The sequence below is a fragment of the Liolophura sinensis genome, chromosome 7 (genome assembly GCF_032854445.1).
Source record: "Liolophura sinensis isolate JHLJ2023 chromosome 7, CUHK_Ljap_v2, whole genome shotgun sequence".
In the NCBI taxonomy this organism is placed as follows: domain Eukaryota; kingdom Metazoa; phylum Mollusca; class Polyplacophora; order Chitonida; family Chitonidae; genus Liolophura; species Liolophura sinensis.
In genome coordinates this window covers 9492509-9603515 of record NC_088301.1, presented here as the reverse complement: position 1 = coordinate 9603515, position 111007 = coordinate 9492509, and the positions used below count along the sequence as shown (strand labels likewise).

Genomic DNA, 111007 nt, shown 5'->3' with positions numbered 1-111007 from the left:
ACGAAGAGCAAATACGATATGTCAGGTAAGGATTCAATATTCACCAAGTCCGTGCAGTCTATTAAGTTTGAGCAAACACCCAGTTGGAAATGAGACGTCTTTCCTAAATCTAACCTAAAAGACAACACTTCATCAAATGTACCCGAACACTGTTGTGACTGAACGGTTAGCCATATGAGCGTGGTATGCGAATGACGCGGAATCGAGTTTCCGATTTCTCTAACATTGTACCTCCCATGACCTTGTAAGATTTTCAAATTAAACGATGATTTATCGAATTATGAGGCACGTCAGAGCCAACATGGCCTAGGTCGTGTAGGTCTGTTTACATCCAATTTCTAAACTAAATAAGTGAAAATCATCAGTTGTCCCATCTTTTAAGTGAGACGGTCCTACTGATATATCGTTTGTAGGTACGACGTGCTTCCTTGTTAAGCAGTCCCATCCATGTTAGAATTGGTATCGGTTTTGAGAGTAATGTTTTAAAAAGTGAAAATATCAAGGAATAGTTAAATCTATAATGAACTTTTAGAACGTAAATGTTGGAATTCACTTTAAAGTTTAAGCGATCAAACATGCATTGAAACTGTAAGTGTCGCATCTTAAATGTTACACAGCGTAATGATTGTTCCAAATTTTATGTAATGTTGTAAACATAATATCACATTACAACACTTTTAATGCGGAACACAACACCTGAAAGTGTTAGTAGTTTGACACAAGTCAGTGTTAAAATGCAACATTCGGGAATCATTATGTAACGTGTTTAATTATGAATGCTTTCCCTCCACCACCAATCCCAAAATGTTGAATTTAACATTGTTACATTTACAACTTTTTAGATTTGAAAGAGTGTTTGTATTTTAAATGTAATACACCATACCGCGATATTGAACATTATTGCACTTTTATTACAGTTTGAAGACGATATTCTGCCCACATAATTTGGGCCTTTTATGAAGTGTTGAAGTTTGTAAAAATCATCAGTTGATGTATTTACTGAATATGTTCCCAATGCAGTACTGGAATTTTTTTTACGATTGCGCTTAGTTTTATGGGTGGAGAAAATCGGAGTTCCTTTGCCACTTAATCTCCTGTGACCTACATACAGCTATGTATACACATACATACATGCCTATTCGTAGAAGACAACTGACCTTCAACAAATGTCAAATTTTACCAAGCAAACCACACGATTTTCTTTACTGCTTGTTGCCTCTTAGTCCCTATAAACAATGAGTTGCCTGTCTTGTATTGTCAATCCTATTTCTTTTCCCTGTCGTTGAAAAGTTACTTTGTTCTTTTCAGATGTTGAGTCCCAGGTATACCACGGCATAGAGACAGCTGAGCATCCTGATGGCAAATGTCTGGCCTTGTTCCGTAACATAATAGATCTTAAGAACCACACCGATGATGAAGGAAGTGAGAAATTCACCGAGCTGACATACAACGAGAGGCAAGAACATCTAGAGATTGATCCTGTCGTCGAAAAGAAACTAACCGCGCTAAAATCAAGACTTGAAGACCTCCTACCAGATGCCAACCGAGCCACGTTTGAAGTTTTGTGGAGATACGATGACGTCATCGACCCAAAACTTCATAAAAAATATCTGGATAGCTTGTGCGACGCTGTGCTCAACAAATTAATTACCTTGGTGGATAACGTCTCCAAAGAAAGGAATGCGCAAACCGGAAGTGAGTTGTATCAGGAGGTTTACCAACACTGGTTGCGGTGTAAAGACTTAGCTGAGAGTTATCGAGGAAGGGAAGACATACTGACGAAGATAAACCGCTACTTACTGGGTTCCTCACCCAAGCCCCTTGTTCTTCATGGAGTGTCTGGATCTGGGAAAACGTTCCTCATGTCCAAATGTTCCCTGGAGGTGAGCGCAAAATTTAACTAGCCATTAAACTGATCTCAACATGGACTCTATGGCAGAGCTATATCACCACTGTGGTTTCCTTAACGCATTAACGTGATAGTCGTCTTGTAAATAATATCTTATTAGGTATAACCTAACAACAAAAAAAGTATCCCTTCCAGGGGTAGTGTCCAAGCATGTAAGATTTCCACTTACAGGTACAAAGTCATTTTTCCCTGACGTGGACATTTAACACCATAGGCAGTTTCAGCTTTTGCTTAACTGTATAATACAACTTTCAATAATTACATCATCACATAGATGTTCCTAAAACAATGGCTGGCCGTTAACTTGGTATTCCCACTGCGGATAATCCCCTCTCAAGAAATGCAAGATTAAGAATAGTGATCTGTGCTCAAATGGTTTCCTTCTCTTTGGCAGTTGGGTACCATCGTCTTAAATCCTTTGTGTTCTATTTTCAGGCGCAGAATGTGTTCACGTGCCCTGTGATTACAATAACTCGATATGTGGGGTACACACCGCATAGTTCTAGCCTTCGTCCGTTACTGGTTAGTCTCTGCTCGCAGCTTAAGGTTGTTCTAGATGATGACCCGAATGTGATTCCAACAGATTGTGCTGAATTGGTCAAGTTGTTTCACAAACTTTTGCACCGTGTTCCCAAAGACTACCGATTGTTGATGTTTCTCGATGATATTAGCCTCATAAGACCAGATTCAAGTGCTACAGACTTAACATGGCTGCCCTCCGAGCTAAGTAAAAATGTACGGTTGGTCGTTTCGACGAAGCCAGGAAATTCGCTGGCAAGGCTACGAGATAATGTTGTCCAAGAGCAGGAGAATTTCCTGGAAATAGGAGCTCTCAGTACTGCTGAGGCATATAACTTACTGCTTCATCTCACTGCCCAAGATAATAGGGTAGTCACGGAAAATCAAAGAGACACGTTACGACAAGCGTTTCAGACTTGCAGCTTGCCATTGTATGTGAAAATTATGACTGATTTTGTTTGCAAAGAATGGGTGTCGTCTATGCTAGTGTCCACACAAATGTTACCGATGGCACTCGCTGACAGTGTGAGCTATATGTTTAGTCACTTGGAGAAAACATATGGTCCAGTGACAGTGACAAGGTCAATGGGTTATCTCTGCGCTTCCAAAACTGGACTTAGTGACTGTGAAATGCATGACATCTTATCGCTGGATGACGCCGTGCTGGGAGAAGTCTTTGCCAATCGACATCCTCTACTCCACAGAGTTCCCTGTTCAAAATGGATACAGATAAAAGACACAGTTTCGCCATTTCTGGCATCCAAAAAACAAGACGGAGTTACAGTGAATTTTCTTTGTCATGAGATTTTTGATGAGTTCGTTAAAGAAAGATATTTGTGCGATGAGAACACTGTGAAAGAAATACACTCTTTACTGGCGGACTATTTTCTGGGAAGCTGGGCAAACCAACGCAAACCCTTCAGCACTAAATATACGTGCACTAGAGGAGCATGGTCACCGTCTATAGAAACTGACAGATTAGTGCCAGCTCAACCTCATACATTCACAAGCCGAAGTGGCGTCACCAGGTACAATCGGCGAAAATTTGACCAAGTAGCACGCCATTTGTACTGCTCTGGTCGCCTGGAAGAATTGAATCGTCTGGTGCTTTTTAACTACGATTGGATATACAATAAAACGAAGGCTTTGTCACTGGAACAAATCATAACAGACCTCGATCTCCATCCGAGCAAAGAGACGACATTGGTCAGTGAATGTCTGAGGGTCTCACTAAGTGTTATAGAGAAGGACATTAACAATTTGGCTGCGGAGCTCAGCGGGCACCTCCTACCCCACTATCGGTCCTATCCCAACATTCGCCAGCTAATCAACACGTGCGACAGGAAAGGGCTCAAACACAACGCCCTCATTCCCATTTTTCCGTATCACAAAGTCACAGGAAGCTCCTTGAAATACGTCCTTGAAGCCCACACCCAAATCGATCAGTGCTTCCTGTCGCATGATGGCGCCACTTTGTTTACTAAAGGGAGAGAATCCCCTGAGGTGTTTTCGTGTGCATCTGACTCGGGTGGGGGAAGAACCGTGTTACTGACGTCCTCCGGCTACCTGCACATCACACCTAACGGCAAATACATGGTGGTAATTGACCACGTCACGGAGAAGACGGCTAAGATTCATAGTGGTGACGACGGCCGTTTCATCGGTCAGCTCGTGGTCATGAACCACATCGATGTGAAGCCGCGAGAGAAGTACCACATGGGTCCCGTTTGTGTTTCCAACCAGAGAATCTGTATCGTTGTTTCCGCCGATAAGAGTTACCTCTGTATAGCCGAGTTGCCCGGATGCACATTCCTTCAAATCGTTGAGTTAGACAATCGTGCTACTGTGTGTGAGATAACCTCAGATTCGAACTTTGTATTCTGCAACTCGGGTCGCCATATGCTGACTTACAATCTCTATACTCTGGAACACACTTCCACGGCTGCACTCTCTTACGCACCAAATTCTATGGCTCTCACCCACGATGGACGGCGTTGCTACGTATCCAGTGAAATGGAGAACAAGCTTACAACGATGCATGTCATACGTGGAAGTGTTGATGTGGTCTACAAGGCTGTATTGGAGGACTGGATGGAGGGAGACAAGATATATGAACTAAAGGTATCGCCAGACGATACGATGGTTGTTCTAAGGGGCTCTCACAATTTGGTAGTTCACAGCCGACAAGATGAGCAGGTGACAGCTCATTTTCACCGGCCCAGCGAGTCTCTGGATGAATTCCGATTGCCCATGTCCTCCTATGAACGACTGGTCTTCACCCAAACAGCTTTTTCTGGTGATAGTCGATATTTGTTCGGGACTCTGTTCAGGAATATCTACATGTGGGAAATCTCGTCCGGTAATCTAATCACTGCAGTGCAAACTCCACCGGGGGTGGTCAGCGTTCTTCTGGCCTCACCAAATTATGGCCTCTTGTACACGCTGTTGCACGGACACAGTTCCGTCCAGTGCTGGGACGTCCAGGAAGTCACAAACAAGGTGGATCCCGTCGATCAACTGTGTGATCGTGTGACAGATATTCGCGTCACATCAGACCAGTCACGTGCATTCGCCACATGCAGCACTGGCGAGGAAATCGCGGTAGTTGAGATGGCCACTGGGACAATTCTCGATTTGTTGACGCACGATAGCAAAGTTGAGGACTTTGCCATATCTCCTGATGGTAACCATGTTCTCGTTTCCACCAAACCTAAATGGAGCAACTGTGCCGTGAAGGTGTGGAACGTTCGAAACAGACAGATAATCGCTGAATTTGGCAACACGTCTGGGTATTGTGTCTCATATCACAAAGAAAATGCTCTCTTGCTCCTATATCAGCAAGAGAACACATTCAAAGCGCCTTTTCATATCACCAGATTTACCTTTTATGACGAGAACTTCCTGTCAGGGGTATTTGATTTCCAAGTGCCATTTCTTCTCTCGAAACCGTTCGTCACCGCAAACGATCGCCATTTAGTTATGTTTACAGCACGTGATTACATAGGTAGTAAAGGGATGTACGACACGCCGGAGGTAACCGTAGTGGATCTGGAGACAGAGAAAGTCATCAATATCTTCACACCCGAGAATTTTTATGACGTCACTAGCATGGTAGCCATATTAGACGTTAGAGGTTCCCCACGCTACCCGACAATGCTGGCCGTTATATATCTGTCCGAAGGCCTCAAAGATACGCCTGAAAATGGACAGTTATTCTGTCCACAATATGGCCTGCTCATCCTGGACGTAATTCAGGGAAGTATCAAAGCTATGTGCGAACCTTTCATATCAGCCGCACTGCCCATCAACAACGACTTACTACTGGCAAACGACTTCTCCTTCGCAATCGATGGATCGTCTAATATCTTCGACTGTGTATCCATGTCATACAGTGGGAGTATGCCCTTCAAGTTAAGAAGTCCGCGGTCGCTGGCGCTGAACGGAAAAGTCGTGGTTTTCGCTGATGGCTCTATCCTTCGTGTTTTCCGATTGGAAAACATGGAGGCACTGGTTACATGTGAGACGCACGCTGAGATAACCACCCTCAAAATATGTGATGACGATAGGACGCTAGTCTTGGGGTGTAACGATGGAACGCTTCTGTCGTACATTCTCCTGTACCCAGACACAGACGATTGCGAGGATATCCTATCTGCGCTGCCGAGCCGACAGGAGGACTCGGTGCCAGATAGAGAGGTTCCCAGCAGACGCTCTCCACGGGCCTGGGACAAAGTCAGCAGGGAGGACAACATCCCAGGATATTCCAGACCGCCTTCTGCCAAAAGCACCGGGCCCAGCGAGAAGGAGCTGCTGGAGAAGGTGAAACCGGTGAAAAGGATCAGACCCAACTCGGACACCTACCTCTATATGAACGACAAATCGGTGACGTGTGCAGTTATGTAAACTGACGTCATCCTTTTTTGTTCATTCTGTCAAGTGCTACGCTTTTTAGGATTCTAAGTTACCGGCGAATTAGAAGTTGGGAAGATTATATTCCACAGGTAGTTGTATTTGTATAAATTGGTTATTTTAAAAGGAAGAACAACTGTGTACACACTGGCACGTAATGTCGGAATATCATTTTAGGTGAGATTAAATACAAAACACAGAATTCCGCTGAGTTTAATGACCTTGAAATTGATTCTCTGGATTGTCGCATACGAGACATTTACAATACCATGCCTTGTTTATTGGAAATATAATTTATATCTAAATTCTAGAGGAATTAAAACGTATTGTAATCCATCAATAATCAATCCCACAAATACAGAATAATGTACACTTTTTAAGATTCTTCATCAGTAATAGACGATGCTATGTTTTTATTTGAATATACATGTTTACAATATTCCTTTATAATTTATTGCGTAACTGCTGTAAAATTTGTTATCAAATTAGTATATGATAATAAAATGTATCATTGATCATCTACATGTATACATGAATCTTTCAATTCAGTTATGAGCAGAGTAACATAGTAAGAGAGACATCAGGACGATGATTGAGGTCACTGTAGTTGGAAAGCAACCAGGGGAGCTTATTGCTAAACGCCAAACAAGGAAATACCAAAAATTTACAATTTTGAAGTCATAGGTTTGATCTGAATCTGGATTCTTCGGAGCGGTAAAAGAGACATGGCGGTTTTCTTTTTTTTTATCTCTTCGTTTTATGTTTTCCCACTTTTTGCGGTCGGAGTTTATGCACCCCCCCCCCCCCCAATCCCAACAATGAAGAAAAACTCGAAGGAAAAGACATCGGGTGGGAGTTTTTTTTTTTCAGCAGACGAAAACAAGGAAAAAAACCCAGAAAAAGATTTCGGGCCCCGAGTTAATCAGCCAGTTGGATTACACCTTAATTTGTGGTTTCGTCTAAATCCCAATACCTGTTGCCAAATGACTGGCTGGTAATCATCAAGTCATAATGTCATATACATGACTGTTTCAACAAAAGCGCGAGGCAAAACGTAATCCGATTGATGTATTATCTCGGACTCTTTTTCTAGGAGTTTTTCTTTTTTTCTGATGGGGGGGGGGGGCTGCAAAAGTGGAAAAATAAAAAACGCACACTTAAAAAAAGAAAGCGGCATGTCCCTTTAACGGCTTGGTAGGATTCTTGCCCACGAGACAGGCCTTTCAATAACTCTCTCCGCACAGTTATTATTGCTCTGAGCACAAGACGCAGTACCCAGTATATTAAATACATCGAGTAAATCATGTTGTTCAGATTTTTCATATAAGCGATAAAGGTCAGTTTTAAAGGTACAGAAAACCGGAGTGCCAGGGTTAGATTACGGACTGCTAACAATTAACCTATTAACGAACTTTCCCATGTGTGACACACAATTATGTACGCCATATTTGTGAAAGACAAGTGGTCTTAGACGAACGTTATACATTGGAAATGGCTATTTGAGCGTCGTCGACCAATGATTGTCACGAAGGCCCGATGTAGCACAGTGACGCCTGGGGAATATACACCCACTGCGTGTGTGGTCTTAATTGGTGTCAATAAGCGGTCAACGGCATCCCTGTCACCGTTTGTGCAGGACATTTTCCTCCAATGTGGTGTTCACGGAAAAGTTCGTTAGTAACTTACCAAAGGTTGGTGGTTTACACCGGGCAATCAAGATTTCTCCACTCATAAAAATGACCTCTATCGCTCAATGTGGCCACAATCAAGTAAATAAATAAACATTTCTCATCTCATCTCTCATCTTCCGCATCTCAATATGTAGTAACCTGTCTTGAGACTGTCATTGTTCCCCTTTGTCGGCCCCCTTGTCCCACAGTTTACTTGGAACAGTTTTGTGCAGCAGTGTAACGTGCTCGATTTGTTTACTAGCACACTATCAAAACTACCTGCTATTTTCGATTCACAGGCTGTAAGTCTAAGCTACAGAAAAACGGTGAAATTCTGAGAACGATGAAAAACACTACTTTGTAAACTTTTATAAACCTGACACAAGTCAACCAAGTGAAGACATACAGAGTACTGAACTGACAAACTTAAAAGCAGTGTGGAGGGTGGTGAAAGGGAATAAAGAGGATTCATGTCCAAAAGGCGAACATTTGCCAACCCTTTACCGATCAGGTTATTTTAGAGGCGTCTGCTCAGCTTGGAGAAGCCAGCTACATGTCCTAAACTGCAATAATCTATGTATCGAAACAGACATTCATATGCAAGCCGTCAACCAAGGTTTACATTCCAGGCCAAGTAAACGCATGGTAAATTCACAATACGACGTTTAACACAAACTACCGAAAAACTAAGAAATTACATAAAGTACACAAATAGGACGGAATGATGCAAAGAGAAGCAGTCAGCAGTTTTCAATCATGTTGGAAATACTCTAGGTGACTGAGTGAAATCTGTATTCAAATCATAAAATGTTACAATATAAGTTGTCGATAATTAAATATGTATCTCCGGTTGCGCTTTGATGACAACTGCCCATGTATACAAAGTGGCTATCTAATACAACACGATGAATATACAAACTCTAGACCCCGCTTAAGCGGATTTAGACGCAATCATGAAGCATAGTGCCACAGATTCAGCAGCTCAATCAGTATTTACTTACAGAAGAATTATACTCCTTGTAAAACGAAAGAAACCAAGAGTGAAGACGTTTGATAGAATAACCCTGACAAACAAGTTTTTGCAGTAATAATTGTGACGATGATTGAAATCGGCACATAACACGCATCATCCAGCTAGTGCTACAAAGTGCTAAATATGTACACGCCATACGCAGGACTCTTTGGTATATTTCTGTCCAAGTAAGGATTATTTAAACTGTCAAAACTGGAACTATCCTTCTTGTCCTAAAGTCTGCGATAGAAGACGCTGTTTTGGTCTTTGTACAAATGTAGGTCCAGATAAGATGTACGATCTGGAGACAGTGGTTTTCTTTAAATACAGCTAAGATGTATGCATATCGTTCGCATCCTTTGGTATAAATGGATTGTTTAAAGCTAGCAAATCACCAATATATATACCGTTTAGTGAATCAGAAAGATTGAGAACCACACTGTATATAGGGCCTACAGGCATGTAGGTATACTATAATATATATTAGACCTATTCAAGCGGTTTATCGAGAAGTGGAATCACGTTTAAAAGAAAAGAAACAGATAATATAACCAGAGAAATTCAGCAAAAAGAGGTGGAAACCGAAATCGCCAAAACGTGCATGGTAACTCAATAAATGAACTTTTCATCAGAATTTCTTACAAGGATTTGGGTTGCACCATGTTCGAGCAATCGGAAACACAATGTCGCCTCACTCGTACCCACAGTACATATGGTTAAAAGGCAAAAACAGGGCTCGGGTGATGTACCTGCTCCTCATGATACAGAAATGCCTCCATCCTGATTGATAAAAACTGATAACATGGATGCGCTGTCGATTATCTGAGGGTGCGCGATTCTGATTTCTTCTTTGAACTGCGATATCTCTGTTGTTCATCATCACAGAAAAAGAAGTTATGCTTTTTAACCTGTGGGAAAATTTATCGATGCATAACTACATCTTTTGTGCATGTCTTTTCTTTTAAAACTGGTCTTGTCTTGTCTTTTCTTTTAAAACAGTTTCTTTGAACTGCGATAACTCGGTTGTGCGATATCTCAGTTGTGCGATATCTCAGTTGTGCATCAGCACAAAAAAGAAGTTATGCTTTTTAACCTGTGGGAAACTTTATCGATGCATAACTACATCTTTTGTGCATGTCTTTTCTTTTAAATCTGATCTTGTCTTGTCTTTTCTTTTAAAACAGTTTCTTTGAACTGCGATAACTCGGTTGTGCGATATCTCAGTTGTGCGATATCTCGGTTGTGCATCATCACAAAAAAAAAGTTATGCTTTTTAACCTGTGGGAAACTTTATCGATGCATAACTACATCTTCTGTGCATGTCTTTTCTTTTAAAACTGGCTCACTGCTATTGTCGGGTCCCTAATCATGCAATCAAGTCGGATGTTCGAATCTGACTTTCGCTTTCGGTGATTTTTGCTTAAAGTCAGGAGTGTGATGATTTACTCTGAGCACTTCGTTTTCCTCCATCCATAAGACTTATCGACGTCATATATATACAGGCCCCTGAGAGAAAACTCTGTGGCGGTTTAACGGAGTGTGGGGCGTTAAACACTTATTAATTAAATATATATTACTAAAATATATACATTACTGTCCTGTGCGGAAATGTTTCGGTGATCCGGTGAAAGATTTGATGTGTACGGTGTATAGACGTTACCGGGCATAGAGTTTCCAAAAAGACAAAAATTATTATTTCTTAATCTAACAGATTAAGTGCATACAAGATTGATTCTTATTTATAACTGGCTATAAACTTTCATGGCTACTATGCAATTTAGAGCTAGATTCTCTTTGGTTTCACAAATAACGTGAAGTAAGAAAATATTAAAAATATAAGATATATCAAGAGTTTTGAAATTCTTTATTTTCTGTCTATGAAATAAGGCTCTTTTACGAGGCCTTTAAACAGTTAAAAAAAAAAACCAAGAGGCTCATTTGTGGGTGTCTATTAAAAGTCGTGGCCCTAGTGTTACACTTGGAACTCGGCGCACTGACTTCTAATCTTTTAAATTTTTATAAATTATAGGCTCCGCACTCTTTAAGACACTGTATGTACATCTCGGGGCACCAGTTAACTTTGAATGACTGAAAGCTCTTCTCTACGACAATCTAGCTTCCGGGGCCTAGGCTGTCCCTGGTCTCTCGCCTAATGCATGTGCTCGGATAGACTCTTGAACTGCCATTAGTTCCCCGCTCTCGTTGTTTTTAAGTGAAAAATTCTTGAGTTGGCATTATAAACCACAAGTAAATAAGTAAACACATATTTACCTTTAATAAGTACACTGTATAGGCCTGTGTATATTTCTATGCGTGCACACTGACATGCATGTAAATGCAAGCGCGTCGGAAGGACTTTTTTAATTTTTTTTTTATGCAAAGAAGTACGACCATGGCCATGCCGGTCGTACTGACTCCGACGCAAATGAAATGCAGGTCTGCGGGTGGAGAATATGCAATCAAACCAAATATATACAGGTGCAATTAACAACAGGCCAAAAATGCGGGTGTGCTGGTTCTAACTAAACTAGGTTCTGGTGATTAATCTCCACTGAACAATGACTGTGTTTAGGCCACAACAGCCATAAACAATACAGGAGTTTTGCAATAGGCCTACCGCTAGGCCTAGTGCGACAAGTTAAAGAAATCCACTACAATGGATGTAAAAGTTAAATATATAAGCTAGAAAGGGACGATCTCCATCGCTGTAGATGATTACATGTAGCTACAGGGATTTGACCAATGAAGTAGTGCATTCTAACCAGCTTTCGTCGATCAGATCGTCAATAGCCTAACGTTAGGTGTAAGACTATGATACATGAAACGCTATTTATGATTTTATCATTTTACATTATATGATATGTGTATTTAAAAAGTACAAAGAAGCTTCTTAGCTTTAAACTACAAGAATTCTTAATACCCCAGCAGTCAATCCGGAAATTAGGCCTAAATAGCCTGCAGTGGTGACGTCTATGGTGATAGCTGTCAAAACAACATTATTTGGGTCCCGGTTAGTATATCCATCGATGACATCATCTCCAAATATTTCCGACTATTCAAGGAAAACATGCCTATTCCAGGGAAACTATATACAGGGGTTATGCCAATTAAGAAATATAAAATATGCATGCGTCATTTTTTTTTTTTTTTGTCTAGGTTGTATAGGTCTATCTGTCTTCATTTTCCTTAAAACCACAGTAGCATATGTACGGATAGGCCAGTATAATCAGAATGTGGATAATTATTACCAGATACAACTGTGATTCGTCAGTGCATGTAAGCGCAACATAGCGTGACACACACATAACACATGTTCGCGGCCAAACATGTGGCGTGGTCCGTACAGCAGTGACAGCGGGTCTTGTAACCCAGTTTTCTATTGGCCAAAGTCTGAAAGGCAGTTCAAGTTAATCCAGTCAGAAGTAGGATAGCAGAGGCGGGTTACAAGATGGCGGTCTTCTACTACTTGTCGCCTGGAGTTCTCCGTGGATTTGGTCGTTATAAGGTAATCGTGTGGAGAAAACGGCAGTTTTTAACTTTTCAGCTTTAGCACTACTCTCCGTTTTGCTATTTTAACTATAGATTAATACGCACACACAGATATTATGGTTTGTTTTCATTCCAAAGTGTGACAGTTATGTTTCACTACAACAACAACGTACAGGCTAATCCATAGCAACTTCGGTTTATAGATGCAGACTTGTTTACGAGTGTGCTAGACAACCTTTGGGGTTCGAAGAATAAAAATTAACAGAATACAATTTCCATATTGGTGGCGTTTTGCTTTGTGTTGGCTTAATCCGAATTTTCTGACTCGTAGCTGATATTGTAGTAAGCCTGACGGCTTGCTACAGATTAGCCCCGAAAGACTCCAACTCCCTTCATGTACTGGCCTAGTGTCGTTGGAATCTTGACGCTAACAATATTAATTTCGTACTCTACGAAGGTCCAGGCCGATTCTCTTGTCGAACAAGTTTTGTGCAAATGAAAGACGCCAACCTAAAGACCTGCTTTCTGCACCCACTGCACCCCCACCTTATGCCCTTATTCGCTTTAGAATAGATTTGTAGTGGCCATGAAGGCTTCCATGCCACACCCCTCAACCATGGATGCCACCTTCCTACTGCTTCACTGTAAAACAGGACATGCTTAGGCCTACAATTAGTTGCTCAACATGGCAGCCACGGCCGAGGAGCATGTGCCATAGAAGCCTTCATGGCTATAATAAATTTATTATAGAGCAAGTATGGACATATGGTGGCGATGTGGTGGGTGCAGAAAGCATGTCTTTAGGTTTGTGTCTTTTATTGCTTGAGACTTGTTTGATAACAAAGAGAATTGGCCTGGACCTTTGTTGAGTATGAAATTAATACTGTTAACATCAAGACTCCAATGACATTAGACCAATATAAAAAGGAGTTGGAATCTTTCGGGGCTAACTACAGTTTTAGCCAGGAGTCATTCCATTAAAAATCATTAAGAGTTTCCAAGCAACAATGCTAATGCAAAATTACCTGCCTTATCTCCTTGTTTCACCTACATCCAAGCACTTGCAGTCATTCAGTGCTCTACCACAGTTGTTTGCCTGATAAGTTCATTTTAAACATTGTTTTGACAAACGCAATCTTCAACACCTCTTCTCCATTCACACTTGACTTGTATGTTTCATTGTGTGTCCAAACACAGTGAAACTCTTATTTCAGATGTCACAATATCTGCTGCAAGTTCTAGTTAGAAAATTTGGACTAAGCCAACACAAAGCAATAGGCCACCAATATGGAAACTTCAGATTATGTTTGGCTCAGCCTAAATGTCGGCCTGAGTGGTAGTTTTGAGTTGATACTCATTGTCATTTTGCTGGAATACCCAGACCGGGTATTTTAGACCAGTAGACCATCGCTCAGACTGGCTTTTAGACCAACCCTTGTGCTGAGTGCAAACTGATAACAGTGTGCAGCTACTTTCTTACAATAACATTTTTACATTGCTCAGGTCCATGAATGTAAAATATTTTGCTTGTCACACACCTTCACCTGTTTGCTATGGGTCTAAGCAGGTTCCTTGTACATGGGATTTCTGAGTGTACATGATAAACCCACTAATGCACAGACATTTGGGGCAACAACATAGCAGTTCACAACCTAGGCGTTTATGGGAGTTGGTGAATCCAACATGTTTTCAATCAGCATTGAAGCAAAGATAGAGATCTGTATGTACATGTGTGTGATTCATGTATAGGCAGTAGAAGCCCATTTTCAAAATTTTCCAGAACAAAATTTGATGGGTAGTTTACCCTAATTCTTCTAATTTTTGTCACAGATATTGATAGTGTTGAAAGTATGATACTACATTTTCCAGCCTTTTGAAAAAGTAAAGATATAAATATGTTGTTCATTAGATTGTCTAACCATATGAGAAAAAAGATACTCAATGTTCTACCTACAATTACATTATTATTGTCTAAAACGAGCAGACGGAGTATCCCAAATCTTAGAAGAAATGGGGTATTTAGCTTTGTGATAAAGCTTTGGTTCTCAAAGGTTTTACTATAGGTGTGTATTTTGTTTTCCAGTATAGTGCCATAGACACCAGTCCTGTGAGCAACTACATTACCCATCCCTTCTGGAATTGGGTGGTTGAGGTAAGTATCTTGTCTCCTGGGTCAGCTCGGTCCTTGGTTGGTGATTGTCACAAGTGGTCAAGCTTAGGGATCAGTTCCACAAAGCCAGTGTTGACTTTATTCAGAATTTAAAGCTTAATAGATCTGAAAAGTTATTGGACCCTTGGTATTAAGGTTAGGAGCATTACGGCACGGTAGGATGATTCTGTCAGTTGTAACATGGGATGGTGTTAATTATACAGAATTAGGTTCATTTTTTGAATTTTGTTCTTAGGTTCTGCATATTGGAACCCCTGGGCCCTTAAACTATGGTGCAAGATAATGAAGTTTTAATTTTTCCTTTAGGCAAAACTGGCTTTGTGCCCCCCAAATTACACTTGTACCGACATGTATCGTACAGCTCGGGCTAAAAGTCAAAACCAGGCAGCAGAGTAGCGCAATCCTAGAGGTGTTGTGGAGAGTTTGTAGAGTGCCTGGAGAGAGCTCCGGGACAGAGAGTCACTTGCATAGTCAGTGATCCGTCCACTATGACTGATCACACACATGTGGCTGAGCACTGTGGAAAATTGACGACGGAAAATTTAGTTTTTCGTTAGGATGATTTAAAAAAAAATTTGAAAGCCTAACACCATTCATGACACTGAAGTAAAATATCTGATGTGTGTCTTTTTGATTGCAACCTGGCAGTTTTCATTTAAAGTAGTGATTTACGAGTGAATCCAAGAGAGATTCGCAATGGATCATCACGACTGTTACAGCTAGCTCAATCTTCATCTCCCTTATCTTTTGTTTCTTCCGTAGAAGGTTTTCTTTGTTGTGAGAGTCATTTGCCCGTGAAAAATTATATGCCACCCAGCAATTTAGCAGACAAAATTGAAACTTTGATGCTGACATGCCATGAACCAACATCAACATCAACAACAACAACAATGCGGTATTTCAATACGGATGTCATGTACAAACATGAAAAAATGAAAAACATTCTGTATAATATAACTTTGTGGAGAATTTGTACTTTGTACCAAACCATGTTGGAAAAACACCCACAGAGCAAATGCATGAAGGGAAAGTTTTTCTCACAAAAAAGAAAGGATTTTCCATTTGCAATAATACACTTTATTTGAATTTTTGGCTAACCGAGCACAATTTAGCCTACCTTAAATATTTTCTTTACTGACTGTCTTTTACTACAAAATGCCTTCATGGAAATAATTCCACTTAATTTATGCTTTACGATACATTATTTGGACCAACACGCAAATGAAATCTTGTATCAAATTTTACTTGTAAACTTGAATAAAAGTTGAAGCAAATTGTCTGGGACTATCTTATATGCATATCAATAACATATGTTTCCAAGTTGTTGTTTTTTTCGGTTTGGACAGTAATGTTTTGATATATGCTATATTTATGTAAAAAATATCATTGGTGTTAGCAGCACCAACGCAGAGGGTTACTGTCCGCTTAATTAAAATACTTTCACACAGAGACTTGAGAGAAGAACTCATGCAGTCCTAGTGTCCAGCCGTGACACTTTGCCAAAGATTGAAGAACAATAGGCATGTTGTGTTGGAGTAAGTAAATAATACTCACAAGTGTCAAACTTTATGGACTGACGCACACTGTATGGTTTTGAAAATCTTGAACAGTAGAAATGAATTAATCTCTCAAAACTGCTGGGGCTGGATTCCCTGTTTTTGAGTAAATCCCTCTTCTGCGTGACTTCCAAAGTGGCATTTTGGTCAGCAATTAAGCCTGTAGACAATTGATAATGTAGGCTAATCTTAAAAACTTAGTTAACAAACCAGTCAAATGAAAAAAAAATACACCAGCCATTTCGAATTACTGGTTAATTAAATTAATTGAATCGCTTAATCTAGTTGATGGACTGATTTTGTTTTGCTGAGGTAGATTACATATTGCAAGATAAACTCTCTGCTTTTCACAGCTATTATATGTACACATAGCTGAATACACATGGACTACACCTTCACTTGCAAGTTAGCTAGGATTAGTCAGTAGACGGAACTATATTCACACCTTCGATGATAATCCTGTGCACCTCAGCATGTCTCCAACACAGCTCAGTAAAGGGTTTGTCACGTGCCAGTGGAGCGTTATTTAGTGTTTAGGAGCAGGATACCAGTGGTAAATGATTGATTTTTAGCCTGAGCTCTACTGTACTGTAATGATTTACTGTTTAATATGAAGTCATGAAAATTAGGAACTGAAGGAACATTGGTCATCTGTTTTTAATTGCATGTAATATTACTTTCCTAAATTTAAAAGCAAAAGTAAATGGAATAATAAATAAAGCAAATCATTATTCATTTGATCCTGTGACTCATAGAATATGTTTTAAAAATACCACTGGGACTGAGGGGGCTAGCATACTTCCCGGTCGCAAATGGGAAGCATTGGCAGCAAGCTGCAGATGGTCGTGGGTTTCCCTCGGGTGCTGCCTGGTTTCCTCTCACCATGATGCTGACTGCCGTTGTAGGAGTGAAAACTTCTTGAGTACGGCAAAAACACCAATCAAATAAATAAATAGCAAAACACTAAAGTGTTTAATGCCATAATATTAAATTACTTTGGCAGCTTACAGTTGAAACCGAACTGGTGCCGATAGCTCAGTTGATAGAACGTCTGCTTCAAGAGCAGTAGATCCACGGCCAGTCGCTTGGCGTTCAGCATTAAAGGGATAGTGCAATAACTGGTTGACCCATATCAGTATAATGACTTGGGTGGGGTGACTTACTTGTCTTTGGTAAGCAGCACTAGATGAAAGAGTGGTGGAAATCGTTCCTGCTACAAGGAGCCACATTACATGCACTCTGAGGACTCCTTCGTCCTCATTTGACTGAAAACTTGTTAAGTATGACATTAAACCCCAAGCACTCACTCACATACAATAAAAATGGGGCCTCCGTGGCTGCGCGGGCTAGCACATCAGCACAGCACGGTGACTCAGAAGCCTCTCAGCAATGCAATCACTGTGAGTTCAAGTCCAGCTCTGCTGGCCACCTTTTAGACCGTACATGGTAAGGTCTGTTAACGACGTACTGATATTTGTGGGCTTCCCCCAGGCTCTCTCCGGTTTCCTCCGACTGTGTAAAACACCAATCATAAATGAAATGCAATAAAAAAAAACAACAAATCTTGTGTCTGTAGATTATATGATTGTTTTTTTTTTTTTTTTGTCTAGTTTGTTCCAAGATGGATTGCTCCAAATGTGCTCACATTAATGGGCTTCCTGCTTCTGTTGGTCAACTTCTCCCTCACCACCTACTATGACCCTCATTTCTATGCTGCCAGCAGAGATCACCTGGAGAGCCCCCCGATCCCTAACTGGGTGTGGCTTCTCTGTGCCATCAACAACTTCCTGTCTCATACTCTGGGTAAGTGAATATGTGTAGGCAGTTATGTGTACATGTAGACTTGATTGCCTCGGTTGTTTGCTTCTGTTGGTGACGCGTGTGTATCCCTTCACACAGTCTTAGGCCTAGCTCCCACAGATAACATTTTTTGTCGAAAACAGGATTTGGTGATCCAGAAGACGAAAAAATCCTCGATATTCACTAGTATGGGGCTAACCAGAACAAGAATTTCTGTGTTTGGAGTACTTGACTTAAAGATTCAGCTTATCCAATGTACATGTACATGTAAGTCTTGTTGCAGATAGTATAGGTGGAGCAGACCTACATGTACGTGTATGTCGTCTTGTTGCAGATGGTATAGGTGGTGAGCAGGCCTACATGTAGGTGAATGTTGTCTTGTTGCAGATGGTATAGGTGGTGAGCAGGCCTACATGTAGGTGTATGTTGTCTTGTTGCAGATGGTATAGGTGGTGAGCAGGCCTATATCTACGTGTATGTCGTCTTGTTGTAGATGGTATAGGTGGTGAGCAGGCCCACATGTACGTGTATTTTGTCATGTTGTAGGTGATATGGATGGTGAGCAGGCCTACATGTACGTGTATGTCATGTTGCAGATGGTATAGATGGTGAGCAGACCTACATGTACATGTATGTCATGTTGCAGTTGGTATAGATGGTGAGCAGGCCTACATGTACATGTATGTCATGTTGCAGTTGGTATAGATGGCGAGCAGGCCTGCATGTACATGTATGTCGTCATGTTGCAGATGGTATAGGTGGTGAGCAGGCCTGCATGTATGTATATGGCATCTTGTTGCAGATGGTATAGATGGTAAACCTATATATGTGTGTGTATATCATCTTGTTGCAGATGGTATAGATGGCAAGCAGGCCCGCAGAACAAAATCCAGTAGTCCTTTAGGGGAGCTCTTTGACCACGGCCTTGACAGCTGGGCCACACTCTTCTTCCCCGTGGGCATGTACTCTGTGTTTGGCCGGGCAGAGGGAGGAGTCGGTGTGTTCAGAGTGTACTCCATCTTATTAGGGGTCATGCTTTGTTTCTCCCTCTCTCACTGGGAGAAGTACAACACAGGGGTCCTCTACCTCCCTTGGGGCTATGACATTAGTCAAATTGTAAGTACATGTATACCTTAAGATTATCACTTTTGTCTTTTTGTATTTTGTTCTCTTCTGCTAAAGTACCATAATTTTTAAGAGAGTGATTTTAGTTTACTTGATTGTTGGTCTTGAGTGCATATTTGCTGGTGTTTTACTCTTTTACTTCAATTTTGGTGTGACAAACTACCTTTTGTCTTCTAATTTTAAGGACAGATATAAGTAGTACAGAAAGAATGAAGAATTACATCTCTCTCTCAGTTTTTGGGGGAAAGTAAAGATATGAAGATATTGGTCATTAGAAGTGCTAACCATGTGAGCAAAGAAACAAAAACTTCCAGCTACAATTATTTGTAAATTGGTTAAAAAGAGCAGATGAGGTGTGCCAATAATTAGAAGAATTAGGTGTTTTGTGTGTGTTTAAAAGTGCGAACAAATATGATAATAAATGAAATATACCCTCATTACATCTCATTATTACCACACGTGATTCAGTATAAAGTTGTTACTAGCATTTGTATATTTTTTGTACATGTCTCAGTAAAGAATATCTTCATATTTGGGGCCCTGCTTGCACTCAGATGCTTGATTAAGAGACTCATGGTGTAACTCTGATTTGGTTAAACTTAACATCCAGCAGGCACTGTTGATATTCCTTATTGTCATGGCTGTCAGCATCTAAATGACCGCTATACAACATGCTTCAGGGGATCTCCGTGACTGAGTGGTTAGCGTGTTAGCACAGCGCAGTAACCCAAGAGCCTCTCACCAATGTGGTTGTTGTGAGTTCAAGTCCAGCTCACAAGGGCTTCATCTCTGGTTGTATGTGAGAAGGTCTGCCAGAAACCTGCAGATGGTTGAAGGTTTCCCCCAGAATCTGCAAGGTTTCTTCCAACAATAATGCTGCCTGCCGATGTATAAGCGAAATATTATGTAGTGTGGTGTAAAACAACAATCAAATAAAATAAATCTACATGCACCAATTCAAGGATGGACAAATGGTCTTCTAAAAAATCAAATGGGAAAAAATCAAATGATTTTAAGGACTACAAAATGACGAAATAAGGACAACAAAAAATCAAATGATTTTATTCCAAGTTAATGTTCACATTATAATTTATTAAATTTGTACTTTACCATACCTGTGAGTAATCTCCAAAAGACGGCCAGCAATAATAGTCATGAATTACAGATTTTTGGACTGACCCGGGAGTGAGTAGGGGGCATCAGTTGCAAATTGAATATCATTCAGTATGCACAGAAATAGATGGCTATGAATGGATATCCAAATAAGCACAAAATCTGTGGCCTCCAGATCCCCAGCTATTTTGGTCCATTTTATACCTCACAGCTCACTGGGCTGGACGAAAAATTTCTCCAAAAAATTCAAATAAGTAATCACAGAAAAATCAAGAAAAATCCTGGATCCAAGACTTCATTTATAATAGCATATGTAGATTTGCCCCCCAATATGTGATTATGATGGAGAGGAGTATATGTAGTGTTAACTTCAGTTCTGTTTTAACTGGACTCACAATTTTGCGAATTAGTCGTGCTGTTAATAATATTTGTCTAGATTTGTTACGCTGTGGTTTTGTAACATGATTTGGCAGAGTGGTGAACTATGTGCTGATATTTTCCTGATTTATGTCGACAGGGTATGACCATTGTGTACCTCATCACATATTTAGGCACATATAAAATATGGAAGTTTGCTCTACCAATCATCAACCTGCAGTCTGCAGAAGCGTTTGAAATATTGTGTTACGGTGAGTCTAGTAAAACATTAACTGTGGAATGCATGTGTAATGCATTGTACTGTCAGAGTTGTTTAGAATCGTAAAAAAGAATTGTGCTGTAGTGTAAATCATCTTGTATTTCATATGTACATTGTAGTGTTACATGTAGTTACCATTTAAAGAAGAGAAAACAAAAATTAAGTGTAATTAGTAATTGATAAAAATATTGTTTTCACCAAGAAAAGTGCAGTTAAATGATCAGATTGAAAGGAGAGGTTTATTTGCGGGTTGTATTTTGGTATAATTTTTTGAGTGTATCATGATTTTTTTCTCTCAGTGTAATCCTTATAATATAAGTTTAGCTGTTTTGTCACTGAAGTTACAGTTAGACACTTGAGACAGATTTTTTTTAAAAAGCACAGTTTTGGGTGATAAGAATCTGGTCCATAAATTCCACTACAGAATAGGAAATTTTAACTGCAATTTTCTCAGTAAAATAAAATATTTTAAAACTTAGTAGACAGGTATTTACAATCAATCTAATGACCCTGACTTTTTTTTTTCTTTTTTTTTTCCCTTTCCTCTTTTAAATTTATATACTGTAATTCTTCAACCTTTTAATAGGTTTACAAGGTGTTTGTAGAAGCATATTCTGAGGGCATTTTATTTTGTGTAGACTCTTAAAATTATACTTTTTGTAAAGCCCAGAAATAGGTAAATCCAACCAGTGTGATTTTGTTTTTAAAATCAAAGGAAAAGGGTGCATAAATGGCACTTAAAGTTTCTCGTTCATATGCAAAAAGGTTGGTTGAAATTAGGGTAGTACCATTAGATTCTGTAGAGCTTTGCTTGTTTTTCCTTTGGCACTGTTGGTGTTTTGGCTGGTTTGGCCCAGATTGTCATCAGTAACAAAAATGTTTCATACTTTTTCAGTGGGCTTCCTTGGCTTAACAATTCCCCCAACATTTTGGAATATATATGTGTGAGTATGAAATCTTGTTATTGGCTGTTGTTTTTTTATAAAATTTTCAAGTAATGGGAAAAAGAGTTGTTTTGTTTTGTTTTCGAGTGCTTTTTCAGGTAATGCTTTTGTTTTGGACATATCAAATGTGCATCTGTTCTATTCACAGAAACAGTTAAACCATGTGGTAAGCCAAGATAAGTTTTCGGCAAAGTAACAAGTTAATGATACCATATCCAAATTTTTGTACATGTGCACGTGTTGATGTTCAAGGATTTTGCGTAGAGAGGGAGCTAAGCAATATACTTCAGAAAGAAATTCTGAGAAGTCAGTTTTTCTTAGCATTTACTTAAAATTAGAATGACCAGTGTAGTTGTAACAGTGTTCCATAATTGTCGTGTTGGAAAAGTTGTGAAAATCTACCTAACAGGAATAGTACCGTGAAAGTCGTGAACAGTGTCAACTCATGTATGCCTTCACAGGTCATATCGAAACAGACAAGGTATTTGGTTTCTCGGAGACCACTTCTATGTCGACTTGCATATGACTTTACCGGTCAATGTCAAGACAAGTAGTGTGGTTTCAAAGAGGTCACTTCATTAATTATGTCTACTTGCACATGTGTTTACAGGTCCTATCGAGACAAAACAGGCAAGATGCGTAGTTTCTACGAGGCCATGCGTCCTCTGTTCTCCGTCATACTGTTATTCACCTTGATGATAGTCTGGGCTTTCTTTTCCAAAGCTGACATCTTAGAAAATCAACCTAGATTATTTTATTGGGTCACAGGAACAGTGTTTTCAAATATAACGGTGAGTGGACAGTTTTAAGTAGTATGTACCGTCAGGTTACTAAAGAAGCTACAGGTACGATAGCATACCTAAAACTATCATGGCTTTTTTTAATATCTAGGGTGCTCAGACCCCGTTTTCAGTCTGTTATATACAGGTGGTCTTCCCCACTGAAAATTTACAGGAGGTCACTTACCTTCCATCCATATAGCCCACATACATGATCACTGTGTTATGTTGAGAAGTTAGTCTTATTTGCCAAAGATTGGTGGGTTTCACGCTTCATTCACTATGCCTTTCACAACCCTTAAAACTGGTATTAGTTAAATATTCTAGAGTATGGTATTAAACACCAGTGAAATAAAAAAAAAAATAGTTACATGTTCAAGCAGTTTTTGAAACTTTAGTGCTTTAGTGGGCCGTCTCCCACTACCCTGTCTCACCTGCTGGTTGGGACAGTTGCGGGTTGGCAGCAGTCATGTTTGTCCTTTGTAGAGCCATGGAACTGTTTCTTTTGTACTGTTTTGAAGGCCCTAGGGAAGAAAAGCTATTTACAAATTGACTAAGTTACTTCCAATAAATAAAGATTATAATAATAATTGTTATTATTATTATAATACTGAGGTAATGAACTGTTTTCTGTTCCCACCTCCACAGTGTCACCTGATAGTGGCTCAGATGAGTGACACTCGTTGTGAGCTGTTAAATGTGCTGCTGGTGCCCTTGCTGATTATAGTCCTCGCTGTCATCGTACTGCCTCTCCAGGCCCTGGAGTTACAGCTGCTCTGGGCATACGCTGTTCTTACGACGACTCTTCATGTACATTATGGTGTGAATGTGGTGAGTATGGGACTTCGCAATGAGATGTCACCTCCACATTCCCTATGCATCTCTTGATCTCTCAGAGTAAGGAGGTACAGGTTCAATTCCAAGTCAAGTCAAAGTTTGATCTTTATAAAATGGCAATCTTAGTACTCCAATATTTAATAGTGCTGGGCACAGTAGAAGAGGCCATGTACTGGAATTCAGTTAGCATACTTTTAGGCATTTTGTTTAGCATGTCAGAGAACATTCACATCATTTTGTCTTCTTACAAGTACCTTTTATCTCCAAACCTTACATGTACCATTTATCTCCAAACTGTACATGTACCATTTATCTCCAAAACACATACTATCCAAAAAAAGAAACGTATAGGTGTTTTGTTTTATTTTAAAATGAAATAAATACATTTTGTCTTCATTTCATGAGCAAAATGTGTTTTAATATTGTTAATAGTCACAGTTAGCACACATTTTATTCCTCAAAACATTTCTTGGTTGAAAATGTTGAGTTTGGAGGCCGTTTTTGGAAGAAGTAAAAAATACAGCACCACACTGCATCACGTGCAGTCTTACACGCCGAACTTACGCATGGAAAGCATGCAGTGTGTGACTATAAAACCGCAACTTCGGGCCGGAAATCGGCGTCTTTCAAGTGGTGTTTTCAAGCTGATTCAACATGCCACGTCTTGACGCTGTCACAAGAAATATTGCCATTGGAAGACGTCAAGCTGGAGAGTCCCAATCGTCCATTTCTAGGCATCTACACGTCAGCCAGAGCACGATTTCATGGCTTGCTGCCCGCTACAACAATACTGGGACAACAAATGACCGTCGGCGTTCAGGTCGACCACGTGTCACTACAGCAGCCCAAGATCGCTACATAAGGGTCCTCCATTTGCGTGACCGTTGTGCTACAGCTGAAAGCACAGCAGCCAGCATACCGGGACTGAGGAGGATATCAGGTCAGACAGTGCGGAACAATGACTGAGAGCCAGGAGGCCCTATGTTGGGATCGTGCTGCATCCTCACCATCGCGCCAATCGCCTCCGATGGTGTAACAACGTGACTGCATGAAATCTACGCAACTGGCGACGCATTTGGTTCAGTGATGAGTCCAGATTCCTATTGCAGAGACGTGATGGTTGAAACCGGGTTTACAGACGTGCTCATGAACGTTATGCCCCTAACTGCGTACGCCAAGTGGACAGATTTGGTGGAGGGAGTGTGATGATGTGGGCAGCAATATCGTATACTGGTCGTACAAATCTTGTCCACGTTCAGGGAAATCTTACGGCCGTACGCTATTGAGACACCATCCTGCAGCCACACCTCTTACCTGTCATTGACGTTCAGCGGGAGTTGTTCCAGCAGGACAACGCCAGACCGCCACGGCACGTGTCACAAGGGACTTCCTCGCCGAAAACAAGGTAAATGTGCTACCCTAGCCATCCCGTTCCCCGGATCTTAACCCAATTGAGCATCTGTGGGATGAACTTGATCAACGTCTACGCCAACGTCAACCTCAACCTCAAACGCTTCAAGAGCAAGTTGCATGTTTGCAGGAGGAGTGGCAGAACATTCCCCAGGCCTCTATCCAGCGTCTCATCCAGTCCATGACAAGGCGTGTCAGAACTGTTATTCGTGCCCGTGGTGGTCACAACAGATACTGACATTCCACTCAAGTGGGAGACTCATTGTGAGTGTCTTACCTCAAGTTGATGGCCTTGTTGTCTAGATATGGACCCTTCCTTAATCTGTGTAAAAAAATATTTGCAGAATAGCAATTCTTATTTAGTTATGCATAATTGAAAAGACTGCATCATCTCCGCAAAAAAACGGGTTATGCGTTTCTTTTTTTGGATAGTATATTTACATGTACCATTTGTCTCCAAAACATATTTACATGTACCATTTAACTCCAAACCTTACATGTACCATTTGTCGCCAAACCATACATGTACCTTTTATCTCCAAAACTTATTTACATGTACCATTTATCTCCAAACCTTACATGTACCATTTATCTCCAAACCTTACATGTACCAGTTATCTCCAAACCTTACATGTACCATATATCTCCAAAACTTGCGTGCACCATTTATCTCCAAAACTTACATGTACCCTTTATCTCCAAACCTTACATGTAACATTTATCTCCAAAACTTGCATGCACCATTTATCTCCAAAACTTAGATGTACCATTTATCTCCAAAACTTTTATGTACCTTTTATCTCCAAACCTTACATGTACCATTTATCTCCAAGACTTACATGTACCTTTTATCTCCAAGACTTGCATGTACCATTTATCTCCAAACTTTACATGTACCATTTATCACCAAAACTTACATGTACCATTTATCTCCAAAACTTATTTATGTGTACCATTTATCTCCAAATCTTACATGTACATGTACCATTTATCTCCAAAACTTACATGAAACATTTATGACCAAACCTTACATATACCATATATCTCTCTAAAACTTGCATGCACCATTTATCTCCAAAACTTACATGTACCTTTTACCTCCAAACCTTACATGTACCATTTATCTCCAAGACTTACATGTACCTTTTATCTCCAAACCTTACAAGTACTATTTATCTCCAAGACTTACATGTACCATTTATCTCCAAACCTTACATGTACCATTTATCGCCAAACCATGCATGTACCATTTATCTCCAAAACTTATTTACATGTACCATTTATCTCCAAACCTTAAATGTACCATATATCTCCAAAACTTGCATGCGCCATTTATCTCCAAAACTTACATGTACCATTTATCTCCAAAACTTACATGTACCATTTATCTTCAAACTGTATATGTACCATTTATCTCCAAAACTTATTTACATGTACCCTTTATCGCCAAACCATGCATGTACCATTTATCTCCAAAACTTATTTACATGTACCATTTATCTCCAAACCTTACGTGTACCATTTATCTCCAAATTTTACATGTACCATATACCCCCGAAACTTACATGTACCCTTTATCTCCAAAACTTACATGTACCATTTATCTTCAAAACTTACATGCATCATTTTTCTCCTGGTGCAATAAAACTTCATATAAATGGATTCACTGGTAAGTCCTCAATACATGTACCTGATTACATGTAGGTCAGTGCATTTCACACTTGTCCTGCTCCCTTTGAATAATAGGTTATAAATATGTTGTTTCTTATTTGGCTCTTCAGCTTTGATTGATTTATTTATTTATTTATTTATTTGATTGGTGTTTTACACAGTACTCAAGAATATTTCACTTACATGACGATGGCCAGCATTGGGAGGAAACCGGGCACAGCCCAGGGGAAACCCACGACCATCTGCAGGTTGCTGGCAGACCTTCCCACATACAGCCGGAGGGGAAGCCAGCATTAGCTGAACTTGAACCCACAGCGACAGTATTGGTGAGAGGCTTCTGGGTCATTACGCTGCGCTAGCTTTGATTGTCCCCTAAAACTACATGCTGGGCAGTAGTGTATCCAATGTTTGTAATGTCATCAGGAAACATGATATAAACATCTTTTGTCTGTCTTGCATCCTATTTTCTCCTTTCTTTTCAGGTAAAGGAGATGTGCAGTCACTTCAGTATAAATGCTTTCACACTAAAAAAGGCTGAGTAGAATGTTTTGCAATATCTAAAAGGACAGCATTTTCTCATGACCAGACCATACTGGTCCTTGTTTTATGTGGTAATTTATTGATCTGTCCTTTAGCACTGTGTTATGTATTTTAATGACAGGATCATGTTTGCACGTGTACAGGCAAATTCAAGTCCGGTCCCATGTGATGATTTGTTTTATATGTTACTGCCAGTGTAAATGCAGACTTGAAAAGTCTGTGGAAGTGAAATAAATGAACCTGTCACAAACAGTGTTAAGAGTACTATCGGACAAGCAGGTGGTGATAGTGTTCCGTTGTACATTTTTAATTGAAATATTAATGCCACCTTGTTGTAAGAAAGAAAAATAAGCGACACGCTGTTTGCTTAGTCCTAATTTTTACCTCCGAAGCTTCACTTGTTGATCACTGAAACCTTCACAGTGAAATAGTCTGCAAAACTCAAAAGTCTCAAAAGTCAGTCTGAAGCCTATTGTCACTGTTGTTCACATGTGCATGTCTTCTTTAAGTGGTATTTTAAAAGTTCACTTTACATTTCCTTCTCAAGTTGCCTGTTTTCTTCAGGAGTTGAAAATTGAAATGTAAATTATTACTAGTCCGGTGAAACATTTGAAATTCTGCGTCAGTATTTGTCATGTAAAATGTTATACATTTATCCACCTATGTTGTTTTGACTCATTTATTCCGATATAAATTCATGGAGCATACCTGTAACGGTAAGCAGTTAAAAACCGTCTTGTAAGGCAAGGAAATATGATATTCTTCTTCGCAATCCTTGTTTGTTTGGTACAAAAACTTACCTGTACAATAGAACTAACTACCTACAATAGTGTACATATAAAATAAACATATAAGTAATCATATTCTATAAAGGTATTTGAACTTGATGTGTCTTACGGCCCATTTAACTTACATTTATTTAGAATACATGTAGGTTCCATATTTCTTTATTATTTCCTACCATTACCAGTGAAAATAGAATGTTTTTGGAGGCTTATTATTGGTCAAACAATGCAAAGATGAAGGCATATATGTAAGAGTGACCTCATGTGGCTGTAATTGTCACTGTACATCCATCCTACATGTGACAGAAAGTTCTGCTACATATGTGTAGCACAATGCAGGTATATGTAGCATGCATTGCGTGAAAAATCATAAAAGTTAATGTCATACCTGTGTGGGTGTTCTGGATTGTTCGGAGGAATCCGTTATCGGTATGTACATGTGTTACGAATGTTGACTTTCAATGTATGATTGGAAACTTCAAGTGTCTTTTGACAGTCAATCCCTTTATGACAGATGTATATATTTTTATGGCACCTAAAGGACAACAGAATGTGCATGTAGTTAATGACTCCCTGCATGTAGGCTGTCTTGTCAGGAGTGAGTTATTTGAATAAACTACAAGTATATGTCTTATTGTACAAAGGGAGGCCACTCCAAAACATTTTCCTGTTGGTGCAGACCTCCTTTTAGGACATGTACTTGTATGGATGTTTCTGACACTGGTTTGGTGTCTGTGGCATAATGCTTCATTAAGGTAGCAATATACATGTGATGGCATTTGAGTTTTGTGTCTTAAAGGCACAGTGCAGCACATATCTGCAGTATTAGACTTGAGTACAGTTTTTAGAAACGATGTCTCTACACACAAACACACACACACACACACGCACACAAACAACCACACACCCCCACCCACCCACCCACCGTATGATCAGAGGTTCGGCCACATATGTAGTTCTGACCAAGATGGTGAATTGTTGTGCTGTCCAGTTGTTCAAGATGATCCTCATAAGCTATAAACAATATCGTTTTCACACCATGTGACCGTTAAAGGCCTATACTTGGTCCTTTCAATGTAGATTACATTCTTTGGTAAATACAGATTTAACTTTAAACTGATCAGGAATTTAGTAACATAGGTCAAATATATAACTGTTTTTTGACTGGTCATGTGTATTATATTACAATAGCATTTTCAGTGTTTAAAATATTCAATTATTGTGAGATTTATATATTGTTTAAAAGTGTTAACTTATTGTCTTATTATCTGAAAGGTCCAACTGCTGACTGTTGTAGTCTCTTGATGAACTCATGTATAGTTTGAGCACTTTTTTGTATATGATATGTACTGGTGGATAATCAACTGATGTTTGGAGCAGGTCATGTTATACCATGTCCCATTGATCTCTTTGTAAGATATTGGTTATTGCCCTTATGAGTTTCAAATCTTGGCCAGCATGTTGTGAATTCTATGTACTATAGTTCTTCAACCTTTTCATGTTTGCAAGCTGTTTATTCAAGGATATTCTGAAGGCGTTATTTTGTGTTGACTGAGAAAGTTATACTTTTTGTGAAGCCCTGGAATTGACAAATCCAACCAGTGTAGTTTTGTCTCAGCAACAATGATATAGTAATAAGCAATAACGATGCAGTATGATAGGATATGATCAGTTAAATAAAGTGAGACAAAAAGTTGTCAGACGAAACAGAGAAAATGATTTTTCTCCCTGTTAGGCCTAGCTTGTTTAAACCATTGATATTAATTCTCCAGGATGGACAAAACGTAGAATCAAATAAATAAACACTGATCAGATAAAAAAATAAAACATCCAACAGGTTCCAAATGATTGGCCTGATGACAATGTGTGTCTGATTTGATAGAGGGGAGGTGGCTAAGACTATGACTTCACTTTGGCCTACATGAGTATTTCACAAAAAAATCCAGGGTTAATATGATGATAGTATTTTATTTTTCTTTTGTGTGTGGGGATGTGTGTGTCTTGTCAAAGACATCAAAGAAAGTTTGTGGTTTTGATGAATGCACATGGCAAGATGTGTGGTTTTAGAAAAGTCCGAAAGTAAAAGTTCGTGAATGGTACCACAATGGACAATCATTGGAGTGAAGTATCTTCCATGCTGAAGTGGCAAGATGTAACAGGGAGATAACTGAAAGATTTTACATGATAAAATAACGGGGGGGGGGGGGGAGTAGCCTCCCCTTTAGTAACGTAGCGGGAAAGGCCTCCTGTTCCTGTTTTACACGACTATGATTTCAAATAATTTTACATGTATAGTTATCTGCTTTGTGACAGTCATCAAATAGCTTAGCTATATTTTAATGCTATTGAATGTTTGAAGATGCATACAGATGTTATGTACCCTGATTTTTGATATTAATAGGAGCTTATTCAGCATGAATGCAAAGTTTCAATGTACCACATGTATGATTTGCCCAAATTCGCACGACATTTGCAGAACTAATTTTATATCTTGCCTGTTCTTTATATAGAAGAAGAAATGTTTCGTCTTGCCACAAATTTAGAATGGAGGCAACCTGTAAAAAAATACTGTACATGCATGTATAGATAAGAGACGGCATGGACTTGCCCTGCCACATAGAGACACACTATATATAGATACCGACACCATTGGCATTTTGAGCATATTATAGACTATTGAGATTTGTGCAAATTTTTTCTGGTCAAACATATTTAAGCTACACTTTTATTAATGTATGCAAAAATACATGTAACACACTCATCACAATTGTAATAACTTAGAGTTACAGATCCAAAATTTTGCAGTTCATCTTTAGGGTCAGATGTAATTGGTATTGGAATTGGCTTTTGGTCAAGTGTTGTACAGTGCAGTACTTTATTTCAAATGTACCGCATGCTACATTACCGAAAAAGAAAGTAAATACTAATAAGTTGACTACTTCACTAAGTCATTTACTGTTACTTGGAATGTTTTCCACAGCAGACAGGTGGCGTCAGCACTTTAGCAGGATGGACTCACCCTGCAACAAGAAAACACATGATATTTACACACGTCATGACTCCTTGCCTTCTTCATATGACTGAAAAATTGTTAAGCGCATTAAGTCCCAAGCATACATACAGTCACATGAATCTAAACAGTCTGCGGATGGTTATGTGTTTCCTCCGGGCTCTGCCCAGTTTCCTCCCACCATAATGCTGGCCACCGTGGTATAAGTGAAATATTCTTGAGTAAGGCATAAACACCAATCAAATAAATAAATATGAATGCACACTTGTGTGAAGGTTACACACATGTAGGTATGCTAATTCCATACCGTATGTTATATGGTAGATGCTTGTTAAGTTATATTTAGCCTTATAAACCTCAGCAAGGTTTATGAATTTTAAACATGCATGTATTTTTTCTTTTTTGAGTTATGAAAAAATAGTCAGTGTATTCCTTCGATATAATATAATGTATATGGAGGTGTGTTGACTGCTCTGTTTATTATAGTACAATTTACCTGTGTCATTAGTAGAACTTGTATTGACTAAACTTGTACTAAATAGTTAAAGTGACTTGTTTTGGATGTTGACAAACCACAGTGTTGTATATGTGGATTACCAACTACGCCATGCGTGGGAACAGTCCAGCCTGAACATTATGATCAGTGGCCATTAATCGTTACCTGCCAAGGTCAGGCCAAATTCTATCACCAACAGTAAATGACCTAAAATTTCTGTTACAATTTGGATTTTCCAGAGGCTAAGTAAATGTCTTTAAGCATTACTTTTGTTGGTGAAAATTTTTTCCAGTAAGATATCTTACCAATTTCCAAACAAACTTCAAAACTCCTTTCTAAGACCAAGGGAACAGTCATGAATGTGCAACTGTCACAGATGAAATTATGGGTCATTTGCCATATTAATTAGGGTTGTCTGTTCAGGTCCCACAATATTGGTTAAAAACCCAGAAAGGGCATGTTAAAAGTATATAATAATAAGAGGATAAATATGAAACTTTGTGTTAATACTAACAAGGAATTAATAAATATAATTAAGTAACACATTTTCAGCATCAAATTAATAAAATTAAATACCTATTAAAATAACCTATTGTTTTGCTAATGATTCACTGGGATAAACTGTAACATTTTCAAGCATTTAATCCAAAAACTGATCGTCATGGAATATAGCAAATACCACAGAATTTTGAGGTTTACTTTTACAATTGGTAATGTTCTGGCATCGCTATAATCATCAGAACCAGGGTCTTCATAGGGGTTTTGCTACGTGTTCATCTTAGTTAACCCTTTGGAAAATAAATGAATTCTGCTGGGTGCGTACCCAGTATAACTAGGTAGTGTAGATACTTGTTAACTTTGATTTTGAATTTTTTAGTCAGAAGCCTTATCATAAGCAGGAAAATCCAATTTGAAATTTGTTTGTTGAAAAAACTAAAAGAAATAACCAAGATTGCTGTGATGCATATGAAGGTGAAAATTTGTTTTCATGCCATTTCATGTGTAACCAGGGTTTATTGTGTAGTTGTATAGATTTTACTGTGAAAACTACAGTAAACCGCCTTAATTCTATGGACTTTTTCACCAACTAATCGCCCCTCACAAATCCTAGTACAGAAGATGAAAAGTACATGGTGAAAAATCATATGATTTACTGTATTTCATCACAAATTACCTGTATTTGACATGACCTTTACATCTGCTTATTACAGCAATTGCTTGGTGACAAAGTCCAGGTCATCCTAGGTGATTTATGGTACATATTGTGTATCACTTACTGTGATGTAGTAACTAGAACAAGTTGGCAGATGTAGACGGTATCTTGGTAGGTAATAGTGGATTAAACAGGCATGGGAAGTGATGGCCAGAAGGAAGTTTGAAAAGACCTCACCCTACCTCCAAATTATGTTAGCAATCACCTATTCTGGCAAAATCAGCTGCTTTTGTCATTATTTTTTTTTTTCTTAATTGAAAACTGAAAAGTCTGAAGCCAGTCAATTGGAGGAAAATTCCCATGCCTGCTTTAAGATTAAATTCAGTTTGGATATTACCTTCGTCTGTGTGAATACGTTTTTATGAACAATTGGAGTGCACTGCCTTGAGTTTAGTGAGTTGAACTAATTGTGTATGGGGAAAAAAATTGATGTGTCTTTTAACAGTGATGTGTAAATTTTCTGTGAACGTGGTTTGATTGTCCTCGACTGCCTGTAGACTTCTGCCAAATCGAGTCAGATGTCGAATGATGTGAGTTTGTACAACTAATCTTTGTGATGTGTTTCATCTCTAAGAACGTGCCAGTCGGTTTAACCTTCAAAATTTTTGAGTTTGTTTGCTCAACACGACGTGCATGTTCTTAATACATACATAGGTACTCCTTTGGAATGAATATTTGGATTGATGAGTTTCTATATATTTCTGATTGAAAATAAAACATTCCTTACATTTTATCTGGTAATCTTTTTTTCATGTCATTTACACTATTCCATTTTTAAGAAAATTTTCTAGTTTTAATTTCTCTGCCTGGTTTCATCGATCCCACCATAATGCTGGTCACCGTCGTATATGTGAAATATTCTTGAGTACGGTGTAAAACACAAATCTAATAAAGAAATAAATTCTACTATAATTAGCCTTCACTATATGGCTGAAACACTGCTAGTGTGGTGTTACAATTATAAACTTGAGTCAAGTCACACCTAAGACTTTAAAAGACGAAGTTGTAGGTTCCTCGCTTGACATTCAGCATTAAGGGGATAGAGCAGAGAGACTGGTTGACCCGTATCAGTAAAATGGCCCAGGCGGGGTGGCTTACTTGCCGTCGGCAAGTCGTCTCCGTGAAGCAGCACTAGATAAAAGGGCAGTGGAGATCCGTCCTGCAACAAGGAGGCACATCACACGTACATGCACCCCCATTAAAGGACTTCTTCGTCATCATATGATTGAAAAATTAAGTACGACGTTAAACCACAAGGACTCGCTCGCTCCCTCACAATTATAAACCTTAATCATTCATTTACAGGCTTGATGTAAGGAATCATGAATAGTAATATTTTTCCGCATCTGAAAGAGCAACTTTCAGTGCGTTTTAAGCATATTTTCCATTTGACTTTGGATTTAATAAACAATAAATAATGAATACATGTACTATAGTATTTATATGATCGGTAAATAACTGGATTTAACCAGATTAAAAAAACACAAGAAAGCCAACATTGAAGGATTCACACTCATTCTGTATTCCAGTTCTGATACATGTGAAATGGTAACCATAGTAACAGGAGAATACACTGTTTCAGCATGCAGGGTGACAGGGATCCTTCAGTATTACAATACTGTTTTGTACAAATACTACAATTGCCTCTAGGGTATTCATTAAAGCACCAGCATTTCAGTCGTATATAAAACTTCCCGCAGGTTACCTTCAGATTTTCACCTGAATAATGCTGTTGATGTGTGTGACATTAATTGTGGGAATTAAGCCACAGTCTCTTTAATAACTGTCATGTAAGGCCACATAAATGGTGCTAAGATCTCTGCTGATGGCTTATTGTCACTATAAGGCCAAGACAAATGAAGCCAGGGATGTATCACTGGGTCATCTTAACACAATTGTGATGTGTTCTCATAATTCATCTTACATGTACAAACTCACAAACATTTACATGTACAGACAACATGGTATATTTCCTTCGCCAACTCTCTGTTTACTAGTAGTGCACATGTACCACTGCTGAGGGGTGAGTAAATATAGTTTGAACTTCATATAAAACTACATGAATTTCAGGCATGGTAGAACATGGTCTAACTAAATTTGGGTTCCCATATAAACAGCTGACTACAGTATATAATTACTTGTACTTCAATTTATTTATTTATTTATTTGATTGGTGTTTTACACCGTACTCAAGAATATTTCACTTATACCATGACGGCCGGCATTATGGTGGGAGGAAACCGGGCAGAACCCTGGGGAAACCCGCCACCATCCACAGGTTGCTTCTGGCCTTCCCACTCACTGCCTGAGAGGAAGCCAGCAATGAACAGCAACCACACTGGTACTTCAAGCATACAGAAACAAATGTATACCTGCCACATGGTTCAAAACATTTAAATTCCATGAATATATACCTTACACACAGAATTTCAAACGAAAATGTAGAAATTAAAAGTATTGCAAATTAAACTCACCATCATTGGTGCAAACCTAGATATTAGTACTTTAACATACAGCAAACAAGCTGTGTGCGTTTTGTTTTTTTGTTCTTTTTTTTAAAACACACATTATTTCTACAAGCAGCCGCTCAGTCGACGAGCTTAATACAAAGCTGTATTCTTCAGAACTTAAATATAATGGTTAACATTAATTTATTTTTTTATTTGATTGGTGTTTTACGCCATACTCAAGAATATTTCACTTATACGACGGCGGCCAGCATTATGGTGAGCGGAAGCCGGGCACAGCCCGGGGGAAACCCATGACCATCCGCAGGTTGCTGAGACACCTTTCCACATACGGCCGGAGAGGAAGCCAGCATGAGCTGGACATGAACTCACAGCGACCGCATTGGTAAGAGACTCCTGGGTAATTACGCTGTGCTAGCGCACTAACCAACTGAGCCACAGAGGCCCCTATAATGGTTAACAACTGGTATACATCTACTGTAAGTTACAGGGACAGGAATTTCCCCTGTTGCACAGAAACGTAATAAATAACAAGTGCAAATTAAGTATGAAAAACATCATTGCCAAAGAGAAAAAGACCTCAATATTAAATAAAAAATATACAACCTTAAAAACATTAAAGTCTGAAAGCGCTTATGATAACTGCATTATGAATAGTTAGTGATAATTATTTCATCATTTTTGTGGATTGTTAAAATACAGAGCAACGATATTTGCCAATTCAGCATTAAAACCTGCATAAAACTGGTGACAAGTGCAGATCCACTTTACTTACATAGTCACGGGTTTGCATCAATAGCAATGAGATGCATTAGTTAAAAAAAAAAAAGAAAACACCAAGAACATGCATAACTTTGTGAATACTAAAACAGTTTGAAAAAGTACTCACATGCATTGAATTAAATATTGCCAAAATACATGACTTAAGTACTGAAGCGATTTGAAAGAGTATGTAAATCAGGTGCACCAAAAATATCAGTAGAACTACCAACACTGAGAAGAATAGCACAAAGTCTGGGACCACCAATGATACTGAGTTGCATTCAAAAATGTACTTGTGTTAAAATTTGTGTACTTCCGACTCGTAATGTTCGAAGTTCACGTCAAATAAATATCAACCCCAACAGTTCACAATTGAATCTTTAATAATTTATCACAGAATTGAATTTATACTGAAATGGTACACTTTGGATTGACTGACTGATTCGTGTTTTTAAGTCTGTGCTCCAAACTTTTTAACTTAAAGGAGAAGAAAACATGTATATGATGCCAAAATCTGACAAAAGAGCGTGAAATCTCATTTGCAAATATGGTCTTCAACATTTTTTTTTTTCAAGGGAACAGGGTATTTGAAAATATTTTTGTATGGTAGGTATTTGGGACCACAATTTGGTACATATTGTCTGTGCACACTAATGTTCTAAATAAAAATGTGATGTATTTCTAATAAATTCATTTGAATGTAAATTTCTTGTTTACATCCAAACGCTTCATGGGTTTCATCTGAATTATAATAATATTTATGAATACATTAAAAATATAAATATAATCAAAATCCAGGTTGAACACATTTGTTACCTGAAAAGACCAAATTGTAGAGCAAATATATTTATTAAACATGTATTACATCCTCACTTACAACAATATTGCTCATAGACAATATATACCATTAAGTGGTCCCAAGTACCCACCATACAAAAAAATATTTTCAAGTGTCTTTTTCTCTTTAAAGAAAAATCGAAAAAATATTGAAGACCACCTTTAAGACTAATTTTTCGCACTCTTTCATCTGAAGTTCATGTAATTTTCCACCTTTAATTGATTGTGGTCGTGTTTTTGTGTGGGGGGACAAGCAGAATATCTGAAGTAAACCTCAGACTTTGTCTAGGCACCTGACAAATCTCTTGAATTAAACCTGGCACACATTGGATATGATGATAAATACAGCAATTCATCTGATAAAAAAAATATGGTAAATTTTGCACAACATTATCAAGCTTTGTTCTGTAACTTGCCTCTCATTGGATGACGATAATTAAATTGCTGCTATTAATTAATTATGCGTGAATGCCTTGCCGTCATTTTTTGTTTTGCAGCATCACAATGAGGCATCTCGGACATGTGACATGACTACCAAGTCAACACAGCTACTGTTACTTCGGATCGCCTTAGCAACATATTTGTGATTTTTGTCCAGTACTTTTTCCCCATTCACAGAGTAAATGTACTGTCGGACCTGAAAAATGAAAAACATGTCACCATTTACATTTTCCATGATTGACGGAATTTTGTTAACTTTCATTAAACTTCATCAGCATGCAAAAATGGATACGTGTACTATATTTCAAATAAATATTAAAAAACAATAGCCTTCGAAACTAAGCAAAATGATGTTTCGTTTCTTAATTTTTTCCTCACCCATACAAACTTAACTACAAACTAAAATGAGGCTTAATCTGAAATTAAAGCCTTTTCAAATTTCGGTGGGAGAAAAACAAATTTTAAACAATCATTTAAGTTTAGGAAATCTTTGTGAAACTTGTCCGGTAACTAGAGTGTCAGGTGGTAGGCTCACTGCCTGTTTCAGTCGACAAACCCACCCTCCCTTCCTCACATCGTGTCTCAGTCTGGTGACAAAAGGTTATCTGGGGTTCAACAGCGTTCGGATCGCCTTTTTCCTCAACACATCCTCAAAATACAGAAAACGGTCTAGCATATTAGAGACAGTTACGCTCAGCTCACCTTGATACCTGCTGCAGCAGCAGGTCCACTTGGATCAACCGTCTGTACATATGTGGGGCTATCTCCCCTTATCACACATCCATACCCCACTGAATCACTGAATACCTGGAAACAGACATAAATGTACATGCCATGGTGAGTCCTTAATACCTGCAAATAAATTCTTGTCCTCAATGAATTTTTTAAAAATTTAATCCAAATTTTTTGTTTTTATTTTTTTAAAAGAAATATCTCAATGCAGGTAAATGGTGATATTTACAAGATGTAGGCCGAATAACCACAGTGGGGCCATGGAGATAGAACAGGCCTCCATGCTGGGACTGATAATAAGAACCAATACTAGGCCTGAATAATGCCTGACCCAAAATTGTGACCTAAAACTACGTCAAACAAGTGACACATATCAGCTCTAGTTTTATCGAAAATTTCCATACAACATGAAACAAATACACACAAAATAGTAATATAGCATAAAATGATACATTTAGGTACCATTCTGTTTAAGGAGAGCAGAAATATATCCCGTTAAGTGCATGCTGATTCGATATCTTTCATTCCACACTCAAAACATTTCTATTTTGTGTCCACTATTTATTCAGTGTTCATTTCTGCGTAACATTCATGACACCTTTTTTGTCTGAATGTTATAAAAAGGTGTGAATGAAAGCCCAATCTACCTGTATCTGGGTGTTTAATGTTTCAAGCATAAAATAACAAAATGTGATATTACAGGTAATACTCCCAATGTGTGAAATGTTGCTTTTGTCCTCATCATATCACATGTATATATCCTGATATTTCTGTCATATTCCTGATATTTAGACTACTAATCCTGATATTTAACCTGTATAAATCCTGATATTTCACCTGTATAAATCCTGATATTTCACCTGTACAAATCCAGATATTTCACCTGTATAAATCCTGATATTTCACCTGTATAAATCCTGATATTTCACCTGTACAAATCCAGATATTTCATCTGTGTAAATCCTGATATTTCAACTGTATAAATTGAGATATTTTACCTGTATAAATCCTGATATTTCACCTGTATAAATCCTGATATTTCAACTGTATAAATCGAGATATTTCACTTGTATAAATCCTGATATTTCACCTGTATAAATTCAGACATTTCATCTGTATAAATCCTGATATGTCACATGTATTAATCTCCACATTTCACCTATATTATTTATGATATTTCAACTGTATTAATCCTGATATTTCACATATATTAACCCTGATATTTAGACTATCAAAATTTTAACCTCTGTAAATCCTGATATTTCACTTCTATCAAGCCCGATATCTCACCTGTATTCATTCTGATATTTCATCTGTTTTAATTCTGATATTTAACTTGTATTAATTTTGATATTTCACTGGCATGCATTAGTCCTTATTTCACTTCCATTACCCTTGACACTTTACCAATATTAATCAAGATATTTTATCTGTGTTAATCATGATTTTTCACTTGTAGGCCTATTTATCCTGTTATTTTACTTGTATTAATCCTGATATTTTACCTGTGTTAATCCTGATGTTTCACTTGTGTTAATCCCGATATTTCAATTGTATTAAGCCTGATGTTTCACCTGCATTAATTCTGATATTTCACCGGTATTAATCCTGATATTTCACCTGTATTAATCCTGATATTTCACTTGTATTAATCTTAATATTTCACTTGAATTAAGCCTGATATTTCACCTGTGTTAATCTAATATTTCACCTCTGTTAATTCTGATATTTCATTTGAATTAATCGTGATATTTCACTGTATACAGATGAAATCAACTATGAATCTTATATGACCCCTCCTCCACCCCACCACCCCCAAACCCAACTCTTAAGTCTCCTCAACCTATTAAAAACAGATAAATAAAATATTTACATCTAGCTCAAAGTACATACAAGTAAATTTTATTTCATCCCTATAACGTGCACTGAAATACATGATTGACAAATCAAACTTTTCCCATTACAACTACTGTTGTTTGTAGATACGTGATACAGGAACCTACTGGAGTGTAAAGCCTACGTGATGACCTTACCCAGACATGTACCCTGTGAGCTGGAGGTCAGATTTCCTTGACCCCTCGATATCTGACCAAAAGTCCTCCAATTTATGTATAATCTTACAAGCTAATCTTTTCTCAAAAGCGTCCTCACATACCTGTCTCTATCTGAATATTTGACACACTTAATAAGCACTTAAGTCCAAGGCGATTTTGAAAACAGAGTAAACAAACACAAGTCACCACACATGTAGACATTCCTATGTTAGCTGTGTCATATGGAAAATAATTTGTGTTTATATCTATGGCTGTGTATTAAAACAAAGCTGATTTTTTTTTTCAAAATGTGACTAAATTTGAAGCACATTACATTAGCCTTACAATTTCTCAGTCAATATATTTTCCAGCTCGAAAGATGTTTAATGTGTTTGTGTCATCGTATGAATTATTAACTTCATGTTTATTTGTATGTCATTTTTTTTACTTAATTTTCCCAGATAAATAAAAGTCGTTAACAAAGACAAAATTTACAAACACAAACAGATTTATACCTATATAAAATCTAACAGACCTAGACACATTATCATGTATAAAATCTAATAGAATAGCTTCTGCCTTGAAAGGCTAAAGGCCACAGTCCATCTGCAGGTCATGTTTCTAAAATCAAAATGTTGTGAAATCACCAAATGCACTCCATCACCATTTCTACACCCACGCTTGTACAGGTAAACTGATTTATGCCATTGGTGTATTACTCCGTACTCTATTTAGAATATTTTACTTAGAGTGTGGCGGCCAGCACGATGAAAACAGGTATAGCCTGGGGGAAACCCAAGACCATCTGTAGGTTGCTGGCAGATCTTCCCACGTACTTACAACTTGTCTCCTAATTCCATACAAAACATCTAATTAGCTTTCTTCAAAATGCATATATATACAGATGATACATGCAGAACAATACAAATGCAGTACAGGTAATGTATTGTTTTTTTCGCTTTAATTTTTCTGTCCAATTACAAGTGCAGCAAATAACAGAAGATAACTTAAAGGGCTTTAATCTTTTCTCCAGACTCCAGAGAGAAAGACACACATGGGCCTACATAAATATCTATAAACATAAAAATTACACACTTTGAAGGTACAATTATAAGTACAAACATTTAGTTCTATCCTTGCAAATTGAGACGTACAAACTGACAGATGAATTTATTGTAAAGTATTGTCTTGGAAATGTTGGAAATTCAAAGCCCACAGTTCACCTGCATGCAGGCCTAATGATCGTTTCTAAAAACATTGCAAAAGCCATTCCACCCACGCATCACATACGCATCTCTATTTCTGATTCCATATCATGCATATCACAAGCCCTGATACAGCACGAGGACCTCCATGTTGACCCTAAACTATCTATGGCAAAGTTAATCAGGGCACTCCTGCAGTGAACAGGAAGGGACATGTATACCTCCTTGTGTTACCACATGCACAATCTCCATTACTATAAACACATGGCAAGAGATATACTACAGATATATTTGGGAATATTTGTATGGCGTTGTGCAATGTTACACGTATAAACAGTATGGCTACATTACAAGTGCACTATTTCACAATTAATATTTTACACCTGTACATTGTATATATGTATAATATGCAAAAATATGTAAAATATGGAAAGTGACAAAGATAAATAAATTCACTAAAGACTTGTAAGACTGACTGTCTTCAAAAGCTGTCCTTACTATAAAGTTAATAAATTATTTAGTCTAGCTTTTCTTGCACCTGCTAAACTGTTAATTGTAAGTTAATTCTGCTTTACAAAAGAATATGATTTCGCGGTTAATGCTTTAGGTTTTACACTGGAATTTAAGCTAAGCTTTCTTCACAAGGCTTAATCACCTTTTACATGCAATGCTGCACTGTAAAACAAAGGCCTATAAATGTGAGCTTTCATAAACTTGGTATATACTCTATGCATTTATTACCCTAAAGGCTTTAAGCTTTAAAACTTTCCTCCATAACTTCAAACTCTAAAAGTATACCAACTTTGACAACAATTTTTTTTTATGAGCCGACACTAAAAAAGAAATTCCAAAACAGAATAAAACTAAAACTTAAAAACTCCTTTTTAATGTTGTCTGATCATGACATTTTTATGATTTTCCTACTGTTCAAAACCTTCCATTCATGCACGTACATTTGAATAGCTAGTCCAAAATTTTCCACAAATTAGTCAGTTTTAATTTTATTTCCATATGCCCCTCTAACATAGGAAAAGGATTTACTCTGCTCATACAATAAAAATTTAAATTTGTAAGGCTTAAAATGGAGAAAAAATTAAATTTGTGTGGCCTAAAGTGGAAAAAACAATTTAAATATGTGTGGCATAAGGTGGAAAAAAATATTTTAAATTTATGTAGCCTAAGGTCAAAAAAAAAAGAAACCGTTGTTAATTTTATAACGTATAGTGTATTAATTTGATTTCTACATGCACAATTCATTCAGTCCACAAATTAAGACTTTAGACTTTACTGTCACGAGTATTCCCTGCACAGCCATCTTCGGAATATAAACAAACAAATACTCGGTCATCTTAGATTTCGCTTGATCATGATTCTGCTGATTCATGATATAAAAATAACTATCTTAAACAGATAAACAGTTTTAAGACTTTGGCAACATACGTGTACTACTGACTTAATTTGTATCAGATATCAATTTGAAGATAGTGAAATATCATAGTGCAGAAGAAATAAATATCTGAACCTGAACAAAATATTACCTGAGATAAAATTAACATATCTTTCTCACAATTAATGTCACAAAGAACACCTTGATGTGCAGGCTATATAAGTACCTAATGAAAAATGATCAGTGTTAGATTAATTACACGCGCATGAGGACTAAGTACAGAAGGGAACAAAGAGATGGCGTGAAGTTTATCTGGTCCCAGGAACAGAACATGAAATTTATTATTTCGTCCTCGATTAAACTGGACAATCTTTGTTTAAACATTCCAACAAAAAATCCTTAAATTATTATTTAGACTGTAACCCAATAAACTGTCCAGAAAAGCGCCACATTCTTAAGTTTATATTTTCTTGTTTATGATCAGGTTATGCCAAAATAAAGAACTTTCCTGGACGGCCGCAGCAATGAAGGAAACCACAATGAGAACAGCACATGTCACAACCAAAACAACAGGATTGAAGCCCCATTGTGACCTCATGTGTGTCACTAGTCAGGGATCAATCAGCTGGGGCGTATAATGGCTACCTGTAAAGGAGCCAGAGAGAATAACCCTCTTAATACATGAGTTCGGAGCAATCTAGCCTGTTTTTTTTGTGTGTTATTCTATCCTGAAATTTGTCTTATGCACACCATAACACTTCGCCAGGAATCTATGCATCTACTTGATAAACTGCCTGACTGTGAAATCCCAGGTAACAAGCAATAGCTGGATCTGATCTTATGACCACATTGTCAAAAAAGGTTAAATATATATTATTTCATTTTTAGACCAAATTTTAAATTCTGACACAATACAAACTATTAAAATAATTGCACACATTTTAATACTTATACATAAATACCATAAAATTATACCCATTAACACTCACTTTCTTTGATATACTTTACACTCACTAACAGTTACTTAAACCCTTAACAAATCTTTAAGCATGCGATAAAACTCTAGATCTATGACACTTGCCACAGATTGCCATAGCCTGATCGGAGTCATGGACAATGACAGTAAACCTGCATACAGCACCAGATGTACATGTACACAGTAAAATGATACATAAAAGTAATGTCCATAAATTATAATCAATGAGTCTTAAAAAGCATGAGTTTTTTAACTGTTCATTAATTAATATTTCTACGACCTATTTTGTGGAAAACTGGTAGCCATTAATTGTTAATGAAGAAAGTTCAAAGTAGGCAAGACCCACCTAAATCTACTGAGTGCTGGAATAGCTCTTGAGTAAAAGAATACTGAAATAATTTTCCTAAAAATTCCTTCCTCCCATAAAAAAAAATGATTGGACGTCAATGTTCCTAACCAATATCATTAAGGTACATCAAGTCCACCATAGAATTCAACTGTTTGAATGCATTTAACACTCTCTAAACAATCTAAACAGATAAATGACAGTATTTTATACTACTCAAATGTTTCTGAGATGAACCTTGACACATACATGTATTTTAGCTTTCTTATATTTTAAGAGTTCTGAAAGTGTATGTATTTGCTCTAAAATTACTTCACAAATAGATCAAATGCTTTGGAGGATTCTCCATGGCCTAGTGGTTAAGGTACCAGTGATGCCCAATAACCTGGGACCCTCTCACCTATCATGCCAATGTAATCACTGGGATGTCAAGTTCAGCTCATGCTTGTTGCCACTTTTAAAATATAACATTTCTCTTTGACCGTGCGTGGGGAGGCCTGTCAGTAGCCTGCGGATGGTCATGGGTTTCCCCCGGGCTCTGTCCAGTCTCCTCCGTGCATAATGCTGGTCACCATTGTATAAGTGAAACATTATTGAGTACAGCTTAAAACACCAATCAAATAAATAAATAAATCAAATGCTTTGGATATACGTGTTTTATAAAGAGAAGATGTAAAGGAGGTTCATATGTGAAGTGACAGAACTAAAATATGAATAATTACTGCCTAAATCATAAATCAAATAAATAATTTGTAGTCAATTGTACATTATATTACCATTTCTATAGCCTGAGTACATACATACACTCACCCTGATAAGTTTTCTGATATATGGCGTGTCCGGATCTTCTAGTTCCTGTACACTGGCATGACGAATTAAAACTGTCAACAAAAAGATAAAAGTTATGTCTTTTTTTGTTAAGAAGACTAACAAGTGTAAAAGTATTAGACTCTTTGACTGGAATTGCAAAATAAGGGAGAAGGAAACCAAACTTGTCCCATCTTTGGTTTGATCATAAGCAAAATTTAATGTACATCTGTTTGCACAAGACTATAACAAAACACATAATATTGTCTGGAATTTTCATCTCTAATACATGGCTAAAACATGTATTTGGTGTCATGACTGATTGAAGGTGGCTTGTATGGCTGACTGATGGGGACTAGTAAGACTGACTGATGGTGGCTAGTAAGGCTGACTGATGGTGGCTAGTATGGCTGACTGATGGTGGCTAGTAAGGCTGACTGATGGTGGCTAGTAAGGCTGACTTATGGTGGCTAGTAAGGCTGACTGATGGTGGCTGGTAAGGCTGACTGATGGTGGCTAATATGACTTACTGATGGTGGCTAATATGACTTACTGAATGTGGCCAATATGGCAGACTGATGGTGGCTAGTACAGCTGACTGATGGTAACTGGTAAGGCTGACTGATGGTGGCTAGTATGGCTGACTGATGGTGGCTAGTACAGTTGACTGGTGGTGGCTAGTATGGCTGACTGATGGTGGCTAGTACAGTTGACTGATGGTGGCTAGTACAGTTGACTGATGGTGGCTAGCATGGCTGACTGGTGGTGGCTGGTAAGGCTGACTGATGGTGGCTAGTATGGTTGACTGATGGTGGCTAGTATCGCTGACTGATGGTGGCTAGTATGGCTGACTGATGGTGGCTAGTATGGCTGACTGATGGTGGCTAGAATGGCTAACTGATGGTGGCTGGTAAGGCTGACTGATGGTGGCTAGTACAGTTGACTGATGGTAACTGGTAAGGCTGACTGATGATGGCTAGCATGACTGACTGATGGTAACTGGTAATGCTGACTGATGGTGGCTAGCATGGCTGACTGTTGGTGGCTAGTATGGCTGTTATGGCTGACTGAGTGTGGTTGTTATGGCTGACTGATGGTGGCTGGTAAGGCTGACTGGTGGTGTTTAATATGACTGTTATGGCTGAATGATGGTGGCTGTTATGGCTGACTGAGTGTGGCTGTTATGACTGACTGATGGTGACTAGTATGGCTGACTAATGGTGGCCTGTTATGGCTGTGGCTGTAAACTGTTGCCATAGACAGAGGTTTGAACTAGTCATTCCGATGGTGAGTCTAACTCACTGCTGCCATATACTCTGGTTTTAAACTGTTGCCATGGAGTGTATCTATGAACTCACTGCTGCCATATACGGTGGTAATAAACTGTTGCCATGGAGTTTATCTATGAACTCACTGCTGCCATATACTGTGGTTTTAAACTGTTGCCATGGAGTGTATCTATGAACTCACTGTGGCCATATACTGTGGTTTTAAACTGTTGCCATGGAGTGTATCTATGAACTCATTGTGGCCATATACTGTGGTTTTAAACTGTTGCCATGGAGTGTATCTGTGAACTCACTGTGGCCATATACTGTGGTTTTAAACTGTTGCCATGGAGTGTATCTATGAACTCACCGCTGCCATATACGGTGGTAATAAACTGTTGCCATGGGGTTTATCTATGAACTCACTGCTGCCATATACTGTGGTTTTAAACTGTTGCCATGGAGTGTATCTATGAACTCACTGTGGCCATATACTGTGGTTTTAAACTGTTGCCATGGAGTGTATCTATGAACTCATTGTGGCCATATACTCTGGTTTTAAACTGTTGCCATGGAGTGTATCTGTGAACTCACTGTGGCCATATACTGTGGTTTTAAACTGTTGTCATGGAGTGTATCTATGAACTCACTGCTGCCATATACGGTGGTAATAAACTGTTGCCATGGAGTGTATCTATGAACTCACTGTGGCCATATATTGTTGCCACAGTCTGTAGACTGACCTGATTTTGGTGATGAGGGTGACATATCCTCTGGGCTTGACAGGTCAAGGTCAGGCTCATTACAACTTGACCGGTTCGACATGCAGCCCTCAGTCTGCCCATCGCTGCTCTCCCCTCTGGACTCCTTGGACTCCATGCTAAGCGATCGACTGAGTCTTCCAGGTTGCCACCCAACATTTTCTGTTTCACTTTCTGTTAGCATGCATAAGTTCTTGTTTATTATGTTCTTCTGAGAACGAAAGCTATTCAGCTGTAGAGAATATATACATGAAACTTCCTGGAACCCCATATGTTCATTGCACCTCATTCTAGATAATCTCCTGACCCAGCCAGTCAGTTGTTTACAGTACCATAAAAAAATCTTCTAGCTAACCTTTCACAAGAACATTTAACAATGCGTTGTATACATTTCAGCTACACTCAGTTTAGCCTCGCTGTTGTAGTGACTGTCATGACTACCTGCTCATGTATAGTATACATTTAAAACTACTGGTACACATCTACACATATAACACAGCTCATGCTGGCTTCCTCTTGGGCCAGCCATCAGCAACCTGCAGATGGTCGTGGGTTTGCCCCGGGCTCTGCCCGTTTTCCTCCCACCATAATGCTGGCTGCGATTGTATACGTGAAAGATTCTTGAGTATTCTAAACACTTTTAGTACACCCAAATTTACATAACAGAAAATATGTCCCGTTTTACTGTGAATTAACTCCTGGCATCCTAGCACCTTTGTACATTTTTACATTTACTTACATGTTTTAAGCATACTGTATTTGGTAGGTATTTCTCTGCCTAGACTGAAAATTCTCTGAATTTCTGATGTATACAGACAAAACAATAACGGCAAATATAAATTAATGTCATAATCTAACAGATTAAGCTGGATAAACTAAATTTAATGTACCCCTAAACATATGGACAGATTGGAGCATTTCATAGGTCTTTATTTTCATCCTGGTTTCCACCCACCATAATGTTGGCCGCAGTCGTATAAGTGAAATATTCTTGAGTACGGCGTAAAACACCAATCACATAAATAAATAAATAAATTTATTTTCATGCATGTAATATGATCACAACAGTATTCCATGAGTGAATCGATTTGCATCAAAACAGAATACAGAAAGCACAGCCGTTTTATATTTTGTCACTCGATCAACAAATCTGGATGAAGAGTTTCTTCCATCTGAATCCAGCACCATCATAAACTGCTGCCTGTTACTTATGACCCACCTGAAGATTGCTTTCTCCTTCGTGTGGCTCTGAGTTGAGAAAAGTGTGACTGCGATATATGGATGATTTTGGAGTTGCCAACACCGCTGGCCTTGACTGCAGCCTTCAAAATACTGGACAGGGAGATCTGCTGACGGTAATTAAGCTGGAAGGTGTACGGTACCCAGTCATCACGGAAGTGATATTCATCATAAACTGAAAGTGAAAGCCAATCTGTGTAGAATAGTTCATCTATCATGTCTAATATAAGTGAGTTGGTGAACATATATTTGAGATTTCAGCCCATTTGGGGTATAACCTTTTTTCTGCAGAAATATTTATTTACTCATTTGATTGGTATTTTACACCGTACTCAAGAATATCTGTAGATATATATATACATATAATACTGATAAAAACATGCACATGTATAGACTATTAACTAATTCCACATATGCATGGGTCTTAATTTCATTAACTGAAAAACTGATATTATCACGAAGATAGACACTGTATGCAAGCCATAGAATGACAAACATTTACACTAAATTTCAATATAAATAAATTATTAAATTATTAAAATAAAGAATGATAAAAATCTGACTTACTGTGTTGAATGATTCCAAAGTTAACTAGATCTTTGCCAATTCGGACAGCGTCTTGTGTTGATGTTGCCTCTCCTGTTTTGATCAGCCAATCAACTAGCTGCTTTCCATAGAAATTCAAAGTGTGTCCACATAAGTTATTGATTAGGTCATCGCGAAAGCTTCGAAGTCGTTTTGAAATCAACCTACAAGAGTAACGTAAATGAACATGTAGCTATAATTAGTGCATGTGATGCAGATATCAATTCCCATTATTAATTCTCCAAACATTTTAGCACAACTATTCAATATTCATTTATGTATGGATGAATAATTATGGATTTGTGTCAAATCAGCAATTATTGAATCCATATTAGGCAAATGAAACATTTGTGAAATTCTGTACCTGCTAGATCCTGGCCTTATTTATTACAAATTATTGATGCGAATAAATTTAAAGTTCAAATAAAACCTTATTGTTTCATGTAGGTATAAAACAATTATGAAACACAAAGAAAATATCGACTGAATATTTCACCTAAAGATACCCAATAAAGTGTTGCGATCACTTTAAGATTTCCATGTGCTTCTTTTACATACATGTACTGGCAAAAACATAGTTATAACTCAAACCTGCACATGTAATTAACTTAGCAATCACTCTGCACAGGTAAGAGGTCAGATAAATTGTTAATGGAATATGAGTAACTGTCGATGTAATCAACACATACCAGTTGAATATTTTCTCTCCCCTATGGAAAACTTGTGACTCCTTCCCATGTTTCCAGGTTCTGTCATCTTTGCGGAATCGGTAAAATAACATCTCGTCCTTGAAGTTGTGATCATCACAAACTACAAATGAAGTTGGAAAATGTGAAAAAAAAAAAAAAATATAGATGCTTTAGTCAGCCAAAATTTTCTATTATATTACATATTACAATGTTTATATTATTATTGTTTATATAAACAAATGGGATTACAGATTACGTGTGCAATATCCTGTTGCAAATAAACATGCAAGGTTTGGCTTTGATTTCAGGAATAATTAACCACGTGATAAACAACACATTTACACTGTGCAATGCTGGTAGGCCTATTTATATTACACTGTAAGCCTACATATACTCACCATGATGAAGAACTCCATACTGATGTAATATATTCAAAACAAACACAGCGGCCTCCCTGGTTGGACACTGCTGAGTTTCCAACAACCAATCAATGGTCTCTGTGGCCTTGAAGCAGTTTTGATAGGTGCGGAATCTGTACCGTCTATCTTTAATCAGGTTGAGGTTCTCTGTGTGCATGCGAATCCTTTAAATAAACCAATTCATCATGAATCCATCAATAAAGCTGCATAATAATTATCTATTTATTTATTTATTTATTTGATTGGTGTTTAACGCCGTACTCAAGATATTTCACTTATACGACGGCGGCCAGCATTATGGTGGGCGGAAACTGGGCAGAGCCCGGAGGAAACCCATGACCATCCGCAGATTGCTGGCAGACCATCCTAAGTACAGCTGGATAGCTGTGTAATAAAATTTATTTAGTCTAAAGATTTCCTTAAAAACTGTTATCAGAGACATCTACGAGAACAGTTATTTTGTCCACGTTAAGTTGAGCTTACAGTAAATGTAGGTATGAGTATGCATGAAGGTTAAAATGGCCAAAACCCTGTCATGGCTTAATTATAGGTGAAAATAAAAAATGTGTTTCCTGCCCCATTCTACACTACCCCAGCCTGACCACACTCCACGCTACCCCAGCCTGACCACACTCCACGCCACACTCCACACTACCCCAGCCTGACCGCACTCCACGCTACCCCAGCCTGACCACACTCCACTCTACCCCAGCCTGACCACACTCCATGCTACCCCAGCCTGACCACACTCCATGCTACCCCAGCCTGACCACACTCCTCGCCACACTACCCCACCCTGACCACACTCCACGCTACCCCAGCCTGACCACACTCCACGCCACACTCCACGCTACCCCAGCCTGACCGCACTCCACGCTACCCAAGCCTGACCACTCTCCACGCTACCCAAGCCTGACCACACTCCTCGCTACCCCAGCCTGACCACACCCCATGCTACCCCAGCCTGACCACACCCCATGCTACCCCAGCCTGACCACACTCCACGCTACCCCAGCCTGACCACACTCCACTCTACCCCAGCCTGACCACACTCCACGCCACACTCCACACTACCCCAGGCTGACCACACTCCACGCTACCCCAGGCTGACCACACAATATGAACAAATCTGTATAATTTACTGGGCATGTTTAAAGACAACATACAACAGCTTGCCTTGAAAACCCACAGTTAGAAACACATATGCACACGTGCATGTATGCTGTTTGCCTTCAACAAGCTAAAGTACATATTGGCCACTGGATGTTATGTCATCACATGTGTATGTGCCTGCTTTGTTTTTTGTTTTGTTTTTTCATTGTTGTTTTTTTATTTTTTTAAGTAATTGTTTTCATGCCTACACACAGTTAAATGTAGATTGAAAACAAATCCATGTAAGTGACATCTGCCCGGGTAATAGGATAAACCCCACAGTAAGTATAGGATAAGCCCCACAGTAAGTATGCATGTTATTGTATACACACAGTTCAGTTTCGTCAGTGACATGACAAATGACGTCAATCCAGCGATCAAGGGGTATGCAGGCATTTTGATAAAGCCTTCTCTTCCTGTATTTTGCCGACAACAACAATTTAACAGGTTTCCGTTTCCTATCTCTCTCTGTGCTTTTTTTTTTAACAGCAATGAGTTTATACACACCACGAATATGTAGAATCACTGTGTCATACTGATAAAAGGATTTCATGCCTTTACAGATGCCACAAATGTCCCAACTGGGAACTGATTTTACACTATATTTACATTCTCCAGATATGCACACCTCTCTTTTCACGGGAACTGGGAATAATTTAATGTATGCTATAAAAAGTAAAGGTTTGTGTGTATGACTTTGGTAACTTAACTATGTATTTTTTTTTAAATATCTGTTTTTATTTATTTAAATGAGTGGTGTTTTATTCCACACTCAAAAATTATCACAAGCTTTACTGAAGGTATGTAACCCTATAAACACAAGTAAAAATCATAGGTCCCTGGTACAGTTTGTTTCCCAAAATGTACAGTTTTGCTTTAAAATTTTCCCAACTGTGAGCCCATTAGCGTGGGCCTTTCCCTAAATCTGTGATGCCTTGCATCAATAAAATAAAATGAATTTTAAATTTCAGCATTATGGTACTGGCTATAAGCCTGACATGCTTTGTCACGTTTCCGAAGTTGGTTGGGTTGCTAAGGTTCCTGAGATCTCCCTGTCCCCTGCAGTAATTACTAACTTTTCTTCTCTTCTTAATTTAGACATGTATGGTATTTTAATTGGCTACATTAATATTCCAGCCATAATGGCTACTATTTCAAAACACAGGCAATGTTAATATTCAGTAGAACTCACAGAAATATATTTAAACAATAAAAAGTACCCATTAATAATCACAAGCAGTTCCACTTCTTTGTAACCAGAGATTAATTAATTGTGATAAAATATAAAACATTTTAGCTGCTATGTTGATATTAGTTTCAATATGTAATGTTAACAAGTTGCTATGTAGGTTTGAAACATCTGCACTGTATATACACAGGCTTTTGGAAACAAATTTATAGTAATTGCAAAATTTTATACTTTCGGAATGAATTCTGATACTTTAATCACACTTTTTAACAAATTTTGCTTTGAAAGATATTTGATTTATTTATTTTATTTATAGAACAGGGGCCAGCCGGAGGAAACCCACAACCATCCGCAGGTTGCTGAGAGACCTTCCCACTTACAGAAAGTCATTTGAGCAAAGCTGCTTACACATTATTTCTTCTGCAAATTTCCTGTGACAACTTTGCTTCAATAACGAACTGTGGAGAAAGACAACCCAAAATAAAAACAAATGTTGAATAAAACTGTTAAATGTTTGCACATGTTTGTACCTACACATTTATATTATGTAGACATGTTCACACTGCACAAACTGAATAAATTATGAGGTATATAGTTTCCAGGCCCATTGACTCTTGATCAGTCGTGGGCTGTGATAGTCCATAACATCCCATTCATGCCTTAAATTCATGATTTATATCTAATTCCTCAACCTTTTCCCATATAAAAGAGCAACTTTCAGGGTAATTTATGCACATTTTTAATTTGATTTTGGAAACAAAACTACATTGGTTTGACTGTCCAGTTCCAGGGCTTCACAAAAAGTATAATTATATCAGTCAATACAGAATAACGCCTTCAGAATATGCTTGAATAGACATCTTGCAAACGTGTGAAAAGGTTGAAGAATTACAGCACTCCAATTTGCAGACTTTCCACTAGGTCTGTGGCATTAAAACTGACTACATATACAGTGTATAAACAAGTATGCAAGTCTTTAATACATTGACCTATGATGAAAGTACTTCTGACATCCCACATGGAAATCACACTGACCTTACATAAAACAAAATATCAGTTTTTCATGATGAACAAAAATATTTCAATTTGCTTCTTTTTCATACTTGTAAAAATGTATGTAGGGCCTAGTACAAAATGGTTGAACACAAAGCTACACATTTTGGAACTCACGTTGAAAAAATCTGACATACACACCAGTTAAATCAAAACAATCTTTATCCTGTACTTAAAGAACGCAAAACATGATAAAAGCTTTTCGCTGCATCAGAAAAATTACGATCACACATATCAATATGTTGGCTATGTATGTGTTTGTAAACCATGGCCTGTATACTCGTAGACAGTATAAATTAAGACATATATTTATAATGAGAGTTATATACTCTTGCTTTACGTTCAAGAGCTTAGCAGATTTTCACAATACAACCCTGAGCTCAGCAGGTCTGCTTGTATTAAGTTTGAGGTTACTGCTATATTAAAAAAATATTTAAAAATAACAGCGTCAGTCTCCACATGGATTTATTCTGAGCCATGCTGACACGTTTGTATCTTTCCATAAAAAGATCCCACCGAAGCCTTAAAATCATGTCGCTCTCAGGATTACCATATGAGTATACAATATACATGTAGGTATTTTAATGATTCATGAAAAGTAACTCTGAAACATAGATTATGTTGGTTATCTGGTTGTTTGGGAATATATACTGTAAATCTTCAACCTATTCGACCTCCAAAGGATTTTTTTCTGTGGAATTTATCCATACAATTATTGTGAACACGATGCTACAATGACTTGATTGTGTCCAGTAAAGACTCAAGCTTCATAAAACTCAGCAAATTATTTCTTAACACCTCATTGTTCAGTCAGAATGTTTCAAAATATTTGTTGCAGATACAAATGACAAGGTTGAGGAATTATGGAGAAATGCCCATTTTTTTTTTTAATTTTAGTAACTTTGAGGCATACTTTATATCTCAAAATTACAACAAAAAACATACATCTGTGTCCCTTAACCTTCAGATAATCACGATTTTAAGAGATGTTAAGTACATTGTTACATCAGATTATGTCATTGTTTAGTAATAATAATGAGTCCATTGCTTAAAGGGATACAGAATCATTTCTGATTGGCTGTTGTGAGAGATACAGACAAGTCCAGGCTATGTCCAGCCTAAGCTGAATTTTAGGTACAGATGGCAGATTTATTCAAGCGTGACAGAATCTTAAGGGTTTAACCCAGGAAATCCTATCTCCACTGTCAGCCAATCAGCGTCAGTTCTGTATCCCTTTTACATGTATCTCCAACAGTAGCCAATCAGCGAGATCAGAATTCTGTATCCAATTAGCAATGGTTAAAATGATGAAATAATTAGCTAAATGAGTATCTGAGAGAGTTGACCCTAAATTCATTCTGATGAACTAATATACTAGTATAACAATAACTGATAACTGGATGTTTTTCAATATTAATATAAAAAAATACAAACACATGTATTCATCTGTTTATTAATTTGATTGGTGTAACGCCATACTCAAGAATATTTCACTTAAATGACGTAAGTTAGCATTACAGTGGGAGGAAAGTACATATACCAAATCATGCGTATCAATTAAGGGTTTGCATAATTTGATAACCATATAACCATATACATTAAGGCTAAAAATCATCCAGTTCCATGCATACATGGAAGTTAATTACCAACTTGAAGTTGATCAGCTAAAGAGCATCTTGAAAATAAATTATACCGGTACGGGTCATATGATACATCTATTTTTTTGTGGTTAACACACCCCTCCACAACTGCACACAGTAACTAATACAGGTAGAGATCAACATATCCGACAACCTACATATACAGGCAATAAATGGCTGATGGTTTGAGAGATTACAAATTAACCTACATTTATACTCTAGTGCATTAGGAGCAAAACATCAACAGTTTACATTTTATATCAGGGCCAGTTGAGGCTAAATATTTACAACTGATCAGTTGTACTTTTTTTTTTATCTGCGTAAAACATGATTCAAAAAAAATCAGCCCAGTCATCTGATTGGTGGAAACATGCAGCCTCAGGGAATGATGGGACACCAGATACACCTAGCTAAAAGATGCATCTAGAACATATGTTTGTTTGCTTACTGAGGATTGAGGGCTTACAATTAAGGCTGGTACAAGTAAACGACCTAAAATTTTGGCCCACTAAGTGCATTTTTACAGCCAAATAAATGTTACAAAATATCACTTTTTGATATTTCCGGTATGATATCCTCCTACTGTACAAACAAACCAGAAAGTGGAACTCAAAAGATCCGAAGAACTCTGAGAATCGATTAAAATGTGGAACTTACTGAGTTAGTAATGGCTGGGATGGCTTTTATGTCATCCCATGTCCTTGTACAATCTCATAATACTAGATTATCAATACCTTTTGGGGATTACAAAAAAAAAAATAATAATAAAATAAACAGAATTGATTGATTTGATCTGATTGGTGTTTTACGCTGTACTCAAGAATATTTCACTTATACGACGGCAGTCATTATTATGGTGGGAGGAAACTGGGCAGAGCCCGGTGGAAACCCACAACCATCCGCAGGTTGCTGATGTGAAATTGATGTGAAATTAATGCGAAAGTGCGAAACAATGAAAGGACACAGTAAAAGCGCAAGGCACAACTACAAAACGATGAAACAAAAGAACACAAGTGCAAAGCTAAACAACAAGGTTTTGCCACCTCGCACTTTCGCCTCACTTTTTCGTGCTTTTTTTCAGAGCATTTTTGTTCGTTCATATGAAACATATGAAAGAGGGAAACAACAAAACAAAGAAAGGACGAGGTTCACCTAAACCTTCCACTTTCATACTTTTGCCTTCCAGTTTGTCATGCACAAAGCCATTTAAAAGTGGAAGGCCAAAGGTCAAGTGCGAGGCTGGTGAAACCTTGTCATTTTGTGTTTTATATGTTATATATGAATAAAAACTCAAAAGAATAAAAAGACAAAAGAAAAGCATGAAAGGGAGAGGTGAAACAACAAAAGTGCGAGGTGGCAAAACTTTCGTCCTTTTGTTTCATCTTGTCATAGTTTCATCTTACACTTTTGCCTCATCCTCTAGTTGTTTCATCCTTTTGCATTTGTTTTTTCTGAACTAAATAATCGGTAGAAAGGACGAAAGCAATGAATGTCTCAATACTTTAACACAATGACGGTAGCCACAGATGACTTGACAGAGCCCAACCAAAACCACAGCCCCTTTACCAGCTACATGACAAATTTCCTGGCTTAAAGCCATGACCAAAACAGCGAGGGAGCTTTCCAGCAACCTGCTGATCGTTATGGGTTTCCCCCAGTTCTGCCCGGATACGTCCCACAATAATACTGGCCACGTTGTATAAGTGAAATATTCTTGAGCGTGGCGTTAAACACCAATCAAATAAATAAATAGCCAGGTAGCTGAATTTCTGCGTGAAATAATTTCTGCTCAGAGAATCCCCATTTCCGACAAATTAGATGATTTGCCAGTTCAACAATTTAATTTCATTTGGTGTGACCCTTAAAAACCAATAAAGGTTCTCTACTTTAAAAAATGACAAACCAGGGTCCAGTTTTACAAAGATGTTGTACATGTATGACAATCACACATATAGGACAATGGCATGGTAATAGCAATGTACAAAATGTTGTACGACAAATGTAACACTGGGCCCTGTATCCTATCTCATGTAAATGCAACTCCAAGCAACACCATACAATTTTAGCCACTCTATGCTTGGACCCTGAAGATATGATTTAATGAAATCGACAATATAAACTCTACACCTGTTATGATTACTCTTAACATAAGCTTGTTACATTCACAACATTTTCTTCATTGATGTAATGCTACAAATTTCTAGTTTAAGTACAAAAAAATATCAATATGGTTACCTATACCTATGGTAAACTATCTGAAAAAAGTATCAATCCGTAAAAAAAATTTCCAGCAAATATTTTCATTAAAGTAAAACATAAATTCAATGATAGAGGAAAGAAAAAAAAGTTTCATCTGATACGAACTGAAACTTGATCAGTCTTTTCTTTCTTCCCTCTTCCTGTTGATTTTAAGGATAAAAATGAGGATATCACACCTGGTACTTCCCCATAGAATGTGTATTTGCCTGACGATGGATATTCCCATCTACTCTATAACAATACTAATGCCATAAGCCACTAAAACATCAAGCTAACACTCTTAAGCTTGGAGTAAGTTATAATAATCATAGAGTTGTTCTATAATTATGTGGTAGTCAAGTATGTACAATATACTGTGGCTTTATCCTAACTGTAGTCTACAAAGAACAAAGTCCAGGACTTTTAAGTAAATTAACTTACAAGTGATTTTTGGGAATATACAGTAGCATATTTACCAAATGCACAAACCCAGGAATGTTTCACTTGTAATTAATTATTTATTTGATTTTTGTAATTTATTTGTAATTTTGTACTTCACCAATTTTACTCTAATACGATGGCAAATTAATAAATTACGAAATACATTCACAAGATAATAAAGACAAGTAACGTCTAATTGAAAATGAGGTAGTTAGAATGTACACGGTTATTTATCAATTTTGTCAGGAAAGAAAAAAACATATTCACGTTTACACTACATTTACACCACATAAGCAGCAAACTGACACATAATGCAGTACCTCACCTCAACTGCTCGCCCGCAATCCATGCGTAAAACTTGGAGCACATTTTCCCATGCGTCGTCTACCTCCTATGCAAAACTCTGGGTAGCTAATTCTTGGTTAGCACGTGTTATAACACTTGTAAATATACATATATATATATACCTACATGTCCCAGTGTACCTGTCAATCCTCAGGTGACCTTTGACTTTGGTTTGGACTTTGCCGCGTGTTTCTTCCTCGTCATTTGACGCCATGTATTCGCCACGCCTACTTATTCCAAACTCCTCACAGTGGCATTAGTAATATGATGGGAATAAACCCGAGTCGCTTCGTCGTATAAGTAAGAGTTGCCAAATTTGCTACAGTCGTCTTGTCTTAGAATTCATATGCTTAGTATTCATCCTAAATATAACTAAACAAACACAGAAATTCAGTTAGTAAGGACATGAGTTAACTACAGGCATGAAAATATTGACGAAACCGTGGCTGTGCCAACATGAAGACATTTCGCGGGAAAATGGAAGGACGGTAGGTTTGTTTTGCTTTGCCAACCATCGTTGTGACTGTCGTATATCTTGTAAATTTGGGAGCCGTGTCTTTGGAATTAAAGGGCTTTTATCCGTATCATATTTTATCTGTAAATACACACCATAATTAAGTAGTATGGTCATCTCGCCGATCTAAGAGTGAGACAAGAATCGAAAGGCTGAGTACAACTGCTTGCACCAATATGTAAATCAAAAAAAAAAAAAAAGAAAAGAAAAAAAACGCAACTTTTGGTCTTCACTTTTCACAAGGGAAGGCTGATGTTTCTGACGTTTGTCAAGGTTTGTTAGAATTGACATCATAGTACCACATGAGGCAGTGCAAAATTAAGGGGAGGTGAAAGGTTGACTCTGCCTGTTACATGTTTGAGAGTCACCTCCTATTAACGTTATAATTTATTTATTTTTATGGGTCTGTGGGTGAGATTCGCCAGAGGCCCAGTATAGAGGCATGAAAAGTTGTGAAGACAGTGCCGAAAGTAGTTTCACCCAAGTACAGCTTGTCAGTGTGGTTAGCGAAGTAGACCGTGTGTTATGGTCAAATATTAGTTTCCATTCGTGATGTTTTCTTCATTGTTTTGTTGGGATTAATGTGTTATGATTATGGATTGAATAAAAATTTTAATTATGTTTTGAGTCATACTTTCATGTATTATTGGTTATTGTTACAGATATGGGACGTACAGGCGTAAATGTGTTTAGAAAATAGAAGATATGTTTCTAAAATTAAATCAGAGCGTATTGTATATGCATGACGATTTGTATGCCAAAATTCCAGGTAGCTATATCTTTCATGGGAGATTTAAAGCAAACAGTCCTGTCAATATTAAAAGTAGATCTCCAAAGTAGTTTATGTGCCCGACACTCTCAAGGACGTGTTAGTTTTCCGAAACTGAAGGTTACATCAAAGTCTCATATACCATTACCTGCAGCCATGGAGAATGACTACTGTGATATATAATGTGTATCTGTGACTTTCTATAGCATGTCTAATGTTTGCCATGAAGATGTAACAAGGGCTGAAAAAATGGTTATTTGGCTATAGTTATTTACTATACAGGAGGTTCTGCTACTGTATTGCATTAAATCTTCATTTTTCTTTGTTCCCAGTCTACGGTTTTAATTATACGCCGATCGTCAGTTATTTGTGCTAAATTAAAGAGTCATCGAGGGTCCAGTTGCCAACGTGTACACATGTATCAGCGATTTCTGAAGAGAGAAGCTAATTGCAACGAAATACAACGATCATGAGAACAGCTAGTGTTCAGAAACACTCAAGATTTATACTATATACTGCCAGGAAATAATGCACAAATAATAAAGTTTTGTCTTCTCATGTAGGCCTGCATTTGGATTTAGCATAACAAGTGTATCATGTTTTGATCCCAAAACAGCAGTTGTTTATGCATGCAGAAATGTTTCGACAGGTAAAAAAAAAAAATTACCTGTTGCATTAGGCAGGTTACCATAGAATGAAATAAAACTGCACTTTCTGATATCAAAACAAAATGAAAAGGTAAAGTTGTCAGTGAGTGAGTTATTGGAATAAACCCAGTAGACCTACAGGTTGAGGTGTAATAAATAAGTGTAGGCCTATGAGCGGAATTCAGATTCATTCCTCGTGGAAGAGCTGAAATTATTAATTCTAGAATGTTATGGCAAGTCGTAATTCTGGGCAGTCAACGTGTACATGCATATACTTGTAGTCCTATATGTAACTACAAGAATCTGTACCAGTGGGTGTATGTAGGCCTATACATCTACCGTATACACATGTATATATCGTTTGCTATATGTGATGAACATTTGGATATAATCTTGAAAAAATTTAACAAAAAAAAAAAAAAGGTTGACAGATTGTACATGTATTTTATGTGTCCTTGCCGTATTTGTACTGTTGAGATACAACTGTACAATGTAAGAATCAAAACGTATTATATTACGATATGTTGCCGTGATAAGTTGCCAAATAGGACAGTTGCATTCTTTTTAAAGTCACGTCCTAATGAGGTGGGGTGGGGTCCTCCATTACGGACAGAATAACTGATAGGCCTTTATGGGTGGAGAAGACCAATGAATTGTACTAGAAGACAATTTGTCATTTGTCATTGTCATTACATGAAAAAATAAAAATAGAATAAAGGCAACAGACCCATTTCACAGCCCTTGGGTTCTAGTTTTATTTATTTATATATTTATTTGATTGCGGTTTTATGTTTACTTAAGAGTATTGCTAGTATAATGATGGGAGGAAACCCGATGAGAGCCCTAGGAAAAACCCATGATCATCTGCAGGTTGCTGGGAGACCTTCCAACATACGGCCAAAAAGGAAGCCAGCATGAGCTAAACTTGAACTTACAAATACACATATGAACCAGTCGTGTCAACAGCCTGCTATATCACACGGGTAAAACATTAATGACACACAAAATATCAGAGGCAAAAGTTTAATTAGTATTTATTTGACTTAAAGTATTTTGGGGATGGCATAAAAGTATTATTTCCTGGGGTGAGGGATGATGGAGGTGTAGTTTAGGGAGTTTTACCCTCGTTTGGACACGTAACCACAAGGCTATGATTGTAGACACTGTTCACCAAGTACATTTTGATTGGAGATTTGTAGAAAGGCAATGAGTTCATTTATGAAGCAGAGCATTTTTTTTTTAATTTAAATATTAAGATTATATTTTAAATAAATGGAATGTATTAAAGGTTTTTTATCATTCTTTTGTTGTGTATTGCCTTCTCTTTTGTCTGTTTTATTTATTTATTTATTGAATTATTTTTATTTTCTGATATTTCGTTTTTTTTTTTTGTCAGGACAACTGAAGATGTGGAGGCATTGTTGGAGTTTGCTAAGCTGGAGAAGTCTGAGCTTAAGGGTCACGTCCAGACACTGAGCTTTTCTCAGCAGTTGGACAATGAGAGCTTAGTTCTTATGGAGATGGATGCCACTGTACTAAGTTCTCTGTCACAGGGAGATGAGTAAGTCATATTCACCTGTCAGTGATCAGGGAGGCCTTCATAATAACTCTTCTCCACCATCTTATAACACAAATCTCACTGAAGTCAGATCTAGTACCCAACAGCTCCCTATACATTTATTGCCCCCAGACTACTGTATTCACAGTAAAATTCACTTGAAAATTGCATTTGTACAGATAGACAAAGGTCAGTGGAGGTTTAATATTGACCTTGGACAGGGAATTTGTTGATTCTGCTGCTGTAACAATAAACAACATTTGTGTGTTTTTTGTACCCAGTATTAACCACTTGTCTGCGCCTTCCAATACCTAGAGCACATCTGTATTTGGGAAAAGGTTGTGAGTTAGGTGCCAAAGGTTGATGGTTTACTCTGGGCACTTAAACAATAAATGTAAGGCTATCGTTATAGGTTGATGTGAAAGTGAATGTTTCAGGGTGGTGATTAGAGGGGGAGAGGAGGATTATGCTGTGTTGTGTACAGCCAACAGGACCTATGACATCAAGGAAGCCGACATCTCTAACTCTCTGCTACTGGTGCCGGGATGTGTAACGGGGAAAGACCTGGCAGGGGCGTGTGACACAGCTGATATCAGGCCCTTACAGGTAAAGAACTATTGTAAAAACTAAGGGTTCATTATAATCATACTAGGGGCTCATTTTAACAGGACTGACCAGATCCTGGCTGTTCATTTTAATACAACTATGCAGAGCTTGTAGGTGTCCTTATCACAGAACTAAAGTTTCTTTATAGCAGAAATAGGGGGTTCTGTATAACAGAGCTAGGGCCACATTGTTACAGCACTAGAAATACATTGTTACCGAAATATGGATTTGTTCTTACAGAAATAGCGGTTCATTGTTACAGAAGTGTGGATTCATTATAAAAGAATTAAGGGTTAATTGTAACTGAACAGGGTTCATTCTAACAGAATTGTGAGTTCATTATAGCATAACTGGAAGTGCATTGTAAAAGAACCAAGGAATAAGTGAATTATTGTGGTTAAATAAGACATTGGCAATGTTTCAGTCATATCATGCTAAGCACATGTTCAAAACAGGAGACCATGAATGACTTTCAATGTGAGAGTGAGAATAGTTAAAATGAACAAGAGAACTAGAGGTTCATTCTGATAGACCTGGGAGGTTATTATAACAGAACTAGGGGTCATTGTTGAAAACAGGAGACAGTGAATGGCTTTCAATGTGACAACAGTGAAAATAGACGGAGCATTACAGGTTCATTCTAACAAACCAGGGGGCTTACTATAACAGAAGTTGAGGTTCATTGTTAAAACATGCTCAAAACAGGAGACAGCGAATGGCTTTCGGTGTGACAATGAGAACATTCAGAATAGACAAACAGAACTAGAGGTTCATTCTAATAGACCTGGGAGGTTATTATAACAGAACTAGGGGTTCATTGTTGAAAACAGGAGACTGAACGGCTTTCAATGTGACAACAGTGAAAATAGACGGAGCATTACAGGTTCATTCTAACAAACCTTGGGGCTTACTATAACAGAAGTTGAGGTTCATTGTTAAAACATGCTCAAAACAGGAGACAGCGAATGGCTTTCGGTGTGACAATGAGAACATTCAGAATAGACAAACAGAACTAGAGGTTCATTCTAATAGACCTGGGGGCTTATTATAACAGAGCTAGGGGTTCATTGTTGAAAACATGCTCAAAACAGGAGACAATGAATGGCTTTCAAAATGACAGTGAGAACATTCAGAATGGACAAACAACTAGGGGCTCATTGTGATATACCTGGGGATTCATTATGTCAGAACTAGGGGTTCATTATAAGAGATTTGGGTGTTCGTTGTTACAGAAGCAGGAGTTCATTATCACAGAAATCCTGGCTCGTTGTAACATATTTAGCGGTTCATCATAAAAAAGAGTGACTGAAATCTTGAACATCAGCGAAAATAAAGCAAACCTGAGTTAAAATTGTAATGATATGATGCCACCTGCTGTAACCTTTTACTAACAGTGGGCTAACCACATGTAATAAATGGACCCATCCTCATACCTAAGATCGCCAATTGTAAATATATGAAAATATTGTTTTCTTCTAATTAACTTTCTAGAGCGAAAGATATATGTTGTTTGTTTTGTTTTTTCAGGTGTGTTCAATGTTACACAGTTATTATGAGCTTCGGCGGTGTAAGCCACGACTTAAAAAGCTGAAAGAATTGTTGGAGGAAAATTATTACAGCGGCAAAGAGTGTGAGGAAGACGAGGATCACCATGGTAACAAGGTAACCAATCACTAACTTTCTGTTAAACCGAATGGCCTGTAGTAAGACACTGTATGTGATTGGTTGGTTGATTTTACAAAATAAACATTCATGATTACCTAGTGACACATTTTAAGTTCTGTAATTTTAGCAAACATTAATTTAGTTATAATTTTATTTGATTTATGTGTCTGCATTAGAGCTATTGAGGTCATTTTCAAATGTCCAGGTATATGAAATCTGATGTGGTTCTCGGGACCTTGGCAGTAAAAAGTAGTTGTTCATATTTTCTGGTGAAGTCAGCCATGCTGTTTGCTAGAGGTCATATCTTGCCTTCTGTTACCACAGTATGACAGACCACACCTTCTCAATAATTTCAGAGGCATGTTTAGAATATGTGTACCATGATGCCTTGTAGGGGCAGTGTCGTCTTGCGTCGTACATTCTGTGTGGGGAGTAGGGGATTACCGGTAGTCGATCAGTGACAGTAGTTCACATCTCTGTCACACCTCAGTGAGCCTCATCAGCTTGGCAAGACAGGGAGAGACATTCTGCCGGGATTTGAGAAGATTTAACTTGTGTGATTGGACGTCTGTTTTTCAATCATGCCAGTGCCGTTTAAAATTCCACACACATTGGTAGACCTGTATTAACTGCAAAATTACAAATTTGGAAAAACAGACATTTCCGGAATTTTAGCTAGTAACACGTGGGTACATCGCGTTTGTTACATATGTATTGAGTAGCTGTGTTCAACTGAATATTAGCCAATAGAATCTCTCGTTGGATATACATGACATTGTCAAAACATGTGGTTCTCGAAATTTGAAAGCTAATTAAGTCATTCATAACAACTAGTGGTATTTACAATTTACACAAAGACTATCTGAAAAAGAAAGTTTATTTTAGACATCGTAGGGTAAACCGGTGGGCAGTAGAAAACTAAACGAGCGCACGCTAGAAACAATTCTGCAGAAACGACAACAACGACACGACTTGATACAAACCTTTCTGAAAGAAAATTAAAGTTTGGCACAGTTTAACAATATACACAGCTGCTTACTTATTTCACAGTATTCCCGAGCCCATCATATCAGCCATTATATGTGGTGTGGCATACTTTATGTATGTAGGCTTGGACAGTTGTGGAGGTTTTGTAACCTACTGGCCGATGTCAAATTCCACTCATTGCTGAATTCTGTCTTGTATAATGCATGTTTGTTCAAATACGAGGAAATCTTGGCTTGGAATCTATTTAAGAATACCAGTGTTAATAGTTTGTGTCCATTCTTGGGACTCTTGATGTGGCCAGAAGCATCTGGTGATGACTCCTGCTGATCAAGCCCTGTTTAAAAGCTGTTGTTGCCAAATTAAAAATAAAACCTGGTTCAAAAGTTTTTTCGCAGGAGGTTATCGTTCATTCATTAGCTATTTTATGTATCTGTAAGCCTGCGGATGATTTGGGAAAGCTCCTTAAAAACATATTATCAGTGGGATACATACAAGCTGTGAATTTCCATAATATTTAAGTCATGCGTTTTTTTCTGAGTTTGTTATCTGGTAGTAATTTCTAAAACCAGTACCTATAGCTGGTGTTATGCTTGAGGTCTTGATTTTTGTAATCCACTTACACATTGCCTGTTTTGTCTCACTAACAGTTAACTGAGGACTTTATCAAGATACTTTAATTTTAAGTTTAATTGAAGTCCGAATGTGAGGTTTCTGAGGGATGGGTGTTGAGGTACCATGAAACCATGTCATACTGTGCATCATTTGGAGGCATTTGAATGCTAAAGTTTAAATCCCGGTTTAGCTAATTTAGTGACATATACACATGAATCTACGTGTAGTACTGACGTTTTCTTGAAATGCCCGTGGTAATATGTTGCAAACTACGTTTATAAAATTAATCTAAACAAAGTGTAGCCCAAATCCCCCCACTCCCACACCTCGCCCTCCTCAATGGGACTCAGCTGTCAGATTTATGTTATGTTCCCGCCAAAGTAGACACGGCGTGTGTAATAAATGGAAAGTCTGCCTTCAAATCGACACGCGCGTTATCGTCATGGGTGTTTTATCTACATATCCAAGGCAGCATTATTATTTCAGTGATCATCCGTGTTCCATTCTTATATTACACGAGTGGGGAGGAAGACAAGTGATCGGTAGATTCAAGACAATCCTGCGATTATGAGGCATAAATAATGTCATACAACCATGGACTTTAAATATTGGAAAGCATAGTTTGTAGAACACAGCCTGGAAAACGGCATGGTAAGTGTAGTGGGAAGAGAAATTGCAAAGATATATTTTCACCAGATTGATATTCCGGTATCAATATTTTTATCTTTTTCTTTTTTCAATCAAGTGCGAATGCTGAAAAGTGACATTGTGAGTTGCTTTGTATTAGCTGTCAGGAAGGGCTGGCTTTATAAGCCAGGTTAGGCCTATATACCAGCTGAACCCACTGGCATGGTGATGTCACCCATGGTGAGCACTTTGCTGGAGACTTGTCCGATCTACTGGCTTACTGTCAGTGTGTCTTAATTAGCGAGGGTCGGTAATTACTGAGAAGGTACGGTATGTCACATGTGAGATAGTTGGCCGGTAACTGGCCAGTCATTGGTTTACTCCAGGCCCCAGGATCACGAAGCAATCTTACACTAAAGTCAACATTTCAGTCATTAAATTTAGTATCTTCCTGTCCGTTATTTTGGTTGAAATTTATTGTAAAGTAAATATGATGTCGGTGAGTAAAAAAGTCCTTGAGTGTGACGATAGACTACAATTCACAAGAGGAAAAAATCAAATCATGCAAATGATATGGAAATGAATTTTCTTTTATTCTTCTTTACAGTACACATTTTCAGATCTGCTTAACTCAGTACAAGCCAGCCAGTCAGAGATATTAGAGGCTTTGAGAAAACTGCATGCCTGTGAAATAGAAGGTAATAGAAGCCTATCCTCTTCCTGTGTGCAGCCATTGCAGAGTTCCCGTAGGTCCTTCAAATCCATGAAAGTACTTGAATTTTGTTCAAAGGTTTTCAAGACCTTGAAAGTCCTGGGAAAATAGTTCATTTTTTAATTATTCCTTGAGAGTACTTGTATGTGCTTTTGGAGTGTTAAATATCATTTTGCATTACTTTCAGATTGGACCATTAAGTAAGCTTACAAAATATTATGTATTAAGGAAGTGTGTTTTTGAAACAGTTGGTCCTTGAAAGTGCTGAAAAACATAGGATGTTGGTTCTGTAGTAAAGTCCTTGATAAATCCTATCTGTTCATACTGAATCATTTGAACAAAGGTTTTGGGGAATGTTTCAGGTCATTGGAGGTTGCTGGAGTTTGACTTTCTCACCAAAGTACTGGGCCACATCATCAGTTTATCTGAGGAAAATGATTGGCTATCAGAGGGGGCACCTGCTGAGGATTACTGTGGTGAACTTGAGCCCCTTTTCCCGAGGTATAAATAAGCCTTCTTTGATACAGACATTCATGTACATGTATTCTTACACAGCTTTAGTGACTTATTTAATTGGTGTTTTACGCTATATTCAGATATTTCACTTGTACAACAATGGCCAGCATGATGGTGAAAGCACTCTAGTCAGAAACCCAGACCGTACCCAGGTTGCAGGCAGACCTTCCCATATAGGGACCGGCCCGGATAGCACAGTTGGTAGAGCGTCCGCTTCGGGACCGGTAGATCCAGGATCAACCCTTGATCGAGTCACACCTAAGACTTTAAAAGAGGAAGTTGTAACTTCCTCGCTTGGCGTTCAGCATGAAGGGGATAGTGCAACGACTGGTTGACCCGTATCAGTATAATGGCTCGGGCGGGGCGGCTTACTTGCCTTCGGTAAGTCGTCTCAGTGAAGCAGCACTAAATAAAAGAGCGATGGAAATCCGTCCTGCAACAAGGAGGCACATTACACGTACATGCACCCTAATGATTCCTTCGTCGTCATATGACTGAAAAATTGTTGAGTATGACGTTAAACCCCAAGCACTCCCTCACTCCCATATAGGGCTGCAGAGGAAGCCAGCATAAGCTGGACCTAAAGTCAGATAATGATAGCATTGGATCAGTTGTTCTGTGCAAGCACGCTTACCACCAGGCACCATAGGCCCACAACAGCATCGGTGAAAGGTTCCTATATTGTTGTGCTGCACTAACATGCTAACCACTGCAGAAATTTTGAGATATTTTGGAAATTCGGGCTTTATTGGCCATAGTGATGATGTTTTGGAACTGTTGATGTCACATCACCTTTGTTTCCTTATGTTCACTAGTGGTAAGACATTTTTGAGAACATTATTCCAGTCATCTTTTACTCATGGGTAAGAAAGAGCTATTCAATGTGGTGTTCAGGGTTGGAAAAACTTCCTGTGGTGTCAGAGATCATAAACACTGGTAGTCCATAAAGGCCATTTTCGAATTTAAATGGTTGAATGCCTTTAACTCTCATCAAAAAAAAAAACAATTTAAGAAAATAAAGCTTTTATTCGACAGCGTTGCCAGTGTCCACGCAACTTGTCTTTAGCCACTTCTGGTAGCTTGTTGTCTATAAAAATCATGATAATGGGAAAACAAAAAAAGTTCGGGAGGTATTATCTGGATTTGAACCACAAGCAGTTGGATACAATGTCCATTGGGGCATGTGTGAAAACTAGTGAAAAGAAAATAAACATTGCTCTCAGATAGCAGTGCTGGGCTACATGTATAGCTGTCGTGGACAGCATTTTTTGGGGATGGGCTCTGTATGCTCAGCATAAATTATAAAGATAAAAACAGAAAAAACGAAAAAAACATGCAAAAGATGGAAAGGAATGTTTTTGGTTTGAATCCTAGATTGCAGTCTAGTACAGTACAAGGACTGAAGAGTAGCACAGAGATCAGGTGGCTTTGATCTTCTACTAATACCAGAAGAAAAAAAGGGAACAGAAATAATGCATTGTTGCAAAGTTGGTGCTGGATAACAAAAGACAGAAAGAATACATTGTTGCAAAGTTGATGCCTGTTCCCATGGTAAACTGCAGTGACAAGTTTCATACAGTCTTCCACAAAGCTTTTGTAGGGCAATCCACCTAGAAACTGTAAATGAAGTTTAATCTCCCCAGGGTTAGCTGTTTTGGTGAAGATTTTTTAAGCTCATCGATAAAATGCAAAATGACTGGCCAAACAGCACAAAACGTCAAAAGCTACTTCGCAGGTTCATTATTAAAACTCCAAAGTTTGTTTTTTCTACCGTTACCAGTTCTGGAGAATAATAGTAATAATCCGAGCGATTTCAAGAAGTGTCCTGCTAGGATGCCGTGGACCCCTAATAAATGAAAGTATTTTTATGCATAGTTTTAAGTGGTCTATCCAGGGATACCTACTTTATTTTTGAGTTGTCTTTTCCTTTAAGCCCTAATTCTAACTTGTGTTGTAATATTATAAATAGTTCCCAAATTTTCTGTAAGTGTCATTTCTTTGGATTAAGATTAAGAACTATAGTTAATGTTTTCGTAAAATGTAGCATAGAAGAGAAATTGAAAGAAATTGAGAGCTGAGGACATTCGTGGAATGTTTGAAGCAGCTTCTTGATCATCTGGTATGTGCGAGGGACTTGATTATTTTGAGGAAACAAGCTGCAAGTAAAAACTTTATACAGAAGTTTCCTTAGATTGTTTTTCATTAATGTGGTTTGTTTTTAATTCTGGAATTCTAGGTCTGTCTTACTGCATGTTTTGGACTGTTACGGTAATAAAGAGGACAAAGGAGGTAAGTACATAAGTACATATATAACTAAACTAGACAGTGTATGTATAAGAGAGTTACAATTCACAGCTCACATTTTGGCACAAACTTCTCAAAGGGTGGTGGTTTCACACAAATTTCCTCATCTTATGGGCAGCTCTTGGATGCGTGAGATGGCAACATAAGGCTGGCTGTCGTCGTATAAGTGAAACATTCTTGAGTCCTGCCATAAAAAACACGAATAAAATAACCCTAATAAATACAAGTGTAATATTGTTTATTATAAACTAAAGGAGGTTTTTCAGGTACCTGGCCTAATGCAGGCACAACAGTTTTCTCCACCACATAAGCCTGACCGTCATTTTGTCAGGGACACATTCTTGAGCACAGTGTTAATCACTAATCAGTCATGAAGAGCATTTAATCATTTACAGGTATCAGGGAGGTAAAATGCTATCAAATAATTGCTTAAAATATTACGTGTGAAAATGTGGGCGAAAATCAAAAATACATGTATGAAATGTTAATTTGCCTGATATCTTTATAATAATAAAGACGAATTTAAGGTATCACCGTGTAAATGCAGAAGGTTTCACCTTCTTCTGACTGTGTTACTGGAATCTTTGTCGAAAGAGTTGAAAACTTGTGAAGCGTTTTATTTTTACAGGTATGTTCATGATGCGTCTAACTCTTCTGTATTATCTCTGAACCCACATACGAGCATGGGTCTAAAGCTGGATGTGATGTTCTGATCTTGTTTACAGGAAAGACTGTGTATGTGCTTAATGAGGACAAGGTCTGCAGGTTTTTTGCAGAGTTATCTTTACGACATGCAGAAAAAGTAAGACAATCTGAATGAAAAAGTGTCATTTGAAATTTTTTTCAAAAATTTTGGGAAAACATGCTTCTCAAGATTCACTCCCTTTCAGCTTGCTTCGCCTAGCCATTCACATTCTGGTAGAGCATTGCTCTCACCTCAGCTTAACAACACTTAATGAGGGAGGCCACAAGCTCAAATCTAGCTATTGCTAATCAGGCTGTGACTTTGTCAGAAAGTTTGTGAGTTGCCTGATGAAAGGCTTGCTTGGTTTCACCCACCCATGAAACCCAATGCCAAAATACATAAAAGATTGTAAATAATGGTTGCCATGGCAACGGTTGAATACCCTGCAGATGATCGTTGATACATATAGATTCACATTTTTTTTTGGAATTCTCTAATAAATCAATCTTAATATTTATAAAGTCTGCTGTAGCAAATAAATAATGCAACTATCGATTTATTGACCTCTGTTTAGGTAGACATTTCCATGTGTTTTTGTTCCAGTTCAATTTTAAAGAATTCCTGGAAGTATGGAAGCAGAGTGTACCACAGGGGATGAAGACCAGTCTCTACCAGCTAGAGGTACATTGTGTAGTAATCTCTACATATTAAACACCACCATTTTGTCTTAAGAAATATAAGGTAAAGGCAAAACTGAAGTATGCATCAAAAAAAAAAAAGAGAGAGAGAATTAAAAACTGTCCAAGACAATAGTTTATGGTATATATTTTTGGTCAGTTTTTTTGCACTGAGTACTAGTATTCAGAATGTTGGATTCTGCAGTGGTCTGTCTATCCATAATAAGCACCTGGAACATCATGGGACGTTTTTGTTTTAAATAGTGTGCAACATGAGCCATCAGTGTTCTGAGCCCATTGTACTACATGCACAAAGCAAATCCCAGGTTCCTTGTTGGTCCACTTTGAGGAAGTTACCACATTCATCGAACAGGCCAGGAATATAGCCTCAACATTGGATATTCTTTCTGTATACCTACGGAGTCAGGGAAGCATGTGCTGGCCTGTAGCAAAAGAAGGTCAACATTCTTCAGGCCATCTACTTTTGCCTTCATTTCAAAGAGTTCTAATGATTCGGTAGCTAATAACTACATGTGAAAAAACTTCTTGTAATATTATTTTGGGACAACGCAAGAGTTGAGGACGAGCTACACCTATGGTCCAAATGACAGCAGAACATATTGTTTTCTTCTGTGAAGTCGCAGTGTGTGTGTGTACCTCGTGTTATAAGCACACATACACTGATAATTGTGACATAATAAAGGAAAGAACAAATGGTTTTACAGCTTTGGACCTTCCTGATACAGGCAAGAAGGAGTTCGACGAGTTCCCCATTAAGGTTCTCACATTTGTAAATTGAACCGAAAATGACCATTTAGCAGTTCACGTAAGACAATAAGTTTTGCTCAGCTCAAGTAATGTCCTGAGCCATACCCTCTGGACCTGTTCTCATGTGAGTTGTGACATAGGTTTCAGCCATGCAGTGGTAAAGCATGCGTTGGCTGAAGTGCTGGCATTACTACTATCGTAACACAGGCAGAGCTTAGTATTCAGGTATGCAGTAACGTATAATTACATACAAATTAATTCCTATTGTCTTCAATCATTGACTTTTATTTCCTGAACTATTTATTTTACACGAATTGCCGCATAATTAGGTGTCTACCCGTGTTAAAATGTGCTTATTAGTGTCACCGTGTTGTAAAGAGAATAACGACGCAACACAAAAGTATGTCACCATGATTTTGTTACGTCATCTGGAATCACCTGTATTACGAGATATTCTATTATTCTCTGCTCATATTCTGTCCATTTCAAACTTACGCTGCACAAGATAATGTTCATGTACGAATGAAACGTAATGTAAGCAAAATAGGGTGCATTGAAAAATTTAAAACGCCAGGTTATCAATTTTAACCTGGGATTAAGAGATGTCTGTCTTAATAGATAGACCAATTTTAGCTAAAAAGGTAGAGTTATTTCTGTTGCCTGAGAATGAACAAAATGCAACATCATATTTTTGGTTTCTCAGAAGAAAATTGTTTTGGCCATTTAGGCCTGTTTTCATATCTTAAAAAATTTAACAAAGGTTAAATTAATTCGTGTTCTTTTTAGTAAAACTGATAAAACTTTTTTGGTTGCCAGGGACTTGCCCTGATTGACAGATGTAGCCGACCTGAAGTGATCTGGTTTTTCCCAGCGGACAATCTACCAGAGGATATTGGCGAGAGGTAAAAGATGAACCATGATTTGTTATTTGTTAAATTTTCTCTGTCAGTTTCATTTGATAGGTAGTTGAATTCGTAGTCAAGAATATACTATATTTTACTATAATATAGGCAACAGCAGGTAGGTTCATTTGTGGAGTAAGCTGTGCAGAGACCATTGAATACTGTCTGGTTTTGGTAAGTATTGAATACCTAACAAACATCCTGATCTCAAGCCTCAGCCAGACAAGTGAGAGTTGCATTGGAACCCCAACCCTGAGGACCGAGGCAATCTTAATTTAATTTTAATATTATAATTCTTTATGTACAGAGGAAAGAAAAGCAAAGATAATGTGTTACAGGAGACTTTTGCGAAGCAGGTGTAACTTGCACTGGCTGTGAAGTGTATGGCTGCACACAGTGGAGACATACATTGCCTCAGTAAATGTGCTTGTGAAAACCTTTGAAAAAGGATGGAAATTTGAAATATTTAAGGTGCTCAAAGCTTAATTTTCAAATTTGGCGCACACATACTGATTAAATTTTGAACAGGGAAGTATTAGATTTCTGAATTTTAGCGATTTTTACCTCTACAAAGTACAGGCATAGCCCACGGTTTTTGTTATTCCCCGAGCATGGGCGTCAGTGTCCAATAACAGGGTAAGCAACGCAAAACGAAATGTTAGGGGTGGTATTTTAAAACGTAGTGCATGTTCTGAGCTCATATTTCGCACACATGAGGGGGATGTTCCATGGTTGATTCTCTGTGTGTGTATTAATTACAGTGAATTACTGAATTTATGACTTCAGTACTTGAACTGAAATTTTGTATTCATGTGTTTCCCACAGGCAAGCTTTTGGTAGCCTAGCTACCAAATCCATGTTAATTTCAGAAAGTTGACACACTGTGATTCTGCATATTTTTAGGGCAGGTATTAGTAGAGGTGAAAGCTAAAAATACTTCTCTCTTGCAGGTCTTTTTTTTTTTTTTTCTTTTGGACAAAGATATGTAAACCCTAATTCCTTTTCGCATATGAAAAAGCAGCCTTCAGTGCAATTTATACACATTTGTAATTTGATTTTAGAGACAAAACTCCATTGATTGGATCAGCCAATTTCTGGACTTCACAAAAAGTATAATTTTATCAATCTACATAGCATAATGCCTTTAGAATATTCTTTACTACACACCTTGCAAGCATGCGAAAAGGTTGATAAACACGGTGTGTTGTTCATTGGGTGGAATAACCCTGAGAGAAAAGAGAGACTGTCTTTGTATTGCTATTACAATTACAAAAAAGCCAAAAAAGAGCAGACCAGGTGTGTCAGTAATTAGAGTATTAATGATTAGATAGTTTTCCTTTCAAGACATGAGGTGGCCAAGGGGGTTAGCATGCCAATATGCAGTTACTGTGAGTTCAAGTCCAGCCATTGCTGGCTTCCTCTCCAGGTAAATGTGGGAAGGTCTGCCAGCAACCTGAGGATGGTCATGGGTTTCTCTTAGGTTCTACCCTGTTTCCTACCTTAATGTTGGCCGCTGTCATATAAATGGAATATTCTTGAGCATGACATAAAACACAATTCAAACAAATAAATAACAATTTTCAAGAAATGTTTGACCGTGTGGACACGAATTCTCAATTCAGTGTAGAGCTTCCAAATTTGTTTGATGAAATATCCTATAAACTGGTTATGTGTAAAGCCTGTACTGATTTAAAACTACTTCTTAAGAGACTGCTTTGATCTTTGTTTCAGGTTAAATTTCCTGTTCAAGACAAGGGAGAAGTGGACACTGGATGAGATTACCCCATATATCAGGTCAGCTCTGCTGTCTATAAATCTTGTGACAGCTGTGATTCAGTCAGTTGGACACTTCGGGTTTTATGCAATCGAGGATTTAATTATGTCTGGTAGTATGTTCTCACATCTAACTTCTTCCATAAGCTGGCATGCATATGATGGGCGAGAGGCTATGTAAGGGGCTTGTCTGTGAATCAATACACGGCACAAGATGTGAGCTCTAGATCATTATTGGACAGGAAATTTTCCAAGACTTTTCTGCTGTCGTTGTTCTCGGGAACTTCCACAAACGATCTTCAGTGCTTTCACACAGTCTTACATGCAGTTTGCTCTGCACACTTACATGCATGTGAGAAGTGTACATCAGTAATGGAAAGGTTTGCCAAAATATCTTGCCAAAGATCAATGATTTGATCGTCACTCCCTGGTTTCCTACACCAATAATATACTGACTGCCATTGTATTAGGGAGTATGGTCTTCTAGCAACATGCGGATGGCTCGGCCCGGTTTCCTCCCACCATTATGCGGGGAGCGGTCATAGAAGGGAAAAATTCTTTAGTAATTCGTGAAACACCCACCAAAGAAATAAGTCAATAATTTTTTAGTATGGCACTAAACAATATCCCCCCTCCCCCCCCCCCCCACCCCCACAAAAATACATTACTCATAAGTTATTCCCCTTGCTTCTTTGCAGAGACTTGGCCACAGAGAAGGTCGGAGTGGGTGCCTTGTTGATGAAGTACTGCAGAGCCTCTATGCAGAATGGAATCAAAGTTTACAACTCCAAGAAGCCAGTGACATGACAAAAAACACTAGATGACTTATAAACAGGGAACATTTACAAGGATATCGTTTGCCTGGTTGACCGATCAGTGAACAAGGACCTGAAATGGCGTTTGCGTGGCGTCCTGGTCCCTTGTGTCGAGAATTTACAAAGGTTGTGGCATAAGTTTAGGTGATTTCACATTAAAGCTGGCTAGTGTCGCAACACTTTTATTACATCTTGGGCATCGCTTTGCACACGTCACTTCTGACACAGTGCTGGCTCCAGTTAGTGACGTTGCTGTACAAGCTATAAGTGAATAAAAATGTAGTATATTTATGTAATTGATACGCGTTAAGATGCCAGCTTTTTAAGATTATGTCAATGAACTGAAAAAACAAGGCATTTGAGAATGGGATTACAGTTCAAATTCCTCTGGGCATACTAAACAGATGGATCATGTAGCGTGTGGGATATGAAGGTAATTTTCAAGGAGCAGTAGGTATATTTTACATCCGACTTATCCAGTTATTCTGATTGCTGAAAAGCATAACCCTGTTCTTTTCTTCACTACAGCTGGACTTTTTGAAAAGACAGCTTGAAATTAATGGTGTCGTTACTTGTACAAGTCACAGAGTGTGTAAGCAACGAGACCTGACAGTCCTGTTATTTGTGGCATGTAGCGTGCCTCTGTGGCTGAGGGGGTTAGCGTGCCAGCGCGGCGCATTGACCTAGGAGCCTCTGACGAGTGGGTCGCTGTGAGGTCACGTCCAGCTCATGTTGGCTTCCGCTCCGGATGTACATTGGAAGATCTTGCAGCAACCTGCGGATGGTCGTGGGTTTTGTCCGGCTTCCTTCCATCATAATGCTGGCCGCCGTCGTATAAGTGAATTATTTTTGGTTATAACGCGAAACACCTAGCAAATTAATGAATGTGGCGTATTAGTGGGCTGGAATTACAATGATTTTGTTTCCTTGGTTATATGCAAATGTGTTCATTAAACCAGACCTTTCTTATCGATAAACATTTATGTGCAGGGAACGGAAAAAAAAAATGAAAGACCGTCAGATTTTAGTCACGTGATATTTGTCTATATTTGGAATCCGGCACAAGGAAGCTGAAACCGATTCAATGAAAGTTTAAGAGACATGTTAGCATATGTGGATTAGATAATACAGAAAAAGCAATCGGTACTCTAAGTCTGCATGACCTCATAGATCCATCTATAAAGTACAGACCAAGCAGAAGCAGTTGCATGAGGGTGTATACATCAACTCAAATCATCTCAAATTTCTCTTAAATTATTCCTAAATTAACTAAAGTTCGTAAATGGCATCATTTTGAGTTAAAACGTCTCAAGACGCCGTGAGTCACGATAAGCCTTACGAAAGGGTGATAATTTTGTGAAAATGGGTCCTTGGGGTCTGATACAATAGGTGGGCGGTTTTCTGATGTTAACTCTTCAATCGCTAGGATCGCCACGATATGGCTGAAATATTGCCGATGTGGCGTTAAGCCATAATCATTCATTCATTCAATCGCTAGGTGGCAGTGACCAGTCATGACCGTAGTCAAACGGTTAAGGTACACCGGCCTCATGAGGTGGGGATTCAAACCTGGCCTTTGCAGATTCCCATCTCTTGCTGTATGTGGTGCCTGGGTGACATTGAAAAGGATTTGCATATCCGTGCGAAACTTCTGGGAAAATCGGTCTGTAGCTTGCCAAAGGTCGATGATTTACGCCGAGCACTAACTAAATCCGTTAGTTACTTTCCACGGGTCGGCAATTTATTCGAGGCACTGTAGTTTCATCCATGCATTACACTTGCCACTCTCATCTCAGTAAATTATATTTGAGTATGGCGTTAAACAACAATCATTAATTTTTTTAGTCCTCACAAAAGAATAACGTTTGAAGTTATTCCAGACATGATGTCATGGATAGTCGCATGTTCAGAACTCTAAAACACCTCTCGCCGAACATTTTATAAAAAAAAAAAAAAAAAAAAAATTCTTAAAAAGAACACTGCCCAAACTTAGGTAATTCCATTTCTTTATCATAGCGATCCTATAGTAAAATCTCGTGGAACAAGGCTTGGCTATGCATACACTAAGACATTAGCCTATATAACAAAGATAATATCGGTATTAGAATTAGTATGGTGTATTGTATTGTGTCTTAAATACCGGCGTATGGTCAAGGTCGTTTGTAAGCTTAAAGCATCCTCTAAAAACACAAAAAGGGGTGTTTTGGCTGATCTCAATTCACTGTATGCATCTCAACCCAGATTCGGCCAGCCGAAAAAGAACGTTTAATCCGCATAATCCTCGGATTAACGACCTGGAAGCAGATATGTGCATGTCGTTGTTGTTGCTTTTGTGGAATTATGTTATTCGTGCAGCCTTCGTGGGCATAAATCCGATAATTCCTGTGTAGGTAAAGCGGATTAGGTAAATCCTGGACAAGCCTGGCCATGCACATCACCAAGTCCTACACTGAACCTGGCAAAACGTGTGTTGTCAAAGTTTGCCACGTCTGTTCGGAGACCATTATCCAGGGCTAGTTATGCACGCCACAGAACCATGTAATTAATTGTTGCAGTAATTAACCGATGTTTGTGAAGTAATTTTCTTGCAAATCAAAATGGGAAATGGTGCGTCGTCGTCGCAGATTGATCAAGCAGACGGCAGCTTGAAAGAAAGAAATAATTGCATAAAAGTGAAAACCGTAGCCGTTGGAAATTTCGGAAAACATTCTGCAAATCACGAAATACATAAGTATAGCCGTCAAGAATTAATAGACTTTCTGTGTGAACAAAGAAAAGAGAGAAATGAACTGGACAGTGCTTTGGACATGGAAGAAACTTCGGTGGATAGGTTCCGGATACGACCGAAAACTGCCGGAGTTCGGCGATCTACTACTGAGTCCAGAGAAGCTGACTGGAGAAAGGTTTGAAATATGCATGGAACCTAAGCTGTGTGCTTGGAGAGCTTTATGTTCTTCATGTGATGATGAAGTTCATATTAGATGTGTTTTTAATTATGCTCTTTTTTTTATTGACAAATGTCTATCCTATCCAAGTGTATAGGATTATTTTCACCCACACATGAATAAATTTCAACCGGAACCCAAATGTAGGTCTACGAATATGAATAAAAACTTTTATTTGCACATTGAAACTACTTTCGTTTGCTAAAAATATTTCGTGAAAACAAATCCGGAATGTATTGCTTTCAGTGTTGGGTGAGATGTCTTTCCAGGTGGATAGAAGTTCGACAACAGCTGCGGGAACATACGCTTGTTTTATATAGTTATTTATTGATTGATTTCTTTATTTGTTTGGTGTTTTACGTCGCACTCAATAATATTTCACTTATACGACGGCGGTTAGCGTTGTAGTGGCAGAAATCCGGACAGAGCCGTGTGGAAACATGATTGATTGATATTCATATTGAATATCATTACAATGTGCCTGTGATGTAAAGCCTTGGCCATTCAGTCATGTCCAATACACAGTTAGTACCTGTCTGAGACTCTGCGTTACTTGTTAGTGTCAATAGGTACATGTAAAGGTGAAGTCTGATGCAACGTGTTACTTGTTAATGTTGATAGGTGAAAGTAAAGATGAAATCTGAGTCTGCTTGTTAATGATGCAGTGTTACTTGTTAATGTTTGTAGATGCGGGTAAAGGTGGAGTCTTGTTAATATTGATAGGTGCAAGTAAAGGTGTTGTTTGACATATCATGTTGCTTATAAATATAACTGCAGGTAAAGGTGGAGTCAGGTGCAACGTGTTGTTTGTTAATGTTGATAGGTGCAAGGAAAGGAGGTGTCTGTCTGACACTACACTTTACTTGTTAATGTTTATAGGTGCAGGTAAAGTTGGAGTCTGATGCAACGTGTTACTTGTTAATGTTGATAGAAGTATAATGGAATATATTGGTGGAATATGACGCTGCGTGTTGTTAATGTTGATTAGCAAAGGTGAAGTCTGACGCAGCGTATTACTTCTTAATGTTGATAGGTGCAAGTAAAGGTGAAACCTGACGCACATTGTTGCTTATAAATGTTGACAGGTGTATGTAAAGGGGGAATGTAATGCAGAGTGTTACTTGTTAATGTTGATAGGTGCAGGTAAACATGGAGCCTAATATAGAGTGTTACTTGTTAATGTTGATAGGTGCATATAAACATGGAGTCTAATACAGAGTCTTATTTGTTAATGTTGTTAGGTGCAGATAAACGTGGCGTCTACACGGCGTGTTACCTTTTAGTGTTGATAGAAGTACACGTAAGTGTAATGGTGGAATATAACGCTGTGTGTTGTTATTGTTGGCAGGTGCATGTAAAGGCGTAGTCTGACGCAGCGTGTTACTTGTTAATTTTGATGTGTGCAAATAAAGGTGCAGCCTGACGCAGATTGTTACTTGTAAATATTGATAGGTGCAGGCAAAGGTGGAGTCTGATGCAGCGTGCTACTGTTTCTTGCTGAAGTTGACAGCTGCAAGCCAAGGTGGATTCTAACGTTGTGTGTTACGTGTTAATGTTGATAGGTGCAAATAAAGGTGGAGTCTGACGCTGCGTGTTATTTGTGCGATGAGACCATCCCGTTCCTGATCAGTGGATACCCTTGCCGGGTGTGTACCCGCATCTTCCACAAGGATTGTCTGGAGCAGTACGATGGCTGTAGAGCCGGTGACCTGGACATGATGGAGAGAGCCCATTGTATCACAGGCTGGAGCTGCTACAGATGTGTGAGTATCAAAGTTTGGACAACGTCCAATCCCAATGGCCTTTTCCACGTCCCGTCTTCGAGACCTATTCCATGAAGCTATTTCTTACTGACATGCTACCCAAGGAAATTAGTTACCCCCACACGTATATGTATACATCCAGTCAGCTTATCGGCGTGCTTATAGAAGTTGTATGACTTCATAACTGGACCGCTTAGGTGGCCTAATATTTGAGTGTCTGCCTCGAAGTTGAGACACCCGGGATCAAACCAAGGATATACCAAAGGCTTCAAAAATGGTACTTACTGCCTCGCTTGTCGCTCAGCACGGAGAGGTTAGAGCAAGGAAACGGGACTGACTGGCTCGGTGGCAGTATAATGTGACTGGGTTGGGTGTGATGACTGGTGTCTTCAGCATGATACTTCAGTGGCGGCAGAACTTCGGCGGCATGGACTCGCTCTGCCGCAAGGGGACACAGTATACATACACACACCTAATGATACCCAGTCGTCATATGGCTGAAATAAATTGCTAAGCACGACGTTACACCCCAAACATTCATTCATTCATTCTTTGTAACCGGTCGAGGGAGAAATCACAACGTTCTTTGTAATACTACCCGAGTACAAGATTAGCAAAAGAAAAAAAAAAGCAGCTCCTTATATTTGACTGATGCCCAGCAATCCTCGGCCGATTTTATTAACAGTACCACTGGGTGTGGTCGGTAGTTTGATCGTGAACAGTGAATACGTTAGCGGTTTACTGACGATTAAAAATTGTTTTCCGGGAATCTGAAGGTTTTCCGGCTCACTTTGTTCTGCCTACTTAAAGCCCGGTCTAATATTACTCTTTTATTGTGGTTGTTGTCAGGGTGATCTGACGACACTTCTCACAAATGAAGAAACAAGAATTATGATTGAAGAGTTTGATAAGCGAGACATCAACGGAGGTAAGCTGTTCTTTGATATACTGTGTTATTTTATATGATATTCTCAATCAAAAATAAAAAAACAAGGAAGCATTTTGTTGCCTTTCACTTTTAGGTCTGTATATTAGTGCAAACAGTAAAAATCTTAGAAATTCTGGAAAAGGAATAAAATGCAATCATTGTGGTCGTTAAAAGGTACGTTGAGAATGACGTCCCGTAGACATTTGATCAAATAACAGATGATATGCGCACTGTAGAATGTGCATATGTGAATACTTGTAAATTGTAGCCGTACAGGCCTAAACGGTATCTATTACCTGACGTAAGTCATACATGTTTGTTGGGCACTGGGACAAATTTGCTGAAGTAGTTTACAACTAGTGTGTGTATCCTTGCTATACGATGGACAGCTACGCTGGAGTAGATTAGAAGTTATATGTGTAAAGTAGAGTGCAAGTAATATATTTGGCTTTGTTAGACGTCGAGGCAACTACACGCTGAGGCAAATGTGCTGAAATAGTGTACGAGTAGTGTGTGTATCGTTATTATAGACGACGAGGCAACTGTGCTGAAACAGTGTACGAGAAGTGTGTGTATCTTTGTTAGACGTGAAGGCAACTTTGCTGAAATAGTGTATAGGTCTAGTCTTACACAATATGAGTCTGTGTTCAATAGTTCTCACTAAGTCGTGTCTCCGGGTGTTTGATTCATATGCAAAAACTACCTACCTCTCAATAACGACGGCATGCACCCAGATGTGTCGTCCAGACCATTATAAATTTGTTACTTGGGGTCCAGAGCCAAGGCATCGATTCCAGTCAGCCTTTTCTTCTCTCATGGCGAAGCGCGGCTGTTTCAGGCCGATGTTTTGAAACAGCCAAGTCTGGGACTTTACGATGTGTGTGTCTCTTGTAGATGCTGTCATCAGTAAGGAGGAGTACCTGAAGTACAAGTCACGTGTGTACGAGGAAGAGGAACAGGAGCCCATACCTGAGCATGAGCTGAGGCGTCATCGGCTGATGTACCAACTGATGGACGCTGATAGGAACGGCGCGATCGACTGGTGGGAGTTCGTCAATCAGGAATGTACACGTGTGCTGGCAAAACGGAAAAAGGTATTACCGGGGATATGCCATTAAGTGTAAAATACTACCGCACAGAGAGTAAAACCAGAGTAATAATTGGTGTGATAATTGGCGAATAAGTAAACGTATCAGGGGTGAAATCCCATCTGTTGTCAATTTACCACTGTCAGGATTTCATTCGGACTGTTCATGTACATGTTTAAACAGTAGCAACACACACTCCTCCAGACATCATACCTTAGCCAGTAGCAACACACACGCCCTCAGACATCATAACTTAGACAGTAGCAACACACACGCCCTCAGACATCATAGCTTAGACAGTAGCAACACACACGCCCTCAGACATCATAGCTTAAACAGTAGCAGCACACACGCCCCCAGACATCATAGCTTAGACAGTAGCAACACACACGCCCCCAGACATCATAGCTTAGACAGTAGCAACACACACGCCCTCAGACATCATAGCTTAGACAGTAGCAACACATACGCCCTCAGACATCATAGCTTACACAGTAGCAACACACACGCCCTCAGACATCATAGCTTAGACAGTAGCAACACACACGCCCTCAGACATAATAGCTTAAACAGTAGCAACGCACACGCCCCCAGACATCATAGCTTAGACAGTAGCAACACACACGCCCCCAGACATCATAGCTTAAACAGTAGCAACACCCCCCCCCCCCCCCCAGGCATCATAGCTTAAACAGTAGCAACACACACGCCCCCAGACATCATAGCTTAAACAGTAGCAACACACACGCCCCCAGACATCATAGTTTAAACAGTAGCAAGATACACGCCATCAGACATCATACCTTAAACAGTAGCAACATACACGCCATCAGACATCATAGCTCAAACAGAATTGAGTGATAAACTGCAGTCTTGTTAGAAGCAATGTATTACACGTCACTGGTCTAGAATTATTCTTAATATACTCTCTTTGATCTTTGATGGTTTATGTTAAACGTTGTTCTAATCACGAGATTCATTTGTTTCGACGCCTGGATTCTCTCTAAATTTCTTCTCAAATATTTCCATCGATTTCTTTTACCCTAATTTTCTTTAATTGGGAGTAAATGCGAATGTGTGTCCCGAGACCTATGTTCATTCAACGTTTATTAAATTTTATATTGAGTATAATTTTGTCAAAATAAGGGTAAATGTGGTTGGAGTGCCTGGAATATCTAATTAGTCTGCTTCGTAATTGTTTTAAATTCCGCTGAAACTGGAGCTACAGTCTGACGATAATGTTAAAAATGTTAAAAAAATATTAAAGTCGCCGCTTTGGATGTCTGAGCATTTCGATCACAGGGCAACTAAGAGACATATTTGTGATTAACAACGTCTTACAAACCGGCAAGGAACACGATTTGACGATAAAGTTCACGCGCCAATAAATTTACGCGCCTAGAACATTCTCTATGTCTTTAGGCAAGTTTGAATGATACTGATTAGTACTCTTTTGCATGACTATTTCTTATTTTATATGCTTCTGAAGTTCTCTGCTGGTTGAACATTGTCCCTCAACATTGTCCCAGTTAGGATTTTATAACACTCTTTATAAAGTTGAGTTCTTCAAGCATCTTTAGAACCTCGCCTGCCTTGTGTTACCTGGTGTCTGGTGGTTAAAAGCTTTCCAATACACCAATGCAATCCATTTAGCTGTTCAAAACGATGTTGTAAGAGGCAATCTGTTTGTATTATTGGTTTTCAATAATATATTTATATTAAGTTCAGGAAAACGTTTGAGCACATTATACAAGCCATGCTGTGTGGGGTGAGCCGATGGGATTTCCCCATAGCCTCCTGTGCATGTTGTTTTTATCCTGATCTTGTAAAATGTTCAGTTACACGACTATCCTCTTTAGGATATCCTCAAGGAAGGCGAGACGTTGTTAATCATACATACACTATCGTATTTCCGATCCAGGTCCAAGCTATAAAGAGTCCGCGCATCTACAAAAGATGCCTGGAATACGCAGAATCGCAAAAAAGCATAAATGTGTCGCGACGCGTAAGTTGTGTAATGGTGATGATGGTTTCTTGTCATCTTTCCAAGATGGTGACCTAGTGTTTGAATAAATGTGGTTGAAATTGCAGCCTTCCGATGTGACTGAAATAATAGTGTGTTCTTCTAACAAGGCCAGCAAGGACCAGGTGTAATCCTATTGGTCATGGTAGGCAGAATACCTTACAAGTTTCTATCTTGATACTTATTTGCATGTCGTTCAGCCCATTGCCAGTTTTTGTGCACACAAACCAGTATACAATCTTCCGTGCCAAACAAGCTATATTTATGCATTATTCAGTGTAATTATACATCAGCAGTGAATCGTTCTTTTGACAGGAAGACCTAGCACAGCTACTAACAGATAAGGAAACGTTGCGTTTGAAAGAGCAGTTTGAAGCCATGGACGACAATGAAGATGGAGTAATCGAGTTCGAGGCCAGAAAGACGTATAGGGGGTGGCTCACATCGTTTGGAGGGGATGTCAGAAGGTCTCTGTACATGTGTCTGTACTTCCTAGACAACTTCAGATACTTTTATTCACACTTTTCATCGAGTTTGTTTCACGACTTTGATGGGGCTTATTGGCGGCAGAAGCCCGGCCGGTACTCCTCCCTTCGGCATGTTTTGCAGAGAAAAAATCTTATATGCATAACAGTAGCAGTAATAGCCAGAACAGCAGTTCGTAGTTTCAATGTAATTTTTAATGTGGAGTTTTTAACGACCTGAAAGTTTTGATGCATTTTGAAACAGAGTAACGCGACAAACTACACATTTAACGCTCGCGTTCTTCTGCATGATACCCTTTTTTATTAACGAGCTCTCCCTCCGGCGGTACGTGCGAAGGTCTGCCAGAATCCTGCGGATGGTCGTGGGTTTCCGTCGGGTTCTGCCCGGTTTTGTCCGATTATGGTGGCCGTCGTCATATATGTGAAAAATTCTTGAAAAATAAATAAATAAATAAAAAAATAAATAAATAAAATGATTTACGACAATTGAGGGATTAAGTTTACTCGGTCTGAACTTGCGTCTTTTCGCATCACTGACAAGTGTTAAGTGCTTCTTTTCACGTGAATGCTTCCTAATTTTTACATGGCGCTTTCTTAGTTCTTAATGGGTAGTTTGCATTTGTGTTTGTGAACGACCACTGTTCAGGAAATTGGTCTTGAAATTGTTTAACCTCTGTGGAGTGCCTATTATGGTTGACGATGGGTATTCGGATGTCTGTTATGACGGCTGTATTGATCACACGAGGAGAGTTTCGAGTTCGAACTTTTTTGTAGTTGAAGGCAAAAACAGTTCTCTTGGATCATGTGACTTGTAAAGAATGTTAGACAAACTTTGTAGACATCAAATTACCGATCACTTGTCTCACCGTGTTCCAGAGACACAAAAAGCAGCTCTTTCCTTTAGAAACTTCCCAAGTTCATAAACGTTCAGCTCCTATTTTCTCCATATTTTGTCTACTCTAAATAGCTTTTTGGGAAACCGTGTTATAGTAAATGTGATCCCGCAATAGTTGCCTAACATTTTGACAGATCACATGATACAGTAGGACTTTTATTTACCCCTTTAGCGATAGAAGAGTTCGAACTGTAAACTCCCCTGTTAAAATGTATTAACCCCACCTTACATATTGCAGTTCTGCTGTATTTGCGGCCCCAGAGGATCTGGCCTCTCACGTGGAGGAAGGTTCAAGGTTCTTCAGCAGAGCTGATGTCAACAAGTCTGGGTAAGAACTGCTCTCTAACCCTTTATGTTTAGCGCGAAGGTAGACTAGATTTGTCCTCTTCTTCTTGTGGAATATGTGCTCTTTCTAAGCAATTTGGGCTTTTTCGCTTACAAAAGCTCTTCTAAGCCATCTGAAACCATCTGAAAGAGGCGGAAGATATTCCAGAAGACCCACAGAAGATTATACACGTAACCATGGAGACGCAGTTGTCACAGTATTGTTCACCATAGCCCGATAACAACTCAGTGTAACCTTTGCCGAAGGATCCTCAAGTCGTAATGGCCATCTTGATGAGTTTCAGGCATGGGTTCTGAGGGTGCTTAAAATTATATAATCGAAGTATTCAAACCACACCTCAGGCGGTCAACCGACGAAAGAAAATAGGCCTACAAAGTCAGGTTCCCAAAGGAAAGTTTCAGTAATAAAATTAACATCACGATCTCTGAAAATTATAATTCTAGCGGAAGATAGTTACCCAGTGTGCAATAAAGTTAAGTCAGACTTATCATTCCAATGTATCATTCGAATGCAAAGTTAATGACCCTTTAGTTTGGACTAACATTTATACCGGGCTTAAGTCCTAATACATTTTTCAACAACTTGGCCCAGAAACATTATTAAGCTCGGCGTTGATCACCAGTCAGATATTATATAACTCTATATACATTCTATGAACGCAGTACTTTGGGAAGTCCATTGTTATCCAGTTTAACTGCTATAGAAACTAAATAGGTCTATCATTATGATTACACATGTCTTTTTTATCTTTTCTTTCAGGACTTTGAGCTGGGAGGAGTTTAAAAACGAGCAGGCTTTGTATGTCCTGTCCAACCGTCCGAACATTCGTATGCCATCGAGGGACTGGAATGGACTGACTCAGGATCAGATTCTTATAAGGCACAGAGAACTATGTAACCATGGAAGTGAGATACTTCAGACGATATGCTGCTACAACAACAATCCCATCTTTCTCCTGCTGAATAAAGCATCTTTTCCTCAAAATCGGTTACAATTTCCTGGGCGATGGCATCCGATGTTTAAGCTCATTTAACCATTGGTCTTTGCGATGTATTTGTAATGCGTTACCAATGTATCCGTAAAACGTCATGACAGTGGTAGGAATGAAGAAAAGACTTGTTCCGCTCAAGGCCTCATGGCAAGCGATATGCAGACGCTTCACAAAAGCGTGTACAACTGAACATATTACCTTTCATAAATGGTCATTATTTGACTTAAGCTCTTCAAGAATTTGCATGAGCACTTTTTGGGTTGAATGGAAAATTCGAACGGCTGGGATCCGAAGGCGATGTGATCCTAATCGACATTGTCAGTGTTATATTCAGTTAATCAATACAAATGACCACGTTTTACGGAAAGAATATTTATTACTTTCTAACCCTATAAATACATTGTATCTACCGTATTTTTTTTTGTAATAAAACTTTAGCTTACAAAGCCTTTTTTTTAGTTCTCTAAAATAGCTTTTGTAAGAATATCCTATATGAATACCGTTCCCTATCACACCCAATAAACACAATTCTGTACATGCATGTCAGTATTGCAAATAATGGGTTATACAAAGAAATCCACCACTTCACACAGGCAAAAAAGCCTTGAAGATAAAAACTTGCTGAGAATCTTGCTTGTGTAGTCACTATGAACGCTTTAAAGAGATATCCTTAACGCATGCGGCTACAAAGGGCATCGACAAAGGAATAAAGTTTAACTTTGTTTAAGTTGACTTTTAAAGCAGTTAAAACATATTGGCAAACAGATGGCTGATAAAAGAAACAACGCTAAATCTACAAGCCTTCCACAAAATGAACAGGCATAGGTTTTTCTCAGTTCTATTGAATATCGGATTACGAAGTACGTTAGCTTTAGTGTTTCACCTTTTTCTTATTGGTGATAAAATAAGATATTTGCTGGTATTTCAGGGTCAAATATAACTCACCCAAGGTTGTCTGCGAAAAAACAATGATGACCTTTCGCGAAAAAAACAATGATGACCTCATTTTTTTTATCAAACATACAGTTCGATGTTACTTTCAGATAACTTTCTTCCTTTGACCCATGCATTTTTGGCCCGGTATCACCAGGCCAGGAGAGTCAGTGTACTTTGCGGTGTAAAACCATCATTGTTGTGTGTATAAATCCTCTCCTCGATCAGTTCTTCAATGGGCTGGCTGCAAAGACGGGTCTTAAATTGTAATGTACACAACCATATTGGTTTACGTGGACATTAATCATTAATTAATGACAACAGATACAAGCAAAACAACAGATATACCAGATGTCAAATAATCATTGCTGAGTGTCTAAATCCTCTCCTCGATCAGTGCTTCAATACGCTGGCTGCGAAGACGGGCCTTAAATCGTAATGTAGACAACCATATTTTTTTACGTTGACAATACACGGCTATAACAACAGCTACAAGCAAAACAACAGATATGCCAGATGCCACGCCAACAACAATCGCGGTGGTGTAACTCAGTCGATGACGTAGTAAATTCGAGCAGGTATCCTGTCTAAAATCGGACACCAGTTTTCCATACTCTCCGCTTGGTGTCGCACAGATATAGGATTCTGGGTAATCGACTAGAGTGACATGCGTAGTGTTAATCCAGCTCATGAACTCCTTGGAGCGACAAGAGCACTCGATGGGATTTTTGGCTAAATTCAGATATTCGATGTTGCTGTCCCGCAACATATCCAGTACGTCTGTGGAAATTTTGGAGATTTTGTTTCCGCGTAAATACAACGCGCTAAGGTGCGTCTGTCTGGTGAAGAAGCTGGGAACTATTTCGGTTATTCTGTTGTTACATGCACTTAGAACTTGCAGGCCGGGTTTGTCGCCGAGTAATCCAGTCGGCAAATCAGTTAGACCGGTGCTGTCCAGAGACAGGATGTGGAGCTCCTCCAGGGGCTTTAGAAGGGTTTCCGTCATGGTGGGACTGAGGCCGCTCAAGTTGTTCCCGGACAGGTCTAGAACCTGCAGTCTGGTTACGTTGTGGAACATGTGGCCTACATCGGCGGCAGAAAAGACATAACGGTTCTTATCGAACCTTAAGTGCGTCAGAGCACTCAAGGTGAACACATAAGGTTCCACTGCCTGAATGCGGTTTGAGCCGAGATTTAAATAACAAAGAGACAGCAAGCCTTTGAAAGAATTATTGCTTAAAGCCTTTAGCAAGTTATTTGAAAGGTCAAGATGTCTCAATTGACTTAAGGTCACAAACAGATTTCCATCAGAGGGTACGGATGACAGCTTATTATTGGCTAACGACAACGTGGTTAAATGAATAATTCCTTTCAAATGAGCGAACATGTTTGACGGGAGTTCTCTCAACTCCATGTTCTCAAGATGAAGACTTGTAATATTTTTGTCCTGCAAACTGCTCAAGCCTTGCCTTATGACTTCCGGTGTGACCAGCGTGCCAGACAGACTGAGGCTTTTCAAGGAGAACTGACTAAACGTATCATTGGACTGTGCGATGATTGTGCTGTTCGTTATACTGAAATCAGTGATGGCATTGTCCGTAAGGTTATTCAAGATCGCTTGGTTTAGAACATGGAAGTGCAATGAATGGAAAACAACTTTCGTCACTGATGAGGGTGGCCGTGGAATGTAGGCTAAACCAGTGCCACTGCAGGTTAGAGTTGTTGGGTCACACTGGCATGGGTAGCAAGGGCCTCTCTTCCGAAATCCTCCCTCCCCTCTCTCTTCAGGGTTCTGGCACCCCTGTTTGTTAAAGGTGACTTGGTCGAGCGGCGTCTGGAAGAGCTCAAACGGACTTGAGCATCTGTAAAGATTCGGATACCCAACAGGTTTTTGCTGAATTTGGTTAAGCCACTGGAGAAAATGTCTGTTTTGACAGGTACAGGAGAATGGGTTGTTGGCCAGATTTAAATGGACTGTATGAGTCCTGTTCACCACGGAATACAGTTTATCAAGACTTACCGTTTGAATTTTATTTTTGTTCAAGTAAAGTGCCTCCAAATTATTCAGCCTTCGGAATGTCTCAGGTTGCCAAGATTTTAACTGGTTTCCCTCCAGATAGATCTCCTTCAGCATCTTCAAGCCACGAAATATGCCAGAAGGTAGAAAAGTCAAACCGGTGTGACCCAATTTCAAAACTGTTACCAGTGTTAAATTCCTGAACAAAAGAACCAGATTTCGGGGATTTACACCTTTAAGATCGTTTCCAGAGATATTGAGTACCTTGAGCTTACTCAGGTGACTGAACAGCTTACTCGTATCTTCTAGAGAGGAAAACTTGAAGTGGTTCTCGGCGATGCTTAGCGTGACCAGAGAAGGAATCCTAAAGGCGGACGGCTCCAACCGTCGGATTTTGTTCAAGTCCAGGAACAAGTGTTGCAAAGCTACGAGTTCAGCGAAGGTGTTGTCTTCAACAGCGCCGATTTGGTTCTCGGAAAGGACAAGAGCCTGTAAGCTCGGGACTTCCTGAAAGATGTCAGCATGATCAGAAAACTGGAGGGTCCGGATCGAGTTTCCTCGGAGTGATATTAGAAAGATTCTGGATGTCTTGAGCCCGTCGAAAACGTGGCACGGAAGTGGAGCGATATCCATGTCGTCTAGGTAAATCTCATTTATCTCTGTGCTACTCAGACTATAAAACGCCAGGCGTAAATTTTCGGGGATGATAGTCGTTCTGTTCAGCCGTAACTTTTTCAGATGCCTTAGCCCCGAAAATAAAGTCATAGGTTTTATTGCCCCCAGATTACACCCTATAAAGGTCAGCTCGGAGATGTTAGCTCTAGTTAAATTATTTAGGCTTGGGTGTTTGAAGGTACCAAAATCGACGTCACGAAGGACGAGAGTTTTCATGCCGGGTGGTGGTGGCACTAAGTACGGCATGCTCAAACATTCCATTGTTCCACTTGTTAAGTTACATGCACAGGGGGCACAGACATGGGAACTTTCGTTAGCCACAACGAAGAAAAGCACGAGGGTAGTGATAATCCTCCAACTGTAATACATCGTACTCTCGTTTCCTCCCAAATACCTGTAAACAAACAAAAGGATTGATAAAGTACAGGAAATAGTGATTAGCGAAGAGCATGTCGGTACCAGTGCAGAATGCTTGGAGTTGTTTTTGGAAATTGGTCTTGCGATAATTTACTCGGAACGCCCAGTTTTGTTGACGATTGGTAAACGAATGCCTAATTCCATGCTTATTGATGAATACATTGTGAATTATTCCTCACCTAATATTCCTCTTTACTTTGCCGCTTTGCATCACCAGCACAACTACCCATACACAGTGGCATGTTACATAAGAAAATGTAAACCACTTAGACCCTTGGCCTACTTCTTTTTGTTCCTCATTGTCTATACAGCAATCTGAATTCGCTGTGTGCAGAAAGTTAACATGGAGGCATGGAATACACCTTGGCACCACGCTCTTCGACTTCAGTCAGATTTAGTCTTAGCTTACGGTATTACTTAAGATCTGGACTTTAATAACGCCAATTTTCAGTTTTAGACCGAAGTCAGAGTTTGTCTTAACTTGTTGTAAAGACTTGAAGTTGAACACCAATTTTCAGAATTGTGATGAAAGTTTCCTTAAACCTATAAAGTTTCTACTTCTGTTAGATGTTAGATTTATGTGTACAGTGTTAGGCTAGAACAAGGTTAGGTACAATGTTAGGTTAGAACGCTGGTCTGGATTTCCCCAAATGGTGCAGCGCGGATTTTGTGTCCAGTGATTCATCACTCATACTCATTAAAGAAAGTTTAAAATCTAAACATTTGGAATCATGGAGCCAATATTAGCCAGTCAGAGTACATGTAAGTCAAAATGATCACAGCCCTTCTTGAGAAACAACCACATTTAATATTAGCAATCTTTATTTAGATAAATAGTGTCAAAACTTCTGAGGTGTCTGATGAGAAAATGCTATAGGAGCCCACTGACAAGGTTTAGTCGTCATTTAATAAGTCAATGCCTGTATGGAGACTGACTGATGTTCTGGTGTTTATGTCATACTTAACAATTTTTCAGTCATATAACGACGAGGAGTCACTTGGTGTGTTTACATGTACTGACAAGGCGAATCCATGCCGCCAAATTGCTGCCGCCACTGAGGTTTCATGCCGAAGACACCAGACATGACAACAGTCACATTATACTGACGCCACACTAACCCTTTTACTTACTCTAACGTCTTAGTGCCAAATAAGGCGGCAAGAAGTACCATTTTTAAAGGCCTTTGGTCTGGCCCAACCGGGGTTTCATTCCAGGTCTCCCAACTTCAAGGCGGACGCTCTAACCATTACGCCACCGAAGCGGTTCAACACCAAAAAAAAAAAAAAAAAAAAAAAAGGGAGATGCGATGAGCTCAGATGCGATGAGCTCAGATTACCTCCAGAGTTAACCCTGTACCATGCCTTATAAGTGAATTAACTCATATTTCTCATAAATAAACGAATAAGTGAATAGGTCTCAACAAAATGTTTGAGCATAGTACTGTCCATGTAACTCACCTGTGTATAATAGAGACCGTTTGTTTTACCGACTGATAGGGTCAGCAGCTCATGTGGACCACAGCTAAGTTTACCAAGGCTGATGTTCAGAAAGATTGACATCGAAGCCACCTTGCTTATGGCTATATGTCTCTTTTCTGGATCACATCCACGCAGCAATAGCGGAATTTAATCAATGAATAAAAAAAGTAAAAAGAAAAAGAACAAGAAAAGCAAATAAGGAATAAGACTTCGCCTGACGAGTTTTTTTTTACCGGGAGAGTAACTGGATATTTTTATGGTTAAATTTGTCCAAAATCTGGGTTTATAATTTTAAGTTTATGTATGTATGGATTATGTATGCTTGGGGATTAAGGTAGTTTAATATTGTGTGATTGGAAAGCTATGCTTTCATTCCTGATTTCTTCAAATTTAAATTCGCTTTGCTAATTATTTCGATCACATCGCGTTCTCTTGTAACAGGTCGACCCGAACTCGGACACATTAATTAGTGCTTATATACCAGCTGAACATCATTTTATGTCTCGGACAGATTCCTAGAATAAGATACATTTATTTGCAGAAATAATACCTGATTATTTAAATCGCGAATTTTTATCCCCATTCATTTGTTACAATGTGCACAATGTAAACACTGTCCTCTTTGCATTAGAATAAACATAATTTATTAATTTATTTGATTGGTGTCTCTATACTCAAGATTATTTCACTTATATCGTGGCGGCTAGCATTATGGTGGAAGGAAACCGGACATACCCCGGGGGAAACCAAGACCATCCGCGGGTTGCTGGATACCTTCCCAGCCGAAGTGGAAGCCATCATGAGCTGGACTTGAACTCACAAATACACATATGGCCTACTCACACGTATTTATGTACATTGGTTTTAACATCCATATATTACGGTAGTGGTTCCAGTATATCTGTCTCGTTTCCTATTATATTAATTGTTATCAGGCATGGTGTAGTGCAGCTTCAATGGAGCAAAGACACCAGGCACGACACTCCACCCAGTCTTAGAAAACTAACACCGGGTTAAGCCGGACAGTACCAAGACACCAAGCATAACACTCTAACCAGTCATAGAAGACTAACTCACTGATGCCTAGAGATGCCTAGAAGTGTTACGTGTACGTTTTCACTGAAAAATCTGTTTTGATATTCACTACATGAGTGATTGAACAGATAACTGAATATATGCTACAAGTGGTGGTATTTATTTATTTATTTGATTGGTGTTTTACGCCGTACTCAAGAATATTTCACTTATACGACGGCGGCCAACATTATGGTGGGTGGAAACCGGGCACAGCCCGGGGGAAACCCACGACCATCCGCAGGTTGCTGGCAGACCTTCCCACTTACGGCCGGAGAGGAAGCCAGCATGAGCTGGACTTGAACTCACAGCGACCGCATTGGTGAGAGGCTCCTGGGTAATTACGCTGCGCTAGCGCGCTAACCAACTGAGCCATGGAGGCCCCCAAGTGGTGGTACTAAGATTACGCGTTTATAATGCATGATCATGCCGACGTTGCCCGGACATTGCTGCGCTCTTATAACGGATAGTTATTTTCCGTCAAGTAAAAAACAGGGATTTTTGTTGTGAGAATAACTTTCCGCGTGACACAACCCAGGTGGATCAGCGCTATCTTTTCTTGTGTGACTCCCTATCACATTTGTAGCTAACATTTCACCAGAGCCAAGTTACGGAGATATTAACGTGGAGAAAATTAGCGGTACATCTAGGGTACTATGTCACACTGTCCCTTCTTATCAAACTAGTGCATCCTACACAAAAGCACAGACTATGTAGCTATATAGGTTTTATGTCTGGACGGCATTTAACCTCCACAATATCTCTATATTTCCTAAGATGACTTGTATTGCTAGCTGCAATCCGCACGCTTTTTGTAGGCAATGCACTTACCTAATCATAGACAGCGTTTTTTCTCAGTTTTTTTTTCTGCCCCTTTTTTGGGATACTAAAGCAATGTCTTTCTCATGATACGATATATACATGGCACGATGACACAATGGATTGATACACTCAAAAAAATTAATCTGCTAATTTTAACAAGTCTGTTATCTGTGTGATGCTAGAATGTATTCTGTTATTATAACATAATACTGTGTCATATTCAACATAATATCCTGTTAGTCTAATAGAATAGTCATGTTGAATTAATGAATTGATATGATAATGTGTGTTATATTTAACAGAATAGTCTGTTGCAATATGGCAGAATACATTCTAGCATTACTCAGACAACAGCCTTTCTGTGAAAATTAACTGTGATTAATTTCTTGAGTATAACTCAATTTATATGTTTATAGATCACCTATAGGGCATCATATAATCGTATCAATCTGTTGCAATGAACATCACATGGTCGGCCTATACAATCGCAGCTGTCTATCTGCACAGGCTTAAGTTATATATCTAACCGCACGTGCACATATACAGATATGCTTCATACAGAACTAGGTGCATACATCTTTGTGTCACTGCTTGTCTGACATCGCTTCCGCCAGATGTTCTTTTTTGTGCAGGCTTTAACTATATCAACAAGCACACATGCACGGAGCTATAATGAAATTCTTCTGGAGGAGTCTGGACGATTTACATAAGAGTCAAGCTATACCAAATTAGAGCCACAATATTTGATGCTGTTTTACCCCGTGTTTGTCCCATTAACTCGTTCTTTTAGTCATGTTTTATACACGAAAAACGTCATTCTAGCAGATTAGGTGGGCTGAAGTAAATGCCGAGATCCTGATGCCAAGCAAATGTGTAACTTTCGGACAAAAACTTATATGGGAGTCCGGATTGAAACGCGCAACCACATCAGCAAGGGGTTAATTAAAACGCTTTTGATGTCGCGGGCCGACGTCATCAATTCATGGCAATACATACATACGTCACCTTACACGTAGCAGAGGTCTCTGGGGTATGCATAGCGGTTAACCTGCTAGCACAAAACAATGACCGATAAGTCTCGCCGGGAGTTCAAGCCCATCTCATGCCGGCTTCCTCTCCGGGTCGAACGTGGGAAGGTCTTCTTTCCTCTTGCCATAACGCTGGCTGTCGTTGTATAAGGGAAACATGCTTGAGTACTGCATGAAAACACCAATCACATGAATAAATACATTTAGCCTATATGTATATACCATCTCTGCAGGGATTCAGGTGGACGATATTTGTTAAATATTCTTTGGTATGAACATAGACAAGGTCACAGCAATTAAATACTCGAGTAAGTTAAAAGTTCACACAAGTGGAAAGTAGGCCCTGTTAAATAAACATAATGAGGTCATTTCAAGGGAGGAGAACATGTGCACATTGGTTTCTCATTTTATTATATCAGTATTTGAATATCACAATGAAAAGTCCCCTACGCTGTAGAGTCAAGCATAAAGTAGGTGGACTTCGATTGGACTGGATGAGAACATGTATGTTATCTGGTCAATGTAAAGTGCATGTATCCCGGTCATACAGGGACTTGTCTTTCATCTTGTTTTTCAACTGATCCAATGGGTCTGCTTCACCCATTATCACCGTGTTTGTTTTCCGCGAAGGTCACAATTCTAGGGCGAACATACATTTGGAGTCAATACCAACGGAAAGCAGTTATAATCATACATAAATAATTGGCATCCCAAACCTGGACAAAGAAAATCACGGTTAACAAATAGTTTCATGAATTATGATAGTCTCAATTACTTCTTCAGCCATGTTCATCATTTTAGTATCGACGATTGGAACAAGATTAACTTTCTGTTTAGTAAAACAGCTGTTTCCTGATTGTTCACACGTAATAGTTAAGGACAGACTCATAGTGTTCCTGTTGGCCAGATTCGGCCACTGGGTTACCGTTCTTCTTGATAAACTCCTGTAAACAGAAACAGGTGTGTCATCGTCAGACATGAAATGCGTAAAACTTGAAAGTTTAAACTGCTAATAAACAATTCTGAGTAAAATTTAACAATGGTTTGAATGCTTATGTAATATGCACCGAATAACATTGGTACACATGTTGTGAAAAGTATGAAAGGAATTTATTTGATTGTGGTCCGTGCATGCCACACATTTCTGGATTCACTTCGTTATTAAATAATGACATGTACACAGCGAAATACAAATGGCGAAAATAAATCAGGGGAAAGGACACGCTGTATATGGCTGGAATGCAGATAAATCTGCTGGACACCGAGTAGAGTTCTCTTACATACCTCCAGTTCCTCAAAGGTTGCAGTTCCCTCGTCAATTTTCTTGCCAATTCCACTCTCATAGCTGGAGTAACGCGCCTGTAATTAGCAATATAGTAACAGTTATAACGCCGTACTCAAGAATGTTTCACCTCTACGACGGCGGCCAGCATTATGGTGAAAGAAAACTTGGCAGAACCCTGAGGAAGCCCACGTCCATCATGAGCTGGATATGAACTCACAGCAACCGCACTGGTGGGAGGCTCCTTGGTCTTTACGCCGCGCTGGCGTACTATCCCCTGCGGTCACGGAGGCAACCCAGAACGATTTAACTGCGTGCGTGGTATACAGAACGAATTAACCTGTGTGCGTGGTATACAGAAAGATCAAGATTGCGTCCTTGGTATACAAAACGAATTAGCCTGCGTATGTGCAATACAGAACGATTTAGTTTGCGTGCGTGGTATACAGAACAAATTAGCATGTGTGGTATGCAGAACGATTTAGTTTGCGTGCGTGGTATACAGAAAGATTTAGCCTGTGCGCGTGGTGTACAGAACGATTTATCCTGCGTGCATGGTATACAGTACGGTTCTTGGGCTCTGTCCCAGTTCAGGCATCGCCAGCTCTAAACATACCAGAGCGAAATTATCACCAGCGATAGCTTTGCAACCTATCGACTATATTGCAATATGTTGTGCTATTTAGCGGGTTGTTTAGGTGTTCGAAAACAAAAAGATTTCATATAAATTGTTCTCTTTTTACCTTGACGTATTTTTCCAGAACACCTTCTTCCAAAATCTTCGCAGCGGCCTTTAAACCTCTGGCAAAGGAATCCATGGCACCTTAAATGGAAACAGATAACATCCCACATAATCTGCATGGCATATTAGCAACATAATAGGACATGTCGCATACATGTAGCCAACATATGTTTAGGTAATGCTATAAGAAGGGTTATGGCCTGTAGATGGTCGTGGGTATCCACCGCGCTCTGCCCGGTTTCCTCCCATACTGGGCGCCGTCGTATATGTGAAATATTTTGAGTACGGCGTAAAACAACAATCAAATAACCAACTAACTAAATAAATACATAAAAAACACCCTTACCGATATGGGATATGAACATGTCCCTCAGGTCAGTGGACTCCCGTCGGACTTTACAGTCAAAATTCAGTCCACCAGGGGCAATGCCACCTTGTTCCAGAACTGTCTATAATATGACAAGAGTCGCAGAGAATCATCATTGCTTAATTTCCTTCAGATGAAACTGTCTTTCGTTTTTTCGGCCATCCATACATAAAACTAGCGGCAAATCTTTATTGACTGTATATTGCGAAGTCAATATTAACAGTTTGGGTAGATTACAAATCGCCTACATATTTGTCTACATACATGTTTGTAAAATATTTGGCACGTCGTTTCTCCTAGCTCCTCCTGTATCTCTTCTTCTTATTATCTAGTTTAATTTCGTTTATTTCATTGAAAGTAAAGACTGTTTTAAGATTGGCATAAACTTCAAATATATACAAAAGAAAAACAAGGCAATCAAAAGATATAACTCACTGATATACATGTACAAGAAACTATATTACATGCAAACTATTTAACAGAAGTGTTGCCATGGAGCTGTTACCTTCATGACCAGCGTGCAGTTCTTGATGTCCATTGGGAACTGGTCTGTGTCCCAGCCCAGGTCAGGGGATCCCGTGTTGGAGTCGATGGATCCTAACATACCAAACCTGAAAGAAAAGAATTCTCCCATTTATGTGTGAGAATAATCCGATTTTACGACGAGATGGCACGTAAAAAACATTAATTCATTGCAATTATGTGGGTGTGGGACATAGTGATTGTCTCATTAATGCATGAGCAAAGGTAGTAAATGGAACAGTATTGGTGAACATTTCAGTGCAGATATGGCCTTTGTGGAACAAAAGAGTTTAACTATACTTAACTTGAAAAGAATTATATTTTCCCCTTCATCTTTCTGGCATATACTAAACTAAGAAAAGAGTTTTGAAAGGGTGGGGGTGGGGTATCTACAGTGACGATAACTGCACATCAAATAAAGCATTCACATTCCAACGAGCAACATGGCTACATGTGAATTGTAGTTTTGCTACATGTACATGTGTACATACGCGGACGACATGACCACATCGTGCTCGTAGGAATGGCCAGCCAGGGTCGTGTGGTTAGGCTCCACATTGATCTGTAATAGAAATCGTCGACATTTTTATATACCATCATTAGGCCCGCAAAAGTTTCAGTAAAGTAGACTTTCATATTTTAATGTGTTTTACGCCGTGATTTTGAATATTTCAAGGCTGTCTGTGCTTAAACTATACAGGCAAACTCACCGATTATCGATTGAGGGTAATTGCTAGTAGTAAAAGAACAAACATATGAAGTTTTACCGGCATTCGTATATTGCTCAGCCCACCTTAAAATCCTTGTCAAGCCCAAAATGCTTCAGGAATCCAATTACTGTCATGGCATCTAAAAGAAATAAAAAAAACAAAAACAAATTAAAACCGACACAACATGTCAAAGAAATTCTTTTATCATCAATAGCTTAATAATTCCAATGATCCCTTTGAGGAAGCCTAAGCCTATGTCACTTTGTGAATTATAACTTCCCACTATGAGTTGTGGTCTCGCCAATCATGATTGTAGCAATGTTTGAGTGAAGGCAATTAACCGTGCTGGGATTCAAAAATCCACTCGATATACTACACTAACTGAGAGCTTTTTGCAATCGTATTGGATTGGATTCAATCGCTACCATTAACGTAAAACAAGTCATTTCAGTGTCTTACCACGACCATATTACCGTTCTTGCACTGCGTATGAAATGTCCATTCCAGTCTTATGCTGGACAAGTAACATGAAGGTCATTTCGGTTTTTTTTAGCATATTGTGCAGATGTTTAATTGACAATATTAAGGTAGTTGTGATGCAAAAGCATGGATTTGTGCTTGTTAAATACAACACTTGTACTGCAGTGTGAATGAAAAGAACAATGATCAATTTGATTCGTTATCGTGGTTATGCTGATGTTTGAAAGGCAATCTCCTCGTTAATTTGATTCGTTACCGTAATCGCACTGGTATATAATTTGCAACACAACAATCATACCACAGTCTGAATGGTATAATCATGATCAATTTGATTTCTTACCGTAGTTATGCTAAAGTTTGAAAGGCAGTCTCAGGGTTAATTTGATTCTCTAGATATATAACTGGTAACAACGATGTCTTTTTAGTTCCTTACCGTAATCATACTGGTGTTTTGTTGGCTCTTTAGGCTTAGGTTCAATCAGCAGTTGACCTGTAAAGCCGATCTTCTTTTTGTATGCTGAAAGACAAAATGATTAAGAACCCTAACATATGCACATCAGTCAAATATTAAGTTTTCTTAAAACATATCAGCGTCAGTTGGATTGATTCCATATTTTGTAAGCGGATTCCAAATAGAAGGAACTATATTCATATGTCTTAGGCCGATATAACCTGAACAGAAGATGAAAAATTTTAAAGAGAAGCAGATGAATGAGGTTCAGCAGAAGAATATGTGACGTCACTCACCCACAGCCATTTTGAAGAAGTTAGCCAAATGCGTCAGCTCAGAAAGTACCTTTGTGTTGAGGAGGGTATGATAGCCCTCACGGCCTCCCCAAAATACTGAGACAACAAGAAACATTTCTATGTATTAGGAATCATATTCAAATTAATTGATCAGTAACTACGTATTTACTCTTTAATCTCCGATTACGACGTTAATCCCTCGGCACTCACTAACTCAATCTCCGATGGCTTTTAAAGATCAATAAATGGAAATAAAAAAGGCAAGAAAGTTTCGGCAAATTTGATTAAAACGTTTCCTTGAGTTTGACTGGAAATATACTTTTATTGTTAGATACCTTTGACTGAATACTAATTTCATCATCTTTGTCACATCACCTGGACAAAAAAATGCTATATTCAAAGAGAAACATGGTCAACAGAAAAGCTATTAGCGGTAAAAGGCAAGATTTCAGAATTATGTAGAGCCTCACATAGAACTATGCACTAAACACAACACCACTGAAAGGCTTACCGAAGTTTACGGCTCCGAGTTTCTTAGCAATTTCCAGGCCTTTTTTCACCTGGGCCGCCGCATAGGCAAATATGTGGGCACTTGGGTTTGAAGCGGCACCGTTCATATACCTGAGGTTAAAATAATTCAAGCTTTTGTCCTTTTTAGGTTATGTTGGCTTTGTGTATATTAAGAAGAATGTGAACGTCTCCAAAAACTAGGGTGTCAAGCTTATTCGATCAAACGCCTTGACAACACAACATTTTGAGTATTTCTATACCAGTGACGTCTAATAAATAGCAATTAGCATCACTGCATTTTTTTCATTATATCATGCGGTCGTCAATGGTCTGGTTTTACTTTCCATGTTGTACACCTTTAATTATATTATATTCACTTTAACTTTCAAGACTTACAATGAGCTTGTAAGTTTTGTAAGTCATTAAGGACAGAGCGTCCAGAAACTCTGGCGCTCTGCTTCATGATTGTGTCTAATTCTGCTTAATGGGCATCCATCATGTTAAATTAGATCGCCACGATGGAGAGATGAACAGTTGTAACCAAACCGCAACTGAAATGCATGGTACACGATTTAAACTCGCTTATTCGCCATGAACATTCCTCAGCCTCCATATCCATGGTATGTTGGTTGAGAAGGACCCTGGCTTCATTTCCTCGTTATGCTGAATACAGCAGAAGGTTGAAGCTATATGCGACAGAACCATGGAGCAATGCGATGGAGTGATGGGACAATGGAGATAGGCGATGGAGTAATGGAGCAACAAAATATTAAACTGGAGTGATGCAAAAAGCGATATACTGGAAGTTTGTTGCTGTAATTACCTTGGGTGAGCAAAAAGGTTACATGTCGCCCACAGCAATTTGACCCCGGTTTTCGTTTGCAGCTCTTGTGCCAAGTCCACGATGACATCAAGGTTTTTGTTCGATTCCTCAAGTGTAGCGCCCTCTGGTGCCACATCTCTGTAGAAAAAAACACACAGTAAAAATTGGAAAGGCACCTGAACGCTTCAAAAGATTCCGTGGACGAACTGAAGAAAGAACTACAATCATATGTATAGATGATTAGAACCACTGAGTTTAACCCTGTGCTCATTCTTTTTTCTTTGATAACATAGTAACCCGTCAATCATACAGGTCAATATCGCAACAGACATTGAGAAGAATATAGGCCTACCACGGACGTCAGACGACGATTGTCACCTCTGGTATGACTTAATTAGTGAGGGACTGCAATAACAACTCTAGACTTTTCATCACAAAGGATATCAGTAAAGCACATTTATAATTTGCTTATAGTTTGGTAAAGATAAGGTTCAGCTATTCCCCGACTTTACTGATATATTTACATTGCTTTTTGCAGATGACACAGCACTTTTTTTATCTCTCCCAAAGCATTGCAACAACAACTGGACACACTGATTATTGTCAGAAATGGAGTTTCTTTGTTAATTCAGATAAATCAAAAGTTGGTGTAGCCCGGACAGGTGGCAGGTTGGGTAAGACTGAAAAATGGCGGTTTGGGACCAGATGGAAGTCGTACCATCATATGAATATCTAGGGGTGACATTCACTTCTTCCTTAAGTCAGGGTAAATCTGTAGAACCGTGGTACCTTGGTGACATGTCATAGGCAATATTTTTTGAATTGTTTGATGCCAAAATATTGCCTATACTTAGGTACGGCTCCGGGTTATGGGAATCCCAAGGGTATGAGGTGCTAGAAATAGTTCAATATTGAGGGTGTACGCAATTTTTACATACATGCAAAAGCACCCCCAGCCTGATGACTCTTCGCGAATGTGGCCGATTTCCTCTGGTTTGTAATGCCTCAGTAAATATGTTAAATTCTGGTTAAGAGTTGTGAGCTATACTGAAGACAGACACCCAAAGAAGGCTTACATTCTGCTTCATTTGGATTCGCAAGGGAAGCTTAATTGGGCTACCTATGTTTAGGGAATGTTGTCCCGCCTGTGGTTTGGATATGTGTGGGGTGACTCAGGGAATTGGAGATGTTAGGTCTTTTCTTGAACGATTACATGATACTTACAGACAGGAATGGTCTGCATCACTCAGCTCGAGCAGCAGAAATGACCGCTACTGTGATTACAAAGTCGAAAAAACATATCTAACAGATCACACGTTAGCCATGTATAAAAAAAACATTTTGCCAACTTCCGTGCGGGCACAGCGGGCCTTGAAATAGACTCTGGGAGGTTTCGAAATACCTGCCGGAGTCAAGATGTTGTCGTATGTGTTTCTCTGGTTTGGTTGAAGATCAATTTGATACACTTTTTGTATGCCCTTACTATGAGAGCCTGTGTGCGAATGTGCTACCGCAGAAATTTGTTATTAGTAGAAATTTAAATCGTTTCGATATGCTCATGTCCAGTAAAAATGTAACGGTTTTGAAAGCTCTTCTTATGTTCATTCATACAACCCTTAAAAATGCGACATACATTGTTACAGGATTTACTGGTATATATAATACAAAATGCATGTGCAAATGATCGGAATGATCGAAAATGTATGTTGAACTGAATTCAGACCTATTACATACTGAATAAATTGAATTTAGAACAATACTTATAATGGAGACACTTAATACACACAGGACGTGATTAAACATCCACACAAGGTGTAAGTATGGTATAATTATAATTATAATTATAATGCAGAGCCTTTATTCACGCGGGATGTCAATATAATATTTTGTGTATGTATGCTTGTAATTCAGAACCTTCAATCACTGGTACATGTATGCTTGTAATGTAGAACCCTCAACCACAGGTACATGTAATGTCTGTAATGTAGAACCCTCAACCACAGTTACATGTATGTTTGTAATGTAGAACCCTCAACCACAGGTACATGTATGCTTGTAATGTAGAACCTTCAACCACAGGTACATGTATGTTTGTAATGGAGAACCCTCAACCACAGGTACATGTATGTTTTTAATGGAGAACCTTCAATCACTGGTACATGTATGCTTGTAATGTAGAACCTTCAACCAGAGGTACATGTATGCTTGTAATGGAGAACCTTCAACCACTGGTACATGTATGCTTGTAATGGAGACCATTCAATCAAAGGTATTATAAAGTGAGAGGGAATGTCAGTATTATGTACTCACCGGTCATGGAAGGCCCAGTACTTCACACCGAGTTTGGTGAAGAATTCAAATGCCGCTCTCAATCGTCTCTTGGCGTTCTCTATAGTATTGCTCCCGTCGTCCCACGGTCTGATCAGTGTGGGAAAGCCGAACGGGTCTGCACCTGAACATAGAGCAGGGCTGGAGAGTTTACAAAAAAATATACTTTTATTCATTCACTTGATTGGCGTTTAATGAAGTATAGCCTTAAGCCATCATAGATCATTCATTCATTCGTGATCAAGAAGCCGTATATATGTGTATATATGCGGTTATGTTTATGAGTGAAAGAAATGTTAATGTTCGTGTAGGTAAAGCCGAACTGCCAACTTCATACAAGACCACACAAGACGCAACTTACTGCCACCAAGCCCCTGAGATAAATGAAGAGAGCACAGTTTTGATAAAATCATTACAATCCATTTAGCAATATAAAATGCAAATGATTTGTATACATGACAATAATTTGTATACTCCACAATGATTTGTATGCACGAGAACGTTTTCAATACACCACAATGATATGTATGTATCAGAATGATTTGCATACCCCAGAATTATTTGAATACACCACAATGATTTGTTTATACCACAATGATTTGTATACGTCACAATGATTTGTATACACCTACCTGTGCCTCTAAAAGTATGCCAGAAGCAGACGGAAAAGCGCAGCCACTCTTCCATCGTACGGCCTTTCACCACCTGGCCAAAATTCAAAACAGTCTCTATTCATACGCTCTCTTAAAGTCTTAATTCAAAATTACTGACTTTGATTGATTCGTTCATTAATAAATTTTTAAAAAGGCTAGTTTATCCAGTATGGTGAATGCAATAATTTAGTTCGTAAACCAATGATGTTGAAATGAATGCAATCAGCCAACCATTGATGATGACTTCAATCACTTAGTGTGTCAACGAGTGAATCCAATCATTCAGTCATTCAGCCAGTGATGTTGAATTTAATCAATGAGTCAACCAGGGATGATGACTTGAGCCATTCTGTTACTCAGTCAATAATGATGAATGCCATCAGTCAGTCAGTCAACCAGTGATGATGAGTGCACTCATTGAATCCATCAATCAATGATGATGAATTCAATCATTCAGTCAATCAGCGGTGATGAATTCAATCAGCCAGTCAGTTAACCAGTGATGATGAATTCAACCATTTAGTCCGTAAAGCAATGATGATGAATTCAATCATTTAGTCAGTTGACCCAGAAGCCTCTCACCAATGTGGTCGCTGTGAGTTCAACCCCAACTCATGTTGGCTTCCTCTCCAGCCGTGGGAAGGTCTGCCAGCAACCTACGGATGGTCGTGGGTTTCCCCCGGGCTCTGCCTGGTTTCCTCCCACCATAATGCTGGCCGCCGTCGCATTAGTGAAATATTCTTGAGTACGGTGTAAAACACCAATCAAATAAATAAATAAATTTATTCAGTCAACCAGTGATGCATGGATGCATTCAGTCTGTCAACCAATCGTGATGAGTGCAGTCATTCAGTCATTCGACCAGTGATGATGAATTCAATCCATCAGTCAGTCATTCAGTAATGATGAATGCAATCATTCAGTCTGTCAGTCACTGATGATGAATTCAATCATCCAGTTAATCAAACGGTTGACGATGAATGCAGTTCATCAGTTAGTCAACCAGTTACGACGGATGTAATTATGCAATCAATCAGTGTGGATGATTACAAAAGTACGCACAACCTCAGAAATGCCGAAAATGACGGTTTTAAAAGTCATGTAAATTAATTTTTCCAAATATAAATTGGGGGTATGGGACTTAAGACGTGGTTTCTTATCTAATCTAATTACTCCACCAGCTTACTGTACTGTTACAGTAGATTAAGGTGAATGTATTTAATATTGAATGTAGACACTGCGTAGACAAGCTAAATAGAACGTTATACATGTATGTCTCAAATATGGCATTAGATAACGAGAGTACTAAATGGATTTTAAAACATGACCGTGTGGTGCAAATTTTAGTTAATATTAAACATTATTTTTTTGTTTATCAGTTTACTAGGAATTGCTGTTTCATTTGCCGGTGGTCACAAGAGCCGATGGCATACCTGTGATGCACTGTAATGCTTGTAACACATTGTTTCGTCTGGTTTTGAGTCGGGCTTGTACTCGATTCTGCTAATACCTGGGGAAATAAAGAATATCGTAGAAAGAAACAAATACATATGACATCGCTTTTGCAGATCAGTTGGATCGGTCTGGTAGATGGTAAATTTCACACTCAAGAATTTGTTTTACTTATACAATGGCGGGTTTAATAAGCAAGTTTCCGTTACTGATGACATTTTACTTGTCGATATCTTAATTAATCTCACCCATGGGAATAAATAGGTGGAGAGGATGCCATACAAAAATTGTAAGAATTAAGAAAAATGTTTTTGGTTTTGTGTCCTTAAATGAGAACAACTTATGATTACCTCGAATGACCATCACAAGTATTTCCGTATAAAAGAAAACAGGTGCGATAATCAAATTAAAACAAAACTATTCTATCTTATTCTGATCCACGGTGATGTCAGACTACAGTCACCAGCTAAACATGTTTGGATGAGCTTTTTAGCTCGATTACAGGCCACACTGTGTCTAGGTTGTTTATTTATTTCTTTATTTGGTTGGTGTTTTACGCCGTATCGGTACTGTAGAATATGCCACTTATGCGGCGGCGGTCAGCATCATTGTGGGAGGGAACCGGATAGAGCCCGGGGGAACGCTGTATCTAGGTATCTGTATCTGTGTCACAATGTTACTGGAGCCATTCCTGTTATCAGCGCGATGACAGCTGAGTTCATATAATATAGTCCACAGTTACGACGAATGGATGGGTAGGCCCTAAGTAAAACAATGTAGAGACAGACGAATTGTTTCTATATTGATGTGGTTTCATAGGCAGATCAAATTATCTCCCTTTACGGTAACTCACCATCGTGCTCGTCAGAAACTGTCGTGTGTTTCAATAAATCATGCAACACTATACTTCACCGAGGATCATTTTGAACTTAATTTCCACCTCCGGGAGTACACACATTTAACTGAAGGCACGCTATAGGTGCAGTATCAACAAAAAAATGGGTACTTTTGTATACTAAAGGTCAGTGCTCAGGATTTAGTTTACTTTATGGACGTGGTGGGCGGTGCTCGAAATTTTCATACTATTCGTCCAATCACATCTCTCGTGATATCGAGGACAATAACTAACAACAGTTATACCAACTCTAACGGCTTCGAAGACAGGTGTAAAGCCCTTAAACGTCAGCCTACCCTGAAAAAACTCGGCATCTGCTGAATTAAAGCGAGTATAGTCCTTGCTCCCTGCCCCGGTCTCGCTAGAAGTCGGTGCGAACGACGACATGGCTGCTGGTGTTCTTCACGCAGAGCACCGTGAATTTGAATTGAATTCTCTGTCTTCCTGCCTGAACCGTGTGCGTTCCCAAGCGGAGTCTAGCACCAAAAGACCGAGTCTGCAGGCCGTCTATAACTCCCCAAAGCTATCATGACCGTTATCTCCGACCTGAAAAATTGTTTTCTAGGTCACCTAAACTGTAGAGATAATGTTACTACAAAGTAGGGTACTTGTGTTCGCACATTTCACCGCTGCTTCGATACAAGAATATATATATATATATATATATATATATATATATATATATATATATATATATATATATATATATATATATATATATATATATATCCGGGGCTCAGCTGGTTAGCGCGATAGCACAGCGTAATGACCCAGGAGTCTCTCACCAATGCGGTCGCTGTGAGTTCAAGTCCAGCTCATATTGGCTTCCTCTCCGACCGTAAGGGGGAAGCTCTCCAGCAACCTGCGGATGGTGGTGGGTTTCCCCCGGGCTCTGCCCGCTTTCCTCCCACAATAATTCTGGCCGCCGTGGTATAAGTGAAATATTCTTGAGTACGGCGTAAAACACCAATCAAATAAATAAATAAAATTTGTCCCCGGGATGAGTTCGAATCCACTTCGTTCGTGGTGGTCTTTTTGCCGAATCCGAAGTTACTCGACGAAAGTAACGATAAGTGTTATTTTATTCAATGTTTCATTATGTCCTCACAGGGAGAGGGTCGTGCAGCGTGTCTGATTTTAATTTAAGCTCGCGCCTATTGATCGGTTCAAGAAGTTTCAAGATTTTCCCTTGGGTCCATAGTTAATGAGGCCATAATGGCAATATGTAAGTAAGGGTTATCATCTGAGCTTGAGGTGTTTGATCGCGGTTATACATGTACACTTGGTAAAAGGTTACATCATAGACCGCGAGCTTTAGCCCAAGGTCTATTTTGTTACCGCTTACCAGGCGAATAAACCGCGATCAAACACCTCAAGCCAATAGCGATAACCTACTTACATAATGACGTTATTGTTCGACTGCGAGTGTTTTTTTTTGCGTATTGTCATGTTTCGAGGGGCAGTTCGTAGGACATGCATTGGAATCAGAAATAATCTCGATTTATGGGTTCATGTAGTATGTTTTCGTCCGATATGTTGAATGCAAGGAGACACCAAAATTCAAAACCTTTATGTAATCTAATTAAATCTGCACTGTTCGTGTCGACATGAAGTCTAGGAGAAAAACGCGGTCTTCGAAGCTACCAGTTTAGATCGGACCTGAAGACAAGTGAAATTATGATTAAGATATCTGGGTTTCACTCTACCTTTATGACTATTTTACACAGAACAAAAACCAACCCATTAAAATGACCCTCAGAGCATATGTAAACAGAATACAGAATCAAGACTACAAAATTATCAAATCCTTAGAAATTCTGTCTTGTTTTCTTGTAAAACAATGGCATTGGGTGGAAAACACAGAACTTTTTTATATTCTCCACCTATCGACACAGATTAAGACACAGTACAAGCCTTTTGTGTCTCTAGAAGAACATTTTGGTCTTTTCCGGAAAAATAAGTGTCCAATTATTTACTTTTGATGTCATTAAAATGTTTCAGGCTCAGTGATACTTATCTGGAACGTCAAATGTGGCGCCTTAGATGCACACGAGACTGTTGTACGTGATAATTCATAATATCAGAAATAGAAAGAAATTTACACACTTGCCCTTGCTATTTCTTAGCACATATCGCCACAATATGGCTGAAAACATTGAAACGTGACCATAAGAAATAATCATTCATTCATTCTTAGTACATAATTAGGTCATGTGTATTGTGTATATGTGTATACTTTTTGTAAGGTTTATTGTGAACGTTTCTCAGAGATATGGTAGAAAACAAATTTTTAGATTTATGCCATGAAGAAACGCTTAAATATGTTGATTCTATGTCCTATGGGCTGTAGATAAAATGCAAATTTCAAAGCCTAGGAGGTGGAAAAGGGCCATGCCAGTTCCGTATAAAAGGAGAAGGGATAGTCTTTAAACAAGTGTAGTAGTCGCCAATAATTTAAACTCTCTCTCGCTGCTAATATTTTCTTTGGCAGTACATATCAGAAAACACGGAATGCAATTCTTAAAGATATGATGTGAATTTATTTAAAAACAGGAGTGCACTTATCACGTTTCCTGTCAGAGAAACTGGGCAATACGCAAAATAAAGCCCTCGCGAGCGATAATAGCGCCAGTATGTAAACGAGGTTAACGGTGCTTGCCCGTGTGGTCTTACTTGACTTATGTATGTAGGAGGTCGCTTGCCTTCCACGAATGCGATATACGTATATCACACGTGGCCAGTGACTTGCCAAAGGTCAGGTTTACTTCGGTTTTCTCCTCCCATGACACCGATCGCCATCGAAAATAAGAACGATGCTTGTGTATGACCTTAAACAACACCTGGACGGTTGAACAGAACAAACTTGACGAGATCACAAGTGGGCTGAAAGACGTAATGTGATAACGATTTCGCCCTTGCGTGTTTTTGGATCTCCGCGTGCAGTTTTGGCTTATAGACGAACATTCATTACAATCAGACGCGATATCCACCGCTGCAGTTCATGGGTTGTCCTATAGAGAATACCATGACCTTTATTTATTTATCTATCTATTTATTTATTTATTTATTTCATTGCTGTTTTACGCCGTTCTCATGAATATTTCACTTATAAAGCAGCGGTCAGTATTATGGTTGGAGGAAACCGAACAGAGCCTGGGGGAAACTCACGACCATCCACAGGTTTCTGCTAGAACGCCGCACGTACGAGCGGAGAGGAAGACAACATAAGACCTGTACAGCGACCGTATTGGTAAGAGGCTCATGTGTCATTGAGCCGCGCTGGCACACTAACTATCGAGGCCAGGGAGTCGCCGCCATAACCGTTAATATTACAGGTGCATGGACAACAAGTATACGTTGAATTCCACTGTTTCGGAGCTATATAACGTAACGGTCAAGTACGGACTTGTTGCAAAAATACATATCGGTGTACACTTGTCTACATTAGCACGTTCCTTAATTGTGCTGAGATAACCGTGACGTCATATACAAGCTTTCATTATTTTCGAATAGAACCTATGAAGTGTATATACTGAACAACATGTGTTACTTAGGTTCCAAACATACCAATGAATATAGAACAAAGGGTGTTGCTAGTGGATAAATTTGGTTTATGGACATAATGAGCGTACACTTGTTATATATGATGATAACAGAATTTTAAGTAATTCTAGACCAGTGACGTCGAATAAATTACAATTAACATCACTGGATTTTTACAATCTAATTCTGCTTAAGCCATTGTGCGCTAGAGTGTGTGTAAATTACTACCATTTGTGCATTTACATTAACAGTAAGAATAAAACCCTGACTGAGGTAAATTGAAAAGAGGCTGTATTTCACCAGTTACGTGTGACCATTTGCCAGCTATCACTCTGTCGACGCTTCTCTGGTTTTACTATCTATGCTGAGCGTCTTATAATTTTACTAAAACAGGATTGCACAGTAAGGTGCGCTTGGTGCACACTCCACTGTCAACAGTAGCACGATGGCTCACTTGTTTGATTTCACAGGGAGAAACCACCTGTATTGGAGCTTGTTCAGTACCGCCTATGCCCCCTGACATTCACAACAGTAAGGCAACACCAAGGCAACTTTGTCTCATTTACCGCCTAACATCTCCGTGAACACAACATTAGGCAACCTGCGCCATTGCTGAACCAACGTGGCACCAGCACTTGAAAAGTGCTTTAGTGGTTGATGTTGCGGTTGGAAAACGATTGCGCAAATGAAGTAGTCGAATTGTCCTCGACATGGGTCGTTACCCGTCGCCGTCCTGACATGGGGCAATCAGATGTCGTGTATGGAGTCATTTTATACAGTGTACTTTAATATATTCATAGTTTTAATAAGAAATAATCGTTTGCGGAAGCAATAAAAAAGACAAATTGACATATATAAGGTGTATATTCAATGTATTCCCACATGTCATTCTTATATTCGTTATTTCGCTGTTATCTATCGACTTCTTGTTCTCATTTTAACCTAAAATGACACAGGGGAGAAATCTCGTAATGACAGCGCCGGTCAATTGGTGTTTAGCGCCGTATTTAAGAATTATCCATCGAAAAAATGATATAGCTGAAATAAGATCCTCTGATGCTTACTACAGGCAACGTGTACAGATCTCTTGATTTGCCTAATACAGTTTCAGAGTCATTATAAATACCATCCATCCATTGTACTATAATTAAAGACTACATAATAATTTAGATCTTCGATGAGTTCCTGACAGTTTATATTCATGTCAGATTGATGTATGTATGTATTTATGTATGTATGCTTGGGGTTTAACGTTCTTGTGACAGGGAGAGTCCATGTGGCAAAATTACTGCAGCCATTA

General features: G+C 38.7%; 6 protein-coding genes across 7 annotated transcripts in view; 3 read left to right on the top strand and 3 right to left on the bottom strand.

The window, feature by feature from the left end:
• The window catches only part of LOC135470629 (NACHT and WD repeat domain-containing protein 2-like), a 14601-nt gene extending 7866 nt beyond the window's left edge, over positions 1-6735 (top strand). The window contains exons 5-6 of the mRNA XM_064749665.1: positions 1309-1883; positions 2345-6735. Of these exons, the coding sequence (XP_064605735.1) occupies positions 1309-1883; positions 2345-6331 (4562 nt within the window). The 3' untranslated portion in view covers positions 6332-6735. The remainder of the gene's footprint in view (positions 1-1308; positions 1884-2344) is intronic.
• Positions 6736-12462: 5727 nt separating this feature from the next.
• Positions 12463-28763, top strand: LOC135470471 (ethanolaminephosphotransferase 1-like). Its single transcript, XM_064749441.1, has 9 exons — positions 12463-12524; positions 14592-14660; positions 17845-18037; positions 18888-19150; positions 20790-20901; positions 21805-21853; positions 22464-22644; positions 23281-23463; positions 27033-28763. Exons 1-9 carry the CDS (start codon positions 12468-12470, stop codon positions 27090-27092), a joined length of 1167 nt encoding a protein of 388 aa, XP_064605511.1. The 5' UTR covers positions 12463-12467; the 3' UTR covers positions 27093-28763.
• A 5335-nt stretch (positions 28764-34098) lies between these two features.
• On the bottom strand, positions 34099-57658 carry LOC135470388 (DEP domain-containing mTOR-interacting protein-like). The gene is made up of 9 exons (XM_064749300.1): positions 57588-57658; positions 49529-49713; positions 49131-49251; positions 48424-48605; positions 47837-48031; positions 46600-46791; positions 44592-44662; positions 37805-37909; positions 34099-37298 (listed from the first exon to the last, which is right to left on the bottom strand). Exons 1-9 carry the CDS (start codon positions 57629-57631, stop codon positions 37161-37163), a joined length of 1233 nt encoding a protein of 410 aa, XP_064605370.1. The 5' UTR covers positions 57632-57658; the 3' UTR covers positions 34099-37160.
• Positions 57659-57884: 226 nt separating this feature from the next.
• Positions 57885-75327, top strand: LOC135470389 (sister chromatid cohesion protein DCC1-like). 2 transcript variants are annotated; one of them, XM_064749301.1, is made up of 12 exons: positions 57885-58095; positions 60934-61098; positions 61533-61701; positions 63229-63363; positions 66200-66290; positions 66667-66805; positions 69057-69109; positions 69850-69926; positions 70413-70490; positions 72071-72156; positions 73888-73950; positions 74628-75327. In XM_064749301.1, the coding sequence occupies exons 1-12, from the start codon at positions 58064-58066 to the stop codon at positions 74734-74736; spliced, it is 1197 nt and encodes a 398-aa protein (XP_064605371.1). In that variant the 5' UTR covers positions 57885-58063; the 3' UTR covers positions 74737-75327. The 2 variants fall into 2 exon arrangements, with proteins under 2 accessions (XP_064605371.1, XP_064605372.1); XM_064749302.1 differs by lacking the exon at positions 57885-58095 and adding an exon at positions 58170-58299.
• A 12159-nt stretch (positions 75328-87486) lies between these two features.
• LOC135471632 (toll-like receptor 3) lies at positions 87487-91782 on the bottom strand. The gene is made up of 2 exons (XM_064750929.1): positions 91709-91782; positions 87487-90227 (listed from the first exon to the last, which is right to left on the bottom strand). Exon 2 carries the CDS (start codon positions 90200-90202, stop codon positions 87518-87520), a length of 2685 nt encoding a protein of 894 aa, XP_064606999.1. The 5' UTR covers positions 90203-90227; positions 91709-91782; the 3' UTR covers positions 87487-87517.
• Positions 91783-95047: 3265 nt separating this feature from the next.
• On the bottom strand, positions 95048-106635 carry LOC135471091 (uncharacterized). The gene is made up of 15 exons (XM_064750140.1): positions 106461-106635; positions 105251-105327; positions 103797-103869; positions 103147-103288; positions 100837-100974; positions 100015-100124; positions 99504-99599; positions 99190-99273; positions 98360-98415; positions 98058-98128; positions 97550-97655; positions 97024-97126; positions 96679-96758; positions 95938-96012; positions 95048-95597 (listed from the first exon to the last, which is right to left on the bottom strand). Exons 1-15 carry the CDS (start codon positions 106549-106551, stop codon positions 95514-95516), a joined length of 1386 nt encoding a protein of 461 aa, XP_064606210.1. The 5' UTR covers positions 106552-106635; the 3' UTR covers positions 95048-95513.
• Between the last annotated feature and the right edge of the window lie 4372 nt (positions 106636-111007).

Bases quoted from the DNA above. Each gene is read 5' to 3' on its own strand.
- LOC135470471 (XM_064749441.1), top strand. From the start codon at position 12,468: ATGGCGGTCTTCTACTACTTGTCGCCTGGAGTTCTCCGTGGATTTGGT. The intron at 12,525-14,591 runs GTAATCGTGTGG...TTTGTTTTCCAG, and splicing joins GTGGATTTGGTCGTTATAAG to TATAGTGCCATAGACACCAG. The intron at 20,902-21,804 runs GTGAGTCTAGTA...ATACTTTTTCAG, and splicing joins GTTTGAAATATTGTGTTACG to TGGGCTTCCTTGGCTTAACA.
- LOC135470388 (XM_064749300.1), bottom strand. From the start codon at position 57,631: ATGTGCTCCAAGTTTTACGCATGGATTGCGGGCGAGCAGTTGAG. The intron at 44,663-46,599 runs GTCAGTCTACAG...TTTTGTTGACAG, and splicing joins ACCCTCATCACCAAAATCAG to TTTTAATTCGTCATGCCAGT. The intron at 37,299-37,804 runs GTGAGCTGAGCG...TTCATTTTTCAG, and splicing joins CTGCTGCAGCAGGTATCAAG to GTCCGACAGTACATTTACTC.
- LOC135470389 (XM_064749301.1), top strand. From the start codon at position 58,064: ATGAAGACATTTCGCGGGAAAATGGAAGGACG. The intron at 61,099-61,532 runs GTAAGTCATATT...TGAATGTTTCAG, and splicing joins TCTCTGTCACAGGGAGATGA to GGTGGTGATTAGAGGGGGAG. The intron at 66,291-66,666 runs GTAATAGAAGCC...GGAATGTTTCAG, and splicing joins GCATGCCTGTGAAATAGAAG to GTCATTGGAGGTTGCTGGAG.
- LOC135471632 (XM_064750929.1), bottom strand. From the start codon at position 90,202: ATGTATTACAGTTGGAGGATTATCACTACCCTCGTGCTTTTCTTCGTT.
- LOC135471091 (XM_064750140.1), bottom strand. From the start codon at position 106,551: ATGTCGTCGTTCGCACCGACTTCTAGCGAGACCGGGGCAGGGAGCAAG. The intron at 97,127-97,549 runs GTAACAGCTCCA...GTCATATTATAG, and splicing joins ACTGCACGCTGGTCATGAAG to ACAGTTCTGGAACAAGGTGG. The intron at 95,598-95,937 runs GTATGTAAGAGA...TTCTGTTTACAG, and splicing joins CAACCTTTGAGGAACTGGAG to GAGTTTATCAAGAAGAACGG.